Source organism: Leopardus geoffroyi, assembly GCF_018350155.1.
Source record: "Leopardus geoffroyi isolate Oge1 chromosome D3 unlocalized genomic scaffold, O.geoffroyi_Oge1_pat1.0 chrD3_random_Un_scaffold_40, whole genome shotgun sequence".
Taxonomy (NCBI): domain Eukaryota; kingdom Metazoa; phylum Chordata; class Mammalia; order Carnivora; family Felidae; genus Leopardus; species Leopardus geoffroyi.
In genome coordinates, this window is record NW_025543557.1 from 252,806 (window position 1) to 375,427 (window position 122,622).

General features: G+C 48.2%; 1 protein-coding gene across 1 annotated transcript; it reads left to right on the forward strand.

Annotated features, from left to right (window-relative positions):
• Window positions 1-49,360: 49,360 nt before the first annotated feature.
• Window positions 49,361-121,682, forward strand: LOC123595664 (small G protein signaling modulator 1-like; the record flags this gene model as incomplete). Its single annotated transcript, XM_045473346.1, has 19 exons — window positions 49,361-49,490; window positions 49,587-49,630; window positions 80,897-80,972; window positions 84,139-84,301; window positions 85,860-86,012; window positions 89,259-89,326; window positions 89,607-89,752; window positions 89,886-90,017; window positions 94,818-94,942; window positions 100,260-100,327; window positions 101,529-101,692; window positions 102,104-102,236; window positions 106,547-106,711; window positions 108,603-108,741; window positions 110,165-110,229; window positions 112,509-112,654; window positions 116,080-116,208; window positions 119,878-120,060; window positions 121,420-121,682. Coding segments are annotated over exons 1-19 (2,381 nt in total), but the record flags the coding sequence as incomplete, so codon positions are not given.
• Between the last annotated feature and the right edge of the window lie 940 nt (window positions 121,683-122,622).

Sequence of the window (122,622 nt, forward strand, 5' to 3'; positions counted from 1 at the left end):
GGCACATGCACCCCAAATTTATAACAGCCTTAATAACAATAACCAAAGTATGGAAAGAGCCCAAATGTCATTGACTGATGAGTGGATAAAGAAATTGTGGTATACACCACACACATAGAGACACACACACAGTGGAATACTTCTGAGTGATGATAAAGAATGAAATCTTGCCATTTGCAACAATGTGGTTGGAACTAGAGTGTATTATGTGAAGTGAAATATGTCAGTGAAAGACAAATGTCATATGAATTTACTCATGTGGAATTTAAGAAAACACAACAGATGAACACAGGGGAAGGGAAGGAAAATAGAAGATAAAAATACAGAGGAAGGCAAACCATTAGCGACTCTTAAATACGGAGAACAAACAGGGTTGCGGGAAGGGTGTTGGGTGGAGGGATAGGCTAAATGGGTGATGGGCATTAAAGGAGGGCATTTGTTGGGATGAGCTCCAGTGTTACATGTAAGTGATGAATCACTGGGTTTTCCTCCTGAAACCAATACTACACTGTATGTTATTCAACTTCAATTTAATTACATGAGTTTTAAAAGATAGAACAGAATAGAAAACACCGAGATGCACACACACACAGAAATCTATATTCGATTAGTCTTCACCTAAGCAGGAAAGAATATCCAGTGTCTCTTCAAAGAATGGTGTTGGGGAAAGGGGAGAGCCTCATGCAAAAGAATGAAAGTGAACCACTTCCTTACACCTTGCACATAAATAAAGAAAAAATGGATGAAAATCCTAAAAGTGAGACATGAAACCATAGAAATCCTAGGACAGAACACAGGTAGTAACTTCTTTGACATCAGTCACAGCAACTATTTTCAAATATATGTCTCCTGAGGCAAGAGAAACTAAAGTAAAAACAAACTGTTGGGATTTTTATCAAATAAAAAAATTCTGCACAGTGAGGGAAACAGTCAACACGAAAAAGCAACTTACGGAATGGCAGAAGATATTTGCAAAGGACATATCTAATAAATGGCTAATATCCAAAGTAGATAAAGAAGTGATATATAACACAAGCCCCACCAATTACAACCTGGGCCAAAGACATGAGCAGACATTTCTCCAAAAAAAAAGGCATGCAGATGGCCAACAGGCACGTGAGAAATGCTTATTTCTCATCGGGGAAATGCACATCCAAACCAAAGTGAGCTACAACATGACACGTGTCAGAATGGCAAAATTCAACAACAAAAGAAGCAATCAGTGTTGGCAAGGATGTGGAGAAAACAAACTCTTTTGGGGAATGCAAAGTGGTGGTTCCACAGTGGAAAACAATATGGAAACTCCTCTAAAACTTAAAAATACAACAACCTTATGATCCAGCAGTAACACTACTGGGTATTTATTCAAGGAATAAAAGAACAATGATTCAAAAGGATACATGCACTTGTATATTTATAGCTTGAGTTGCAATAGCGAAGCTATGGAAGCAGCCCAAGTGTCCATCAATCAATGAATGGATAAATAATAGGTAGATAGATAGTGGAATTATATATATATATAATTATATGGATTTTATATATATATATATGATTTCCATATATAATAGAATATATAATATGTTCTTATATAATTATATTATCTATTAATTAATTATATAAAATATCTATAAATCCCATATATAATTATACACATGTGGCCTCTTCCTGCTACCTTGCATGCAGAAATATTTAGGAGTAATTGGCAGGAATTGAGGACAAATCAGGATGACAATAATTTACAGATAGTACAGGAGGCTTTGCAATGGAAGGTCAGTGGGAAATGCTCCGTGCCTGCCATCCTGGGCCTGCACTTTTGAAGGCGCTCTTGACCCACCTCAAATACAGGTTCATTTTGGATGAATTCTTTTAACCACCACCCATCCTTGCTCTGTGCCCAGCACTATATTTTTATTTGTGACCATGAAAACGTGACCAGTGCCATGAGGAGATGATGTTCAATGAGGAAGACAGAAGTGAAAGGGCTGGGGGGTCCATGGGTCAGCAGAGATGGGGGAAAACAACAACAGACCATTTAAAATAAAGACTTTTATTTCAAAGGAAACTTCTTCCAAAAGGAAAATGTAGCACACAGGTCTTGTAAAAGGAATGAATTAAAGCTTTTGGAAAACTATATGTTTGTATTGAATATGTGAACATATGTGATAATTGAACATGTGATAATGTCACCTGTATACTTATTCCTAGAACAAAAAATTAAATTGGAGTGGACCAGGTACGTGTCTGGCAATTTGTCTCACCAAATTACAGCATGTTGGAAGGAATCTTCTAGGCCACTTTATCTTTTCCAATGGATGCTCTAATCCTATGAATATCAAATCATTCTCTTTGGAAACCTCCGTTGTGTCATCTTCCTCAGAGACTCAGGGAAGTTAGCTCCTCATAATTCCAGGTACACACAGAGTACCCTAGTCCTTTCCTCTGAAGTCTGGGACAAGGATGACCCTGGGTCCAGCAGAAACCTACCAATTTCAGGAATTCCCTGCACATGTTTGGGCATTTGAGCATGCAGGTAGGAAAATGGATGCTGCTGCCCCATGGCAGGGCTCGCTGGAACCCTCTTGTCACTTCTCCAGGGTCTCCTTTTTCATGAACATGCCACGAATGTATGTGTGTCAGTGCACATGCGGGGACTGGAGAGTAACATGACTGCACATGGAGAACTAGTGGCCATGATTCCTCCCAGCATATTAGACTCTCTCATTTCTACAGAAAACCTGATAGGAGGGATTTGAACCATGGCTTAAAAAGGCAGAAGCCAGCTTTATCCTCTGGACTCTTCCTGCCTCCTGTGATCTGCGCCTGTCCTAGTCTCTTGATCAGAACAGTCACCCCATGGTAGAATAAGAACTTGGATAGGGAACCACACAAGTCAGTTCTCCAGAGGATGTGATATCAGGCTCCATCAACACTGCTTAGGGTGTCAGGTGAGGAGTGTTCAGCCACACCTGTACACTAAGTCTACCTGTTTGCTTTAGACAGGCCTTAAAACCTGCATAAAACAGGCAAATGTTTGGAGCCAATGAGGAAAGATCAGGTCTGTGTCCACCACCCGGCACGCAGGACATCACTCAGGCCCAACGAGCGCATGAGTGTGCTCCCTGCTTTCAGAAGCATGGCAATGCAGCAAAGGTTCGGCTCAAAAGTGGGTCTTGAGCAGCCATCCCACCCCACTGCCACCTACTGTGCCCAGAAGAGAAGGAAGGCATCCATATCAACCAGGCAAAAGCACTCTACCTCAGAATCATACAGTTTCCTTCCACACCTGCCTCTGCTGCTGGGCCTTCAGAGATCTGTCCTTCAGAAGGACATAGATCCTTTCCAAAGTCCCTCAGTGCTCTAATGGTAAATTTCTTGCTTTGGTAGAGGGTGAGATTTGGGCACCTGTAGTAGATATCAAAGTCACAGTGGCACAAAGAGAATAAAGATGTGTTTCTTCTGCATATAAATGAACCCTGGATGTCGCTACCCTATAACTGACTATGGCTTGCCCACCATGGGAGATCACACATCATTGATGTCCCTTCTCTAACATGTGAGTATAGCATTTCCCTTTTTAAAATTTAACAAAGCAGAATCTAGGCTGAATGCATGATGGTGTGGCGAGAATATCCCGTCATTTACAGAAGAATTAATTGGTCTTGAAAAGAATTCATTCGCTATAAGATAAATTCAGATAAACTAGAATTTGTATGTTGAGCTATAACTTTTTAAGTTGATCAAGGAATTGAAGTGTTTTATGATTTTTCCCCGGAAACTCTTTATCCCAAGACATCCTATGTTCGTCTACGTCTGATTTCCATGTTCTTTAAGCACAGCACCAAAACAAAATGGTTTGTGTGCGGGAGCTCAGTTCTCCAAGGTAAAATTTGTGCTTCAGGATAGCAGGGTCCAAATGGAGGTGTAAAAAAAGCAAGATCAAATCATCTGCTAATGGTTTTCCCCGTTTTATGCCAAATGTGTATTTCTCATTAGGTACCCTACTGTGCAATACTGGTTTCGGGATTAGAATTCAGTGATTCGTCACTTGCAGACCACATCCGTTACTCATCATAACAAGTGCCCACCTCAATACCCATCCCCCCCATCCCATCCCCCACCCACCCAGAAAAAGCAACGAATCGATCCCATTGACAATTGCACCAAAGATACTTTGTAAGAAACTTAGAAATCAGCCTGACCAAAGAAGCTTAAGATATGCACTCTGAAAACTTATGAAGGAAATGGAAGATGATACAAAGAAATGAGAAAACATTCCATGTTCATGGTTTGCAACTACAATTATTGTTACAATGTCTATGTTATCCAAAACAATCTACACAATGCAATCCTTATGCAAATACCACCTGCATCTTTCTCACAGGTACAACAAAGAAACCCAAAATTTCTCCTGAGGAAGAAAAACAAAGCTGGAGGCCTCAGTGTGGAACACACTTCAAAGAGCACGAAAAAGAAAAAGGAAAAAGAGAAGGAAAAGCCTAATGATATGCTGTGACCGACTCATAATTCCAAATACACTTGTTTTTATTTTGTCTTTGTGCATAGAGTTCATCAACAATATCATAAAATCAACTGTTTGCCACTCAAATATTTAGAATAAGGTATGAAAAAAATGAGAGCAGAATGTCACATCATGAGGCTTCAATATTAATGCATTTTCTAATCCGATGTGTTTCAAAATATTCAAACTCACCACTCCCAGGTGACAGTAGAATTTGAAAAAATTCAGCTGCCACAAGTGACAGACTGCGTTTCATGTGAATGTAAACATTTCTATACTTGGGTCAGATATTAGTTACATGTTTGGAGATCACAGAAAATTACTCAAAGCTCAACCTCTGGAAGGCTTCCCACTTTAGTCCCGTATGTTATATTAATGTCTACACAGCCGAAGACATAAAACAGTGGTGTGTCCCTGTGTGTTTAATGCAATCCAAAGAAATGTGTCACGTTGCAAAGCAATCAGGTTAGATGTCAAATAGAGTGGGGAATATAAACCCAAATGCACTTCAGTACAGGTGGTGTTGGAAAGAGCCCACCTCACTTCAGGGGCAGGAAGAGACTGACATGAGGGGTCAGAGTCAGGAGCGACTGGTCTGTCCTCAATGAGTAGGCAAGCTCCCACTCTGGTGGTGGGCTGCCACACAGCAATTCCTTTTTTGATGTTGGGGAAGAAAAGTTCTGTTACAACTCAGTGCTTGGCAAGAATGTGTGGGCCCAGTCACTCCCTGCTCTTTCCCCACCACCTGGAATGCCTGAACTTCCTTCTGAGATACTAACGTTTTGTCTGTGGAAAGTCAATATATTAGAGTGGTAAGTATTGAAAAAGGTAAAATCAATAAAGAGCCCATTGCAACAAAAGCAAATGAATAGGACGCCTGTCAGAAGTTGTTTTTCTTGGGGATGTGTCTGTCAAGACCACTTAGGATGCGTACAAGCAGGAAAAATTTCCCAAGCAGGAAAAATTGTTGCTGAAGAAATATTTGCCATGCACTATTATCAGGGTTGGCGCTGCCAGTGGTAAATGTACCCCTGTCCAAGGTTACAGTTGGCAGGAGACACCCACTCTCAAATCTCCCCAACGGGGAAAGTAACATTATCATCTAAAATGTACATTGTCATATTTACAGCAGAACTTCTTTGGAAAGTCACTACGAAAGCACTTGTGTTCCTCAGAGAAAGGCAAGCTCACCTCAGCAACAGCCTGCTGCCTCTTTACAGAAACGGCCCTCCGCTTTTCCTTTTTGGGGACATCTAGAAGGACACAGATTACACGTCTGTACCTTGTTTGTGCTGCTCAAGAATAATAACGCAGGGACTTTTCTTTGATATGAACATGGGCCAGAGCATAAGGATGCTTGTTGTCACCTGCATGGACTTAATGTTACTGCTGAGCCACGCTCAGCAATACTTGACGTGTGCAATATGAGTTGTTTTGAGAAGGTAGACATTTGCAATTTTGCAGTGCCAGTGGCACATATCCCCCGGGGAACAAATCTCTGTGTGTGTGTGAGCGTAGGGGTGAGTGGGGTGGTGCCGTCTCTCTTTCGCACACACACCAACTCACAATTACACTGCATGGAGTCACACAAGACACCGCCAAGCCTCATGAACACTCTCCCCAAAACACATTAATGGAAAACATGACTCCCTTGTGTTGTGGAAATATGGATAGTTTTTTTCCCAGGGAAGTTTATCTTTCCCCCTCACATCCATGACAGTCCTGGAAATAGAAAGTCCTCCAGACTGAACACAGCAAGAATGCCCCACCTGCCTTAACATCTAGAGATTTCTTAGCAAGAGACTGATTCCAGAATACATACCATTTAAAGCGGCTTCTTACACCTGCAATTACAGAAAAACTAGCACCATGAGCGTAATATGTGTACCTTATCATTGGTTCTCTTAGTGACTATTAGAAAGCAAACGATTTGGAAGAACCAGTAAAGTCAAGGCCCCTGAATCAAGCACAGAATACACCTGTGGAAAAGACGAGCTTTTCCTATGGAATGAATCTCAAAAGTCTATTGAAGCAGTAATGGCAAAGTTCTTAATTCAATGAGCTACCTCAGTGGCTTAGATGGTCGAAATTCTGACTCCTGATTTCAGTTCACGTCATGACTCCAGGGTCAAGGGATGGAGTCTGCATCACGCTCTGTGCTGAGCATGGAGCCTACGTAAATCTCTCTCTCCCTCTGCTCCTCTCCCTCAATCACAATGCTCTCTCTCTCCTTCTCTCTCTCCAATAATAAATAAAGAAATAAATAAGCAAAATATTTTGTTCAAGTAGCAAAAATTTCTTCTGAGTCTGCGTACAATTTACAACTCCTCTTCCCACCCTGAGAAAATGGTACCTAACTTCTAAAAAATACAAAGTCACATTGTTATGTCTGAATTCACTCTAAAATAAAACCTAGAAGTCAACATTTCTATCTCAGGCAAAGACATGGAAGCTCACCATAGAAGCAGATTTTGTTTGTCCTGTATTCTTCCTTTGCTCCTCCTAAGAGAACACAAAGTAACATTTTTAGTGTTTCTCTGGAATTACCCAGCAATCAGTGTTAGTATGGATATGGGGCAAGACTGTCTGGTATTGCCTGGATCATAAGCATGGACTTAGCTGTTGCTGGGTTATCAGCAACAGCTGAGGGAGAAAAGCAAAAAGGAGGAAGAAGAAATGAAGAAGTCTTTGACATTCCAGTTAAGGCAACCTAGTTAATGTGAAAGAGTGTACAAATGGACAGCCTGAATGTACACTGTGATGAGGAGTCCCAATCTCTCCCTACCCATTGAGATGTTTCTTCATTTGTCTTGCCAGGAGGAAGCTTCTTCAACTTGCCACCCAACTGGAGATGACTAGGAGGACACAGAGTAGCTTCCAGCCCTTGAAATTGTATCTCATGAATCACTCAAAGAGCTCCCTTGACTTGGACAAGAGAACTCTGTAGATGGATGCGGATGGTTAAAAATCATGCATATGACTGCTGTTGAGCCACCCTTCTTAATGGAAGGAGAGGCCAAGACGAACAGCAGACAAGAAAGGATAGAGTCCTGGCTTTGTCGTTAAAAGCGACTTCAAGCACTGTGAAATAGATCTACAAATGGAACCAAACTACGCCCTATGATTCGAAAAACGGGTCCCATTACACACACTGCTTGCTGTGAAGCCCCACTAACTGGTACTAACTTCATGATGTCATGCAAAACCATTTCTACCTCTGTGGATTCACACGGGCTGCATTCTATTTTGTAAGGTTTTTCCATGTGATTTTAACCTGTTTATTGATGAGCTCAGTTCAATGCAAGGCATTCTATACTGTTCTATGGAATCTATAATTCTATTGTATTTTTCCAATAATCAGTTATAAGGATAATCCATTATGGGATTCCAGTAAATACTGGAATTATACCTTTGAAAGCTAGCTGTAATTAAGAGTGGGAGGAACAGCATTCCAATTATCAATTGCATAAGTCACAGTATTGAAAGGTCCAGCATAGGGATTTTTAGTCAATGGTACCATCATGGCACTGTATGGTGGCACACAGTAGTTACACTTGTGAGCACAAAATGGACACAGAGGCCTGTCAAATCACTATCCTTTATGCCTGAAATTGATGTAACACTGTGTGTCAACTATACTTCAACAATAATAAAAATAATAATGATAATAACGAAAAACCCTAAAGAGAGTCAAAAAATTCAAAATCTAAAATGAATTAAAATGACCATAACTTATCCCATATTTTTCCATCCAGTTTTTGTCTCGTCTGTGTATTCCTTGAGTTAGGCAGCTCTCCAAGCTAAAAGCAGACATCCAAAAATGGGAAGGTTCATTACAGTGTGAGACATGGGTACCTTGTTACATTCTCTAACCCAGCTCTGTAAAAGAGTTGCAAAAACGATAGGGCACTTTGGGTTAATAACCAAAAGGTACTTTGAGTTATTTGCCATTTTTGCTGAGGTGTGTAGTTTCCAGCATTTGAGCACTTCTGGGGTTGAGGTAAGCTATCAAAGAACACAGCATCCCTGCATATCTCTGAATCCCTGTTTATGGCCAGCTTCTGAGAAGTTACGCAACACTGAAAGAGATTTACCAGGGATTTCGATACTGTCCCTCCCAGTCTCTTTATGAACTGACCAGACAGATTTGGACCCTCTATGTGGTTTTCACAATGATGGCTATGCCAAAACCTGTCCTCAATGTGACCACAGAGATGCATGCAGTCCCAGAAATATACATAGAACTTGGAAAGAGTTTGTTTGGTTCCTACTGATTCCATGGTTCAGAGTCAACTTTGTCAGTGTGGGGAGTATAATTCAAAAGCTTAGAATACCAGCATGGGGCTGTTCTCACATTTTGGATTTTCAGTTAAGAGTTTGTGAGCTTGTCCACTTTCATCTTCGTGCTTCAATCTCTCCATCTGAACAGTGCCTTCAGAAATTACAGCACAACAGTTGTCATGAGGGTGGGATGATTAATTCAAGTAAAGCTTGTGGTGTTAAAGCTCAGGAAGTTTAATCAGAAAGGAAATATCTTGTCTGATATCTCACAACATAACAAAACTGAGAGCTGCATTCAAACCCTGGGGTCCAAGCTCCCAGGGCAGTGTTTTTTCCATGACACACAGCTGCTTTGTCTAAAAATAATCACTTTATCTTAAACAAGACACAGTTTTTAAGTTGTCAGATAAATTTCTCAAAAATGACATTGGTGACTGCGTGAGTACACAGTAAGTGACCATTTCCCAAATTATTGTGCACGATGCTTCCAGAATATATCAGTTGCCTGACCCAGGATCAACAGACGTCTGATCAAACAGGATGAAAACAAGTGCCTTGGGAAAAGAGGCATTATCTACATAACATATTGGTGTTGTCAAATGTGTGAAACCGTATCATCTTGTATGATTGATTCCTTCTAAATGTGAGTCCTCAAGCTAAGACTGTTGCCAAGTCATGCAAACGACCATAGTTTAGCCTTTGAAGAGAGCTCTGGATGAAGAGTCAGGAGATCTGAGTCATGCATTACATCAAAACAACATTAATAGAGACTTATTTTTTAAAGCGGGACCTCTACAGAAAAATTATGCAATTAGCTACATATATAATTATTTCACTTTTCATCTCAACACACTATCTACTGTTGTGTGTGAAAGGCTGGATACTCAATGGATATTAAAAACAAACAGGAAACCCACATATACACACAAAAAATACTATTTTCCCAAGCTGTTACATCTGCAGAGGGTAAAAAGTTGAGTGGAAGCATATGGCTGATATTTCTGTAAAACTATAAGTGGGGGTAACAGCAAACGTAAAAGAAAATGTGCATGGTGGTCCATAAACACGTCCATGCACGTTCCTCTCAGCTGTTTTGGAAAGCTAATTATATGAATAGAAGCAGCATGTGCCCAAATTTATTGAGCTCAATACACCCTTAAGGAAAAAAGGAGAATGAAGGCGTGTTCAAACAAAAGTAGAGGGCTCCCCAGGCAAGAAGCATGGAAATCACCTCTCTCCATCCTAACAAGAAAAAGCCTGAACAGACTGAACAATCCACAACTCTTCTGGAATTTATGAGAGAGAAAAACACAAGACAAACCACGGCCCCCAAGAGACAGAAATTTACTAAGGAGAGTCAAGATTTACTGGAGCAGAGTCTCTCAAGAAGAACACACTTTTTTCTCAAGCTCTAACGGAACCTTCACCAATAGAGACCACACGCTGGGCCATAAAAACCCAACTCAACGAATTGAAAAGAGTAGAAATCTTACCATGTATGCTCTCACACCTCTGTGAAATTAAACTAGAAATCCACAATAAAGAGAATTATTGGAAAATCCAAATATAACTGGAGATTTCATCATACACTTCTGAATAATACAGTGGTCAAAGAAGTTTCAAGAGAAATTGAAAAGTATTTTCAATGAAGATATAATTTGATGAGAAATTGTGGACATCAGTGGTTGGGGGAAATTTAGTCCTAAATGCCATGTGTTAGAAAACAAGAAAGACATAAAGTGAATAATTTAAGGTTCCACCTTAGGAAACAAAGCAAGGAACAGTAATGTTATATAAAAAGAAGCAGGAGGAAAAAATACTGCAGATAAGACTGAAATAGAAAACAGGATATTATTAGAGAAAACAAAAGCAAGACAAAAGCTTGTTCTTTGTAATTGTCAGTAAAATGGGTAAAGCTCTAGCCTGAACAACCACGAAGAAAAGAGAGAAAACATGTTAGCATCAGTTGAAAAAGAAGTCATCACTACAGATCTTATGGACATTGAAAGAATTCTGAAGTAATGCTTGGAACAACTCTGATATAGCTTAAAGAGGCTAATTCCTTCTAAGACACAAACTACCAAAACCCACGCAAGAGGAATATATCATCTGAATAGATGTATATCAAAGAAATTGAGTCGGTGAAAGAAAAGTATGTGATTTCACTCACATGTGGAATTTAAGAAAAAAACAGATGAAAACTTGGGAATCAGGGGTTTAGAAAGAGAGGGAGAGAAACCACAGGAAAAAAGGATAGAGAACAGTGTAGCTGGAGGGAGGTGGGTGGACAGGTATTAAGGAAAGAAATTGTGATGATTCCTGGATGTTGTATGTAAGTGATGAATCACTGAATTCTGCTTCGAAACTAATTTTGCACTGCATAATAACGAACCAAAATAATTAAAAATTAAAACTAAATACAAAAAAGAAAAAACTGATTAAAAATAACATATAAAGGAAGTGCCAGCCTCAGAAGGTTTCACTGGTGACATCTAACGAATCTTATAAAACAAAACACAGTCTTCCTGTATCATCCAGCAATGTTATCGCTCTGTATTTACCCAGTTGAGTTAAAAGATTGTGTTCACACAAAATCTTACCCAGGAGTGCTTATATCAGGTTTATGTATGATCATCAATACTAGAGGCAACCACACTGTCCTTCAATAGGGGAAAGGACAACGAACTTTCAATACATCCAATGAAATATTCTGTAACAAAATAATTGAGCTATCAAGCCCCAAAAAAGAGATGGATAAATGTAACTGGATACATGTCAGTGAAAGAAGTCAGTCTGAAAAAGCCACACGGTCTATGCTTCCAACTATACACCTAGAAGAAAAGAGAATGCACGTCAACACCTAGTTGGTGCTGCTGAAGAATAATTCAGGGACTCTTCCTTTATATGAACATGGGCCAGAGTATATGGACGCTTTTGTTACCTGCATGGGTTTCCTTGAAGTGTGCAGTATGAGAACGTTCTGAAAATGTAGACATTGGTCATTGTGCAGTGTCAGTGGTACATATCGTCTGGAAAAACCCACATCTCTCTGTGTTTCAATATGTCTGTCTCTTTCGGAGTGAGGCTCTCTCTGTCTCTGGGTCTCTCAAGAAAACACACACACATACACACTAACAATCACGCGACATACACACACATACAGAACCGTCCCAAGTCTCATGCACACAAAATCACACAGCACACAAGGAATACATTATCTTTCTCATAATGTAGAAACATGGACATAGTTTTTCACCTGGGATGTCAGTCTTTCCCCACCCACCCTCAAGCACCAGTCCCCCCAGGACTCTGGAATCAGGGTAGCTCTCCAGACTGAAGACAAGAATACCCCACAAACATTACCACCCAAACATATTCCTCAGCAACAGTTTCCACAATTCATAAATTTTTCCCATACTCCTAAGGCCACATGAATGTTAGGAAAGAAAACACCATCAGGGTGCGATCATGATATACAGTATTTGACCCACTCTTCAGTTCTCTTGGTGACTTCAGGATATAAGATAGGACACAGTGGGTGAGTCAAAGACCACAAAAGCAAATGAATAGGATCCCTGTCAGAAGATGTTTTTCCCGGGGATGTGTCTCTCAAGACCACTTAGGATGGCGACTACAAAACTCTTTACACAAGCAGAAAAAATTGCTGCTGATGAAAAAGATTCTATGACACTGTTTTTGACCAGGTTTGGCACTGCCAGTGGTAAATTTCCCCTGACCAAAGTTACAGTTGGCAAGAGACAACCACTCACCACTCTCCACACCAGGGAAACTAACAATATCGTCTAAAATGTACACTGTCATATTTACAACAGAAGTTGATTGGAAAGACTCTAAGAAAGAACTTGTGTTCCTCAAGGAAAGACAGGCAAGCTCACCTCAGCAACAGCCTGGTACCTTCTTACACGAACGGCATGCATCTTTTCCTCCTTAGGGACACTTAGAAGGACAGAAATGTATGGCAGTACATTGTTGGTGCTGCTCAAGAATAACTCAGGGATTCTTCTTTGATACGATCATGGGGCAGAACATACAGAGGCTTTGTTTACCAGCATGGACTGAATGTTCCTGCTGAGTCTCTCTCGGCAGTATTCTTGGAAGTGTGCAGTATGAGTTTTATTGACAGTAGACATTGGCCATTGTGCAGTGTCAGTGTCACGTGTTTCCTGGGGAAACACACATCTCTCTCTCTCTCTCTCTCTCACCTCTCTCTCTCTCATGAGTGTGTCCCGTTCTCTTTGTTTTTCCCTCTCCCTTAGTTTCTGTCTCTCTCAAACACACACGCACGCGGGCACGTACACACACACACCACACTGTGAATACATTGTCTTCTCACACTGTAAACATGAACTTAAGTTTTCCCCTGGGAAATCTGTCTTTTCTCCACACCCTCAAACCTCTCTCCTGCAAAGAACATGGAGTCAGGGTAGCTCTCCAGACTGATGCCAGCAAAAATGCCCGATCTTCCTGAACATATAATTTCATCAGTTGGTTAAGTGTCCCACTCTTGATTTGGGCCCAGTTCATGATCTCAAGGTTTCTGGAATCAAATCTCTGACTGGGATTCTACACCGCTCCCTCAATAAATGAATCACCTTTAAAAGTCATCCAACAGAGAAGGTAAAATGATGCAGTCACTATGAAAAAACAATATGGACGTTCTTCAAGACATTTAAAAAAGAACTACAATTTGATTCAGCAATCCCACTTTAGCTAACACATCCAAAATATTGAAATCTGGCCTTCCATATGATATCTGCACTCCCTTGTTCTGCATTCGCAAAAGCTGAGATATCGAAACAACTGAAGGTCCATTGATGAACAAATGCACAAAGACAATGTGGTCTGTCCATACAATGGGAGACTATTCAGCCTTAAAAAGAAAGGAAGTCCCGTCATTTGTGACAACACGGATGGCCCTGGGGGACTTGGTGTTAAGCAAAATAAGCCAGACACAGAAAGACGAATACTGCAGGATGTCACTTACATGTGGAACCTAAAATAGACATATGCCTAGAAACAGAGAATAGAATAGGCGCTAGAGGGAAGGGAAAGGAAGGAATTGGTGATCAGGGCACCAAGTTTCATTTATACAAAAGAAATCAGTTCTGGAAACCTACCTTGCAACACAGGGCCTGTGATGAACTGCTTGAAAATCAGTAAGAGTGAGTTTGTAGGTTGAGTACTTTTACCACGAAAGAAAAAGAAAATTTCCTACAGACAATATGTGGGCAATTACCTTTAGCTGAGTTAGACAGTATAGAAATCAGATTATTCCAGTCATTGAGAGCATGGGGTTGGTGCCTCTTGGGTTGTGCCTAAGTTCCCTGAACTGCACAATGAAAACTTTCCTAGGGTCTATTAGTCTTATGGTATGAAGCTGAAAGTGATTAAATGTAGGAAAAGTCTGGAAAAATGACTGATGGTTCAGAAGCAGTGTGTAAGTGTTCAGTCACTAAATGTCTGAAACTTATCTAAACATTTGGTAGTGGTTGAATCTAGAGTGGGGACTTGGATGGCTACAGGACAAAGGAGGAGGAAAGCTTCCTTTTCATCTTGTCCATGGCTAGGATGCTTTACAGCTCATGGGGAAGACCTGTTACCATCTCCTGGGATCCCCATATCAACCCCGTGGGGCAGAGAGGGCAGGGCCTGTGACCCATATTTTCTGTGAGAGATTGACTCACCAAGATTCACTATTCTGAGTGGGAGGTCCAGGATAGGAATGTAGATGTTCCCCGGGGACAGAGATCCCTGAAAATCTGGGACTTTCCCAGGGCACCTGAGATCATGCTTTGAACCCCTGAGCCAGGGGCTTCCCCATTCTCTTTATCAAATCTTCCTCCCCAAGGTCTCTGTGGAAGATAGATGATGCCCTGGAGGAGGTGCCTAAGCTAAGAGAAAAGTGCAAATCCTAACTCAGCCTCCCACCTCTAGTTTCAACCCCTGACCCAAGGCACAATGCAGTTACCACCAAGTGAAGCCCTTCTGAAGGAACAGGGGAAGCCCAACAGTGGCCATCCTCACCCAGCATTCACACTACCAGGGGTCTCACAAGGAACCTTCCCCAATGGCCACTTGGCCACGTTCAGTGGCCAGCGGTCTGCTCAGCTCCCAAGCTGACTCCAAAGCCACCACATTCCAAACCAACTGTCACGTGACAGCTCTGCCAAGAATTAGCTCCCTTTCAGTTGAAAAACCTTAGCTTGAGCAACTACTGTGAATTAATTGCGAAATTGGCCCATTGGGCTGGTGCTTTGATGGTTTATTGAATGTAGGCTGGGACACTTAACGTGGCACTGATTAGTGGCCTGTGGAACCATCTGAAAAGCCAGGACTAAGGCCTGACTAGTGGAGGGCAGCGGCTGTACTGGCTCTGAGTAGCAAAGAAATTGAATCAGTCATCAAAAATCTCCCAACAAATAAGAGTCCAGAACCAGAAGGCTTCCCAGGGGAGTTCTGCCAGATGTTTAAAGCAGAGATAATACCTATCCTTCTCAAGCTATTCCAAACAATAGGGAAGGAAAACTTCCAGACTCATTTTATGAAGCCAGTATTACTTTGATTCCTAAACCAGAGAGAGACCCAGCAAAAAAGAGACCTACAGGTCAATATCCCTGATGAATATGGATGCAAAATTTCTCAAAGATAATAGCAAATCGAATTCAACAGCATACACAAAGAATTATCCACCATGATCAAGTGGGATTCATTTCTTGGATGCAGGGCTGGTTCAACATTCGCAAATCAATCAATGGGATATATCACATTAATGAAAGAAAAATAAGAACAATATGATCCTGTCAATCGATGCAGAAAAGGCCTTTGACAAAATTCAGCATCCTTTCTTAATAAAAACCCTCGAGAAAATCGGGATAGAAGTAACATATTAAAGATCATAAAAGCCATTTATGACAAGCCCACAGCTAACATCATCCTCAATGGGGAAAAACTGAGAGCTTTTTCCCGGAGATCAGGAACATGACAGGGATGTCCACTCTCGCCACTGTTGTTTAACATAGTGTTGGAAGTTCTAGCATCAGCAATCAGACAACAAAAGGAAATCAAAGGCATCAAATTTGGCAAAGATGAAGTTACGCTTTCATTTTTGCAGATGACATGATACTATACATGGAAAATCAGATAGACTCCACCAAAAGTCTGCTAGAACTGATACACGAATTTAGCAAAGTTGCAGGATACAAAATCAATGTACAGAAATCAGTTGCATTCTTATACACTAATAATGAAGCAACAGAAAGACAAAGAACTGATCCCATTCACAATTGCACCAAGAAACATAAAATACCTAGGAATAAATCTAACCAAAGATGTAAAAGATCTGTATGCTGAAAACTATAGAAAGCTTATGAAGGTAATTGAAGAAGATATAAAGAAATGGAAAGACATTCCCTGCTCATGGATTGGAAGAATAAATATTTTCAGAATGTCAATACTACCCAAAGCTATCTACACATTCAATGCAATCCCAATCAAAATTGCACCAGCATTCTTCTCGAAACTAGAACAAGCAATCCTAAAATTCATATGGAACCACAAAAGGCCCTGAATAGCCAGTCATTTTGAAGAAAAAAGATCAGGAGGCATCACAATCCCAGACTTTAGCCTCTACTACAAAGCTGTCATCATCAAGACAGCATGGTATTGGCACAAAAACAGACACATAGACCAATGGAATAGAATAGAAACCCCAGAGCTAGACCCACAAACTTATGGCCAACTAATCTTTGACAAAGCAGGAAAGAACATCCAATGGAAAAAAGACAGTCTCTTTAACAAATGGTGCTGGGAGAACTGGACAGCAACATGCAGAAGGTTGAAACTAGACCACTTTCTCACACCATACACAAAAATGAACTCAAAATGGATAAAGGACCTGAATGTGAGACAGGAAACCATCAAAACCCTAGAGGAGAAAGCAGGAAAAGACCTCTCTGACCTCAGCCGTAGCAATCTCTTACTCGACACATCCCCAAAGGCAAGGGAATTAAAAGCAAAAATGAATTACTGGGACCTTATGAAGATAAAAAGCTTCTGCACAGCAAAGGAAACAACCAACAAAACGAAAAGGCAACCAATGGAATGGGAAAAGATATTTGCAAATGACATATCGGACAAAGGGCTAGTATCCAAAATCTATAAAGAGCTCACCAAACTCCACCCCTGAAAAACAAATAACCCAGTGAAGAAATGGGCAGGAAACATGAATAGACACTTCTCTAAAGAAGATATCTGGATGGCCAACAGGCACATGAAAAGATGTTCAATGTCGCTCCTCATCAGGGAAATACAAATCAAAACCACACTCAGATATCACCTCACACCAGTCAGAGTGGCCAAAATGAACAAATCAGGAGACTATAGATGTTGGAGAGGATGTGGAGAAACGGGAACCCTCTTGCACTGTTGGTGGGAATGCAAATTGGTGCAGCTGCTCTGGAAAACAGTGTGGAGGTTCCTCAGAAAATTAAAAATAGACCTAAGCTATGACCCAGCAATGGCACTGCTAGGAATTTACCCAAGGGATACAGGAGTACTGATGCCTAAGGGCACTTGTACCCCAATGTTTATAGCAGCACTCTCAACAATAGCCAAATTATGGAAAGAGCCTAAATGTCCATCAACTGATGAATGGATAGAGAAATTGTGGTTTATATACATAATGGAGTACTACGTGGCAATGAGAATGAAATATGGCCCTTTGTGGCAACACGGATGGAACTGGAGAGTGTTATGCTAAGTGAAATAAGCCATACAGAGAAAGACAGATACCATATGGTTACAATCTTATGTGGATCCTGAGAAACTTAACAGAAACCCATGGGGGAGGGGAAGGAAAAAAAAGGTTAGAGTGGAAGAGAGACAAAGCATAAGAGACTCTTAAAAACTGGGGGCAAACTGAGGGTTGATGGGGGGTGGGAGGGAGGAGAGGGTTGGTGATGGGTATTGAGGAGGGCACCTTTTGGGATGAGCACAGGGTGTTGTATAGAAAACAATTTGACAATAAAACATATATTGAAAAAAAGCTACCAAAAAAAAAAAAAGTCATACAGAAAGAGAAAAAGAAAAGGAACCCAAAAGAAAAGAAAAAAAAAGCTGTTGGTGACCTCTGGATCCCACTCTCTGTGGCCCTTGACCAGAAATATTCATGATTGTTCTCCAGAGTGAGCCAATGTATACAGTGTAATTCTGGATAACACCCAAAGGATAAAAGTAAATGTGTGTTTGGGGGGCCACAAATTGTTGAAACTCTCATATTGTTAGGGTCTCTTTTGGACAACTCTTTATGTGAATGAAGGAGCACATCTCCCCAAATACTGAACCCAATACCCCTTTTTGGTATAAACAGTATAGGGAAAACATGTTAAAAACAACGATGGATACCTTCCATATCAACCATTCTGGATTCACTCTACATTTCTGTAATGAATAATTTGAACACGTTTGGAGTTTTAAAAGATTTTACATTACAACAGATATTGCCGTATGTTTTCCCCTAGGAATACCTAGTGACAAGAAAGGGGTGCAGGATAGAGTCCATTTTTCTCAATGGAAAAAAAATATCAAGGGAGCTATCTTGATAGAATAACCTAAAATCAAGAGATAAAACTATAAAACATATTCATAACTATGTACGACCAGATAGAGGAGATTTTAAACAATGGAAAAATATTTTGAGCAACCCCTAACTGTCCAGTTAGTAGCAGTGTTAAGATCTTTATGAACATACCACTGCAACAATTCAGATTGCCCATCTTCAAAGACACTAGGTACAGATCTGAGAACTCACTCGCTATCAGATTTGAACTGCTCAACTCAGAGACTGGCAGTTGGAAAAAAGGGCATCTTACGTCATTTCGTCGCCATGGCAACAGAACTTTCATGGGGAATGCAGTTGCCCACCGTCCAACTTCTGCTGTGTGGACAGGTGCGTCTCTACGGAGAGAGGGGCACCATTGGAGATTAAGTGCTTCTGTTTCAAAAGTTGAACCCTGGTCTCACACATTGTCATTCTCTGTGTTGAAAATAAATTACATGAAGGGAAATAACCCGACCCCTCCAACACCAATTATAATCTCTAGTCAAAATTTCAGGGTGAAGAGGGAAAAAGAAAATATTTTGAGAATAGAAGTCCCATTTTTTTTAATTTAAAACACAATCCATACCCATTTCTACCAACCTGAGTCAAAGGACATCTCTAGAACGAAGTTTAAATTTTGTCCCAGATGAAATACTAGAAGTAATCATTACATCTTAAAGTAATTTAGTCAGGTTACAGACCCTTTAAGTATAAAAACAATTTGATGTAGAGTAATTACATAGAAGGCATATTTATTTTCTTGGCAAAGGCGTGGGACAAGGAGTTTACTTTTAGCTCTTCACTGAAACACACATGCCTGTGTTTTTGATAAAAAACTACAAACAGCTACATTAATTACATGTTTTTTCTCTACCAAATTAGTCTAGAAGTTTAGAATCAGAGAGGCTACATATAGAAAAAGTCATAAAAATGAAAATTAGTAATTATAATATTTACATTAAGAAAATATAATAGAAAGAAAAATTTCAATTAAAACTAAGGTGAACTGTTTCTGTGTCAATATGGGAAAGGTGAACAGATATATTATCGTGTTTTTTTTGAATAGTAGAATCAGACTTCAATTAATTTTATATGTTCTAAATCTTAAGATTTTCTACTCTGCCATTGTATGTATGTTTTAATCAGAAAAACAATAGGAAAGGTGTTAAATTGATACAAATTTTATAAAGGTATAATATTAGGTAATAAATTTATGTAATTACATTGCAAAAAAGAAAAATCAATTGTCCAGGGCTTTGAACTGAGATGCAAGGAGGACCCAGAACTAGCATGATTCCCCATTCTGTCTGCATGTACTACCTGGCCTAGACATGAACCCAGAGCAGGGGTGACTTTCAGGATTCCAACAGGGCACAATTCTCCACTTTCTAGGTCACTTTTCTCTGATAAAACTATGCAAAGTACATACATATTTTCAGCTTTTCCAAGAAACACACTGGAAAAAAGGGGGAAAAAAGCAGTAAAACAGTGAAGCTAATGTGAGTAATATATTTTTAATCCCATACGTCCAAAATGTTAAGATTTCCACTGTGACACATGAAATGTGACCATATTTCAAGGGCTCGAGAGCCGCTCAGAGCTGGTTGCTACCGTAGAGGAGAGATTAGAGATCATTCACAGCACAGCAATAGAGTGGACGGTACTGTTCAGGATCTCCTAGGCTATACTTTAGGAACATAATGAAATAATCCACTTTGTCAGACTGAGTCCTGAGAATCGCATCTCTGCCTGGAATCTCCAGACCCAGAGTCAGTGTGTGACAAAACCACATCCATGTTGCCAGGCATGGATTGTATGGTAGGCACTCAGTAATGGTTTAATCATCTAAATTCTCCATCTTGCTATCTCCTTAGCCATCTTCTTTAAAATGTGAGAAACCAATTAATGAATGTTTGGGAATCATTTAAATTAAAATAATTCAGCACTCCCCTCACCTCCCCTTGAATCCTGGCCTCCAGACTTACATTGGAGTTTCTCTCTCTCACTCACTGTATTCACACCCTCTCAATGCCTCATTAGTCCAATATTACTGTTACTTAATTCAGGTACATACTAGATTATTGTACCTGGAGAGAGTACCTTCCCGGTTCTCTGGGACACATGATATTGGCTTCTGGTGGTCCCCAATCAGGGAGAAATTGGGCCCCCAGGGGACATCTGGCAAATTCTGGATACATTTAAGGTTGTCAACAGTGGGGAAGACACCACTGGCATTTGGCAGGTTGAGGCCAGGGATGCAGCTAAACATTTTGTAAGGCATCCTGCAGCTCCTCAAAAGACTTATGTGCAAAATGTCAACAGAGCCCAGTTTAAGAAACCCTGTCTTAAGCCATGTCTATTAAGTCTCTTTAAGAAAAAGGAGGATTCCTCCCAATCTCTTTGAACCCAATGTTAAAGGGTCGATATCTATCTATCTATAAGGAATTAGGCACAGACGCCACTGGTGTGAATGCAATAAATATATTCTCATATTTAGATTTTGTAAAAAGTAATGAGGGCTTTACTGGCTGGCTCGATCCGTGGAGTGTATGACTCTTGATCTCGGATTCGTGAAGTTGAGCCCCAAATTGGGTGCAGAGATTACTTAAAAGGAAAATTAAAAAAAATTTTTTTTAATGTTTATTTTTGGGAGAAAGAGAGACAGAGTATGGGAGGGGCAGAGAGAGAGAGGGAGACGCAAAATCCAAAGCAGGCTCCAGGTTCTGAGCCAGTCAGCACAGAGCCCGGCACACGGCTCAAACTCAAGAAGCGCGGGATCAGGAGCTGGGCTGAAGTCGGATGCTCAACTGACTGGGCCACCCAGGTGCCCCAAACGTAAAATTTTTTTAATGTTTACTTGTTTTTGAGAGAGAGACAGAGTGTGAGTGGGGGAGCGGCAGAGAGAGAGGGAGAACACAGATTCCTAAGCAGGCTCCAGGCTGAGCTGTCAGCACAGAGCTGATATGGGGCTTGAACGTGTAAAACAACAAATCATGACCTGAGCCAAACTCGGATGCTTAACTGAGCTACCCAGGGGCCTTGTTAAAAACGAAAATATTTTAATGAAATGTAACAATCATTGTTTCGAGAAGTGTACTCTAAAAGGTCACTCGGTGGACACCATCATTTCTCCCAAGATATTTCTCTCTGTGATTGAAAATATGTATTTTCAAGGAATTGTGAAGCAAACTGGACGGTGTGCAAATTCACAGGAAATTGGACAGTAAAATTTCTGTTTTGAAACTTCTGCTACCGAGTGTAACAGAAATGAGACTAGTAATGTTACAATAAAACCTATCCTGCATCTTCTATCTAAACTAATACTCACATGAAAACTATTATTGATTAGCCATTTCACAGAATTTCCACCCCTTGTTAATCCTAGTAAAGTGTATGAAGAACAAATCTGTTGGTGGCTGGCAAAGGTGTGAACTCAGCATTTATAGTCCATTTAGAACAATGTCTCTCAAAGTCAAAAACAACCACCACTTCTCAATATTGGAATTGTATGTCTTTCATATTTGCTTTCATTTGTTCAGCTCAAGTTTGGAAATGTGTGAAAATGTACAAGAAGCAGGAGAATTGTAGACTTTACTTCTGAGGTAGGAAATTAGAAATAATTCTTAATCTTATTTCCCATTCTTGATGTCCTGCCACAGTTCAGGTAAGTTTCCTTTGCTTTATTGTTTAAATAGTGTACAATCAAGTTTCCTCCCTTCCATTATGTTCTGTTGTTTGTATTACTCCTAGATAACCAGGAATGTGTAGGGAGAAGCAAGGGCAGGAGACAATGTATAGGAAATCTGATGGATTTCAAAGTATTAAATCATAGGTCAATCCACGAGCCACTAATTGTTGTCTACTTTTCTCCTTGTATTTGATATCCAAAATCAAGACCACAAGCCCAGCTCTCTTCTAAATTTGTGTCATTAAAGAAATTTTAAGACCACCCCCATCCAAATATAGTGACGGATTCTATCAGAAGCCCCCGCTAGTTGTCCTGGGAAAGCAAAGTACAAAAATCATTTGTCTTGGGACAAAAGGAAAGGTTTCTACAGGTAGGAACAATTGAGGGGACATTGGGTGTAGCGGAGTTTGGCCACACAGTAAGGATGGATCAAATTCCCCGGAAAATGGGAAGGCTGAACAGGTACCTACGAATTGAAACGGCTACACTTTTTTTTTTTCCAACGTTTATTTATTTTTGGGACAGAGAGAGACAGAGCATGAACAGGGGAGGGGCAGAGAGAGAGAGGGAGACACAGAATCGGAAACAGGCTCCAGGCTCTGAGCCATCAGCCCAGAGCCCGATGCGGGGCTCGAACTCACGGACCACGAGATCGTGACCTGGCTGAAGTCGGACGCCTAACCGACTGCGCCACCCAGGCGCCCCTGAAACGGCTACACTTTTTAATCGTCCTGTGAAGAAGCAGGGGGTGAGGCTCCCCCTGGTTATCAGGAGACAGAAATGTTTCCTGAACGGAGCAACTGCAGGATCAGGTGGGTATTTGCCTTCCGGTGGGCATTTCAGAAGGTAAGAGTGGATGCCTTAAGCCTGCATGAAGCCAGGGAACAAGGAAGTGCTTCCATCGTCTTTGACATAGCTCCACCTAGCGGGCAGCCGTGTTTACTACCACTCTGTTCACCCAACCTTTGTGTGTCTGCCAAAGTCACTCAAGAACTACAATCCCTCCGCTTTTCTACAGTTGAAGAATAAAGACCCAAATAAGTGAGACACAACAAAAACTCAAATTTCATCGACAGATCACTAATAAAGATATTTAAAATGCGTATAATTTACGAATTGTTATGACCTTCACATATTTTGAATCTCAAATCTGTTTAAAATATGCTTCGTGGGCTTTGATATGCTGATAATCTTATATTGTACTGTGCAGGAAAACGTGATGGAAGAGATTTCTACTTTCTAGTCACTGAGTGGTAATAAAATCAAAGTGAAGAATTTAACTCCTAGCTTTGGAACCAAGCACAGCCAATTTCCATCCCCTCCTCAGCTTGGTACCCCACGGTTCCTCAAAAATAGGTAGTGTGCCCATCACTCTGGGCCCACATGTTTCAAATCATTGAGCTAAAGTGAGTGAGAATTCATATCCTATAGAAGCTAAGTGTATTAAGTAGTAAACCAGAAGGTTTTAATTTTAAACAGTGAGTCAAATTGAAATGGGAATTTTATGACACATTGGGTGCTTGACAGATGAAGCATATTTTTGTGAGCAACATAACTATGGAGAATTGTATAGAGAGAGTAATATTAATGAAATTAAATATTCATGTCTTGTTTTGTCCACAAGACAAGGAAAACATGATATTTATTGACCACAGATAATTCTTCACATTCAAAATTTCTGAAACTGCTGTTTCTTTTGAAAGTTCGGTTCCATGTGGAACAAAAACACATGTGGCACCATTTCTGTCATCAGTAAATCTCAGTCCTCCAAGAATTAAATTAAAACATAATCGGATGATGAAATAGGTGAGCCCTTGTATGGTAGGGTGGCAAGAGGACCCTTTAACATAAGGAGCCCCTTCTGAATCCATCTCATTTCAGAACTGCGTCCCCTTTGAAGGGAGTTGGGAACCAGAGAAGAATCTCCTAGAGGAGGAGTCCACTCTTCTGCAACCTCCTTTTTGCTGGTCAGTGTTCTACAGAAGGCACATGTGAGACGGCAAAGTGCAGGGAACGAATCCTTCTATGAATACAGCAAATGTTATTGAGGCCACCTCCATCACAAAGACAGTGTGTGCCCCTAGGGACACTGTATACGCCTGGGCCCCCTGCTCTAGGAGCTGTGGGCGGGAGTAGATTTTCAGTACCCAGGCTTGAGAGATGTCAGGTTCTTTCTTTTCCCTAAACAGATCATGACTTGGACCGTTATACGAGATGTTGAATTGAGTTTCTCCCATTGATTGGTTCAACCTCTCAGCTGCTGCTGTGGGTCTGAGCCACCTCCAGGTTGGTTCTGCGAGTTGGGAGGATCTCTCAGCCTAGACTGGCAATCGCAGGCGGAAATAGAATGAGACCCACCCATGTCAACTACACATTGTCTAGTAGCTCTATGGTAAAAAGAAACAAGTCAAAAATCAAATCATTGTAATGGGCAAAATGGTACCACTTCAACATGTATTTGATTTCAAAAATACATTGTTTTTAAAACCTCAACAAGAAAGTTTCCTCTTCTTTTTTTCTTATTCTGTCCTCAGAATAAGTGTGCATGTCACACTCAGAGCACGGCTCAATTCAGAGGAGCTGAATTCCAGGGGCTCGATTTCCACAGGTGGTTGGTGGCTACAATATTGGACACCCCAGGTCTGGTCTATTTTACCAGCTCAGGTCAAAGCTGAATGACTGAGTCTTTAATTCTACTTAGCATCTCAAATATCAGAAGATATCAGAAGAGCAGCACCAAGAGTCACTTATGTTTATATTTGTAGTGTGTGGCATTTCCTAGTAGAGGGAGGACATGTAGTAGGTATGTGACATGTCTATGCAAGCAAAGAGGATAAAACCCCACGCAGTCCTGTTCCTTTAGGTCCTTAGGAAACTCTAATATCACGCTCATTTTTCCACAGAAAGTGGGTATGGCTGAACGTTTTAAAGAAGGAAGGAGATGTCTCATCTGCCTCAGTTATCTTGAAAAACGTATGTTCCTAAAATGTGGTGATGTCCGTTGCCTCCAGTGTGTCAATTCATGCCAGAAGGAGCCCTGTGAGGATGGTTTGTTGTGCCCATTTTGTCTGTGGTCACTCAGAAAGATAAGATCAAGACAGGTGGTCAGCTGGGGAAGCTGGTGTCCGAGATCGAGGACCTGGAGTGGCCTTGGAGAACTATTCTCATCCTTTTCACAGAAGGATGCTGAAACACCAAGGTGAGGCATCTGTCCTGTCCCAGGTCCTCTGACTCACATCCGGGGACAGGAGGTAAGAATCGGCCTTGGCTAAGTTAGATGTTGAAACACAAGGTCCAAGCAAACATAGGTGGCCCTTATAGACTGGATCCTTTCCTATGGGCAAGAAAAGCTTTACCACTCTCCCAGGGCGAAGCAGACAAGCTCCTCTCTACACAAAGCTGCAATTGGGGAAGCTAACGGAAACAATCACAAGAGGAAAAGCCCAAGTCCCACCCTCTGGCCCTGTGAGGAACAAGAGGTCTAATGATACAGGGTGGTGAGAGTGGTGACCCTGCTCCCCACCCCACATGCAATACAGCCTATCATGACACCTGCACAGTCACAATGGACTGTGAAACTCTCCCCTCTTTTCCTCACTCATAATACTTCTTCCTAACACCCGTCTAACTTTGCCTACAGCTTTCAATTAAAACACAATCCGTACGCGTCCTATTGAAATCATGAATTATATGTCTTTAGCATATTCCAGCAAGGTAAGGTCACAGAAGACACTGATTTTTAAAATATAATACAAGTTCTATTTCTTATATTTATTTACAAAATTGGAAAGAGAAATGTAAGTAACTGGAGAACCTTACTCCTTAACATATTCCAAGTTAGCACCACATTGAATTTGCTTCAAAATTGTCTGCTCTCTTTGGTTTCTCTGTATATATGACAAATCTGTGGAATCCCAGCCTGAGAAATGGTGCCACAAGGTGACCCAGGGCGTCCAGAGGACTCTCAAGGGTTTGAGGGGACGACTGGCCTTGGGCAACTCCCAGCCCGCACTGGAGGCTGCTGTGGCCCCTACTTAAAGACAGGCTGCTCTATGCCCATGAGGATGCGGAGCTGAGCCAGGGGAACCACCTTACTTGATTCACAGGGAGACCCCCAGCCTCTGTCCTCCTCCCTCTTTCCCCGGGAGCCTGAACTGGGAAAAACCCAGCCCACCCTGCACTATCTCACCTTGTGGAGTGGCTGATGTGCTCCCTGTTTACCTTGAGAGGGCTGGGCAGCATAGGGTCCTGCAGGACTGAGATGTTGAACCCTCCAGGGACACCTTTCCCAAAGAACAGAATGTGACCTGCTCCATGTGGCCCTGCAGGGGCCCCCAGCCCCATCGCCCAAATGCAGGAGTCAGTGGAGTCAGGAGTCAGTGGCCCAACAAAGTTAGGGCTGGGCAGGGCATGGCTATCTGCTCCCTGGGATATGTTGTCAGTACACCCTTCACTTGTGGCAGGTGGCCATAACCTTCATGTCCTCCTGCAAGGTCACGTGCATTGTGGGCTGCCCCAGCCAGCTCCTGGGCGTTAAGGTTCCCTGAAGGGCACTTGTTTGCCTTCTGCACTTCCTCCTGCCTCTCTGCACTCCATTCCCTCCTCCTGTTCCATTCCATGCCCCTTCGTTCTTGACGCATTCTCTTTCATCCCCGACAGGAGGATTTCTGGAATCAGATTCCTGATGGAATAATTCTTGTTTCAAAATTGTGTGATCTTGGTAGCTGAAAGGCAGAAGACAGTCATGTGATTGCAGAGGCCCCTATCCCTGTCTCTGGGGCAGGAGAGCACCAAGACGGGCTCGGCCAGGGCAGACACAGGCTCCCAGGGGGGCCCTCCAGCAGAGCGATCCCAGCCCTCCTCATTCCAGCCTGGTGCCAGCCCACCACACAGGGCTGCTCAGCCCTGGAAACAGGGTGCTGCTGGGAAAGCTGGTGACGGGATGCTGGGGAGATTATATAGACACTGGAGATGCTAGGCCCTCCTGGGCCTGGATGGGATTGGGTCCTTCAGGATGGGAATCATCCAAAGAGGGAGCAGGGAAGAGTCACACAGGAGACTTAAGCGCCGGAAATAAATAGAAAAGAGCCAGAAGTAGGAAGTAAATTATATGCAGATGGCTAGTGTCTGAATCCTAATCCTCAGGATCTGTAAAACAGACTTCTGCGTGCACAAGGGCAGCGACAGTGATGGGGTGGCCGTGGGAAAGAGAGGATGAGGTCAGGGGAGGTGAGAACTCAGGCTGCTGCTTCTGGGATTACATCCCTGACCCCAGATGGCAACTGTGGCCTCACACTACAATCCCCCTGGGGCCCTCTTCCCACCTTTCTCCAATGTGATGAGGAGCAGGTCCAGGGACTCCAGGCCCTTCCTAGTCCTCAGATTCCATACCTGGGACCAGGAAGCAGCACCTGAGCCACCCCGTCCCTCCAAGAGGCAGTCACTGTCCCTAGGACTTTGTGTGCAATACACTGCCCGCCTCCCAAGTTCCCTCCCCAGTGACCACCTGGACTCCTTCCTGCCTTCAGATTCCTGTTCATTTCCCGTCTCCTGGTCAGCCTCCACCTTTGTATTTTTCTCCAATGTGGGGACAGTGGAACCCAAGTGTGCATGCCATGGCTGTACCGCCACCTTCCCTAACCAATCGATCCATCAATTAATCAATCCAGCCAAATCCAAGGGCACCTTCATGGTTGTGCTGGGCCGTTGGAGAAGACAATCCATTCCCCACACCGTGTGGCTAGCCTGTGCCTGCTCTGACCTTAGGTACCTGGGGGACACTGGACGTTCCCACAGCCCTTTTCTCCACATAAGTCCCAGCCCCTTAGGGACAGTGACCATATTAGAGGTAACATAACTTGCCCAAAGTCCCCCAGTCTATAGGTGAAGCGAGGGGAAAACATCAACAGGTGCAGCCGTAGAAACACCTGTGCCTGCCAGCCTCTGCCCTGAGCACTGGAAAGAGTGGAGGAGGACCCAGGAAGGCACAAGAAAGATTCCATGGGGGCTATAACCGTGGTGAGGAGCAGGCCCATTGTTGTGTGGCTGGAAAGTGGGATCTGACAGGGGCAGGAACCCCAGCCCCACTGCCAAGAGCCTCTTTCCTGGGGCTGTTCGCTCCTAGGAGACAGCTCGGCGGGGCCTGGAGACCCAGTGTGTGCGAGGGCCCAGCGGCATTCACACAGGCCTCTAGAAATCCTGCCAACCAGGGAGTGTATCAGCGGGTGGGGGGGGGGAGCTGCACAGAGGTCCCTTTCACGTGGAGGCAAGTACAGGATTTATTCAGCTCCAGGGACCCAGGATTTGGGTGAGGAGAGGAGGAGAGAACTTGCTCCAGGGAGCACCTCCCACCTCACTTCTTCAGACGGTCCCAGGAGCACTTGCAGGAGCTGGAGAGGAAACATTCTCTGTGATGCCCACCCAGGGAGCACCCATTCACCCAGGGGCAAAGCTGAAGGTAGCCCATACAGGTGCTGCTCCGTGACCTGAAGGTGCAGAGGGAGAGGGTCCCCAGGTCCCCAGCACCCAGCTCACATGGAAGCACTCTGTCTCCGTTTCAAGTGTGCATGCCAGAATATGCCTCATCAGACCACCTCTGTCACAGATCACACCAAATCTGACCCAGTTAACTGCCCCTGCTCAAGTCCCAAGACGTGGGAACCTACCGTAACCAAGGCTTTGATGCTTGGCAGAGGCAGAGCAGGAGAGAGCAGGTCTTAGTGGAAAGAGAGACTTTAAATAACAAAGCAAGAAAAGATTGCGAACAGTACACCCTAAGCCAACAGACATAACAGCTCTTATTCCTTCAGCATTAAAATATGAGAAGGACGCACATTTCCTTTTCTCTCTGATTTCATACCCACCTCCCTCAGTCTCCAAAGCTGCAGGTAGAACCTGACAGCTCCCAGAAACCATTTCCTGATACACCTCAGGGCTGTCCCCTACCTAGGGCTTCTTCATCCTCGCTGCTCGAATCGTATCTTCAGTGGACAATCCAATCTTTACAGACACAAGCATGAGCAAGCAGGGTACTAGAGACAGGGTCTCCCCTGTTCCTGCTGCTCCAGCTGAGGCCATGCTGGCCCACCCGGCATCAGCTGTCCTTCCTCTGGGTCCTCAGACCTTCCCTGGGCTCGGTGGAGTCAGAGTCCTTCAACGAGACATTGACCACACTTGCAAACCTTCAAATGGGAGAAAGGATCCACCTTCACCTGGCACTTCCCCAGCTGCACTGGATCGTGATAGCTCTCACCTGGGCACGAACCAACCTGACCTTCCCACTGTGACGGACACATGTTGGGTTAGGTGGGTTCCATGAGCACACCCCGGGCCAGGCTCAGAGCAGCTGCCCAGGAGAGCCGTCTGTCGGGATGGAAATGCTCTGTGTTGTAAACATGCACCTGCTGGGTACCTGAACTGTGGCTAGTGTGATGAGGGATGGAATGTTTAACTTCATTTACTTTAATTAATTGAAACATGAGCCGGCACATCTGGCTAGTGGCTTCCCCCCTGGATAGTGCAGCTGTCGGATCCAAAGATGCAGAAGACGTGACATGCCTGCCCTGGGGGTGCCTGCAGAGGATTTGCTGGCCTGACACGATCTTTCATTAATAGGTTCTCAGGGCTCATACACATGTGCCAGGCACTCCATGGGTCCCTGGGGACGCTCAGAGAGGATGGCCACCACCCAAGCCCTAGAGGAATCCCAGCAGGGGCCCACTTGTAAGCAGAGTGAAGAGCATGACCCCCCACACCTGTGCTGGGTGTAATCAGAACAGCAGGGTAGGGGGGCACCTCACTGTCCTCAGGAAACCACCCCTCTCTCTCTCGGATCTGGACTAGAGCCGGGGCAGATCCCCAACTTAGTGTGGGGCTCAACAGGCTGGGACAAGCTGAGGAGGGACCTTTCCACTCCTGAACTAGATCCCAGCCCAGAGGTTTTACAAGAGGTGCTTCCCAGTGCTGAGCACTGTGTGAGATAAGAGTGAGGCAGGTGCTGTCAGTGCCCTTGTAGTGACCACCCAGGGCTAGGGCTCCTGTGCCCACGAGTGGAAGGAAGGGTTAGAATGGATGGGGTTTAGAACCGAGAATTCCAATACCTGTCAGACAAACTCTCCAACTGATGTCCTCGGAGCCAGGGAAAGGTACAGCGAGGACTACCTTAACCCTGGAATCAGCCCCCACCACTTTGCTGAACTCTCTGTGCACTGGAGCCTGTGCCCCTCTCACCTCCTCTGCAACTAGAATGTTCTACAGCTGCCCTGGTCACGTGGGGTGAGATCCCTTGTGTATGAATGTGTTTCCAGCCAAACATCTCTTGGCCAACAGTGTGTAGACAAGGACTGGTTGTCAGGTGACCCCCAGAAGCAGGTGAAAAGTACAAACTGGTCCCCCCTGGCCCCCAGTGGATCAGGCCTGGGAACCTCCTTGTGTCTGGCCTGGCTCTGGTTCCATCTCTGTGATGTGTCCTGCGTGGGAGAACAGGAGACCTGACTCCACTGTCTGCCCCTCCCCAGTGTCAATGAAGGAAAGAGTCTGGTAGATGGAGAAGAGGCTGGGACAGGAAGGAAGGCCCTGTCCCGGGGCTTTTTGGACGATGTCCATGCGGTGCTCTCACCCGGCACCCTGGCTCATCCTGCCTCATCCCTGCTCATAAGTGGTACCCAGGCAGGGGATGGGTGAGAGACAGTCCATGGGGCTTAGGGCCGAGGGTCTCGTCGCAGTGCCTGGCTCCCCATCCACACGCTGTGCTAGTCCCCGTAATCCATCACCCTCTCTGGCCTCCCTTTTCCCAGAGGCCAATTAGATACCATTAGGGCTCCTTCTCTTAAATTAGGATTGATCCACCTGCTATGGGGTTAAGGAAACAGCCTGCTCAGAGGTGAGATCTATCATTAAATGAAGTGGTTATTGACCCAATAATGGTGATTCTGAAACAGTTTTGTCCACTTAGAATGCTGGGAACCCTTCCTAGCTGGCAATGGGATTTCCCCCCAAGTTTATTAGCATATAACGAACTGTGCACACTCAAAGTGCAGAATTTGATCGTGTTTGAAGTACATACAATTGCATGAAACAATGGTGATGGGAATTTTCACTTAGAAGCTGATGTTGTCAACTGTGTTTTTGGAGGGGACACCAGTCTAGGGAAACACACACACACACACACACACACACACACACACACACACACACTCAGAGCCACACCACCTAGATTCACACAGGGAAGAGCCCACCACCATACACACAAACCCTCACCACCCAAAGGGAGCAAAAGTGCTTGTGAAGAAATGGCCATCTCTCTTTCCCTATAGGGTCAGCCTCGTTCCCCACATTCCCAGCCCCCGTTCCCAACAGGCACCCAGAATCAGGGTGGCGCTCCCAATGAAAGCCAGCAGGAAAGCCCCGTGTCTCTCACCACCTAGATCTTTCCCCAGCAAGTGTGGGACTCCGAAGAACTTACTATTTTCACTTAATCCCGAGACCACCTGCAATGACAGAAAAGCATGAGGATCAGATCGCTCCCATGTATCCTCTGGGTGACCTTAGAGACCTAGCCGGGAGACCACCCAGTAGAAGCCCCAGTGGCCAGAGTAGAGAGCGCTGCTGAAAATTCCTGGATCACGTCCTCTCAAGTCCGTGTCGGTTGCCAATCATGAAATTCTTAATCCGATGAGGGGGGATTTCTGCTAAGGAAAGCCCTGTCCCCCTCCACCACCACCACCCCCCCCCCCACAGTCTAGGAGCTGGTGCAACCCTTCACAAACAGCTGCATGAACCAGATGTCACTGGTAGGACTCGACACCCATCCCCAACAAGGAACTGATAAATATCGTCTCTGATGAGCATGCCCACATTTTCACACATGAATTCAACTGAAAGAAAGAAACCTAGAAAGCAGGGTTTGTGTCTCAAAGGCAGGTCAGCTCACCGTGGCATTGGACGGGGCCTTTGCCTCGGCCCTGTCCCAGGATGCTGCTCCGCCAGGCCCTCAGGGGGCAGCCAGGAGGACACAGGGTAACTATCACTCAATGGTGGTGCTGCTGTGCTCACGTAGGGGGTTCTGCTTGACATGACACGGGCCCAGGCTGCCCGGCAGAAATGGGTTAACAAGCAAGAACTGAGCTGTTCTGGGCCACCCGTCTTGGTGAAGGAAGGAGGCAAAGGAGAGGGGCGGGAAGGGAGAGAGAGGCAGAGTCCGGGCTGATCACAAAGCACATATTGAGTTCCTGTTTGTCACTGTCCCCGGCCATTAGGCTCACACAACCGGACGCTTCCAGGGCTTGTGGTGATCCTCTTATTAAATGCCCTAAAGTATCTCCCTGAGTCTTATCTGCTTTGGGCCAGAGGCTGAGGAGTGAGCCCAGCACTGACAGGTGTTGACCTACATTGTCCGAGGTGGCCTCACACTTCTCAGAAACTGTGGGCCGACCGGGGCTTGCTACGTGCATTTCACACTAATGGCCGTGCCAAAGTCAGCTGAATGCACTTGTGGCTGCGGGGGGCTGCGTGACCGATGAGGCCACCTTGTAAGGCTGGCAGGATCTGGGACCTGGGTGGACTCTGGCGCTCCAGGCATGTTCCCAGATGCCATAACTCCCTCACCCCACGTCGAGTGCGCGTGAGGAGTGCAGGTCAGAGTTCAGAGCTGCAGCCACGTGCCTGGGGGCCGCATGGTAGCTCCTGAGCTTGGGCCCTTCATCTCTGCACCTCAGCCCCTCTCTCCGAGGGGCGGGGAGAGAAAGCCAATGCCAGCACAGCTGTGGCAAGGGGTGAACAAGTAAATGTATGCAAAGCGTGCAGGGTGATGGGGTTCTTTCTGAGAAAAAGGACCCAGCGTTGTGACGTCTACATGGGCATATATCTACTGGGGAAACACATGCTCTTACCCACAGGCACTGCCCGCACCACACGTTCACACCACGCAGACGCACACAGAGACCCTGCCCCTAAAGCCCATACACACAGACCCACACCGTATAAGGGAGCGTGGCTGTTCCAGGGACTGTAGCACTGGCCATGGTTCTTATCTGGAAAATCGGTCCTTACAGAAATGTCCCCTTTCCCAACAGGAAGCTGGAAATAGGGTAACCTTCCAGACTAAAACCAGCAAGAAAGCCCCACCTTTCCTTTCTTAAGGATTTTTCCTCCATAGGTGAATGATTCTAAAACACGTACCATTTTCACGGGGCCTTGAGTCCCCCTGCAATCACAGAAATGAAAACACAGTGAGAGTCAGGTCATACTGTATTCTGCTTGCATGGGGCTTTTGTTCTCTTGGTGAGTCTAGAAAACCAGATGGGAAAAAGCAGTTGACTCAAGGGAACCCAAAAGCAAGAGCAGAGCAAAAGGCCAAAGGCACCAACTTTTCCTGGACAGTAGGTCTCAGGTCCATTTTGATTGGCAATTATAAAGTTCTTTTCCAAGGAAGAGAAATGCAAAGATGTTCACTGCTGTCCAGTTTGGAATGGATGCTATCGTTTTTGAGTGCCCTCTTGACTCAGGTATGTGTTGGTAAGAAACTCCCAACTGACACTCTCCCCACCATGGAAACTGCATATGCCATCCGTAATATACATTGTCACATCCTCCTGCGTGAAATCCATCAAACCTGAAATAAACCGTCAAAGCAACGTATCAATCTCAGACAAAGACAGGAGACCTTACCTTGGCATTAGATGGAGCCTCTGTGTCAGGAGGAATTTCCTCGATAGGCCCTGGGGGGAATCTAGAACGACGTGCCAGTCATGAGTGGTGCTACTTGGCACTTAGGGAGCTTTGGTCGACTGGGCACGGAAGGGGGCTTATGGAGCCGGTTAGTTAATAACCATGACCAGGGTTTTCCTTGGTGGAAAAGGAAGGCATGGGAAGAAGCAGAAGAGAAATGAGAAACAGAGCCTTTTGACTTTCCAGTAAAGGTTATCTAAGTCACCGTGAAATGTTCATGATTGCAACTGTATGACATTTTGGAAAGGGCAGATCTGGAGATACACTAAAAAGACCAGGGGTTTCAAGGAAAGAGGAAGGGGTGAACAGGTGAAACCAGGGCATCATTAGAGCAGTGAGACTCTTCTGGTTGGTTGATAGCAGATGTTCAATATTTTTCCAAAAAAAGGACATAGAAATTGGGCACCTGGGTGGCTTAGTTGATTATGAAGCATCCGACTCTTGATTTCGGCTCAGGTCATGACCTCACAGTGCGTGGCTTGGAGCCCTGCGTCAGGCTCTGCACTGACAGCTTGGGACTCTCTCTCCCCCTCTCTCTCTGCCCCTCCCCCACTTGCACGTGTGCACGCTCTCTTTCCAAAATAAATCTCTCAACAACATAGAAACGCACAACACAAGGAGCGAACGTCAATGTCAAGTATCCATCAATATTGGTTCCCTAATAGTGACAGGTATAGCACAAAACGATTAGGGGTGAGTAATAAAAGAAATAGGATGGGGGAGAGGATAGGGCATAGGAGAACTTTCTCTGTTATCTGCTCCATTTTTATGTTAATCTGAAGAGCAAAAATTACTTTTAAAACACCTGGTTTATTAATTTGAAAATAATCTGGCAGCCCTGTTTCAGGGAGAGATCTAGCTCCACTAATGTTCAGCAACCAGTTAAGATGCAAACATTAGCTTGAGACGTTGTTTCCCATGCAATGTCAACAAGGCTGAGTTGTTAACCCATGTTTACTTCCATGGTCATAGCGTTACTGTCTGTCTGACGCCGTCAATGAGAACTTTTCACACGTGGAATAAAGGAGCATATGGCGTAGCATCTTACACTTTTCCATTATACGGGTACACTGAATAAACTTCCATCAGTATTGAATTTGCTTAATGATTGAATTTCCACAGTACCTTCCATTGATTTGTTTGCGGGGTGCACCCTGGGGTGCGGCAGGATGCTGTTTTTGTTACCCGCTGCTGGGGGTGAGGTGTGTGTCTTCTTAAATGAGGAACACATTGTCTTTCCATATCCATCTCATACCATTCTGGGGAATGCATTCACACAATGAGAGCTAGTGGGCACCTGGCTGGCAGAAGATCACAGCAAAAGTAGTAATGACTTATTCACAGTTCAAACTTTTGATCTCCTGTGCACGAGCTGATCCTGCGCTCCAGGATCTTGCCGTGTGCACTTAAAAAACCCAGCAGATATGGGTGCCTGGGTGGCTCAGTCGGTTAAGTGTCCTGACTTCAGCTCAGGTTGTGATCTCACAATGCCTAGGTTTGAGCCCCGCATCAGGCTCTGGGCTGACAGCTCAGAGCCTGGAGCCTGCTTCAGAGCAGGGCCTGGGACCCCTATCTTATAGTTGCCAGCATGGAACCTTAGAGACCTTCAGAGATTCACAACACCTATGAGCGATGGATCTGGGACAGGAATGCAACGGGTTCCCGGGGACAGAGATCCCTGAACCCCCAAGCAAGTCCTTTGGATCATGCCCTTGACACCTGAACCAAGGGCTTCCCTCCCTTCAATCCTCAACTCCTCCTGCCCCAACATTCCTCCTGGAGGAGGCGTCTGAGCCAAAAAAGCGGCCTGAATCGCAGCTCAGCCTCTTCTTGTGTCTACCAATCCCTGACCCAAAACATGACACTGTTTTCCCCAAACCAAGCCCCACTGAAGGAGCAGGGGAAGCCCAGCCGTGCACATCCTGCCCGCACACCTTCACACCATCAGCCGCCTCATGTGGAGCCTTCCCCAATGGCCAGTTGAGCACCGTCAGTGGCCCGGCGTCTGCTCGGCTCCCAAGCTGACTCAGAAGCCAGGACGTCCCAAAACAACCGTCACACGACGGCTCTACCAAGAATTAAGTTCCCTTCAACTGGCCAACCCTGGCTGAGCAGCTAATGTGAACCAACTGGGAACGTGGCCTGTTGGGCTGGTGCTTTGGTGGTTTATTGAATGAAGTCTGGGACTCTCAGTGTTTCACTGACTGTTGGTCTGAGTAAGTGTCCAAGCAGTTTGGGCTAAGGCCCGCCTGACAGCAGGGAGGGGTTGTACTGGCTCTGAGAGGGCACCTTCCCTGCTCCTTCCTTTCTCCCCAAAATCCAGGCTCTAGGACTCCTCATCCATCCCTAGACCTTGCAGGGACAGGGGACAGAGTCCCATCTCCTCCTAGACGGTCCACTCCTTTCCCACAGCCTGTGGCCCCACTCCAGGATTTTCTGAAGGATCCCCAGACCCTCACGACCTCTGCTACCAAATGTTTATTTCATGAACCTGAAAGAACTGTCCCTTCTCACCACTCTCCCAGGCAGACAAGGCCAGGAGAGAACGCTGCTTTGTTCTGGATTCTTTTGGCAGAAGGCAGAGGGGAAGGGCTGTGGGCAGGGGTGTGAGGGAGGGCAGGGGGGTGGTGGGGAAAGGGGAAGGGACAGCATTCTTGAACATTCCTGCAGAGACCACCAGAGCCAGAAACCCAAGGAAGGAGCTGGTGTCCAGAGGGACGCAGGCCCAGCTGCTGACGGGCGGCCCAGAGCCATGGCGACGCCCAGCTGCGCCCTGCACAGAGCCTTCTCCTGCCTGGGCATCCTGAGCGCTGGGGACTTGGGGGCAGCGGAGGCAGTGCCCTTAGCTGGACACAGTACAGATGGAGCAGAACAGGGAAGATGGGACTCTGAGCCTGCGGACCCAGAGACCCAGCACCTGGGGAGGCAGGGAGAAGGCTGTTCCGACACTGGCCCTGAGTCTTGGGTCCTGTTAAGGGGACCTTGTCTAACCTCCTGTGCTGAGGCCACCAGCTCATGCGGGTCACATTCTTGGTTTCTGTGCCAACCTCTGTCCCAGCCTCTGAAACTTTCTCTTCCAAATGTCCTTCCCTTCCACTAGATGCTGCTCTACCGTCCCTTACAACACCCCCATTTCTGATTCCTACGTCCTCGTGTGGACGGGGCACGGAGGTGATCTGGGGAGTCCTCCCCATTCCCTGGAAGGTGAGTGGAGATCCGAGTGTTTACCTGGGCTCCTTGATATTATGGTGACAATATTAACTCCCAGAGCTAGAGCTGGAAAGGCACTCAGCCTGAGTCAGGCTCTTTTCACCTGTCAGCTTCTTAACCACCCCCAGGCCCCTTGAAGTTAGTTCCTGCCTTACCTTTCCAGGAAACTGCACCTCAGAGAGGTGACGCGACCTGCCCAGAGTCACACGGCACGTGAGTGGACAGGCTGTGTTTCGCACCGAGGTTCCTAGGTTCCAAACACCAGAGACTGAACCACTTTTCCGTCCCATTGTCTAAGGCAGTGGCTAATGATTGAGTGCCTTCTATGTGCTGGACAGCAGCCAAAGCTTAGAGAACGGAGATAAATAAGACAGACTCACTGTGTCCCCTTTCCTGGGAACCTAGCCCCCACATGTCCCCAGCATCTAGCACAGAGCTTGGCACAGACTGAGGCCTCAGTCAGTGACGGATAAATGAACAGGTATTGGCTATACAATAAGCACTCAAGTCTGAAGGCTTTTTGTGGTCCATCCCAGGGAAAGTGCAGGACAGACGATGTCCTGGGACCTCACGTTTTTCCCATCCAGGCATCTGTCTGGGTCCTCAGGCATCTGTTCGGGTCTGTCGGCTTAGCCCCACTGGACCATCCCAAAGGCTCCTCCCCGTCCTGGAGTGCCGCTCTCTGTAAAACAGTGGTTTAGGATGACTTTTCCAGTGGCACATGCTTCTTCGTTTTTCCCAGTGTTTCTCGATTTCTTGGGGGCCTTAAACAGTATAGAGAATATGTTGAGTTCTGTAGATGCCTCCCCCTGAAAAGCACACGTGAGCCTGTAGTTTACATCCAGTTTCAGGGGCTTCCTAGACCCTGAGTTAAGAATCTTGGTTGTAGAGGATCTTGAAGACCACAGACATTCAAAACCAACAGAACCACATCCCAAAGGGTGCCATGGATTCAATCAGCAAATTCGTATCAAATTCCCGCCATGCGCTGTGTATCATGATGGGTTCTGGGGACCTGAGGGGACAGCTGCAGCATCCAGGGGAGTCAGGAGGCAGCTCCTGGGGAGCAGGAATCCAGTCAGCAGCCTCTGGGCTCCCAGGCCACGCCTAGAGTGGCCTCCAGTGGCTTCCGTAGATTCCCACGTCCCCGAGGCGCCTGTGACTTTTCTCCCTCCTGGTCCCCCTCCATTAGAGTCCTCGGGAGCAGGCTTATCCAAAGATGAAGGTGGATGATTCTGAATGTAGGCACTGTCTTTAGTGCTTCTGCTCCAGAGTATATCCCACAGGTGTGCAAGTTCAGCTGCCAACTTAGTGTTACAAGTTCAAAGCCACCCTCGTCCTAACTTCCTCAACAAAATGTCAGGAACCTCTTCCTCTCCTTCTTGTTGCTAACAATAATAATGACAACCACCAATAATAACAAAAGATTTAGCCATTCATTGGGCACATGTGTATTGCCCCTTTGGGGGCACCTGGGACCTATGGGGTGAACAAGATCCCAGGTGCCCAGGTGGCTGAGGGGTAAGGGTGGGGACAGGATGAGTTGATGCCTGGCCACAAGTGCCAATCTACATATCGTAGGGTCTGAAACTGCCAGACTTTTGAAGACCGCTTTGAGGAAAAAAATAAAACTGCAAAAACAAATTTCGGTTCAAAAGTGGCAAACTGCGGCGTTAAGAAAAAGTCAAAATATTGGCGACATTACAAAACCCAGAAAACAATGCTTTCCTGTATTGCCTGCCAAACGTATAACACTTCTTCTCATTTTTTTTTTTAATTAAAAAAATTTACTTTGATGTCATGGTCTTTGATCGCTTCTCCATAGGGCAATGCTTTTTCTAATATGTTCTAAAGAACAAGTAAGCTAGGATTGCAGTCTTTCTTCTAACATAGAAGATACCAACATGTTCTTTCTTAGTTTAGAAAGCAATGTCAGTGTTGGGGTGCCTGGGTGGCTCAGTCAGTTAAGCATTCGACTCCTGATTGCGGCTCAGGTCATGATCTCACAGTTTCGTCAGATCGAGCCCCATGTTGGGCTCTGCGCTGACCTTGCGGAGACTGCTTGGGATTCCCTCTCTCTCTCTCTCACTCTCTCTCTCTCTGCCTCCCCTGCTAGTACTCTGGCTCTCTCAAAATAAATAAACTGAAAAACAAACAATGTCAGTATCGCATATCATCATTTGTAACACCATCTAAAATTTTGAGATTGTTGCCAAATTTGGGAAGGACTTTCCTGAACTTCTATCATTATGTGATAATGTCCATGATCTGAGCATTTTGAGTGTTCTTTGTGAACTGATTAACTGTTAATACTCTTTGAGGTAATCACATTCAGTAACTAATTGGTCATCAATGTAAATTTGTAAAGAGTTTTCTATTATCTTGATTTTGTGTGAAACCAGTCAGAACTTTTTCTATTCCTTCATTAGGTTAAGATTTACTCCACTTTCTTAAGTTGATTATGAAATAATCCAAGAGCCTAATCTTTGATTCTATTTGAAATTTATCTCTTCCTCTTCATGAATGGTGACTTTTGATATGAAAACTTTGTGTTAGAATCCTCACTGTTTGGTGCATTGATAACGATATATGCTGCACTATGAGTTTACTCCAGTAGGAATGGATACCAGCATAATTCTGTTGGCTCAATATGTCCTAACTGAGCACTCCAACTTGTTCATTAAGGAAAAAGTTCAATCCTGAGTATTTGGGGCCTGAAAACTGTGGCAAAAAGGTATTGGATAAGAAATGTTTTCCCTTGGTGATTAAGGACACACACACACACACACACACACACACACACACACACACAGACACACACTACATATCCATTTTCTCCATCATTTCCTAAAAGGGAGGCCATCTTAATGCACAGAGTAAGAAGGACATAACTTTAGAAAAAACGAACCATAGCCCTTTCCAGGCAGGGACAGTTGGTAACTTGTAACACTGGTTTATGGATCTCAGTCTTGTTCCATTACCTCCTAGCTGTGTGACCTTGGGTAAGTAACCTGGCCTCTCTGTGCCTCACTGCCTGCTCCAGGTCCTTGGGAGGATGAAGCAATCTAATCAGCCACAAGGTTAAACTACTGCAGCTGGTAGTTGCCTTTGTTGTCATTTACGGGCCAACAGTGCCACTCAGTGTCCTCTCGTTCAGGCTTCAGACAGGCCGCTCCTGCGCAGCAAAAATGAGTGGGAACCTTGTGCATCTGCCAAGGCTGAGGCCCCAGCAGAGGGAAAGGCCATAAATGTTCACGGAATCCGGAATGAACTTGGACCTCTTCCTCACACTCACGGCAGAAGTTAATTCAGGGGCGCCTGGGTGGCTCAATGGATTAAACATCCGACTCTTGATTTTGGCTCAGGTCATAAGCCCCACACACCATGGAGCCTGCTTGGGATTCTCTCTCTCTCTCTCTCTCTCTCTCTCTCTCTCTCTCCACCCCCCTCTGTCTCTCTGCCCCGCCCCCCCCACTGGAGGCTCCCCCCACCAAAATAAATAAATAAATTTTAAAAAGGATTAAGACAGGAAATTTCATATTATGCGTATTTTAGCACAATTTAAAAAATGAACGCAGCAGTAGCACAAAAGACAACACAAAGTTAAAAGTTAAGACACAGACTTTAAGAAAAAACATTTGTCACTCATATACAAATAAGCCCACAGACTATATAAATAACATTTCTCTATAAATAGGAAATGATTAAAGATCAAGTGACAGAAGAATAAAATACAAATGGCTATTAAATATATGCAAATATATGCAATCTCACTAATAATTTGAGAAAAAGAAGTTAAAGGAAAAATTATTTCTCAATCACCAAATTGACTAATTATGATTGACCATATTCTCTGCAATCAAGGCTATGGGTAAATAGGAATTCTCATATACTGATGGTGGTACCCTAAACTGGTGATTTCTTTTTGGAACGCCAATCTTTCATTTTTACCAAAATATTAAATATCCACAACTTTTCCTTCGTATTCTATTTCTAAGATCAATCATTGAAGAAAAAAATATAGCTTATGTAACAACCAATGAATGTATAGCTTATGTCCCATTCAGTATTATTGATAATAGTACATAACTGATACCAATGTGTCTCTCAATGACAAATAAACGTTAAAAAATTAAGAATTAAAAAGAAGACATCATTATAGGTACAGCAGATATAGAAAAGACAACAAATGGATCTTATGAACACATTTATGCCAATACATTTGGAAAATGTGTACCAAATGTACAAAGTCTTTGAAAAACACAAATTTCCCAAATGGATTCTTTTTTTATAACGTTTATTTTTGACAGAGAGAGAGGGGGGAGGGGTAGACAGAGAGAGAGGGAGACCCAGAATCTGAAGCAGGCTCCAGGTTCTCAGCTGTCAGCACAGAGCCTGACACGGGGCTCGAACTCACAGACTGTGAGATCATGACCTGACCCGAAGTCAGAGGCTTAACCCACTGCGCCACCCAGGTGCCCCCAAAACTGATACTTAGAGAAATGTGACCTCTAAATAGTCTTATAGCCATTGAATAAATGTAATCATAGTTTAAAAGCTTTTTTTTTCTGTCTGTTTCTCTCTCTCTCTCTCCCTCTCTCTCTCTCTCTCTCTCTCTCTCTCACACACACACACACACACACACACACACACACACACACACACACCAGTCCTTATTGGTATTATTGGCTAAATACCAAAATTTCATTGGAGATGTCATTCTAATCTTATTGCAATAGTTCCATGAAATGGTGAAAAGGGCTACTTTCCAAACCATTCGGTGAGAACACTGTGATCTTAATACCAAAATCAGACAAAAACTAAGTAGAAGAAAGAATAACTATAGGCCAGTCTTCCTGTGGATCACTGATAGACAAAAGAAACAGGAGGAGAAGACATTGACCCAGTCTTCAAGTCAAAGAACCTAACGCAACCCAAACCAAACCAATTTAGTGTATGGTTGAAGAAAACATACCCTGAAGTGCTAAAAACTGTTAATGCCTTTAAAAATATTAGATAAACAAAGACTGGGGTGGGGGATGGCTGCTGGAGAAATTCTCATGAAGGAAGTAGGATAGGAAATAACCATTTCAATTAACAACTCAGGCAACAACAGATGTTGGTGAGGATGCAGAAAAGGAGGATCTCTTTTGCACTGCTGGTGGGAATGTAAACTGGTGCAGCCACTCTGCAAAACAGTATGGAGGTGCCTCAAAAAGTTAAAAATAGAACTACCTTATGCCTTACGACCCAGCAATTGCACTACTAGGTATTTATCCAAGGGATACAGGTGTGCTGTTTCGAAGGGGCACATGCACCCCAATGTTTGTAGTAGTGCTATCAACAATAGCCAAAGTATGGGAAGAGCCCAAATGTCCATCGATGGAGGAATGGATAAAGAAAATGTGGTATATATATATATATATATATATATATATATATACACACACACACACACACACACACACACACACACAACGGAGCATTACTCGGCAATCAAAAAGAATGAAATCTTGCCATTTGCAACTATGTGGATGGAACTGGAGGGTATTATGCTAAATGAAATTAGAGAAAGACAAATATCATATGACTTCACTCATACGAGGACTTTACGACACAGAACAAGAACACAAAGGAAGGAATGCAAAAATAATATAAAAACAGGCAGAGGGACAAAACATAAGAGACTCTTAAATATGGAGAACAAACAGAGGGTTACTGGAGGGCTTGTGGGGGGATGGGCTAAATGGGTAAGGGGCATTAAGGAATCTACTCGTGATCATTATTGCACTATATGCTAACTAACTTGGATGTAAGTTAAAAAAATAAAAAAATAAAATCTGGAAAAAAAAAGAAAGAACCGTTTCAGGGGCACCTGGGTGGCTCAGTCGGTTGAGCGTCCGTTGAGCATCTCGCTCTTGATTTTAGCTCAGGTCCTGATCACAGGGTGTGGGATAGAGACCTGCGTCAGGCTCTGTGCTGAGCATGGAAGCTGCTTGAGATTCTCTCTCCCTCTGTCTCTCTCGCTCTCTAAAAACTGAAAACAGTAAAAATAAAAAATAAAAGAAATAACTGTTTTAGAAATGTCTTTAAAAAGCAGTCTTTGTTTTCTCTCCACAAGGAGAAATATGGTATTGCATGTGTGGGGAGCTTGGTATATGTGGGTAAAAGTGAAGAAATCTGCCTGGCTGGAACAGAGAATGTATTAGGGGCATATAGAAATAAGATAGGAGGAGAAGATGGGGGTGCCTGGGTGGCTCATGTGGTTAAGCGTCCCACTCTTGATCTTGCCTCAGGTCTTGAACTCAGGGTTGTGAGTTCAAGTCCCTTGTTGAGCCTACTTAAAAAAAAAAAAGATAGGAGGAGAAGATATGATTGTTTAATCACAATCAAACAAGATTGATTTGTTGAACACAGTTGGTGGCTATGGAAGGAGTGTTTGGAACTGTCAGCCCAACAGCTGACACACAGATCCATGGGATCGATGATGGATGGATAGACAGACTCATAGACACACAGATGAGGGGATGGATTTCATCTTTGACAACTTGTTGGGAAGGTAAAATTATAAAGGTCACTTAGCCATAAATCTAACAGATTTTGGGAGCACCTGGGTGGCTCAGTAGGTTAAGCTTCCGACTTTGGCTCAGGTCATGATCTCACAGTTTGTGGGTTCAAGCCCCGCATTGAGCTCTGTAGTGACAGCTTGGAGCCTGGAGCCTGCTTCAGATTCTGTGTCTCCCTCTCTCTCTCCCCCTACCCCACTCGTGCCCTGTCTCTCTCTCTCAAAAATAAACAAACATTAAACAAAATTTAATCGACTTTTCTCAGAGGCTGAATTTAGTGACATTGAAAGACACACCCCAAGCCAGGCGCACAGAGTCCCTACATGAAAACCAATTGTGAGCCGGATAGTATTTTCTTCAGGACCATCCTCAGCTTCTTCCTGTCTTTTCTCTTCTGCATCTATATTGGTTTATTCCTCTGAACTGTTCTGCAGAGCCCATCCGGCATGGGCGATACAGCTGCCCAGAGACCACAGTCAAGTACGTGAGTGATGGGCAAATGTTTACAGTTCTATAATGTGACCTCCCAAAAAGTCATTCTGAAATTTCCTGATCATTACTAGTGAGGTCATATTCATGATGAAAACGCTGCCATTCCTGTCCCCCCCACCCCTACCAAAGAAGATGTCCTAGCCTGCGACCTCACCCTCCTCCTATCCTTATGAAAACTTCCCATTTGGTACAACTCCTTGGAGCATCTCTCTGCTTGCTAGCTGCAATGCTGCCGGATTGGTGGGCTGCTTAATATAGTGAATTAGATCTCCAAATGTACTCCATTGGATTTTGTTTTGTTGTTATTTTTTTAAAATTGAGGTAGAGTCGGCATACATTGTTGTGTTAGCTTCAGGTATACGATAAAAAGATTCAGCAATCCCGTACATCACACAGTGCTCCCCATAAATTTTATTTTGAACATCACCGATCAAGATGCCTACAGATCCGAGGTCTGTGGTCACATGATCTCATGGGAAGGAGGATCCCACTGTGCTGCCTTTCCCAGTGTTTATGTGCAGTGCAGCTGGTTTGAGATGAAGGATACCCCCCAGGACACACACTTCCTCCCAGCATGAGACAGATTCAGAGTCTGAGGCTGTGGGTGAAAGTCATTGCCAGAGAGGAGGGGTGGCCTTGACAAGTACATTACAATCTGGTTGTGTTTCACGAGCCATGGTGTCGCTTCTGGAGCCATGTCATGAAAGTCCTGCCATGTGAGAACTCCCTCAGAGAGCTAAGCCTCTTGCTTTAGTTCAGCAGAGTGGGGGGATACAAAGCCCAGAACATTTGGCTCTACAGTGGGGGCAGGTGCTCAGGTTGCCCTGCTACCACTCCTCGAGGCAGAGACTTGATCTGCTTGCATCCTCGCAGAAATACCCCCCACTCTTAGCATATGTCATTTTATGGATGTGTTCTGTCTCACAGATATTTCTAGGATGACCTTTCAATACCACTCGAGACCTGAGAAAGGACCTCAATATAATGTGAGGTCCTTTATGCCAATAGCATGCACGCCTAAGGGGTTGCCTGCATCCTTGGAATCAGGAAGTATTCTAATCCAAAAATGCAGCTGTCGTCTGAGAGAGCTGCACAGAATTCTCTCAGAAACTCCAGCCTGGGTCTGGGTGGCTCAGTCAGTTAAACATCTGACTGCAGCTCAGGTCATGATCTCATGGTTTGTGGGTTCGAGCCCCGCATCAGGCTCTGTGATGACAGTTTGGAGAGCTCCCTCTCTCTCTCTCTCAAAATAAATAAATAAACTTAAAAAAAAAAGAAACTCGAGCCTGTTGTGGGGGCTTAGTTGTTTACACTAGCATTTGAATCAGAGGGGAGATTTTCCACTGTCCTCTTGGAATACAAAACTCTTTTTTCCTTATATTTAATTTTGGGAGAGTACAAGTGGGGGAGGGGCAGAGAGAGATCCTTAGAGGATCTGAGGCAGGCTCCTCGCTGACAGCAGTGAGCTGCATGTGGAGCTTGAACGCAGGAACCACGAGATCATGACCTGAGCTGAAGTCGGACGCTCAACCAACTGAGCCACCCAGGCACCCCCATAACTCTTGAATCTTTACTGCATAGGTGGGCTGAGGCAAAGCAACGGGCTCCCATTTATTATGGGAAATTCAACTGGGCGGAGCATGGGCTTGCCAGTGTTCATCTAAGAGCTGGTGGTTGGATGCTCAACTGACTGAGCCACCCAGGCGCCCCTGACTTATAACTCTTATAGACAACCCCAATTGCCACAGAGTTGATCTGATTATCATTACCTTCCTGATGACATGCAGGAATCTGCCAGCATTCTTTCTGGGGAAAAAAAAAAAGGAGTGGAGGGCAGTGGGAGAGAAGGTGGTATTTAAGTTGGAAAACTGGGGATACACAGGCAAAAAGCGGTAGACAACTAAATGCAATTTGGATATACAGTTTGTACATATACTGGACCTACACACACATTCTTGAATGAACTTACGTATGTATGTATTTACTTACACCTGAAATGAGAAAACACAATCACACACCAAAATAAACCTAATGGAAGAGGCTGACAAAACGGAAGGTGAAAAAACTAAGGTGGTTCTTTAAGAAATCAAGATAGCAGCTAAGCGGCTAAACCACCAAGAAGCCTAATGAAGACAAAAAGAAAGCGCCGAGAATCTTTGCAAAGATAATGAAGAAATGATCACAGAGAGGGAAAGGATGAGAAGAGGAATAATTAGCAGGCCTCTGCAAAGTAATGGAGAAACCTGGGTCAAATGGATGGTTGTCTACACCACCTTGCATAAAATCACATCAATTGTTCCCTCTCTGCTTCCTTCATGTTTCCCTCCCACACCTTGTTCCCACGCCTCTGCTTCCAGGAGATAGATCACATGTTACACGTTCCTACCCAAGTAAATAAATAACCACGAAAGAACACACATCCATTTCTGGAGGTGATGGATATGTTTACTACCTTCATTATAGTGATGGTATTACAGGTGAGTGCATAGGAGAAAATTCATCAAGATGTATACAATCAATGTGTGCAATTTGTTGTAAAAAAGAGGGAGACAGACAACATAAAGGTAATGCAGCAAATGTTAACAGCTGATGAATCTCACTTAACAAGTGAATTGAGTTGATCAATAGATCAAGATGCTTTGTGCTGTGCTTGAATTCATCCGCCCACCACCCCCACAGGTTTCAAATTGTATCAAAATGAAGAGGCCTAGAAGCTGTGAAGAAAGCATTTGTGCATTCCTACTTAGCTAAGCACAATGTAACTCTGTCAACTGAGAGAAGAGGCAGAGCTGAAATAAAAACAAAGTTATTTATTTTGGGGTCTCAGAATTACAGTTTGGGAAAGACACATTTGGGCAGCAACCAAAGTAGTGCCTCTACCTTCCCCACCCCCATCCAGGGAATAAAAGGAAAAGGTTTTTGAAGACAAAAGGGAATGCTTGTATATGTCCTTTACTAAGAATTCTGATGACCAGGATTGGTGTTGGTGGAGGAAACTAAACTTGGTGACCGTAACTGGTGTCTAAGGCTATCACTAAGCAGGGTCTCTTACTATAGCAAGCTGCAGGTGTTTGGGCCGAGTCCCTGGAAGAGTTGCAGTTTGGCCCGGTTCCACCATTTGTGGTTCTCCTACCGGTGAGGATGTGCATAAGGCCCATCTCCTTACTGGCCTCTGGCTCCATTTGAAAACCTGTTGACATAAGTGACCATTTCATTTCACCTTTCACAATGTAATATATTGAAGAAGATAATATTAAGAAGCCAAAAGTGAAGCTTGGGCTCATGTCCGTGTTGTGTTTCAAGCAGGCAACCCAAACCCGAAAGCCCTTAATGCAGTGGCTGGCACACAGTAGGTCCTCAATATATGGTTCTAAGATATGGGGGGGGGGTTGGCTACCAAGCAACCATTTCACATTCTCTGGGCTCCCCGGGGACTCTCAATGGAGATAGTGGGGCTATGGGTTATGATTGAGACTCGCGTTGCCCAGCAAGAAGCAGGTGTAGGTCTCAGGCCAGGTCAATAGGATGCTCCCTCCTTGGAACGGGAACCTCCAACAGCTGGAGCTCCTTCCACCTGAGTGGTGGCACCCTAACCACTCTGTCCTTGCCAGGCGACTATTCCCAAGGGTCTCTCTTTCTGGAGCTACCTTGCTTTCAACCCAGTCCTCCAGGCCCCCCTTGGACTCTGGGAATGCCCATTATCCTTCCAGCTTATTTTCTTTTCCCTAAGCTAGTCAAAATCATCTTCTCTGGCTTATGGCACTGACAAATGGAGAAAAGGGGACTCTGAATCCCCTCAGCAAGAGGGTGTGCTCTGACCTGTGACAGGAGGGCTGAAACCCGGGGGGCTTTTGAGGGCAGGATGCAAGTCCTTTAAGTGGACTTCAAGGCCTTAACAGGACCTTGGAAGACTGCCAACCCTTCTTGTTCATGCCACTCCAGTCCCACTGGCCTCCTAGCAATTTGTCACACCCAGTGGCACACTCCTACCTCAGGGCCTTTGCACTTGCTGTTCCCTTTGCCTGGACTGCTCTTCCTCTAGAAATCCCCCAATGTACTCTTCTCTTCTTTGCTCAAATGGCATCTCCTCATGGGGCCTCCATGAGGAGCCTACTTCAAAAATACAAACCCCAGCTGTCTCCTTTGCCTACTTCATTTTCCTCCAGAAACTTCCAACATATCACATCATCTGCTTATTTATTTTTCTGTCTACATCCTACACCCCGTGAGGGCAGGCTTTTGCGCAACTTGCTCACTTCCGTATCCACAGTAACCTGGCATGTGGTAGGTGCTCGATAAACGTTTGTAAACCCGTGTTGCAGTCTGGGTGGACGCAGTCAGGAACTTGGTGGAATAAGCGTTGGTCCCAAAGAGTGTTGGAGATGCTGGCTGACAAGTGCCCTATTGGGGTCCTGGAAGGATCCCACTCTGCCACTCTCCCAGTGACCTGCGTGTGGGGGAGGGAGTCACGTAAGGCCTGGCCAATCTGGGTGGAGAGCCACTGTATCTTGGAAGGCTCAATAATAATAATAATAATAATAATAATAATAATAATAATGGCAGCTTTTATGGTTGCTGGTCTTTTTTCCTAGGTCTCTGTTAAGTGCTTTACATTCACTATCACTTTTATGTCTGGTATCATTCTGATGAGGTGGTCCTATTACATCCGTTTTATACATATACATATATTTTAATGTTTATTTATTTTAGAGACAGACAGAGCACAAGCGGAGTCAGGGCAGAGACAGAGGGAGACAATCGGAAACAGGTTCCAGGCTCTGAGCAGTCAGCACACAGACCAACGCGGGGCTCGAACCCACGAACCATGAGATCATGACCTGAGCCGAAGTCCGACACTCACTCACCTGACTGAGCCACCCAGGCGCCCCTATTACATCCATTTTAAACATGAGAACCCTGAGGCTTGCAGCGTGTCAATAACAGGCCCCACCGCCTCAGGCCACTTCCCTGCAGCCTGGCATGGAGCACATCTGGGAACGAAGGATGCATTTCCGCCCTGCCCACTAGAGGGGGAGTGGGACCTGGGGCGCCGGGCGTGGGAGGCGGGGCTTCCCGTGGAGGCGGGGCTGCTGGTGGTAGGGGCCCAGAGCGTGAGTCGCCCCGAGGACCTTCCCGCCAGGGACCAGGCTGCGCCGCCGCGGCGGCCGCGGCGGCGGCGGCGGCGGCTCCTCCTCCTCCTCCTCCTCCTCCTCGCCGGCTCGCCGGCGGGGCGGGGCGGCTGCGCGGGGCGGCTGCGCGGCGGGGCCTGACGTCACTGGGCGCTCGGTGCCGCCCCCCCGCGGCTGCAGCTGCGGAGCCGGAGAGCGGGCACCGGCGCCCCCTGGGCTGGGAACGCAGCGCGCGCGGCCATGGCCTCCGGCGCCGTGGGTAAGCGGGCGCAGGGCGCGGGGGCGGCGGGAGGGCAACCCCGGGCCCCCGCCCCCAGCGCTCGGCTGACCGGCTGCCCCCCGTCTGGTCCCACAGAGGCGGACACTCGACAGAGGCTGCTGCGCACCGTCAAGAAGGAGGTGGGTGCCAGAGGCGGGGGCGGGGGGCGCGATCCTGGGGGAGGGGGCTTTCAAGCCCCCGGGGAAGGGTCTCCGAAGGAGAGGTGGCCGGTGGCGGCGGTGGGGAAGGCCATTTCCGGTTTGGGGCTCACCTGGCTGGGTATTTACCTCCCGCGGAACTGGAGGCGGGTGAGTTTGGGGGTTGGAGTATAGGGGGACTCTGGATGTTTTTATGCTGTGTGCAGGGGCGGGTGCAGCAGGAGGGTCCCCCGGAGTGGGGCACCCCTGGATATGTCTGGGTAGGACCTCCTCTTGTGGAGGAGCCTGTGGTTGGATCTCAGGAAGGTGAGGCAAGCGCCTGGGGGTGCTGACTGGGTGTATTGGGTGGTGGGGGACTGAATGGAGCTGCAGAAGGAAGACGAGACTTCGGAAGGGGAAAAGGTTCACTGTGGAAAAATGCCCCTCATCCCAGATCTCCCCTTTCCCGTAAATTCTCAGTGTTTGGAGCCACCCCCAGGAGCCAAGGGACTCCCCCCGCCCCCTATCCCTGATAGCCCCTGGCAAGTGGGTTACTCCATTTGTGGGCTTGTCCCCTGCTGTTTTGGCAGGTGGGTTTCCCTTACCCCCTACCCCACCCCCACATGCAGTAGAGTGAGAAGCAAGCAAGGTTCAACTGTCCCTCTGCCCCTTCCCTCTCCTTGGGGCCAACTGGGAACCCAGTCCAGCCTTTAGTTTGTAGCCCCGGACTGCCCGCAGAGGGGAGAATCCATAGTGGTTGGTTCCCGAGGAGCGTTTAGATGCTTGGACTGTGTGTGTGCGTGTGTGTAAAGCATGCACACGCCTATGTGGGCGAGGACATGTGGCTGTGAGTGTGTGCCTCTGAGCATGTCTGTGCATCGGTCTGGAGATATCCAAGTATATCTTCTTATTGCGTGTACATGGGTCTGTGTGTTCATGTGTTTTCGTGAGTATGAGGTGTATCTGTGTGATGCATGAGTCTCTGTGTACATGGGTGAGGCTGTGACCGTGTATGTGTGATTGTATGTGTGTCTATTGCCTTCCTTATGTCACTTCCCATCCTGGGACCCCGTCACTGCTGAGCTGCCTCACCCCTGTATCTTTAGTCCTCAGCCTGAGACCACAAATGCCCTCAGACCTTGGGGGCTGGCCTCATATCTGTGCCTGTGTATGTGTGTTGAGGGTGTCCGCATCTGGTGTCAGCACTGAGCACCAAGAAGCCCCTCCCCGCCTGGTGGCAGACAGCCACCAAAGGACAGGCTTGAAGCCTGGACCTGTTGCTGCCCCTCCCTGCTCAGAAAGCTCAGGCATATGTCTGCGTATAGGTCTCTAGGTGTGGCATGTCCCGCGTTGTTGAAAGAATCAGCTTCAGGGCTGACTGTACATTCTAGCATTTCTTTTTTTTTTTTTAAACATTTATTTAGTTTTGAGACAGAGAGGGACAGAGCACGAATGGGGGAGGGTCAGAGAGAGAGGGAGACATAGAATCTGAAGCAGGCTCTAGGCTCTGAGACGTCAGCACAGAGCCCAATGCGAGGCTGGAACTCACAGACCGGAGATCATGACCTGAGCCAAAGTCGGATGCTTAACCGACTGAGCCACCCAGACACCCCTCATTCTAGCATTTCTGAATAAGGTGGGATGTGTGGAATTCCTCAGAAAGGCCCAGATGTTTTCAGTTTAGCCCTCTTAGAGGCCCTGTGGGGACCTGAAGAAAGGTCTATGTAGATAGACCACCTTCCAACAAAACATACAGACCTACAATATTCTGATGACTGTGTTAGGGGAGGGTGTCTCTAGCACCTCCCCCAAAAGCCTTCAGGTTAAAAACCTGCAGACTCTGTTCATTGTTTAACCAAACCTAGCTGTCATATGTGCTCTCCAGATGTTTGCAACTGGAATGGCTGCATTTTCAAGGAAATGGTTGGCTGTTCAACTGGGAGTGGGGGCCACAGGCAGAAGATTGTGTGAACAAGGCATCTGCCTCTGGGCAGGGCTCCAGCTGGGACCCTGGTCCCAGCTCTGCCAGCAGCTCCCTCCATGCCCTGGACAAGTCCTTTCCCCTCTCAAGGACTCAGTTTCCACATGTGGAGAAGGAGCATCCTTGGAGGTCCCACCCATGTCAGTCTAGTTTGGATTATTGGCCGAGGGGTGGGGGGGTAGGGTGGGTATACTTTGCGCCTGGTGACCAGAGGTGTGGGCCTGCATCCTCTCTACTGGGAGCACCCGAGTTTGGGGCATGGAATGAGCTTTCTGCCTGACATGAGGCCAAGGCCATCGCCTGATCAGAGGGACCTATGTGGCATCCCCCTTGGTGCCTCAGGGGGGCAGGGACAGAACCTTGCAAATTTGGGCAAAAGGCCTCTAGCGCCCATTGACTCCGGATCTGCAGTCAGAAGGCACGGCTTACAGTAGTGAGTTGGTGGCTGATTCTGAATTCTGTATTTCGTGGGGCACATCGTTTCAGGAATCAGAATTTCCATTTCCTGGGGGCTACTCTGTGCCGTACCCTGTGTGTACAGGTAACTTTCTGAGGTGAGTGCGATTGTCCCCACTTTACAGACAGAGAACCCGAGCTTGGAGGGGAGGCGTGAGTTGCTCAAGAGCACACAGCCGACAGGGTGCGGAGCCAGGGACTTCACCCCCAGGTCTGTCTGACATCAGAGCCAGGCTTTTGCCTATCATAACCCAACCGTGTCCATCCACGTCTATGCAGCACTGCAATGTCAGCAAGTGTGGTGCCATGATTTCCATCGCACGGGTGTGAAAACTGGCCCAGAGAGAATAAATGATGTCCCAAGGGCACAGAACCAGTAAAGGACAAGTTCAGGTCTTCTGTTTGTGAGCCCTTTGTTCAGCACGGGTGCCCCCTGAGGGCATGGCGACAAGCCCCCGTCCCACCAAAACCGACTTCCTCTCTCCTTCCCTTTCTCTGCCCACCTCTTTGGGGAGCATCTCCCCCCAGTATCAGAGAGCCAGGCTCCAGTGGAGTGGCATAGGGAAGCTCTTTGCGTAGAAATCCAGGAGTCAAGTCAACTCTTCCTTCTCCCCATTTTCTGGGTTCAGAGGAGCCACATCCCTGCCTGTCACAGCCTTGCCCAGAGACACCTCCCACCCTTCTTTCTGGAACTGTTGGCTGAACAGTCAGTTGCTTTTTTATTTTTTCTATTTAAAAACATTTTTTAATGTTTTTCTTTATTTTTGAAGGAGAAAGAGAGACAGAGCATGAGTGGGGGAGGAGCAGAGAGAGAGGGAGACCCAGAATTTGACGCAGGCTCCAGGCTCTAAGCTGTCAGCACAGAGCCCGATGCAGGGCTCAAACCCAGAAACTGTGAGATCATGACCTGAGCCGAAGCCAGATGCTCAACTGACTGAGGCCCCCAGGCGCCCCAACAATGAGTTTCTTTAGGCAAGGTGTGCAAGCTTGGGATAAGCCACTGAAGCCACAAAGGTCAGCAGAGGCTGTGGGGCTGAAAGCTCTGTCCAGGGCTGATCTGGGGAGCCAGTATGACCTAGCACTGTGAAACAGGTGAAGAAGGAGCTCTGGGTGAGGTTCGAAATTCTGGTGGTTCAAATTCTGGTGTGTGTATTTACTGAGGGGCATCTGTGTGCCAGACACCAGGCTGGGCTCTGCAGACACAGCAGTGAACAAGATAGTCCTGCCCCCTTGAGGCTGACATCCCAGTATGGTAGACACACCCTGATAGACCTTCTGAGTGTGACTAAAAGGATCATTACAGGCTTTGCACCACAGTGTGAAGGAGAGGCACTTGGCCCCACAAGAACGTGTAACAGGGTGAAGTAACCTCATGTAGGTGGCCCAGGAAGGTTTCCTGGAGGTAGTGATGTTTGAGAAGATATGTGACGCACCTATAAACCCTTTTAGGTAAAGGGAGGAGGTGGAAAGAGAGGAACACCATTCCTGGCCGAGGGAGCTGCGTCTACAAGGACTTTGTGGCTGGAGGGACCACGATGAACTTGAGGAAGACAGAGGGCTCGGAAGTGGCTGGAGTACAGAGAAAAGGAGAATGGTGGCAAAGGCAGAGGGGCAGAGCATGTGGTCCTGTCCCAAAAGCACGAGGAAAGGAGTGGGGAGGACATGAGCTATTGGCAAGGAGAGGGTGGAGCTAAAATTGATTGCTTGTAAATTGCGCAGTCTCAGGGAAGCATCTGTCTTTCCCTTCATGAGGGTCTGGGGGGTTTATCCATGAGGAGGAAAATTACTCACCTATCAGGATGAGCCATGGGCAAACAGCCACCGCGTTAGCCTGAGCTGCTTCTGAGCAGATATCTAATCTTGTCTGTCTCCCAGTGTCGCCCAGGGAAAGCTGGGGACAGGGTGGCCTCAGCATGATTTCTTCCAGTTGAGATCCAGCCCGCTCTCATCCTGGCTCCTGCCAGGCCCGCTTTGCCCTCCCCTCCTTTCCTCTCCCCGCCTCCACCCCTTAATTTTGTTTTGGTTCCCAGAGCAGCAGGGACTGGCTTCTCGTTGCCATGACGACTGCCATTAAAGGAGCCTTCCCATGACACAAATTGATCAGGGAAGCCAAGTGTCTAACCTCCTTGTTTTCTTGCCTTAAGCTGGGCCTGGCAGGCCTCTTAATTGGAAGGAAGGCAGGTGCTTGAGGGCCGACCCCCTGGAGGGGGAGTGGGGATGAGGGGAGTGCTAGAGGGCAGGCCACGTGTACCTCTGCAAACTGGAGCCTTTGTCACTGCCACTGAGCTGGGTGTGTTTGGGGAGCTGCACCTCCCAGCCCCTGGGTGTGGGGTGATGGGATGGGGGGAGGAGGGCATCCCATGCTAAGAAGACAGGAGGAAAGAGAGTCAACCAGTGTTTCTACCTCCTAAGAAGATAGGAGGAAAGAGAGTCAACCCCATGGTGCTTCCAGTCTAACCCAGTGGCGTTTCATGAACGAGGGGTGGCAATGTTGCCCCCCGGGTAGGGTTGCCAGGTAACATAGAGGTCACACAGTTAAGTTCGAATTCCAGAGAAACAGCAAGTACTTTTGGAGTGTCAGTATGCATTGCTAAATCTGGCAGCCCTACTCCAGGGGGACGTTTGGCAACGTCTGGGGATATTTCTCATGGTGAGAAATGAGAGTGCTGCTGGCATTGAGTGGGTAGAGTCCAGGGATGCTGTTCAACTTCCTGCAATGCTGAGGACAGCCCCCACCACAGAGAAGTGTGCAGCCCGGAATGGCACTGCTGTGGAGGTTAAGAAACCTCTGTGCTAGGCACTGTGCTGAGTGCATGCCAAGCGTTCCTTCTTTCACTCTTCATGACAGCCCTGAGAGAGAGGATAATTATCTCCTTGAGTCGATAGAGGAGGAGCTGGAAGCACAGAGATGTTAAGCAGCTCACGTTAAGGTCACACGGCCTGTCCGTGGAGAAACTAGGATTCAAATCCTGCTTTCTCAGGCTCTGAAGAGTGGCCTCATGGAGGTTCATCAGAGACCCTGGAAACATGGCTTGGGGTCAGGTGTGGGGGTGGGGGTGGGGGCAGATAGATGAGGCAGGAAAGTCATTAGTTACAGCTTACTTTGGGGCTGTGAATGCCAGGCTGCAGCCTTTGCTCTGTCAGGTAGTGGGGAGCTATGGAAGACTTCAGAGCAAGGAGGGTCTTGCTTAGACTTGAACTTCAGAAAGTTTCAGCTGCTAGTAGGGGCCAGGATTGACCCTTTCTGCCGTTTCTTAGAAGAAAACTTCTTCCTTTCCTTCCTTCCTACCTTCTTCTCTACTCCCTATCTCCCTCCCTCTATTCCTTCCTTCCTTTCTTCCATAAATATTTACTGAACATCTACTATGTACCAGGTATAGCTTAGGAACTGTAAAGAAGGAACAAAGCAGCATCCCTGTTCACATGCTCTCAAGCATAGAATGTAGTTGGGGGACAGATAGATAAACATATTTTAAATATACGCAGGCACATCTCGGAGACATTGCAGGTTTGGTTCCAGGCCACTGCAAGAGAGCAAATATTGTGATAAATCAAGTCAAAAGGAATTTTTTGGTTTTCCAGTGCATATAAAAGTTATGTGGTTCAGTTGGTTGAGCATACGACTCTTGATTTCGGCTCAGGTCATAATCTTGTGGTTCATGGGATCGAGCCTGTGGTCAGGTTCTGCGCTGATGGTGTGGAGCCTACTTGGGATTCTCTCTCTCTGCCCCTCCCTTATGCTTTCCCTCTCTCTCTGTCTCTTTCAAAATAAGTAAATAAACACTTTTTAAAAAAGTTATGTTTACACTATGCTGTAGCATTATGTCTAAAAAACAATGTGTGTGTCTTAAGGGGCACCTGGTTGGCTCAGTTGGTTAAGCGTCCGACTTGGGCTCGGGTCATGATCTCACAGTTGGTGGGTTTGAGCCCCACATCAGGTTCTGTGCTGACAGCTCAGAGCCTGGCACCTGTTTCAGATTCTGTGTCTCTCTCTCTCAAAAATAAACATTAAAAAAAAATTTTACTACTATGTTATGTCATATAATTATATTAACTTTATTTTTATTTTATTGTATATGATGTGTAAATTTTTCAAGTTTTTTCATAATTTTTTTAAGTTTACTTATTAATTTTGAGAGAGACAGCACGAGCAGGGGAAGGGCTGAGAAAGAGAGAGAGAGAGAGAGAGAGTGTGAGAATCCCAAGCAGGCTCAGCGCTGTCAGCGCAGAGCCCGATGTGGGGCTCGAACTTACAAGCCATGAGATCATAACCTGAGCCAAAATCAAGAGTCAGATGCTTAACCGATTGAGCCACCCAGGCACTCCTATTATATAAGTTTTTTAAAAGGGAGTGAGAAGTGGAAGCTTCCCTAAAAAACACCTTACTGTTAAAACCGCTAACCATCATCTGAGTTTTCAGTGAGTCATAATCATTGATCACAGATCACCGCAACAAATATAATAATAATGAAAAGGTTTGAAATATTGTGAGAATTACCAAAATGTGACCCAGGGACACAAAGTGAGCAATTGCTGTTGGGAAAATGTGCTGATATAGACTTGCTCGATGCAGGATTGCCACAAACCTTCAATTTATTTTTAAAAAAAGGCAGTGTCTGCTATTAGAAGTCCCAAGTGCTGTGAGGAAAATAAAGCTGGAAAGTGGGTGGAGAGGTGTGAGAAGGGCTCTCCAGAGGCGGTGGTCAGGGTTGGGTGACATTTGCACTGAGACCTAAAGGGAAGGAGGGGACCGTACTGACATCTGCAAGAAGGGTGTTCCTGACAGAGGGAACAGCATGTGCAAAGGCCCTGAGTGGGGAACAGTGAGTAGGGAAGAGGCTAAGGAGCCTGGAGTGGAGTGAACAAGAATGGAGGAGGAGGAGAGACGAGGTCACAGGGTCTTGTGACCCTCAGAAGTGAGATGGGAGCCATGGGAGGGCTCGGCACAAGGGAAGAAACATGGACTCATCCATGTTGTGGACTGCTCAGGCTGCAGGACCGGCAAAAACTGTGGGGGACACCAAGGCAAGAGAGGAAACTTGTTTTCTGAGCTTTCAATTCTTGGGCTAGAAAGCACAGCCCCCCACTCTTGCCACTTCCCCACTGGCCTGGCCAAGTAGGGGTTCCAAAAATGCTTGCCAGTTGAATGCAGGAATACTGGGTGCAGATATTTTGGGGCTCTCTGCTGGTTCTAGGGTTGACTCAGATCAGTTCACGTGTGTCGTGTTTTCAGGCTTAAGACGGCAGAAATGCTCCTCGTGAATAATGCAGCCACATCCGTGCGCACTGCGTTTTGATGCTTTTCTCAGGTCTCTGGCAGTGCGGCTTCCGGGAGCTTTTGCCAGTGCAGCGCTTGGGCTTCAGCACCTTGGTTCGATGAGAAGAGAGTGGCAGGAGGGGCCCTGGCTTTCCGTGTGGGTGATGTCTCCTGTGCAGTGTGGCTGCGTCTCCCCTGAGGTCACCGCATGAGGGGCTCCGGGAAATGGCGGTAGCGTTTGCTGCCGGTTGGCAGGTAGAAAAGGACATTTTTGTCACCCCAGTGGGCCTGCGGTTCCTGGCCGCAGGTCCCAGGATGGGAACTGAGGACCCCAGAGACCTTGTCCCAGTTCTGCCCCTGACCACGCCCCTCCTCCCTGTGTCATTCTGCTTTCTACGTGGACGAGGGTGGACAGCTCTAGTGTTCTAAGAACCTCAAGCCATCAGATTTGGCCAGCATCACTCTCTGAGAGCCAAGTCTTCCACATTTTCTCAGCTCCACATTTGCCAAGCCCGTACTTAAGACCCATTAAAACTCAGTAGCTGCTAAGACTATTTTGGAGTGTCCATTCCACTCAGGAGAAACAAGGGCTCAACTGAAGGCTTTCTTGAGGATAAAGAGTCTTTTACTTTTTAAACAGCACTTACTGAGCAGTTCATACAGATGAGCTCCTTTAATTGTCCCCTTGCCACGACACGGATAAAACACTGTCCCTTATAGCTAATGAAATCGATACACACAGATGGCAAATGCCTTGCCAAAGGTCATGGACATTGTCAGTGGTACGGCTTGGGGTTCTGGCTCTAGAACCCTGCTCTGCATTACCCTGGAGCCAAAGCCAATGACCTGCATATGGTTACGAGCTACTCTGAGAATGTGGAGTTGGGGAAAGGTCCCGGCTTTGCAGCTGGACAGCCTTGAGTTCAAGTTCCAGCCCTGCCATTTGGCAGATTCACGAACCTTTCTGGCTTCCATTTCCTCACGTATGGGATGGCGGGGGGGGGGGGGGGGGGTCACGTACCAACACGGCACCACATTGTGCCATCGCTGCCGAAGATTCACCAGTATTTGTGAAGGGACCAGGCTCTGTGTTTGGCTTACCCTTTGAGAGTTGAGGGGCACCTGGGTGGCTCAGTCGGTTAAGTGTCCAACTCCTAATTTCAGCTCAGGTCATGATCTCACAGTCATGAGATCGAGCCCTGCATCGGGCTCCACACTGAGCATGGAGGCTGCTTACGATTCTCTCTCTCTCTCCTCCTCTCTCACCCCTGCCCACCCCTCTCCCCCACTTGCACGCTCTCTCTTGCTCTCTAAAATAAATAAAATAAAAAAAAGAACTCAGTTGCAGAAGGATGTTTTGCTGCCCTGTCTGGTCACATCCGAACTTGCAGATGTTTTAGCACAGGATCTTGCTCTCCCTTGGGTAAGCCCTGGGCTGGGGGGCGGGGTGTTGTAGACCTGGAAGGGGGTATTTCTTGGGGTCCAAAGGAATGAGCCCTCAAATGGAGGTCAGGAAGGCTGAGTCTCGCCTGACTGCCTCGCCATCCTGAGGTGGGCAGCTGGATCTCCCCTCTGGGTCTGGTGGGTCACTGGCCCCATGGAAGTAATCCCTCAGCCAAAGAAGGTCCAACACCCTCGTGAGCCTCCTGGCCCTGCCACTTAAACACTCTGTGCCCCCGGGGGTCAGCAGCTAAGAGTGCTGAACTCCAGTGGGAGGCGGTGTGTTTTTCTTCTAGTAGGTACAGGAAGACAAGTGAATAGGTTCTTACACTTTTTTTTTTTTTAATTTTTTTTTTTTTCAACGTTTATTTATTTTTGGGACAGAGAGAGACAGCACGAACGGGGGAGGGGCAGAGAGAGAGGGAGACACAGAATCGGAAACAGGCTCCAGGCTCTGAGCCATCAGCCCAGAGCCCAACGCGGGGCTCGAACTCACGGACCGCAAGATCGTGACCTGGCTGAAGTCGGACGCTTAACTGACTGCGCCACCCAGGCGCCCGTTTACACTTTTTTTTTTCTCACAGAATCTCGAAGGAACTCGGGTTTATAGAGGATGGGAACAGCTCCCTTTGCAGTGAGCCTCCCTTTAAAAATCAGGTAGCTGAGAGGCGCCTGGTGGCTCAGTCAGTTAAGCGTCTGGCTGTTGATTTCAGTTTGGGTCATGATTTCTCAGTCCTGGGGTCAGGCCTGTGCTGACAGCAGGGAGCCTGCTTGGGATTCTCTCTTTCTCACTCTCTCTCTCTCTCTGCCCCTTCCTGGCTTGTTCTCTCTCTCTCTCTCTCTCTCTCTCTCCCTCTCCCCCCCCCCTTCCTCCCTCCTTCAAAATAAATAAAACCTTAAATTAAAAACAGTCAGATAGCTGAAGCCTCAAGAGTTCACGGGATTTGGGTGATGCCTGGGACCTTGAATGAATGGTCCTTTAGTTTGTATTATTTAGTATGTTTCATTAGTAAATTCAGATTATAGGAACTATCATTCATTTTTTCCTTCTTTTGTTTTTTTCTCCCTTTTTTGAGAAATAAAGACATTTTACAACCCCCACATATTAACCACTGCTCTAAGTCACCAATACACAAAGCAAGCTTCCTGTCGAGTAGGTACAAGTAGCAACTCCTCTTTACTGATGAAGGAAACCGAAGCTCAGAGAGGTTAAGAGGCTGGACTGAGGTCACACAACTTGAGAAGCAGCACAGCAGGGTGCTGTAGCCAGCTTCACCCATTTCACTGTGGGGAATCCCTTGCAAAGCTAGCTAGAACAATAAAGAAATCTAGAAACACAAAGCCAGAAGGGAAAGAGGCTCAAAAAACTGATTTTATTGGTTCAAGGGTATGGGAAGTTGGGGTGCAGACTGCCAGCTTCAGGTGCAGTTCTGTCCAGGGGTCCCAATGATGTCATCAGGACCTTCTCTGCTTTCCTATCTCTGTGCTGATTTCCTGTGTGTTGGCTTTGTGCTTCGCCTGTCTCTGCAGGGAGGGGGAGAGTTGCCTGGCCGCTCTTGGGGTCCAGCCTGCCAGCTTGGCATCAGCAGACAGAGAGCTTCCCCTCCCCCTTGGTTTTGGGGGAAGATGTAGGAGGAGATTTCATCAGACCAGCCCGGCTCACATGCAGCTTTTGCCCCTTTCACTGTGGGACTCGTTGCTCAGATTGATCAAGCCTGAAAGGGCAGTGTGGCTTCAGCCCAGTGAGAGTGAGGGAGGAGACCCAGCGGAGAGTCAAGGTGAAATGACCAGACAGGGACATGGGAACTGGCAGACAAGCCACAGATGTCCAGTGTGACAGGGTGAGGCCGCCAGCATCTGGAACCCAGCCCCTAAATTGTGGAAGTGCTTGGCTGCCGTCCCAAGTGCTGCCTGGGGACCTGCTGTGTGCCAGGTGTCTCTGCCGGGCCACAGATTTGACTTTAGGGGTGTGCAGAACCCTGAAATTGTGCAGACGCTTTGTACTTGCTCTAGGGAGAGCATATCCTCAGTACCGTGAAGGGTCCACAACCCCAAAACCCTAATATGGTTCAGAACCACCCTGAAGATGCTGGGATACCAAGATAAATACGGTTTCTCTGACCTCGGGGTGCTCAGAGATGAAATGCACCCTAACTTCTAACCTGGTGAGCCCTCTAATAACAACAACCCCTGATAATAATCATAATTAGTGTTTATTGGGCACCCACTGTGCCTCAGACCCTCCCTGTCCAATGGGAGTCACTAGTCACACGTGCTGATTTACGTTTAAATTAAGCAAAACTAAATTGAATAAAAGATACTGTTCCTGAGTCACATTAGCCAGATTTTAAGGGCACAAGAGCGTGTGGCTAGAGATCCTGTTTTGGACAAATGCATAGGCATAGAGCATTTCCAAAAATTCTGTTGTGTTCTAGACATTGGTGCAAAGTACTTTACATCCTTTAACATATTTAACCTTTAAAAAAAAACCCAAAGGGTAGGTCCTATTTTACCCCATTTTATCGCTGAGTAAATTGAAGCATAGAGGAAGTAAAGTGACTTGCCCAAGGTCACACAGCTGCCGAGGGGGAGAGCAAGGATTCTAACCCAGCCCTCAGATGCAACACTTGACTGCGTTTCCCCCCTAACGTAGGCTAGAGGTGGTTAGTATGTTCTCTGGTTCGCCCTGGGTGTGTTTGAAGCAACCGTCTGGGAATTTTGTTTCTTACCTCCTACAGCGGCCCAGACCCCCAGAGAGAACGTAGGCACGCTCCAGAGCCCGTGCGTGCCTTCCTCATCCGTGAGGCCCATGTGGGTCTGTGGAAGTGGGGCACGTTGCCGGGGAGCCGCCTCATGCAGCAGGCAGAAGCACCCAGAAGAAAGCTGGCTGGTCTCCAGGGTGTGGGCTGAGAACGTGAGACACGCAGGCCGTTTTCTTTGGGAACGGAGGGGCGGCGGTGGAGACTGTCTTCACAACTGCATCATCTCCAGGGGTGGCTGTGTGCGGGAATGTTGCTGGAAGGACCTTTTTGCCAAGGTGCCCCCAGGCGAATGCTCCAGAACCAGGCACTGGGGGGACCTCCTTGTCAGGGGCCATGTGAACACCCGTGCAGGGCAGCGACGGGAGTCCTGTGTGTGGGAAACCCATTCTCGAACCCCAGAATACCCCCCCTTCCAGGTCAGGGCGGGTTGGCAAGCACTATCCTGTGCCGGAATGATGCCTGGTGCCTATTTATAGCATCCCAGTGAACGATTAACTGGGGCCAGGCTAGCAGCAGCCAAATGAGAGAGGCTTTTGCTTCCCTTGCAAGGCCAACAGCCACATTTAGGGCAGGTTAAGAAGGTCATGCTAGAGGGAGGACTTTTCTAGCACTCGGAAGATCCACGTGCCACGGCTTTATCACTTCTGTCCCCCCCCCCCAGCCCCGCGCTCTCCCCCACACAGATGGGACTGTGGAATGACCCTCCTGTGTCTCTGCTTTCAGCATCCATCTGTGTGGATGTGGAGGGCAGGGTGGATGTGTGTGGGCAGGAGGGTGGGGCAGGTCTGTTCTGGAACTGTGTGTGAGAGAGAGTGTAGGAAGGAGAGCTTTGATCCGTTGAGCAGTGTCTGCTGAGCTCCTACTGTGTGCCAGACGCCTTCAGGCCCCTTCTTTGCAGCGCATTGCAGGCCCCAACGGGCTGAGGGTGCAGAGGAACCCCTCTGGGAGGAGGGCTTCGCCCATGTGCTGGAACGTTGGGATCCCTACTGACATCCTACATCAGCAGCAGAGCACAGAAAGGATATTTCCATTTTCCTTTCTTTTTAATAGACTTTGTTTATGTTTTTACAGCAGTGTGAGGCTCACAGTGAAGATTGAGTGCAGAGTACAGACCTTTCTCATACGTCTCTTTATCTGCCCCAAAATTCCTCTGTGCGCTGCCTGTTCATCCCTCCCTCCCCCGCAATCCCTGGCAACCAGTGATCTTTTTACCGTCTCCATAGTGTTGCTTTTTCCAGAACGTCCTACAGCTGGAATGGTACAGCACGTGGCCTTTTCGGCCTCTTCATCCAGTAATAGCATTTCAGGTCAGACATTTTCCTTTTGTTGCGGTGATTGTCCTTCGGAGACCAACATGCAGCATCGGAAGCCGGAAGCAGTGTGGAGCGGGGAGGTGAGGGGTGAAAGGTGATAGCAGGGCACAGGTGGAGCAGCCGGCTGGTGCTGTGGGACCCAGGCTCCGGGAGCAGGCAGTTGGCCATGGCTGTGACTGTGACTGTGCCCTAGGCTCAGGGAGCAGGTGCGATGGCCACCGGGACTCCGGACCAGGAGACCTGGATTCACATCCCAGCCTCTTCACAGACCAGATGGTCTCTGTCCCTCCTAGGTCAGCTGCATCATTGGGAGAACGGAATAATAGCGGTGACACCCACATCGCACACTTGTTGTGAGTCTTTTTTAATACAGGTATTTTTAAAATTTTTTTAATGTTTATTTTTGAGACAGAGCATGAGCAAGGGAGGGGCAGAGAGAGAGGGAGACACAGAATCTGAAGCAGGCTCCAGGCTCTGAGCCGTCAGAACAGAGCCCGACGGGGCTCGAACTCACAGACCGTGAGATCATGACCTGAGCCGAAGTCGGATGCTCAACCGACTCAGCCACCCAGGCACCCTTGTTACGAATCTTTGGTGGGAAGCGCCAGTAGGTGTCTGTTGAATGATTGAATGAACCCACTGTGTGCCAGCCTCGGTGCAGGGCAGATAGTCATGGGTTTAAGTTCCCACTCTGCCATTCAAAAGCTGTGTGCCCTTGGGCAAGCATTAACCTCACCAAGACTCAGTTTCCTCATCTGTAGAATGAGTGCCAATACCCATCTCTCCTAATTACCCTGAGAATGAGATGGAATCATGCCCCTAACCAAGCCGCCAGGCTAGGGAACACTTTATAAATAAATGTATAAAGCACTGATTGTGTGCCGGCCACTGTGTTAAATGCTTTTGATGTATTATGCCTGTGAGGCTAATACAAATATTACCCATTCTACTGATGGGAATGTTGAGGTTCAGAGAAGGGACATGATTTGCCCAAGATCATCTGTGTAAGAGCTGGGGTTTGAATTCTGGAAGTTTGACTTGACAGCCCGGTGCTCATAGCCAACCATAGGGAACTTGGAAGAGAGGGGAGTCATATCAGCTTTGGTGGGGGGGAGGGGCTCTCTGGAGGGAGTGAAGAGAAGGGCCTGTTAGTGAGTCCTGGAGGATGGGGTGGTTTCCCCAGAGTGGGAGATGGAGGGAGGAGTGGGTGGGGACATCAGTGGAGGTGACCGCACAAAGCAAAGGCAGGGAGTGGCAATCATGTGAGTCACACAGAAGGAACAGCACGTGTGGCCGGAGCTGGGTGCGTGCGGGAAGGGGGGGGAACGAGACTTGTCAGGACCACACAGGAAGGTCGGGCCACACGGTGGAAACGGTCACAGCTTGCAGCCCTGCCCCAGCCCTTGCCAACCCACCTCCTGCAGCTATTTCCATGTAGGGCTCTTCCCTGCCACATTGTCCTTACATCTGTTCCTTCCTTTGAGCTCCAGGGTGGCTCTGTGGAGGCAGTTGTAGGGGACGGTATCACCTCCTCCAGGAAGCCCTCCCTGACCTCCCGACCTACCTCCTCAGGTCAAGTTTCTTTGTTACTTGTCCTCATAGAACCAGATTCTTTTGCTGCAGAGAACCGGCCTCACTTGGTCCTAACATACCCATTCGTGGGACTTGGCTAATGTCTAACTTGATGGACTGGTGCCTGCACAAGGACAGGAATTCTGTCTGCTTGGCGCCCAGTACCAAACTCATAGGAGATGCTCCATAAATGTTGAGTGAATAGGTGACAGTTTTGGCTCCTGTGATAAATGCTGGCAAGGCAAGCGTTCACAGAACATGGAAGAGGTACACTGATCCCTGCTCGGGTAGGGAGAGTCCAGGAAGGCTCCCGGGAGGAGGGGACATCTGGGCTGAAGCCTGAATTGCTCTTAGCTGGCTGGAGCATGTAGGGAGGGGCACCTGGCCGGAGGCACAGGTGAGCGAGGGCACAGAGCGGAGCTCATGGCGCCGCCTTTGGGGAGCAGCGTCTGAGGGTCCGTGGTCCAAGGCACAGCCGGAGACGCTGCCTGCTAGATCCTCAGCACCCAGGGCGCTCGCAGGGGAGGCAGAGCAGCAAAACCTGCGCTCTGCTCTTTCCCTCTCCTCTTCACTTTGCCCAAATGCCGAGAGCGATTTTTAAAGCCACCCTGACACCCTCCAGATACCCTGCATTAACCAGCCTCTCCGCTGTGAGTTTCTGGCAGACGCGAGAGTCAAGGGGCCTCCGTCTCTTTAGCTACTGCTGGCTCAGTATTACTCGCCCACCTGCACTGCCAGGCGCCGACCACGTGAGACCCCAGCTGGGGTGAGGTACGCCCTGAGTCAGGACTGAGGCAGCAGGCCTCGGAGGAGCAGATGGCAAACGGGCTGGTTTTTACTTTGGCCTCATATGCGCCCCAGGCACAGTGCTGGGGGCTTTATACCAGGGGGTCCCCTGGGCCAAGTCCAGCCTTTTTGTGAAACTGCTCTTGAGCAGAGAAGAATGGTTTTTACATCCTAAAAGAGGGTTATAAAAACAAGAGACAGTGGGACAGAGACTGTATGGCCTGAAAATAGGTTTGACAGATGGAGTAAGTGAAAATTCAGATTGCTGGGGGGGTGGTGGTGGTGGTGCTGCAGGGCACCTGGCTGGCTCAGTCAGTTAAGCCTCAGGCTCTTGATTTCAGCTCAGGTCACGGTCTTGGGGATTGTGAGATTGAGCCCTGCATAGGGCTCTGTACTAACATGGCGGAGCATGCTTGGGATTCTCTCTCCCTCTCTGCCCCCGCTCGCTAAATAAATAAACTTAATTTTTTTTTTAAGTTCAGATTGCCTGGTTGAATCTGAATTTCAGGAAAACAAGTAATCTTTTAGCATAGGTATGGTCCATGCAATATTTGGTACATACTTACACACAAAAAAAATTCCTTGTGTATCTGAAGTTTAGGTATCACTGGGCAGCCTGTATTTTATCTGGCAGTCCTATTCCAGAACCTGAAGTGTTTGCTGTCTGACCCTCTCCGGAAAATACTGCCCACCCTGGCCTTGAACACACAGCAGATGAGATCAGACGTCCAAGGGACTTAAAGACACTGCCTGGATCAAAACTCAGTGAGCTTTAGCTGCTGGTGTTAGTGCTACTAATATAATCAGAGTGATCACCAAACATAGATTGAGCACATGCTGTTTGTTTGCCTAGTCAGCGTCCTAGAGATGGACACTAAACGCCCTCAGATGTATAGTGGAAGTCAGGCCATGATAAATTCTAAGGAAACGTCTACAGCAGCAGAAGGGGGGAGGGAGTGGAGCTCTCTTTTACACAGGGTGGGTCTGAGCCCCTGCCCCCATCCTGAGCGCTGTGCGTGTGTTTTTATGAAGTCCGCACATGGCAGCCCAGACAGGTGGTGTGAGTGTCATCTCCATTTCACAGATGAGGAAACTGAGGCCTGAGGTCACCTCGCTAATGGCAGAATTGGAGTTTGACCTGGGCCTAGTGGCTCCCTAAACTCATGTTTTTACTGACTTCCCTCGGGCGCCTTCCTTTACGTGGTGCCAGCTGCATGCTGTGAGGCCCTCTGCCCAGATTTTCCATAATCTTTATGACAGCCCTGCACCCTGGGCTGTATTATTCCTATCCAGGCACAGGAGGGGTGAGCACAGAACCGTGCCGAGAGGCAGCGGGGAGTAGTGGCTGATCTGAAACCTGGCAGGGTTCAAGGTGGGCAGCACGAGGGTAACTTGGTGTGGGTGGGCAGGTGGTGGGAGTGAGGAGAGAAGACAAGGCAGGCCCCAGAGGCCCGGGAGCCCTCTCTTCCGGCTTTGCGGGTTGGTCCGGATTTCCCTGCCTGATTCCCTCCTGAGATTACACCTCCTATATGTTGTTTCAATATTTGCAGGTGGAGGGTGGGAGGGCGGGGCTGGTTTCTGAATGGTTGCAGGGTGGGGCTGGAAGTGTGCTGGGGCCTGTGCTCACTGGTGGCACGTGGAGGGGTGGGGTCACAGCCCAGAGGCCACCTAGGTCCTAAATAACCTGTGGATGAGAAGCTGGGGTGGGTGAACAGAGCCTCAGAGCCCCTTCGCAATTGCCTCTTCACCTAACTCACACTCGTGAGCATCCACTGTGGGCCAGGCCGTGAACCCTACGGTCGCTGCCATCTAAGAGTGGCTTCTGCCTGTACAGTTCCTACTACGTGCCAGGTGCCGTCTCATTTGCCGATGAGGTGGGGTACTATTATCCAACACCCCATGGTACAGGTGGGGAGACTTGTCCAGCATCATGAGTGGTCAAGGATTCAACACCAGTTCAGTGACACCACGTTCTGGCTCCTAGCCTCTCAGCTGCCTCCTAACATCCTGTCGTTAGAGCTAATAAGCTGGTTTTGAAAGAAGTGAGCTCCCCATCATTTGGAGGAATGCAGGCAGATGTTGGAGGACTCCGAATGGATGCTGGACAGAGACAAAATCTTTCTGACCTTTGAAGTTGGCTCCCCCTGCCCAAAGGACCCCCACAGGACATGGTTGTAAGAGTCATATCCGGGTGACCCAGGTCTCCTGACTCCCAGTTCAGTGCTGATTTGGTCCCCACGTTGGGCAAGACTGAGGAACCCCTTCTCATAGGTTTCTCAGCACTTTGGGATTTCACAGGGCTTGACCCATTTCTGGGCAGGTTGGAGGCAGAGCTGTCTGTCAGACCTTAAGTTCAAGTCCTGGCTGCGGCCTTTCCTGGTTGTGTGCCTTAGGGCAAATCGCATCAATTCAGTTTACCCATCTTTAAAACGGGGAGGAGAGGGGCACCTGGATGGCTCAGTCAGTTAGGCATCTGAATCTTGATTTCAGCTCAGGTCATAGTCTCGTGGTTTGTGAGTTCAAGCCCTGCATCGGGCTCCGTGCTGACAGCAGAGAGCCTGCTTGGGATTCATTCATTCTCTCTCTCTCTCTCTCTCTCTCTCTCTCTCTCTCTCTCTCTCTCCCTCTCTCCTGCCTTTCTGCCCCTCCCCCACTCACATGCACACACGTGTGCTCGCTCTCTGTCTCTCTCTCTCTCTGGAAAAAAAAACTTTAAAATGGGGATGATCATATTTTTGCGAGGATTAAATAAGGTATTCTGTGCAAAGTACATGGCACATAGTAGGTGCTCAGTAAACATACTCTCTTACTCTTAAGCTGGGCAGTAACAAAACTATTTCAAATGGTCTCCAGCTTCTGCTTTGAGGCCTTTGTTAGAATAAAGACGCTGGGTCTGAATCCTGCCGCCTCTGCATGACCTTGGGTGGGTTATCTAATAGCTGTCTGCCTCAGTTTCTTCCATCTATAAAACAGGACTATGTCAGTAATCTGTCTTGGGTTATCATGCCATAAACAGTCCCAGGAACACCATGAGTGCTCAAAAAACAAAACAAAACAAAAAAAACAAAAAGAAAAGCAGTGAGCTTTTAGCATTGTAAAACTCCTACTATGTGCTAGCCAGGCCTCCTCTTTTGCAAATAACACCCCATTGAATCCTCACCCCTGGACATGAAGGGCTGAGCTGGATGCAAACACAGGTCTCTGCGGCTGTAGTCGCACCACCCATAGCCACTGCCTCTGTGCTGCCTCAGTCACGCATGATTCCGGGGCCAAAGCTTAGAAAATCACATGGGCTTTAGCAAGGAGCCAGGATGCCACACTGCCACCGCCATCCCCAGACCACCCCGAGGTTCCTTAAAGCTGTCGACCTCCACAGCAGATCAATTCCAAGCTCATGCCTGGAAGCCTGAGAGGGGAAAGGTGGTTGAGCTGCATTTCAGAGGCCTTCTGTGGCCCTCTCCCCCATGCCCACAGGTGCGGTCGGTTCCTCCGGGGATGGGTCCTCCCCTGGCCAGTTTGGGCCATAGCCTCTTCCTGCAGTGAGACAGTGCCCTCTCCCAAGAGGCTGTAGGGACTGACCTTCCGGGGGAGGCTTTCCCCCCCTGCCTTTTTAATTTCCTCTTCTGGCCTCAGGCTGTCAGCCCATTATTAAGTTCTGGGGAAGTCGGGAGCCAGCAGACAGAACCCTTGTCAGAACCCCTCCCTCAGGCTGAGAACTACGCCCTTGGTGCTGTGTCCCCACCTCCACTACCCACCCCGCCCCAGATCCATCCCCAGGAGCCTGCCTTCCCTGGGGATTACCCTGTCTGAGTTTCAGGGTCCATAGCTACAAACAGACAACCTTCATTCTGTGGGGTTTGGACTTGAGACAACGTTTGTATACAGTCCGGGTAACAATAGGAAACAGATGATTCCTCCAAACTGAGCACACGAAGATGAATTTCATAAGGGTGCTATTGACCAAGGCAGGGTGGGTGGGGTGGGGTGGGGTGGGTGGGGAGAAGGGTGCAGCACCCCGCGGTTGGAATAGTGGGGAGCCGGGAACTGTTGCCTGCCCCAGTCTGATATGGGAAGCAAGGAGAGGTGGCCAGAAGGGACTGGCTGTGTGAGGAAGGTCCCCAGACAGGAGCCGTGACTGCTGAGTCTCTTCCTAAGGATTTTGGCTGCTAGTTTTCTGTCTCCTCTGAAATCCCCCACTGCAATGTGAGCATGCGTGAGAGTAGCTTGGAAAGCTTGATCAACACCCCAGAGTTGCTGCCTCTGTGGCTCCCGAGCATCTGTATCTCCATCCGGTTCTCAGCTGGTGCTGGTGCTGGTGCTGGTGCTGGTGCTGCTGGGCCCTGCGTCAGCATCACGCTTGCCCTGTACCTGTCCTAGCTTGTCCTACCTTTTGGCTCTTTGGACCGAAAGGTCTTCCAGGGCAGGACTGTCAGAATCCATCCCTGCTGCTCTGTGCACCCAGTGTATCCGGGCCTTTGCCGCGCTAAATTCACCGGTGTTTGAATGGTTTGCAACTTGTCCCTGTTGACTATTGCCCAGATGCACCCATGCTGTATCTTGGCGGTCCCTAAGTGGCAGCTGTCGCCGAGATGGAGGTCAGCATGCAGGTTTATCAGGGTGTGCCTTTGGGATTAACACCCAGCGGAGCCAAGTGAAGCGAGCGGCGGTGGGCCAAGGGAGAAGATGGGTCACGAGGCTTTCTTGGAAGCCCCGTGGGGAGTTGCCAGCTTGCTGGGATGGCCCTTCACACTGTCCCAAGTTGGGGGCAAGGATGCCAGACCTTCACAGCCTACACATTCCCGTCACCGGATGGTGGCCTCCGGGGAAGCAGTGAGACCTTGGAGGAGGCTCTCCCTAGGGCTGAAGGGATCCCTGTCCTTTATGGGACTGGCAGCTGAAGGCTCTCCAGGAGCCCTCCTAGCAGCCTCCAGTCCTGAAGCGGTCTGTGTGGCACATTGTGGCACCTGCCACATCATCAGAACCTGCCCACGGAGCCAGGGAGGGGACAGAGGCTTTCTCGTGGCCGCCACTGCCCTCCCTTCCCTATCCCTGAGTCCTGTGGCCCCTCTACCCCCGGCCAAGAAACCCTCTTGGATCCCTCAAGTACACAGAACCCCCAGCAAAGACCCCTGCCCATGGTTTTGCCTACAGCTGAGTTCCGAATCTTAGTTTTGCTGGGCCCAGCCATCCTGTGACACAGAGAAGCAGAAGTCCCCCAGACCCTATCCTGGCTCGTGCTGAGATGTGGAATAAACGCATCAGTGCTGTTATCCACCGCTTGCAGTGATTACGGGGTCCTCCAGGCCTTCTGGAGAGAGGGAGAGGAAAAGGAAGGGATTGTGTCTTCTGTCATGTCCCTGAGGCCGGCAGTCCCAGGCAGTACATCTGACTCCTGTTTCTGGGGCAGAGTGTGGTGGGTAGAGGCTCCCTTTGGAGTCAGATTGACCAGCATATAAACCTCAGCAAGGTGACCTTGGATTTTCTGATGCCCTTGGCTAGGTAGGAACCAATACCTCTGAACTTGTCTGTCAAGTGGGGTGGTGGTGGTGGTGGCCACCTGGGAACTGTGTTGTGAGGATTATGGGGGGGCCGGCCCCGTGTCTCAGCTCAGGCAGCCGAAGCAGAACACCACAGATGGAGTGGCCTAAACAGACATTGATTTCTTGCAGTTTGGAGGCGGAGAAGTCCAAGGCCAAGGTGCCAGCCCATTCAGTTCCTGGCGAGGGCTGTCTTCCTGGCTTGTAGATGACCTTTTCCCTGTGCTCTTCTCCTCTTCCTCTTTTTTTAAGGACCCCAGTCCCATCCCGAGGGCCTCACCTTCATGACCTCATCCAACCCTAATTTCCCCCCAAAGGCCCCATCTGCAAATACCACCACACGGGGGCTGGGGTAGGGCTTCAGCATGTGAATCTTTGGGGACACAAGCATCCAGTCCATGACACCATGTATGCTTAGCCCAGTGCTGTGCATTTAGTAAGTTGGAGCATTATTATTATTTTCAAAGACAAGCCATTGGCTGAAGCTTCTAGAATAGCATCAAGAGCCTGGGTTGACACTCTGCTTCGGCCTCCTGTTCACTGTGTGACCTCAGGTTTGTTGCTTAATCTCTCTGATCTTAATTCTCATGGTGTGAGAAATCGGTATAAACGTAGAACCATGGGATGCCTGGGTGGCTCAATGAGTTAAGCGACCAACCTCGGTTCAGGTCGTGATCTCATGGTTCGTGGGTTCAAGCCCTGCGTCGGGCTCTCCACTACTCTCAGCATGGAGCCCGTTTCAGATCCTCTGTCCTCCTCTGTCTCTGCCCCTCCCCTGCTTGTGTTTTCTCTCTGTATCTCTCTCAAAAATAAACAAACTTAAAAAAAATTTTTTTAAATAAAAATAGAACCAAGCCTCACAGAGCTGTGGAGAGGGTATAGTGAGTTAATAACATAGGTAACCCTAGAACTAATTCATCACTCATTCATTCATTCATTCATTCATTCATTCATTCGCTGGCACAGAAGAGCTCATTCAGAGGGATACGGATAGTGAGGATACGGAGGGTGGAAGTATCAGTCTGCCCTGGCCGCCATAACAAGGTACCACACATTGAGTGGCTTAAACAACAGAAATGTATTTTCTCACAGTGCTGGAGGCTGGAAGTCCAAGGTCATGATGTCAGTAGGGTTGGCTTCTGTGGGCCACGAGGGAAGGCTCTGTTCCCGGCGTTCCTTGTGGATGGCCCTCTTCTCCCCGTGTCTTCATGTGGCCTTCCCTCTGTGGTGGTCTGCATCCCAATTTCCTCTTATAAGGACACCAGTCACACCAGATGAGGCCCCACCCTCATGACCTCATTGTAACGTGATTACCTCTGTAAAGACCTTGGCTCCAAATAGATCACGTCCTGAGGTCCTAGGGGTTAAGGTTTCAGCATGTGATTGGGGGGCAGGGACACGGTTCAGCCCATCACATTTGGGGAGGTGAAGGCATCCTGGAAAGTGGGAGTTGGGTAGGTCTTTGAGGCCAGAGGGGTAAACTGAGGCCCCTTGGGGCAGTGCTAGCAGCCACAGCCAGAACTTAGAGCTTAGGGATTTTCCATCCCGTCAACCTTTCGTGGACGGAGCAGGTGGGTCCTGGCGGTGACTGCACTAGCCACGGGGGGGGGGGGGGGGGGGGGGGGGGGGCGGGACGCGGGCAGACGGCAGGGCCCCTGCGTCACAGTCACTCTGGCAGGCGACAGGCAGATGGCCACCTCCGAGGGGCAGGCGGACATTGGCAGGAGGGCTACAAGCTGCCTGAGAGAGGGCTGGCCCCTGCGAAGAGCTGGGGCTGGCCCTGTGTGTGGGGTGGTCAGCTGCGTTAGCTCTCCCCCCCGTGCTGTCCCCTTGTGTGACACCAGGGCGGGCAGCCTGGGCCAGCCCAGTGGTACCAGACATTCTCACGCAGGATCAGTGAGTTGGAGAAACACACAGGAGTTGATCCCACACTCTTCCTGGACGATAGCGCAGACACCAGAGGTGTGTGGGTTTGCTACACCTCAGGCAGTTCTCCGACGCCAGCCAGGTGGCCGCCCCTTAACCGAATTCTGACGCTAGCTGCCTGGAGTCAGTGTCAGGTCCCACAGGTTAGGGGCCCCAGTCCTGCAAGACTGTCCCCCACTTGAGGTGCAAGTCTCAGATTGTCACCTGTACTTCTTTGTTGGTTTTGTTTATCTATTTATTTTTGAGAGAGAGAGAGAGCGCGCGTGCGCACAAATATGGGGAGGGGCAGAGAGAGAGGGAGACACAGAATCCAGAGCAGGCTCCAGGCTCTGAGCTGTCAGCACAGAACCCAATGTGGCTCACGAACTGCAAGATCATGACCTGAGCTAAAGTCGGACGCTTAACCGACTGAGCCACCCAGGCGCCCCATCCCCTGTACTTCTTGATAGCCACATACTGGGGTTCCCCTAGCCCCCTCCTTAGGTTTGATCATTTGCTCATAGGAGTCAGGGAAACACTTTGGTTCACCACTTTATGACAAAAAGGTACGATACAGGACGCAGATGAACATCCAGATGGAAGAGGTGTGTAGGGCAAGGTCTGGGGGAAGGGCACAGAGCCTCCGTGTCATCTTGTGACACCCTTCCATCACCTCCATGTTCGGCAGCCTGCTCTCCAAGCCTCAAACTTGGGGATTTTTATGGAGGCTTCATTAACACAGACACGATGGAGAGTGAACTCAGTCTGCCTCCCTGTCCCCTTCCGGGAGAATGAGGGATGGGGCTCAAAGTTCCAAGCTTCTCATCATAGCTTGGTCTTTCTGGTGACCAGTCCCCATCCTGAAGCGATCCAGGAGCCCGCCAGGCATCACCTCATTAGAACAAAGGACATTCCTCTCACCCAGGAGAGTCCAAGGGATTTAGAAATTCTGTGTCAGGGACTGAGGTCAAAGATCAAATGGTAGAATAGAAGATGCCCCTAGGCTGTGATCACTTAGGAAATTACCAGGGTTTTAGGAGCTCTGTGCGGGGAACTGGGAGCCAAGACCAACAGGTATGTTTTTTTATTATTTCGCGGTCAGCAAACTGTTGCCCAAAGGACAAACCCGGCTCTCCACTTGGTTTTGTAAATAAAGTTTTATTGGAACACAGCCACGCTCATTCATCGGCATATGGCTGCTCTCCAGATACAAGGGTGAAGTTAAATACTTGAGACAGAGACCAGATGGCCAGCAAAGCCAAGAATGCTGACTCTGTAGATCTCTACAGAAACGGTTTGCAGACCCTTGTTTTTGTGCTTCTCTGTCTATAGTTCTAGGTACCAGGTTCACGCCTGGAACTTCCTTGTTGTGCTGCCTTAGAGAAGTGTCTTAGTCCATTTGGGCTGCTAAAACAAAAATACCATAGAGTGGGTGGCTTAAAAAACAGAGATTTATTTCTCAACAGTTCTGGAAATCGAGAGGTCCAAGATCAAGGTGCCAGTAGTTCAGTGTCTGCTGAGAGCCCGCTCCCTGGTTCACAGACAGCTGTCTTCTCTCTATGTCCTCACATGACAGAAGAGGGAAGGGAGCTCTCCAGGGTCTCTTTCATGAGGTCACCAATCCTACCCATGACCTCATCACCTCCCACAGGCCCGCCTCGTAATTCCCCCATCACACTGGAGATTAGAATTTCAACATAGGAATTTGGGGGGAACTGAAACATTCAGTCCATTGCAAGGAGTGTCCTCCTCCCCAGAGCCTCAATTTTCCCCCTCTGTAAATGGGGAGACTATTACCCTGAATTGTTGGGATGATCCCATGGAGCAAGGCAGGCAGGAGAGAACTTCACAAAGTGCCACACTCTCGGGACTTATTCTCTCCATTCTACCTGCTGATAGCCTCCACCTTGCTGTGCTGGCAGCATGGAGCCTGGAGCCTGCTTCCCCCTCTCTGACCCTTCCCCCCCCCCCTCTCAAAAATAAACATCAAAAATTTTTTAAAAAAATCAACAGCAAAATATTTACTTACACTATATTAACACATAGTATCCACACTTGTAAAAATTGTGGTAAAATACACAACATAGAATTTTGCCTTCATCATTTTTACGTTCAGTAGTGCTGAGTAATTCACATTGTTGTGTGGTCAGTCTCTCTTCGTCTCCCAAAACTACAGCTCTGTACCCGTTAAGTAATAATTTCCCTTTCTCTCCTCCCCCCCAGCCCCTGGCAACTATCATTCTGTTTTCTGTCTCTATGAACTTGCATCCTCTAGGCACCGCTCATAAGTATTTTGTCTCTTTGTGACTGGCTTATTTCACTTAGCGTGACATGTTCAAGGTTCTCGCATGTAGTGGCAGGTGTCAGAATTCCCTTCCTTTTTTTTTTTCTTTTTTAACTTTATGTGTATATTTTGAGGGAGAGAGAGGGAGGGACAGGCAGAGAGAGAGGGGGAGAGAGAGAGAGAATCCTAAGCAGGCTCCACACTATCAGTGCAGAGCCCGACACAGGGCTCTATCCCACAAACCATGAGACCACGCCCCAAGACAAGATCCAGGGTCAGACGCTCAACCAGCTGAGCCACCCAGGTGCCCCAGAACTTCCTCCCTTTTAAGGCTGAGTTATATTCCCTTGAATGTGTCTGCTACATTTTGTTTATCCATTTGTCCATCAATGGACACTTGGGTTGTTTCTGCCCTTGGCTGTTATGGATAGTGCTGCCATGAACACGGGTGTGCAAATCTCTCTTCAGCACTCTGCTTTCAGTCCTTTGGGGTATATACCCAGAAGAGAACTGCTGGATCAGATGCTGATTTGCTGTTTAATTTTTTGAGGACCTGCCATCCTCTTTTCCTTAGGAACCGCACGATTCTACGTGCCCATCAGCAATGCACGAGAGTTCCGATTTCTCCATATGTGCACTGACACTTGTTATTTTCCATTTTTCAATAGGAGCCATCCTAATAGGTGTGAGGCGGTCAGTATCTCATCACGGTTTTGATTTGCACTTTCCTGATGATGAATGATGTTGAGCATCTTTGCGTGTGCTTGTTGGCCATCTGTTTATCTTCTCTGGAGACGTGTCTGTCCAGGTCCTTTGCCCATTTGGGAATCAGGTTGTTTTTTGTTGTTGAGCTGTAGGAATGCATCATACAGTCTAGACATTAGCTCCTTATGAGATACACGATTTGCAGGTATTTTCACCCATTCCATGGGTGTTGCCTTTTCACTCTGTTTATTGTGTCCTTTGATGTACGGAAGTTTGTTTGTTTACTTTGGCGTGGTCCAGTTTATTTCATGTTACTTTTGCCTGCTCTGCTTTTGGTGTCACAGCCAAGAAATCGTTGCCAAATCATGGCGCTTCTCTGCTATGTTTCCTTTGAGGAATTCTGTAGTGTTCGCTCTGGTATTTAGGTCTTTGATCCATTTTGAGTTGATTTTTGTGTATGGTACAGGTGAGGGTCTCACTTCATTCTTTTCCATGTGGACATCCAGTTTTCTCAAGAGCATTTGTAGGAGACTGCTCCCCCCCCCCCCAACACTGAATGGTCTTGGCATCTTTGTCAAAATCGTTTGATATGTACTGATAGACGTGAGGGTTTATTTCTGGGCTCTCTGTTCTTCACCACTTGTGTTTATGCTGGTACCTCAAACTGTGCTAGTATTTTTATTACCATAGTTTTATAATGAGGTTTGAAGTCAGGAAATACCAAACTTCTAGCTTTGTTCTTCCTTTTCAAGATTGCTTTACCTATTCATGGGAGTCCTTATGACTTTTAGGATAGAGTTTCCTTTTTCTGCAAAAAAAAACCAAAACCAAAAACCAAAAACAAAAACACCACGCCAAAGCAACATCAACAAAATGCCATTGGGATTTTGATGGCGATTACACGTAGATTGCTTTGGGTTTTATTGACAACAATATTAAGTCTTTCAATCTCTGAACACATGGGAAGCCTTTCCGTTTATTTGCATCTTTAAAAAGTTCTCTCGGGGTGCCTGGGTGGCTTAGTCGGTTGTGCATCCAACTTCGGCTCAGGTCGTGATCTCACAGCTTGTGGGTTCGAGCTCTGCATCGGGCTCTGTGCTGACAGTCCAGAGCCTGGAGCCTGCCTCTCTCTCTGTGCCCCTCCCCTGCTCATGCTTTGTCTCTTTCTCCTTCAAAAATGAATAAACATTAAAAATAACAATAATAATAATAATAATAATAATAACAATAATAATAAAGTTCTCTCAGCAGGTTTACTGTAGCTTTCAATATACAGGCCTTTCACCTCCTTGGCTAAGTTTATCCCTAAGTATTTTATTCTTTTGGATGCTACTTTTTTTTTTTAGTGTTTCTTTATTTTTGAGAGAGAGCGAGCATGAGCAGGGGAGGGGCAGAGAGAGAGGAAGAGAGAGAGAATCTGAAGCAGGCTCCGTACTATCAGTACAGAGCCCAACACGGAGCTCGAACTCAGAAACCGCGAGCTCATGACCTCCGCTGAAGTTGGACGCTTAACTGAGCCACCCAGGCACCCCTGGTTTTGATGCTATTGTAAACAGAATATTTAACCTTTTGTTTTGGGATTGTTCATCGGTAGTGTTTAGAAATACAGCTAATTTTCACGTATGGGTTTTGTATCCTGCAACATTGCTGAATTTATTTATGGCTGCTAACAGTTTTCTTGTGGAGTTTCTAGGGTTTTCGGGGCATAAGATCACCCGAGATCATTTTACTTCTTTCTTTCCGATTTGCATACCTTTGGTTTCTTTTCCTTGTCCTAATTCATCTGGCTAGAGCTTCCAATGCTACGTGAAGTAAAAGAGGCGAGCAGAGGTGTCTTTGTCTTGCTCTTGACTTTGAAGGAAAAACTTTCAGTCTTCCACCATCGCATGGGATGGTAACTCTGGGTTTTTCATACATGACTTTCATACGTGACCGGTAGTTTCTTCCTGTTCTTAGTTCGGTGAGAGTTTTTATGATGAACGGGTGTTGAATTTTGCTACATTCTTTTTCTGTATCAGCCGCGATGCCCATGTGGTACTTTTCTCTTCGTTATGTTAATGCTGGTGTCTTGCGTTGGTCGGTTTTTGTGCCTTGAACCCTCGCTGCATCTTAGCAGTAAATCCTGCTTGGTCATGGCGCTTGTGGAGCTCTCCAGATCCTGCCGAATTCTGTTTGCCAGTGTTTTGTTGAGCCTTCTGATGGAGTCACTCTTTGGAGACATTGGTCTCCAGTGTTTGTGTCATGACTTGCTTGGCTTTGCTTTCCAAGGTAATGTCGGCCTCATGCAATGCAAGTATTCCCTCCTCTTCCATTATTATTATTATTTTGGAAGAATTTGAGGAGGATTGGTGTTAATTCTGATTTTTGTCGAGTCTTTCTTTCTCTTTCTCTCTTTTATTTTTTTGCTCTTAGTCAGTCTGGCTTAAAGGTTTGTCAATTCTGCTGATCTTTTAGAAGACTCAACTCTCTTGGTTTTGTTAAAACCTACCCTTGTATTTCTTCTCTTTCTTTTATCTCTGCTGTGACATTGCGATGACCTTCCTTCTGCTAGCTTTGGGTTTTGTTTGTTCCTCTGTAGTTCCTCGAGGTGTCAAGTTAGACTGTTGATTGGAGACCTTCCTTGTAGTTTGAACATAAGCACTTCCAGCTGTAAATGCCCCTTGTACCCTGCTTTCTTTACATCCCCTGGATTTTGATACATTGCCTTTTCCTTTCCATTTGTCTCAAGATACTTGCTGATTTCTCTTGTGATTTCTTCTTTGACCCGTTGGTTGTTGGAGGCTGTGTATGGTTTGGGGCACCTGGGTGGCTCAGTCAGTTGAGTGTCTCTCTTTTTAATTTATATATTTATAAATTTACATATATTTTATAATTATATATATTTTATAATTATATTTTTTTAAATATAATTTATTGCCAAACTGGCTTACATACAACACCCAGTGCTGGTCCCAACAAGCGCCCTCCTTAATGCCCATCACCCATTTAGCCCATCCCCCCACCCACCTCCCCTCCAGCAAACTTCAGTTTGTTCTCTGAACATAAGAGTCTCTTATGGGGGCGCCTGGGTGGCTCAGTCAGTCGAGGGACCGACTTTGGCTCAGGTTATGATCTCACGGTTCATGAGTTCGAGCCCCACGTTGGGCTTTGTGCTGACAGCTTGGAGCCTGGAACCTGCTTCGGATTCTGTGCCTCCCTCTCTCCCTGTCCCTCCCCCACTCGTGCTCTGTCTCTCCAAAAATATATAAGCGTTGAAAAAAAAAAAGAGTGTCTTATGGCTCAGGTCATGATCTCACAGTCGTGGGTTCAAGCCCCGCGTCAGGCTCTGTGCTTATCAATCTGATGGGTGTTCGAGAGCAGCCACTGTGGGGACCCTTGAAGCAGAGGAATTTTATTCTCCTGAACAGGTTACTGTTTCAGCCAGAATAGAGAGACCAGGTGAGGTTTTAGGCAAGTAACACTGCAGGCACCCTGTGCGGCAGGCTCTGTGCTCAGCACATGGTGTGCGTTACCTCGTTCAGTCTTCCCGCAGCCCCATGAGGCAGGTGCTGTTCCTATACGCCCTTCACCCAGTGAGAAAACTAAGGTTCAGAGAGGTGATGTGATTTGACTGTGGAAACACAATCAGTAGCCACAGTGGCCAGGATATGGCAGCTGGAGCTGAGATGGGGGGAAAAAAAGTCCTAAGCCAAAAGTCCAGCCATGGCTTCCTAGCTTTGTGGCCTTCAGTAGGCCAGTTTGCCTCCCGACCCTCAAGTTTCCACACCTGTAAACAGGGCCGGTTCCAGGGGTTTGGCTAGGTAGTTTTCAGACTTGGAAATGCTGCTGGCGAAGCCCAGCTTAGAGCTCGCTGAGCTCAGAGGTCAGCGCTGTTCACGGGGCGAGTGCTGACTCGGTTGTGTGCGGCAGACACTGCAGGGCATGGCCAGGGATGCTCTGAGTTCTGTTTTCCCCTCCAGGAGGCAACCGCAAGGAAGGGGAGAGGGGCATGGAGAGCCTGCGATCGTTCTCTGGTGGGTGCACTGCTGAGCTGGCCTGGCTGAGGCCGAGTAGGCCACGGGGCAGCCAGGAAGGGAGCGGCTGCTCATGGAAGGGGTTGGATTCAGAACTGCTCCTGTTACCGCATGTCACAGCCCTGGCGATGCAGAGCTGGGACCGGCCTTTGAGGTCATCTCTCTTGGCCTCCTCAACCTCAAGGTGGGGAAACTGAGCCTCTAGAAAGGAGAAATGCATGGCTAAAGCCCCATGGTGACGCTGGGCAGACTGGGGGCCAGAATCCAGCAAAGCAGAAGGGTGTTCAGGCCACTGGAGAGTCATCTCTGTGAGCAGAGGCACGGCTGCCCTTTCAGCACTGTGTCCCTCACTCCTGGTGCATCAGGGGCGCTCAAAAAAGATATGTTGAGCACGTGAGGATAGTAGGAAAACACACCCCCCAGGGAGTCAGACAGCCTGGAATTCGGTGTCTGCTCTGGGCCAGCTTTACTTCTCTGGGCAAGTTTGCTTCACTTTGCTGAGCCTCGGTTTCCCAAATTGAGATCACAGACCCAACTGGTAGGTGCCTGAGCAGGGATTGGAACCCAGAGCTGCTAGATTCCAGGCCTGATTTATCACTATACCTTCCTGATTCTTTTATATACTTGTTTCCCCTTCTGTCCTTCCTTCCTTCCTTCCTTCTTTTCCTTTCTTCTTTCTTTCTTTCTTTCTTTCTTTCTTTCTTTCTTTCTTTTTTTCTTTCCTTCCTTCCTTCCTTCCTTCCTTCCTTCCTTCCTTCCTTCTCTCCTTCCTTCCAAAAATATTTATTGAGTACCTGCTATGTGCTAGGCACTGTTCTAGTCTCCATGGATACAGAAGTGAACAAGATAGGTGAGGCCCTGGCCTCAGGGAATTTATATCTTAGAAGAAGGTAATAGTAAGCAAGTAAACAAGACAGGAATAGCATATGTACCCAGAAGGGACTGTAACGTGGTGTGAGTGGTGTCAGGGGAGGGCTGTGTCAGATAAGGGACTCAAGGAAGATGACATTTCGTGTGACACCTGAGAAGAACCAGCCAGGCAGAGGGCCTGAAGAAATAATTCAGTAAAACATGATGCTCTCACAGGCCACAGGCCTCAGACTTGCAGAAGGCGCCATGAGGAGGGCATGGAAGGAGAGAAGTTATCAAAGCACCCCAGATGGCCTCAGAGGGCCAGGAAGGACGACGCGGCCCTTGGGGATGACCACACCCTGGGTCGCGTTTGGGTCTCCCCGTCCAACTGCCTCTGCCCTTCCAGGTGAAGCAGATCATGGAGGAGGCAGTCACACGGAAGTTCGTCCACGAGGACAGCAGCCACATTATCTCCTTCTGTGGTGAGTCCATGGACCCTGACCTGGAAAGGGGCTTCTTTCTCTGTGGGCTGCCTTGGGGGAGTGGCGTCTTTGTGCAAGGATTCTCACACCGTGTTTTGACTTTGTGACTCTGAAGTTATTTTTGGATTCCCGGTGGGCTCTGTGAGGGAATTTGGAACCACGGAGAAGTCGAGAGAAGAAAGGAAGAATGGCCTGTGTACCCAGCAAGAGTTAGTCACTGCTGACGCTGGAGGGACTGTCTTCCCCTCGTGTGGGCTCAGTTCACGGCTACCCATCCCCCTAGTGACGTTGGTCTTGCATGTGACGACAGACTCTGCACCCTTTCCTCACCCTGCCTGTGGCTGTTGCCAAATGAAGGGGGAGGATGGACGGGCTTTAAAGACATAGGGAATCGGGAGCCATTGATCCATCCTAAGGGATCATGTCCAGCTGGCTCAGCAGAGGACCAGGCCCAGGGCTCGGAGCTTGACTTGTATCCTTGAACCAGCTGTGCTCACAAGATTCCAGAAATAAATAACCGTGCTGCCAGGTTCTTAACTGTCCTTCCACAATGGCTACAGACACGTGTTTTACGTGTCCCCACAGTCAGGGTTCAGCTTCTAATCCATGTGTATGTATAAGCAGGGATGTTTCTTTCTGCCTGAAAACCTTTTCATTCCATGACTGGAGTGTCTCGCAATGGAGGACGTGCTGTATCTCCCCTCTCGCGCTCTTGGCTCCGAGGAGAGGCCAGAGCGAGGAGACCTGGTCGGCCCTCAGCTTCATCCAGATGGCTGGAGGCACTACCCATGGGAGCACATGCCGTGACCTTGGAGCCCACTGCTGTCAGTTTAGCCCCTTTGCAGCCAGGCAGACCTGGGTTCAGATCCCTCCTCTGCCATTTGTTTGTTGGCTGACCTTGGCAAAAAAAAAAAAAAAAAAAAGAAAATTAAGTTTATTTGGAGAGAGAATGTGTGGGCAGAGGGAGGGCAGAGAGAGAGGAAGAGAGACAGAGAGAATCTCAAGCAGGCTCTATGCTGTGAGCACAGAGTCTGATGCGGGCCCCGAACCCATGAACCATGAGATCGTGACCTGAGCTGAAGTCGGACGCTTAACCGACTGAGCCATCCAGGTGTCCCCAAGTTTCTTTTTAAAGTGAGATATGTTTATTTAAATTACATATATGTGTGTGTGTGTGTGTGTGTGTGTTTATATACTTGTATGTGTATATATAGGTGTATATATATATATATATACGTCTGCATATGTACATGTGTATATACACATAAATGTTAACGTGAGAATGTATATATGCCTAATTTTTTTTTTATCCTGGACATCTCTATTTGCAAAGAAAATAATAGGCATACTTCAGAGTGTGCGACCATGCTCAGCCGTTGAAGATTTAGAGGAATAGAACGGGATAAAAATCATCATTCTCTAACTCCAACCCCAGAGTTTGGATGAGGGAGGAAGGGTGATGTTACCGCAGGGTGAGGCCTGCAGGGGCTCCCTGTGGTGTCTCTGCTCCATTGTGCCTTATGAGCCATTGTCAGAAAGACTCGAGGCATGTCTCCAGTGCTTGAACAGTTAATTAACTTATTGCAGTCTAAACAAAAGTGTAGTGTGTGCAAGCAAAAATGAAGATATTTCAGAGAGGCTCACCCAGAATTTATTAAACCCATGGGCAGATTAGGCAATAGGGTGGGCATCCGTTCAAAGCCAAGTAATCTCTGGGGCACCTGGCTGGCTCATTCAGTAGAGCACGTGACTCTGGAGCTCAACGTTGTGAGTTCAAGCCCCACGTTGGGCGTGGAGCGTCCTTAAAAGAAAAACTATAATCATAACGTTTTGAAAAAAGTCAAATAATTGCCAACAAAAATAAACCAAGACAAGCAATTGCACCAAACCTCTCAGTATTTCTCCTTGTGTGCAACACAACCTGGGCCAGGCTCTTAACCCTGAGACTGCTGGAGTATTCCTTCTGTGGAGTCACAGTAACTAGAACGCTCACTTCTTGGGTTTTTTCCACAAGGATTAGGTAAGGTAAACCTTAACACTGGTCTCACACCCAGCAGATACCCAATAAGGAGTAGCTCTTATAAAATGCTCAGTTTTTCCATCAACATCGATTATGATCCTATGATATACCAGAGTGAGCTCCCTCCCAGTCTGCTGTGTAAGACAGAAGATAAGAAAATACTCAATAAAGCGCTGCTGAAAGTACCCGAAATAAGACTGGGGCCATCAGAATGGCCTGCACAGGGACTGTTTCCCGGGGGAAGGGGGATGGGGGGGGACACTAAGGCCCAGAGAGGGAAAGCGATTTGCCTGAGGTCACATAGCAAGTTAGTGATAGAGCCCAGGCTGCTGCCCAGGTCTCCTGCTCTGAGCAGGGCTGGGCGGGGTGTCCAGGGGAAACAGACATGGGAAGATGATGACAGTCCTCTCTCTTCAGATCCGTTGTGGCGGCACAAGTGTTGTGAGCACACTTTGGGCTCAGACCTGGGTTTGGATCCCAGCTCGTCTGGGTGGCCCTGGGCAATTCAGTTCCCCTCTTAGGGCCTCAGTGTCCACATCTGAGAAATGGAGATGGTGTTCCTTTCTTCCTTGGCTGTGGCAGAGATGGAATGGGATCCATAATGTTAGCGGTTCCTGGCATCACAATAGTGGTGACGATCATGTGATTCTTCAGCTCAGATAAAGCCCACCAGTCCTGTGGTCAGCCTCCCCTCCCTCACTGACAGGAGTAATAGCTAACGTCCCTAAAGCACTCACTCTGTGCCCAACTATGTGAAGCGCTTGCCATGCATTTTCCCCACCTCGCTTGCTGCAACCACGTCAGATGCCTGTTCGTACTGTCCCCGTTTCACAGATAAGGATACTGAGACACAGAGAGAGGAAGTCATTGCCCAAGGTCACGCAGCTGGTTAGTGTCTGGGAGAGGATATGAACACAGACAGTCTGACCCCGGGCAGCAAACACAGGTTAACTGCTAAACTCTCCTCCCTTTTGAGGGAGTGGAAGGCAGAGAGACGTACGTGATTTTCTTTGATGCTTTCGTGGATTTTGCGATTCTGGGGCACCCCGCTCTCCAAGACACCTCTGTGTGGCTGAAGACCTGAGCTGGGCTGGGTGCTGGGGAGCACGGGTAGGGCAGGGCCTGCTGACCATCGTGTCCCTGCAGCGGCTGTAGAGGCCTGCGTCCTGCATGGGCTGCGGCGGCGGGCGGCTGGCTTTCTGCGCAGCAACAAGATTGCAGCTCTCTTCATGAAAGTGGGCAAGAACTTCCCACCGGCCGAAGAGCTGAGCCGCAAGGTACAGGACCTGGAACAGCTGATGGAGAGCGCGTGAGTATGGAGCATGGGGTATGGGCTGGAGCGTTCCTGCAGGGGACAGTCCAGGCTCCTCCCTGAGCTCTGCCAGAACCCGCACCTCCTGGCACTGTCTGCACTCTCCTTTCGCTCCTCAAACCCACCAGACTCTTTCCTACCCCGGGGCCTTTGCACATGCTCGACCTACCACCCGGTTCACACGCCTCACCTTCCAGGGCTGGTGCCTTGTCATCATTCAGGCTTTCCCCCAGTTAAGGGTAAACTCCAACCCTCGCCCCATTTCTCTTACATATCACTGCTTATTTTCTCTCCTGTGGTTATCACCACCTCTAATTATTCATTCCTTTGTGTACTTTTTACTTGATTGTTGTCTATCTCTCCTCCTTGGCTCTGAACTCCATGAGAACAGGCCACTAAAATCTGTTATTCCCCATTTTGTCCCCAGTGTCTGGACAGTGCCCAGCACCTGGTAAAATGCTCAAGAAATGATTGTTGAATGAGTAAGTGTCTGCTGTTAGCCAAACCCATTCCGCATGCAGGAAGACCAAGTTTAATGAAACTACTGTGGTCTCCATCTGCATGGATCAGATACTGACACTGAGGCAACAAGGGGAACGGTGACTTCACTCACACGTCTGGAGGGCTGATTTCCTGGGGGGGAGGGCTCAGGGCCTGAGGGCATGTACGGGAGAACCTCCCACCAGAGTCCCGACCACACAGTTTGACTCTACGCCAGAGCCGCGGTCTGGAGCCTGGTCAGGTCTGGCAAAGAGGTTTCAGCTCCCGTTGGTGCTAGCAGCCGCCCACAGGACCTTGTTGTGAAAGATTCCGGAGCCGTGATTGGGCTTCACGGGAAAGAATGTGTGGACTGATTCGCCGTGTGTGTGACGGGCAAGAGAAGGGAGAGAGAGGCGCACATGCTGTGTGTGCCGTGGGTGATCACTCCTCCTCAGCGGGTGGGAGATGGTCCTTTCCCTCCCTTGCAGGCTGTGCCAGCCCAGAGCTGCTGGCCAGAACTGTGGGACGGGCAAGGCTGTGGACTTAGCGTCACCGCCTCCCTTTCGGAATCAGACTCCTCAGCCACTTGGTCTTCAAGGTGCCTTCCAGTCCGCATGCTAAATTCCCAAGTGTTTGCTGATAACTTCGAAAGGGAGCGATTTCCATGGGCCTTCCATAATATCGGGAATGACTTTCTCATGGAGGAATTAGAGATACCCATGCCAGGTGGTAAGGGAGAGCCATTCATTTCATTCATGCAATCGCTCATTCATGAGAGAGGGAAGGGGAGAGAGGGAATGAGAGAGAGAGATGAAGAGAAGTATCGCTATGAGAATCTGGCTTGCCCATCAACAGTATATGAAGGTGTCTGTTTTACCGCATCTTCACACTCACTGGGTGTTATCATTTTTTCAACACGTCACCCACTTGCCAGGAGCAATGTGGGCTTTTGTTGTTGTTTTAGTCGCTGTTCCTTCATTCCCTAGAGAGGTTGGGCATTTTGCTGTTTGCACATTGGTCCTGTTGGATCTCCTTTTTTGCGAATATTCCTCCTCCTTCTGTACTGGTCTTGAAGGCGAAACCAGATTCAGGGCCTCCAGGAGAATGTGCGGAAGCTGCCGAAGCTGCCCAGCCTGTCCCCACTTGCCATCAAGCACCTGTGGATCCGCACTGCTTTGTTTGAGAAGGTCCTGGACAAAATTGTGCATTACCTGGTGGAAAACAGCAGGTGAGTGAGAAAGAGCAGCCGCCGTGGCGTGCTCTGGCGCCACCTTCTGGCCATTTTGGGAACTGCACCCTATGGCACAAAGCAACTTTCTTTTCTCTCCTGTTGACGTGCACTTGATTTGAAAGCAGTTAGATAAAGGCCTTCTGGATGTTTGCCTCTAAATGAGCCCAGCTTAGAACCTGGGACTATTCAGGTGCTTCCTGCTAATATAGGATCTTCAACTTTGGAATGAGGAACAAGGATCTTGCAATCTTAGGGATCTTTTTCCTCCCATGAATGAAGCCTACAGTCTACTTGCTAACTGTGGTCCTAGAAGAGTCATGTAGCTTCTCTGTGTCTCTGCTGCTCTTTTAATAAATGGGACAGGGATTGTTGCCATTCTGGAGAAGAGGTGAGAAGGGGAGTTAGTGAGTACACAGTGTTTTGGAAATGTATGATACTTTTTTTACATTTTCTATTCTAGCTCAGATTAACCTGGTGTAAAGGTTTTAGACTATGAGTACTCTTGGCAAGCATTCATCCATGCATTCACTCATCCAGTAAATATTTAATGGGCACCTACCATGTGCCAGGCACTAACTGAGATGTTGGAGGTACCTTGGTCTTAACTGTCATGTTAAGAGCTTGGATATTATGCTAAGAGCACAGAGGAGCCAGTGAAGAATGTGGGCTTTTGTATAACCTGAGACTCTTCATGGCTAACACTCCTTCCAGCCGTAGACAGATGGGGAGAGAGAGATAGACAGGGGGAGTGGGAAAGAGGAAACACGATGAGGGAAATATCTGAGAATCTCCTCATCTCTCGGTATATGAAAGTGCCTGTTTAACCACATCTTCACATGCAGTGGGTATTATGATTACCTTGTATTCTTTGCCTGTTTGCTAGGAAAATATATATGAAAGGAGAGAGCAGAGTCCTTCCTCTCACGAACCTCACATAGTTGCAGGGAAAACAGGAAAATAGTAATTGTGGTAATATGTGGTGAGTATTCCAAGTCAGGTGGGTGGTGTTTAACTTCCTCTGGGTGGTCAGGAAAAGAATCCTGGAAGACATGGCAGTTAATCATCAGTTTGAAGGGCACGTAGGCATTAACCCGGTGAAGTGGGTAGGGAAAAGAGTGTTCCCAGCCAAGGGAATAGCAGGTGCAAAGGCCAGGAGGCAGGAGACAAATTGGAAGAAATCCAGGCTCTGGAGTGCAATTAATCTCTTCACCTTCTAGTAAAATGTGATATGTCTCTGCCCCGTGCCCTCGCATGGGTGCGGGCCTCCGGAGCTAATGCCTTTGGCATATGACCTTGTGTTTTCTGCTGAATGAGTCGGTAGAAGGAATGAGTAATTTATTTGAGCAGCAATGCCAAACTATCTCTTTATTTTTTTTTGTCTAAACTTTTTATTTTTTTGATTCGCATAGAAGTTGTAACATTAGCGCAAAGAGTTCTCGCCTGCCCTCAGTGATCACATCCTACATAACCATAGTACAAATACCAAAACAGGAAATTGACGTTGGTACAATACTGTTAACTAAACTACATGCTTTATTTGGATTTCACTAGTCTTTACGTACACTCATTTTTTTCTGTCTAGTTCTATGGAATTTTGGCATAGTTAAATTCAGTATAAATACATATATGTATTATTTAATTAAATGTATTATTTAACACTTTAATAAAAATTACATACGTATATGTATTATACTCATAGTATAAATACAGTCTATAATTCTGTGTAACCAACACCACCACAGTCACGACACAGAACTGTTCCAGTGAAACCTACCACCCCAAAGAAGCTCCCTCAAGCTGCCCTCGATGGTCACATCTTGCCCCCAGTCCCACCTGCTAGTTTTTAAGGTACTCTTTCCAAGGTTTATGATCATGCAACGGTGCTGGTTTTCAGCATAGAGACTGAGTGGCAGAGTGGAAAGTGTCTTGAAGTTTTACCTTCAGATCTGACACCAAAATGGATACACTTGCTGCTGAGAATGCACAGAGCATGTCCGTTCGGCTTCAGCCAATATCCTGGTGGATAGAAGATTCCTCTGGGGTCAAATTACAGTGATGTTGCCACCCCTTAGCAAGAACTCCCTGGTGTCAGAGTCTGTGCTGTTGCTGTAAAAGCAGGTCAATATTTAATCCTCCCAACAGCCTGGGCAGGTGAGTTCTGTCATTCTTGTCATTTTATAGCTGAGGACACTAAAGCTCAGAGAGGGTAGTCGTCACATGCCCAGGGACACACAGTGAGAGTGGGAGTGGCCGACCTGGGCTCCCACTCAGTCTGCCTCGCTGCAGATCCTGTGTTCTTAGACCCCTGCTGTAGGATGGGAACACCCAAGCCGGCTGGGTATAGCTTGCATCCACCTGCTGTGTGGCCTCCAAGAAGTCACTTACCCTCTCTGAGCCTGACATCCCTTGGGAAGGTAGAACAAGGTCCTTTCCAACTCTAAAATTCGGTTCCTAGCTTGCAGGAGTTTGCAGAGAATTAGGAGGCACTACACAACAACTCAAACAAAGAAGCAAAACCCATAAACACTCAGCACAAACATTGTCTTGCCCATATGACAAGTTATTTTGAAGAGCCAGAAGCCAGGGGGCGCTTGCGAGCACGTCAGGCCCGCGTCATCCACATAGTTATCCGCGCAGGAAGTCCTGTTAATATAGCTTTTCCGTACACACCACAGCTAAAAAGCCTTTTATTGCCTCAATAATATTAGAAGAGCTGACATCATCTGAGCTCCCAAGCCACTTGGCGCCTGAAATGGAAGATGTGATAGAAGCTGCTAGAAGCAGCCAGAAGCAGCCTTCTAATTACTATTCCCGTTACTCTCATTAAGGCTGTATCACAGCCATGTATTAAGCAGTTACGTGCCAAGCATGGTACTAAGTACCCACATCTGTTGTCTCTTTCAAAAGTCCCCTTTTTTTTTTTTAATGTAAGTAAGCTTCACACCCAGCGTGGAGCTCAACGTGAGGCTTGAACTCACGACCCTAAGATCAAGACCTGAGCTGAGATCAAGAGTCAGACACTTAACTGAACCATGCAGGTGCCCCCTCTAAAGTCCTTCTGATGGCCCTAGGATATATGTTTTTATTACCCCCATTTTACAGATGGGACATTTGAGGCTTACAGCGTTAACTGGGTAACAAGAGGGAGGCTGAACTCAGTCTGTTCTTAAGCATCAGGTCAGTGTCAATTGTGCGCCCTCTGCTGGTTACCATCCAGACCTGCCTGTCCTTTTCTCTTACTAGTAAATACTATGAGAAGGAAGCCCTCCTGATGGACCCGGTGGATGGCCCCATCCTTGCGTCTTTGTTGGGTAAGTGGTCCAGGGCTCTGAGCTTCATCTGGATCTCTGATGTTGGCTCACTAGTGCACCTCCTAAGGGCCTCTCTCGTTTCCCTCTAGCCTTCTCCATCAAAACTTACCTGTTCCCTGGCTCTTGCTCTCAGGGTCTTGTGCTGGACTCTCCTTAGCAGGACCCTGGGGCATACTCACTGGCTGGAGGGGAGAGGCAGTGAAGGTGGTGGCCCATCTGGGGGTAGACAGGAGGGTAGACTTTCAGGGCTATGGATTCCCAGTCCCCGTATGCTCCACAGTGGGGCCCTGTGCCCTGGAGTACACCAAGATGAAGACTGCCGATCACTTCTGGACTGACCCCTCGGCCGACGAGCTTGTCCAGAGGCACCGCATCCACAGCTCGCACCTGCGGCAGGACTCACCCACCAAGCGTCCAGCCCTCTGTGTGAGTAGGGGTGGACTCTGGGGCCCTGGGAGGGAGTTGGGCTGAGTGCCAGACTTGGTGTGGAGGTGGAGAATGGAGTGGGACATTGAGGGTCACCGCAGGCCTCACCCTCCACCTCCCCTCACCCTGCCAGATCCAGAAGAGACATTCAAGTGGCAGCATGGACGACCGACCATCCCTTTCTGCCCGTGACTATGTTGAGTCCCTGCACCAGAACTCCCGGGCCACACTCCTCTATGGCAAGAACAACGTTCTGGTTCAGCCGGTGAGAGATATCTGGGACCCAGATCTTCCACAGGGGGTCTGGCTTCCGGTTATACAGGAGGCGTTCCCTCTGGTTCCAGGCTGCTCATCCATTCATCCATCCATCTATTCACATCTCCATCTCTCCATCCATTCATCCATATGACAACATTTGCTTCTATCCATCCATCCATCCATTCACCTACCTACCTGTCTTTACTTCTACCCATCCATCCATCTGTCCAGCCACCTATCCATCCATCTTCCTACCCAGGTTTTCATCCATCCATTCATCCATCCATCCATCCATCCATCTTTATATCCACCCACCCATCCATCCATCCATCCATCCATCCATCCATCCATCCACCCATCCATCCATCCACCCACCCATCCATCCATCTTCCTACCCATGTTTACTTCCATCCATCTAACTACCCATCTATCCATCTACCCATCCATCCATCAATCCACCCACCCATCCATCCATCTTCCTACCCATGTTTACTTCCATCCATCCATCCATCCATCCATTCACCCACATACCTGTCTTTACTTCTATCCATCCATCCACCCATCCATCCATGCACCCACCCATCCATCCATCTTCCTACCCATATTTACTTCCATCCATCCAACTACCCATCCATCTATCCATCCACCCATCCATCCATCCATCCATCCACTCGTCCATCCATCCATCTTCCTACCCATGTTTTCATCCATCCATCCATCCATCCATCCATCCATCTTTATATCCATCCATCTACCCATCCATCCATTTATCCATCCACCCATCTTCCTACCCATGTTTACTTCCAGCCATCCATCCATCCACCCAGCCATCCATCCATCCATCCATCCATCCATCTTCCTACCCATATTTACTTCCATCCATCCAACTACCCATCCATCCATCTATCCATCCACCCATCCATCCATCCATCCATCCATCCACCCATCCATCCATCCATCCATGCACCCACCCATCCATCCATCTTCCTACCCGTGTTTACTTCCATCCATCCATCTACCCATCCATCCATCCATCCATCTACCCATCCATCCATCTTACTACCCATGTTTACTTCCATCCATCCATCTACCCATCCATCCATTTATCCATCCACCCATCCATCCATCCATCCATCTACCCAGCCAGCCATCCATCCATCTTCCTACCCATATTTACTTCCATCCACCCACCCATCCATTCATCCATCCTTTTTTACATCATCCATCCATCCATCCACTCATCTTTACATCCATCCACGCATCCATCCACCCATCCATCCATCTTCCTACCCATATTTACTTCCACCTACCCATCCATCCATCCACCCATCTTTACCTGCATCCATCCATTTGTCCATCCATCTATTTAATTACCCATTTATTTTCCAGTCCATCTCTCCACCCACCTGTCCACCTAGCTGTCCATCCATCCATTCTCTTTTGTTATCACTCACTCATTCAGCAAGTATTTATACTGAGCTTTCCTTGTGCTGGATGCTTGGGATATCAGGATAAATATCTTCATGGTTGAGATATTTTTTAAATGTTTATTTTTGAGAGAGAACATGCATGGGGGAGGGGCAGAAAGAGGGGGACGAAGGATCCAAAGTGAGCTTCACCCTGACAGCAGAGAGCCCAATGCGGAGTCGAACTCACGAGTTGTGAGATCTCAACCTGAGCTGAAGTCAGACGCTCAACCAACTGAACCACCCCGGCGCCCCCTTCACAGTTGATATTTATGGAGTGCTTTCTTTGTGTCAAGCACCATGATAAGTGCTTTTAACTATATTAATTCATTTAAAGCTCCCAGCAACTATTTGATGCAAGTAGTGTCATCCAAGATGATAACGCTGAGATGTGCACAGGGGGGAGTAATGCTTTGAATTCAGGCTGCCTGATGTGGGAGTTGAATCATTTATCAATCACCTCTAGGCCTGGCTGGTGCAAGCCCCAGAGATGGGTGGTGAGCCAGGCACACGAAACCCCTACCCTCATGGAGTAGATACCCCTCTGCCTTTCCCTTCCTGAAACTGTGTGGATCAGTGTGGTGTTTGGGCTCAGCTGGGAGGAAGCAGAGGAAGCTGCCAGTCGCTCTAGCTCTGTGGTCGCAGTTGTGATCACGGGGTGACCCTGAGCGAGTCACTTCTCCCTGTGAGCCTTAATGTCCACATCACAATGGGTACAAGATCCTACCTCCTCAGATCTAAGAAGCTATGGATTTAAGATGCTCCATTTTTAAACATAACCATCAGGAAGTAAAAAAACGATACTAAGTTCTAGAAGATGTTTTCTCATTACTTGGAAATTTTATTTGACACTTTTTGAAAGAGTTCTTTGAGCTCTTTGATTTGGATAAAAGGAGTTTTGTTTTTGTTTTTTAGGGGTGCCTGGGTGACTCAGGTGGTTGAGTGTCCAACTTGGATTTTGGCTCAGGTCATGATCTTGTGGTCTGTGGGATCGAGCCCTGCATCAGGCTCTAGGCTGGCAGTGTGGAGCCTGCTTGGGATTCTGTCTCTCCCTCTCTCTCTCTGCCCCCTCCCAGCTCACTCTCTCTCTCTCGAAGTAAATAAATAAACTTAAAAAAAAAAGTAAAAGGGTTTTTTTTTAATCATACATTGCTTTTTTAACTATGCGTAAGGGAACTTATAACTGACATTCATTAGTTAAGACAGTCCTAAAATTTCTTCACATTTCAGGGTTTAATTTTCTATATCAGTTTTTGACTTAGAGTCATCACTGCTTGTATTTTTCTAGTAAATACTGTTTTCTTTTTTTTTCTTTGTGAGAGAGAGAGAGAGCATGTGCACTTGCACACACAGAGAGAGAGAGAGAGAGAGAGAGAGAGAGGGAGAGAGAATCCCAAGGAGGCTCCGTGCCTAGCACAGAGCCCGATGTGCAGCTTGATCCCATGACCCTGGGATCGTGACCTGAGCCGAAATCAAGAGTCAGACACTTAACTGGACTGAGCCACCCAAGCACCCCCAAATACTGTTTACTGTTCCATCCAAAGAAGGGGTCAACACACTATAAACCCATGGGCCCAATGCAGTGCTCCACCTGTTTTTGCAAATAAAGTTTTATTGTAACAGAGCCGTGCCCATTACCTATCGTGTATGGCTGCTTTCACGCTGTAACGGCAGAGTTGAGTGGTCGCACCTGAGTCTGTATGTCTCACAGAACCAAAATTACTCCCCGTCTGACCCTTTATACAAAAAGCTTGCTGGCCTCTGATCAGGAGTGTAGGAGGCCCAGCGTTTCTCACAAGTGCACGTCCTTGGTTGTTGCTCTGCAAGGCCATCTGGAATTGTGGGCATGGCTGTAGTGGTGAATGTGTCTCCTCTGCCAATATCCAATCAGTGCTCTACTGCTCTGCTGCCCGTGTTTCTGCATACACAAAAACTTTTGAAGTCGAAGATGACTCACCGTCTAATTTTTCTGAAGACGTTTAAAACAGCACCTGTTCTCCGCATGTGAAGTAACAACATAGGAACAACTAGGACCGAGTTTGCAGGAGGTCAGGCAATGACCACTGTGTCACGATGGTGAGATGCCACCTGCTGTAAGATACATCCACACTTCAGGTACAGGAAAACATGGAAAACGTTCATGACCCGGGGCAGCAGTGCTCCGTCATGGGGCTGCAGGCATGAGTGGCTAACTTAAGACAGTGTGGGTAAAGCTGACACATGCTAGGTGCTCGGTAAATGTTGGCTGTCCATCTCCACATGTCGTTGAGGTGAATTTGCGTCCTTTATTTGTGAGGCTTGGAGAGACCCCCCCCTCCGCCACACCCCACCTGGGATAAAGCAGAGGGAGCTGCTGAGAAGTTCTGCAGGCTCGTGGGGAACACAGAGGGTCAGGCTGCTGGGCAGTGAGTATGGTGTGGGTGTTTGGAGGAGGAGATTCAGGATAACGTCTGTGGTTGGGGCATAGAACTCGGCTGCCCTCTTGTTCTCCCTTAAGACTGGCCAAAATGATGCCAGATAAATGACTCCTGTCAAGGAGAGCGTGGTGTTGGGACGCTTGGGTGGCTCCGTCAGGTGAGCATCTGACTTGATTCCAGCTCAGGTCATGATCTCATGGTTTGTGAGCTCAAGCCCTGCGTTGGGCTCTGCGCTGGCAGCACGGAGCCTGCCGGGGTTTCTCTCTCTCCCTCTCCTTCTACCCTTCTTCCCTCTCTCTCTCTCACACACAATAAATAAATAAGACATTTATTTATTTATTTTAATTTTTTATGTCTTTATTTTATCTTGAGAGGCAGAGTGCAAGCGGGGGCAGGGGCAGAGAGAGAGGGAGACACAGAATCTGAAGCAGGCTCCAGGCTCCGAGCTGTCGGCACAGAGCCTGACGCGGGGCTCGAACTCATGGACTGTGAGATCACGAACTGAACCGAAGTCCAACGCCCAACCGACTGAGCCACCCAAGCACCCCTAAAACATTGTTTAAAAAGGAGAGCGTGGTATTAAAGAGGGATAGAGCCCCTTCCTGATTCTAAAGAGTCCCCGGCTCTGCCCTTGCAGCAGGGCTTCCTGGACCTTGGTTGGGGGGTGGGTGGGAGTGTGAAAGTGCAGGGGGGCAGCTCTCAGAGGTGCATCTCTAGAACCCATCCTGGGTGGTTGGCTGCAGACTGCTTTACTTAGCATGGCCCCCTGGAAGGAGGTACAGGATCTTCCAAATGGTCATAGCCTTGGAGGGCATGACCCAACCCCTTGCATCTGGTTATGCCTCCTTGAGTCAGACGGCCCAGGGCCTATGACCACTGTGACTCTGGCACTTTGACCAAGCCTATGCCCTCCTCTCTCTGCAGAGGGATGATATGGAGGCCGTTCCAGGGTACCTGTCTCTACACCAGACAGCTGACGTCATGACCTTGAAATGGACGCCTAACCAGCTGATGAACGGGTCGATGGGGGACCTGGACTATGAGAAGAGGTAGGGCGCCGGGTCCTTCTCCCCCTTTGGCACAGGGAAGTGTGTGCTCTGTCCTTTGTGTCCTGCCCCGCCCCGCTGTTCTGTCTGGTTGTTGCGGCCACTTGGACCAGCCCCCCTGCAGCTGTGGCCTTATGGGTAACTCATTAGGAGGATCTGGAGACCAACTAGAAGAATCTTAGAATCTAATACGGGAATTAGGCAGGCCCTGGTCAAACACCACCCAGAGGGAGAAATCTTAACTAAGAGCTTGGGAGCCTGCAAATGGCAAATATTCCCCATCTGCTGCCGTCCTTCCCATCACTCCGTAAAGGAGGAAAGCTGGAGGTGTTGGTTGGTGGGCATCTGGTCCAGGGTTGTCTCCTGTGACCCTGGGATTTTCAAGACTCAGCAAAGGCTTTGGAGTCACACGCCGAAGACACATGGAAACCAAGGGTCCCCTGCTACAATCGTGTGTGTTCCCGCACAATTAGGGATGGCCCTAGGAGGAGCCCAAACAAAGGGAAGACTCAACCTGATTATTTCAGCTTGAGGAGTCTTGGCAGCTTTATATAAAATAAGGGCTCCTTTCAAGGAACATAACCAGAACACTGTTCTTGTGTTCTGTTTCATGTTAAGCTTCAGTGTGAGTAACACGAGGCCTGGGTGTGATTAATACCATTCTCTAAGCCACTTCCTGTGCAGAGGTGGCCATCTGTCTTCAGAGACGGTCAGTGGGAGGTAGAGTTGGTTCTAGGCTGAGCCGTATAATTCAGCTCTAGCTAGACTCCAGAGTTTCTGATCAAGAAGCCCTCACCAAAGAACAGCATGGGGCCCAGGAGATGCCCTTGGCCTGGGGCATTATTTCAATGGACTAGTTTTAAACCTCAGGCCTTCCGCAACCCCTCCCAGCTGAATCTGGATCACACGGAACCCTGAACCTCCTTTAAAGCATTTATAGAATTGCAGACACGTAATAAATCTGTGCCTATTTGTGTATCAGCTGTTGCTTCTAGACCTCAGTTCCGTGAAGGCAAGGCACTTGTCTTACTCATGTCTTCTCTTCGGCAACTGCCACAGATCCTAGTACAAAGTAGGTGCTTAGATAATCTCTGTGAAGCAAAGCAGGGAAGTTACCGGATTCAGTCATCAGATCTGAACAGAGCACCTGCTACATTCCAGGCACTGTGCTAGATACAAGAAACATAGCAGATGAACAGAAGGAGAGGAAAATCTTTACCCTCTCGGAGCTTCACTGTATTTACCTTACACTGAAGGAGACCACAATAAAACAGGTGTATGGATAAGTGTACGTTTTAGGCCCAAGTGCTTGCTTGTTTCTCATCCTGCTGGAAGATTTGGGGTGTGTCTGTCTCTCCCTGTCTCTGGGCTTCAGTCTCCCCTTCTATCAAATGAGAGGCCTGGACAACATGATCTTCCCAGAACTCAAAGGGTTTGCAGGGGCTCTCCATACACAGAAGTGTCTTCTGTCAAGTAGCACAACCCAAAGGCCCTGTTTGCTGTTTGGACTTACACCCAGGATTGTGTGGGCAGAAACCTTTTTGTTTTTAATTTTTTTAAACTTTTATTCATTTTTAAGATACAGAGAGAGACAGAGTGTGAAGGGGGAGGGGCAGAGCGAGGGAGATACAGAATCTAAAGCAGGCTCCAGGCTCTGAGCTGTCAGCCCAGAGCCCGATGCAGGGCTCAAACCCATGAGCCATGAGATCATGACCTGAGCTGAAGTTGGAGGTTTAACTGACTGAGCCACCAAGGTGCCCCAACTTTGTTTTTAACTTTTTTTTTAATGTTTATTCATTTCTGAGAAACAGAGTGTGAACAGGGGAGGGGCCGAGAGAGAGGGAGACACAGACTCTGAAGCAGGCTCCAGGCTCCAAGCCAATGCAGGGCTCGAACCCACGAACAGTGAGATCATGACCTGAGCCGAAGTTGGACGCTTAACCTACTGAGCCACCCAGGCACCCCTGGGCAGAAAACTATTTTTTCTTTAATTTAAAAAAAATTTTTTTTTACATTTATTTATTTTTGATAGAGACAGAGCACAAGTGGGGGAGGGGCCGAGTGAGAGGGAGACACAGAATCTGAAGCAGGCTCCAGGCTCCAAGCCAATGCAGGGCTCGAACCCACGAACAGTGAGATCATGACCTGAGCCGAAGTTGGACGCTTAACCTGCTGAGCCACCCAGACACCCCTGGGCAGAAAACTATTTTTTCTTTAATTTAAAAAAAAAATTTTTTTTTACATTTATTTATTTTTGATAGAGAGAGACAGAGCACAAGTGGGGGAGGGGCAGAGAGAGAAGGAGACACAGAATCTGAAGCAGGCTCCAGGCTCCGAGCTGTCAGCACAGAGCCCGACGCGGGGCTCGAACTCACAAACCGCGAGATCATGACTTGAGCGGAAGTCGGACACTTAACCGACTGAGCCACCCAGGTGCCCCTGGGCAGAAAACTTTTAATGTTGATATTTTGGAGAGGCATTGAGCCAAATGATTGCCAAGTACCTCCCACTCCTCCTCCAGCTCAGATCAGTGGGACTCCATCTTTCATCATTATCTTTTCCTCTGAGAACAGGCATAGCATAGGCGCATCAATATTTGCTTCCAACTGAGCCTGTACTTCCCAGGTCACTACTGAGGGGGCTAGAAACTTCCCCAGCCTTGGATTCTCAACCCCCCATCTATCCAGTGAGAGAGAAAAAGCTAAGGGTCAGAAACATGGTGGTTAGCCTATAGGATGTGGAGGTGCCCAGGGACTCTGGCATCTCTTTGGGGACCAAGAGACAACAAAGATAAGGGGTATGGTCCTTGTCTGAGGAGCTTCAGTACCTCTTCTCTTGTCCCAGCCAGCGCCCCCTCGTGTACAACCAGGGTCATAACTCCCCAGCTAGGTTTCCTCATGTCCATGAGGAAATATCACCGAAGAGTGGCTATTTGGGCTCTGGAGTCAGGCCGGACTTGGCTCAGATCTCAGCCCTGCTGTGTGGAACAGCTGAAACTCCCATACCCTGCTGATGGCCCAACCACTTGACAATCTAGTTTAGAAGTGTTTTCTGACCTACCCCTTACCATGTGACCCAGCAGTTCTGGTCTAGGAAGTTGTTAAAACCTGTCAAATGAAATTAAAAGCTCAGCTCTTGCTCCTTCCCAGTTGAGCGATCTTGGACAACTTCGCCTTCCTGAACCTCAGTTTGTTCATCCGGTGTAAAATGGGGATGTGGTCATGGAACCTCCGAATAGGTGTACAGGAAGGAGTCGATGAGAAAATGCATGTAATACCCTTAGCAGGGAGACTGGAACCCAGAAAGGCCTCTCAGTCATGGGACTGTTGGTGTTAAGTTTACACAGATCCAAAGGGACTGTGGCCACAGAGATCCTCTTTGTTGGTGTGTGGTGGTAGCTGGAAAGTTGTTTTGTCTACTGGGCACCCTAGGGTATTCACCATTCACTCTGAATATTCTCGGAGCATCTTGCAGAAGTAAAGAAAACCCAGGCGCTGTCCAGTTCAGCACCTCTTGGGGGAGACAGGAGAAAACAGGCAACCGCAACCTGTATGATGGGTACAATGTGGAAGCCCAGGGAAGGACCTTCTGGCCAAGACTCGCCCGTGAGGGACTCAGCAGAGGCTGCTCAGAGGCTCTGAAAATGTTTGTGCACTCAGCTGCCCTCCAAGGATGTTCGCTCCATGGACCCTGGCGAGGCTGACTCTGGTACACATAGACCAGTGCAGGAAGGTCCCTTAGGAAGCTTCTGTTCCAACTTCCTCATGTTGCAGCTAAGGAAACTGAGGCCCAGAGAGGAGAAAGGACTGAGTCAGTATAATTGGTAAAGTGGGATTTGAAGTTTGACCTTGAAGCCTGTGTTGGTTCAGGTCCTCCAAGAAGCAGACCCAGACAGAATTAGACATGCAGCAGAGACTTAACGTGAGCGGAACCTGTGAAGGATGAAAGGGAAGAGCAGGAAGAGGCAGGCAGAATATTCAGAAGCTGGTTGACCCCTGTGAATGGGGAGGGGAAAGAAGGAAGAGAGAGTCTTATATGCTGCAGTTCTTAGCATGTTCAACCAGCTCAGCTGGGAGCCCCTGGGCTAAAGTTGACCATCAGAGGAGCCCCCCATCCCGCAGGAATAGGCCTACGCTGGTGCCCCCATGTGCCCGGGCCTGCTTGAGAGCTGCCCAAGAGAAGCATGGTCTTGGCACAAACATGACGGTGGATCTGGAGAGGTGGCCTCTGAAGCTGTTGGTCAGCTCTGGTCCCCACAGCAAGATCTTAAGGACACCCAAGCAGTGCATTCCCCTGACTGCCACAAAGCCCCAGTTCCTGTGAGCCCCACCTCCATGGTGTTCTGAGGGGAAAAGTGATCTGTTTCAATACAGCAGTAGGCTTTGATCTGAAAATGGAAAGAATAAAGTATGTAAGCACAGAGACCATGAGCCAAGTACTTTTTTCTGTATGAGCATTGTGTTGAGCCCTTCAAATATGTGATTCCATTTAACTGTCACAGCCGCACTGTGTGGTGGGTAATTATCATCCCCCGTTTTACAGAGGAGGAAACTGAGGCCCATAGAAGCCTTCACATCACACTGCTGGGACCTATGGGGTCAAAGCTGTTGAGTGGCTCTTCTAACCCCTCGGATGCATGGTGGTTTGGTGTTGGGGTCTGAGTCAAGATACTTAGATACCTGTGACAGAAAACTAAACTCAAGTGGACTTGGGCATTGAGCCGAAACATTCTGGACAGTGGCTTCAGGCATGGCTGGATCCAGGGACTCAAATGATGGGGGCCTGAACTCTCCATCTCTTGGTTCTGCTTTCCTGACTGTCGACTCCATCGTCAGGCAGGCTTTTTCTTGCCATGGTTCCCTATGTTTCCAGACTTTTATCATCTCTGCTCCTACTCTCCTAGCAGAAAGGAGCATCCTTTTCCCAGTTTATTCTAACATAAATCCAACAACTGAGTCTCATTCATTCTGCTTGGGTCATGGGGCCATCCCTGAACCAATCACTTTGGCTGGAACAGTAGAATGTGCGGATCGGCCAGGCCTGGATCACATGGCTATTCCTGGAATCCTGGCATAGAGGGTGGGTGGAGTCAGCCTCAGCCACATGGATGGGGGCAAGGGAAGTGTGTTCCTCAGAAAATTGGGGTACTGGGACCAGAAGAAGGCGAGGTAGATTTGGGGAAGTCTTGAATACAGATGTTGGGGACAGATGGGTCCTAGTGAAAAGGGTTAGCAAGGGTGTGGACTTCTGGCTTCATGGGCCCTTCCCCATGATGAAGTGAGCAGGCATCCTGTGGAACTAACCATCCCTCCCCTTCCAGCGTCTACTGGGACTATGCTATGACCATCCGCCTGGAGGAGATTGTATACCTGCACTGCCACCAGCAAGGTAGGGACTGTTGGGGGAGCACGGGGTGGGGGTGTTCCTTCTGGCTCCCCTGCCTGCTCCCACCTCCTCATTACCTGTGCAACCTCAAACAAGTGATTTCACCTCTCTGAGACTCGGTTTCCCCATCTGTGAAATGGAATCATCACAGCATCTAGTCATGGCATTGTTGTAAAGATCAAATGACATAGGTTCAGGACTTAGCATCAAACCCACGGTGTTAGCTGCTGACACTTAATGGAGCCCTTGTGATGTGCCCAGCAGGGCTCTAAACAGGTTGGCACAAAGTCACACAGCCTGTAAGCTCCAGAGTTTGGACTCAAACCTGGAGCTCAAAGAAGGTACACTCAGAACAAGCAGAGGGCTATCCTGTTGTAGAAAGCAAGGGATCTGGACTCTACCAAGGCATGACACATTAATCTTATTTAAAACCTTTTTAATGTTTATTTATTTTTTGAGGGGTGGGTGCAGAGAGAGAGAAGGAGACACAGAATCCAAAGCAGGCTCCAGGCTCTGAGCTGTCAGCACAGAGCCCGATGCAGGGCTCGAAGTCATGAACCATGAGATCATGCCCTGAGCCAAAGTCGGACACTTAACCACCTGAGCCACCCAGCTGCCCCACATTAAGCTTAGTCAATGAGACAGACCTGGGTTCAGATCCAGACTCTACTGTGCGACCCAGAGCAAGTCATGTACGCTCTCTGAGCCTTAGTTTCATCATTTGTAAAATAGGCAATAATAGATAGACCTTCTAGGGGTATTTTGGGTATTCCAATAACACACTGCCTTTCATGTGCTGTGCTTATATACAGTAAGTGCTCAATACATGCTAGCAAGTCACTACTGCCCTGAGAAGGGGTAGGTCTGAAAGCCTCCATACAAAAATAGGTCAGGTTGATGCATAGAGGGCACTTGAGGGACATGGGGTGTTTCCCCTTGGTGGGTGATTTCAGGGGGGGCGACCACATTCTCCTGGACCATATCCCATAGTTCCCAGTCTGCAGCAGTGGCGGGTGGGATGGGAGGGGCTCTGGGGAGGTAAAAACTTCCCCTGACCTTCTGCCCAGGCCTTTCCCAGAGCCTTGGACCAGGTCCACGGGTCTGGCTTGGCATGCCCAGGGCAATGTGTTTGCCGGGAGGACCCCCATCCCATGCCCCATAGTGACTTTCTGCCGGGTCTCCTCTGGCTGGGTCGCGGTGGCAGTGGACAGCGGTGGGACAGTGGTGTTGGTCAGCCAGGACGGGATCCAGAGGCCGCCGTTCCGCTTCCCCAAGGGGGGGCACCTCCTGCAGTTCCTCTCGTGCCTGGAAAATGGGCTGCTCCCTCACGGGCAGCTGGACCCTCCACTCTGGTCTCAGCGGGGGAAGGTGAGTGACCGTGGGGGCCCCAGGGAGGCTGGGATGGGGGCGGGGGTCAGCCGTGGGGAGTGGTCATTCTTTTTTTTTTTTTAATTTTTTTAACGTTTTATTTATTTTTGAGAGAGTGTAAGCAAAGGAGGGACAGAGAGAGAGGGGGACAGAAGATCCAAAGCGGGCCCTGCACGGACAGCAGCAAGCCTGATGTGGGTCTCAGACTCACCAACTGCAAGATCATGACCTGAGCCAAAGTCAGATGGTCAACTGACTGAGCCACCCAGGCACCCCAGGGTGGTCGTTCTTGCCCATGACTCCTTACCTGGCTTTGTGGGCTCATGCACACCCCACTGAGACCCTCAGGCCGTGCACAGACTGTGGGGACAGATGTATCCCAAGGGCTATGCATTGGGATTGTGCTTTCAGGGCAAAGTATTTCCCAAATTGCGCAAGCGAAGCCCTCAGGGTTCTGCCGAGTCCACGTCTTCGGACAAGGAAGATGACGAGGCCACAGATTACGTGTTCAGGATCATCTATCCCGGCATGCAGTCTGAATTCGGTAAGCTTCCCAGTCTCTGGGCCCCCGAGATCTAACCTGTTAGCTGAACGTGAAAATAACTCCAGGTGTTTGGGGCTTGTGGACAGGTGGTCTGGGTTCTGGGGCCAGTGGGGGGGCGGGCAGGGACTTGAAACCAGGAAGTTAGTATCTTGGTTTCCCCCCAGTGAGAACCACGCACTACTGAGCTTAATAAAGGTGAACCTGGAGCAGGAATTACCACGAGGTAGTGAGTGGGCTCTGGAATCCTGGTTGAATTGGGGCAAGTCACTTCACCCTTCTGTGCCTTGGTCTCCTTATCTGTAAGATGGGGACGTTAACATAGCACCTGCATCATCGGGCCCTTGTGGGGACTAAGTTAGAGAAGGCCCTTGGCACAGAACACGTCCATGCTAGCTGCTGTAATGTGGTTGTTGGTATTTTATTTCACTCTACTGTTGTCAGGATTCAGTGAGATAATGAGGTGATCAATGTAAAGTCCCTGGAATCAAGTCTCACACACAGTAGGGCTTCAATACATGATGGTCAAAAACAGCAAAGGCGGGAAGCAAAGCACCAGGCCCTGGCACACGAGACGCTAATATATGTCTGCCACTTGGGACAGTGACTGCCGTGACATAGATGCTTGGTTCGTAGAGACTGTTACCATTAAGGTCGTCTTTACCACGGAGGTGTTATTTGGATCAAATGAACTGATATTTGGAAAGTTCTCAGAGGCCTGGCTTTTATTTTATTTTATTTTATTAAAATTTTAATATTTATTTATTTATTGACAGAGAGAGAGAGAGGGAGAGAGAGGGAGCTGGGGAAGGGCAGAGAGGGAGAGAGAGAATCCCAACCAGGCTCTGAGCTCTCAGTGCAGAGCCTGATGCAAGGCTCGAACTCAAGAACCGTGAAATCACCACCTGAGCTGAAACCAAGAGTCGGATGCTCAACCGACTGAGCCACCGAGGTGCCCCAGAGTCCCAGCATTTATTAAGCACCATGTGGATGTCTTGTTTCAGCAACTCAGTATTAAGCTGTAGTGCTTTCTGTCAACCCCGTTTTATTTTACCCTTGGTGGTCCTGTTGTTCCACTTGATGGATAATGGCTCTGAGCCTACCTTTGCTATCGTGCCAGGTCGCTTCACGCTCTGGCTTTCGTCCACCACTCAATGGGGTCTGGGGATGTGGGGCAGGCTTGGTGGTAAGGTCTTATATTGCTCAGGTTGGTTTCTCATCTTCACCCATATATTCATTCCTTCATGGTCAGTTAGGACCAAAGCCTCGTGTTTCTGCATCACTAGGAGCCTGAGAGTGTCCTGAAGTGTTCATTACTACATCCGTTCCTACCCCGGTTCGGGGTCTGGAGCCGTCCCAGCCTGTCAGCGGTACCAGGCTCATACAGCACCCCCAAGAGCCGAATGATCAGAGGGGCCAGATGCCCCCTGTCTGCCTTCCCGGGAAGCCCTGTCTCTGCTCCCCAGAGAGGCTCATCCAACATATAGTTTGTAGGCTCTGCTGGGAGCCAGGCTGGGTGCCGGAGGTCTTACTTGCTTGGGAAGTGTCCATGTTAGCGTGTTGGGGCTCTCCGTGTGCCAGCAGAACAGACGCTGGCAGTGCCCACCCACACCCCTCCTTGAGGGCTCTCCTGTCGACTCCCATCCTAGTGTCTCTCTGCCTGAGGGTCCCTTCTGCCTGTGGGTGGGGGTGGGCTAGAGGTGTCCAGGAACCAGGATCCTCCCTGGAGCAGCCTTCAGCCAACGACTGGCAGGAATTAGTGTATAAACGCCCCGGCTCCTTCACCCCCCCACCCCGGTAAGAAAGCTCTGACATGCGTGTCTGCATGTCTCCCAGAGCGCCCCCTCCCCCCCAGGAGATCAAGCACCAGTTGCCCATAGTGGTAACCTGAGCAGTAACCAGCCCTTTGCTCTGCCTTCTCGTGTCACTTCGCCTACCCATGCTTCTTGGAAACATCTCCCAGATAGACTCCCGGCACTTGAATTCTCATCTGCCTGTGAGGAAACCCCAGTGAACTCAGTTTATTTAGATCAAAGCTTCTCACTCATAGCGCTGCCGATGTTGTAGATGGAATAATTCTTGGGGGGGGGTGTCATGTGCCTTGTAGGATGTTGAGTGCCATCCCTGGTCTCCCGCTACTAACGGCCAAGCAGCAAATCTGCCCCCTCCCCCACCACCAAGCTGCGACAACCGGAAATGTCCCCAGACGTTGCTGAGTGTCATCTGGGAGCAAAAGGGCCCTTGGCTGAGTAAAGCACACATCACTTCATTCACCTCTCTGCCACTGCAGCATGGCCAAGTGACTTGCCCTCTCCAGGCCTCATTTCCTTGTCTGTAGAATGGGGAGACATTCTACAGACCCTCCCCACCCAGGGTCATATTCTGAGGAGTCAGTGTGATGATGTATCAGGCACCTAACGCAATGCTAATCCTCACCACGGCCCTCCTAGGCAGATGCCACTGTCTTCACCATCGCCTGCTTTTCAGAAGAGGAAGCTGAAGCACAGAAAGGTTAAGAAACTGGTCCAGAGCCACACAACTAATCCTCGGCGTGGTTGGGATTTGAACCCAGGTGTCCTGGCTCCAGAGCTTGTACCTCTCACAACCACTCCATGCAGATTGTTTTTGACCAGGATCGGTTGACACTGTGGTTTCACCCCCTTCATGCCCAAGCTCAGTCAGATTCAGCCCACGTGGAAATGGTGCCCCCTGCTTGGTTGATTTTCTCAGGGGCCTGAGCCCCAGAGCTATGGTTTTCACCTTTGAGGACAATGAAGTCCCTTCTGAAGAAGTGCCTAAATCAGAAATGGGCAGACTCCTTCCTGTGGTCCAAATTCGGCCCACTGCCTGTTTTTGTAAATAAAGTTTTATCGGAACACGGTCACACGCATTCACAGACAGCGTGTCCATGGCTGCTTTCACACCACAGCAGCAGAGTGAGATCATTGTAACCAAGACTGTAGGCCCACAATGCCAAAAATATTTACATGTCTGGCCCTCTATAGAAAAAGTTTGCAGATGCCTGCCTTCAATAATAAGGGAGAAGAGTTTTGCCCTGTGGGCAGGATGATGTGGCCATAGATGGTTCTAAAGCCCCTTTCAGTGTCTTCTTGCCTCCGTCTCGTGGTCCTTGTGCACAGAGGAGGCAGAGACCAGTTCTGAAACATTGAGCCCGTTTCGGAGTCAGAAGAGGGCCTTTCCATTCTCCTGTGTTGCTGAGACTGTCTATGCCGTCTGTGATGGCAGGCGTGAGCCACGCATGCCTCCCGAGCGCTTGAAATGCGTCTAGTTCGGATGGAGCTGTGCCTTAAGTGTCAAATACACACTGCATTCTGAAGACTTACAACAACCAACAGAAATATAAAATATCTCCTCAGTAATTTTATATCGATTGCACGTTAAAATGGTAACATTACAGATATACTGAGTTAAACAGAAGTTATTGTTGAAATTGATTTCATCTGGTCCCCCCCCCCCCCTTTAGTGCAGCTTCTAGAAACTTCTGAAGTAAGCATGTGTCTTAGGTTGGATTCCTGTTGAACAGAGCTGGTCTAGGGCAGGGTTTCTCAGCCTCGGCACTGTTGATATTTTGGGCTGAATAATTGTGTATTTGGTGGGGTGGAGGTGGGGGGTCTGGTGCATTATCCCTGTCGTCTACCCACTAGATAGATGCCAGCAGCATCTAGCAAATTCCCAGGTCGTGACAACCCAAAATGTCTCCAGACATCGCCAGATGGCGTCAAGGTGCCAAAATTGCCCCAGTGGACAGCTGCTGGTCTAGAGCAAGGGTGGTGTCGGGGGAATGTCGGTTGAGAGAGTATTCAGTAGGACCTCGGGGTCTGACACCCTGGGTTGGAATCCCAGCCCCACCGTTTGCTAGCTGGATGGTCTTGGGCATGCTGCTTCCATGCTCCGTGACTCAGTTCCCGAATCTGCAAAAGGGGATAGTGGTAGTACTTGCACTCAGTAGGTGATAGCTGTTGTTGGCGGAAAGAGAGGGGGACCTCAGTCAGAAAGGAATGTTACGCCAGTTACCACCCGCTGGGGCTGGGGCTGGGGCTCATTCCGAGCCTCAGTTTCCCCTTCTGCAGAATGGGAGAAGAGAGGCCTCCCTCACGGGGCGATTGAGGACGATAGGGCAATCCTGTGCCTGCACAGCAGCTGGCACATAGTAGGCACTTTATAAACACGGAGCTGTGTGGAGCAGGGCAGGGGAGAGGTTCAGCCCTGAAGAATTGGCTCTTCGCCTGTGTCAGTGTTCTGCCCACCGCGGACATTCTGTTTCACTGGTGCTTTCTGTTTTGTGTCTCAAGTTGCTCCCGACCGCTTGGGCAGCACTCCCCCAGTCTCCGTGAGCCCTGCCTGGACGGTGGTTCCTGCCGGCCGGTCGGTGCTAGTGGTGGCCAGGGGCAGTCAGTGGGCACGAGCCAGATGGGACGCCACCTTCCCCATGCCGGGTCCGAAGCAGCAGCCCCCCAGTAACGTCTGGGCTACTCCCACCCTGGGGCTGGGTGCCGGCCACCTCTGCCATGTTGTCATTTGAGTCTTGGTCCCAACGAGGGAAGCGGGAGACAGACCGATGCCCTCACGCTGTCCAGCCTCCCCAGTGCGGGATGTCAGGGGTTCCATGGTGAAGGGATCCATTGGTGATGCCTGTGGAGTGCGACGGGCTGGGGTGCAGGCAGCCTTGCCACAGCTTGCTGAAATCGATCAGGGAAGCAGAGAACTGGGGACACTTTTCTAGAACATTTTACAGGGGCTCACTGTGCTTTCTTGGCCAGCTCATCTGTGAGTCAGCTTGGGGAAGAGCTTTCTATGTGACATTGTGAAGACACCTTTCTATACTGTCAGTGGGTAGGGCTGGGCCCTGTCGGCTACTGAGCGCTGATGACAAGTAGCGTGGGCTCGGCAACCATTCCCCTCCCCCCGACCTTGCAGCCCAAAGGAAGAGGCCAGGGATTACCGGTCATCCTTGAGGAGGCGTGGCTGGTGGGGTCGATGTGAACCCTTCTTAATCTCCTAGGCAAACTAGGGCCCACAGGCCGGAGCCAGCCTCATTTTGTGCAGCCCATGAGCTAAGAATGGTTTCCACATATTTTTATTAATCGATAAAAATCAAAAGAGTAATATTTGTGACATGTGAAAATGATCTGAAATTCAGGTTTCAATGTCCATAAATAAAGTTTTATTGGAACACACCCGGGCTCATGTCTTTGCATCTTGAGCATGGCTATTTTTGCATTCTGAAGGCAGAGTTGAGTGGCTGTGATCGCAGCCAAATGGTTCATAATCCCTAAAATGTTGACTGCCTGGTCCTTGACGGAAAATGTTTACCGAGCCCTGTCCTTGAGAAAATAAAGCTCCTGTCTGGAGCTGTCACGAAGCCAGGAAATTAACGACAGAAATTGTAACGCATGTGTCACTGTCGTGTTGGTCCTGCAGCCCCGCAGATGCCACGGTTTCCATGGAGCTGGGAAAGGAGGCAGTGAGGGAAAATCTAAGTGCTGTATCCTGGGAGCACTTGATCAGGACTCCCCAGTATCCAAGTGTTAGGAGATCAGTCATGCTCTCTTGGTTCTCGAATGTGGCTGCTGTTATCAAAATTGTTTTTGGTATACAGACTTAAGGGCTCTCTCTCTAGCAGGTTTTAAATCAGTAGATCGGGGTGGGACACTGGCATGTGGCTTTTCAGCAAGCGTGATGCTGGGTGGCGGTCGCCAGCCTGCTTGAGACCCGTTGATGGAACAGCTGTATGGCTCAGGCTGATGGACAGTGCCGACAACCTCATCAGCGGGGCCTCCGCTGGGTCCCTTGCCCTTGGGTGCCCTGCCTCATCTGTTGAGTTAGGCTCCCTTCTGCCTCCCTGCTAGAGATTGTCTCTCCCAGAGAGTCTACCCCAGGGGGACTCAGGATCATCAGCCTTGCCCAGAAACCCCCAGCAGGCCCCTCTTCCTTCTTGTCAGTCTCCTATAAGGACAGCTGAATGACAACATGGTGAGGCTTGGCCTCCTGCTGTGGTACTGGGTCTATTTTCTTGGCTCTTGGCGTGTGCTCTCTCTCTCTGTCTCTGTCTCTCTTTCTATCCTCACTCTCCCCCCCCACCCCGCCTTCTTCCTTTTTCTTCCTTTCTTTACTTCCCATCTGGTAAGGGCCCCAAATCTTGCTGGTGGCTTTCATTGGATCAGGTGGGCTCAAAGGCCATTATCTGGGTCAGATAATGATTGGGGTCGCTGTTTCTGGCTGTCACATTCAGAGTCTTTCCCTATCCCTGTGCCGGCCTAGGGGCGAGCTGCTTGCTTCGGGGTAAGGTTTCCGTGACCCACATAGATTTAACTGGGGCTCTTGCCCCATCCCCTCTATCCACCACAGCCCCCCAGGACCTGATGGATGTCTCCGTGAGCAACCTACCGCCCTTATGGCAACCCAGCCCCCGGAAATCCTCCTGCTCATCCTGTTCACAGAGTGGCTCCGCTGATGGTGGCTCAACCAATGGCTGCAACCATGAGAGGTATGAGGGGCTTACGCCATGGGTCGAGGGAATGGAAAGATTTGCAGAAGATTTGTAGGCACCTGTTTGTTGCCCAGCGCTGAATTCAGAAGAGAGATGTAGGCTACGGAATCACTCAGGTCTGGGTCAAAGGCTAGCCTTGTGAAGTCCTAGCTAGCGGAGCTTCCTTACATGTATCGGTCAGGATAAACAAGGTTATGTTGCAGTAACAAACAGTCCTGCTATCTCAGTGGCTTCTTACAGCAAAGGCTTTTTATCATGCGTACTATGTGTCTGTCCTGGGTCAGCTCGGGGCTCTGCTTGCTGCCCATTAAAGGGCCCGGTGACACCAAATATTACTTAATGCCAAGCACACATGCCTCAGTTTGCTCCTCCACAGAATGGGGATACAAATGCCTGGTAACCTGAGCAAGTCTGCACCCGACCAACCTGAGGGTACAGTGAGGGTTATTTTCGTGTTTAATGCCTCCCTGCGTGTAACTGGAGGACGTTAACCATGCCTCCTTCCTGTCTCCCTGGGTTTTGCTGGGTGGCCCCCAGGAGGTCCTGAGAAAAATATGCAACTATTCCTCCATCCTGTTCTCTGCAAGCATGCACAATACTCCCTTCAGCAGTCCTCGATTTCCCCAACACTGCTGGGGCCTTACTCCCCTCTCCTCTTGCAGCCAAAACAGCCCCCAAACCCCCCCCCCCCACCCCACGCAAGGAGGAGCTCTGAGGCATCACCTCTGCAATCAGCCAGACTCTGAATCGCAGTTTGGCTCAGTTTGGTTCAGCTGGGCCACTTGAGAAGTGAGAACTCTTGGTGCAAGTCACTGAAAAACCACTTCAGACTAGTTCAAATACGAAAGGAAATCGCAACAGGATGGAGAAGTCCAGAGGCGTGGTGACTTCAGGCATGGTTGGCTCCAGATGCTCAAAACAGAAATCTCTCTGTTTCTTCAACTCTTGCCTCTGGTTGCCTCTGTGGTGGTTTCATTCTCAGGCAGGCCTTTCCTATGGAGTGGCAAGAATGGATCCCAGCAGCCACTGTCCTATATCCCTCTGGCTTAGGAGCTTGAACAGAGAAAAATGGGTCTGTTTGCCTGTAGTTCCAACAAAAGTCTCAGGGCTCATTCTCATTGGCTCAGGTTGGATCACGTGACCACCTCTTATTCAAGGACGGTGATTCCAACCTGAGTCAGGTACTGGGTAGAATCAGCCTCATCCAAACCGCAGGTCCAGAGTGTTGGGGAGGCAGTGACCCCAAAGACTAGGGGAAGTGGCAATGATGCTGTATGGGTAGAAATAATAGTTCCCCCTCCTCCAGTCCCCTTAACTGACTGGTTTTAATCTGCTCCCTACAGGCAACAAGCTGTGCTTCCCCAGGGAACCTGGGCTCTGTGGGGTCTTTCCTAAGTGTCGTCTTTTCCTCCACCTGCAGGGCTCCCCTGAAGCTCCTCTGTGACAATATGAAGTACCAGATCCTTTCCAGAGCCTTCTATGGATGTGCGTATTGGCTTTACTTGCCATTGTGGTCTCTGGGGGCATTTATCAAATGCCTGTTGTATGTCAGCAGTGTGAGGGGAAGGTGCCTGGCTCTGGCACGTGAACCTCTGCTCCCCTATTTCCCGAATGTGTCTGTTTTTAGCGTAGTTACATGCACTTCTCTGAGCCTCATCTATAGATGGAGGATAAATTGTGTCTGTAGGTGCTGAGGGGGGACAGCAAACAACGGGGCTTCTCAGTGGCAGGGGTCTGGTTAGTCACCATCGCATCCCCAGTGCCCACCTTAGAGGGCTTGATTTCAGGATTAAATGAGAAGCATATATAGAGCCCCTAACACCTAGCAGGACACGTCCTAGGTGCTCAATAAGAGTCGGTTCCCCTCACCTGTGGGCAGAAGAGTCAGGTGGTCTGATCCCTTTCCACGGAGTTAAAAATGAAAATTTAAATACAGGCATTCCGATGGTTTCTGTTTAACAAATGAGGAAACTAAGGCACAGGGAGGCAAGGTAACTTGTCCAAGGTCACACTGCTAATACATGACACAGCCAGAGCTCAAGCCTAACCCACTGACCACAAAGCCTGATTTTTTTTTTGTTTTTCATTCTGCTGTGATTCTTAGCACATTTTATTTCCCCAGCCTCCCAGCCTAGATGGGGGAGATAAAACACGTATTTTCAGGGATTCCAGAAAAGTGTTACTATGTCCTCCATGGCCTGCAGAATAGCAGCTCAGGCCATGTCCCCCCGCGCCTGGAGAGGCAGGGAGAACGTGAGCTCTCAGGATCAAGGTTTTTGCCTGTTCTGTTATCACCCATCCCCAGTGCCTGATGCAGGGCCTGGCTGGGAGCCAGGGGAGCGTGGACACATGTTTATGGAACCCAAATGGAAAAGCTTCCTGGAGAAAGGGTCGAGGGTCAAGATGAATCTTGAACAATGTTGTCGCGTGCCATGGCTCATCCCTGATGGTGGTTGAGAGCCCAAGTTCTGGCGCTGGGCAGCTGGGTTTCAGATTCCATCTCTGCACTTCCCGGTGATGTGACCTGGGCAGGTGACACGAGCAGTCTGTGCCTCAGTTTCTTCATCTGTAAGATGGATCTGTAAGATGCCTCTTACAGATGTTGTTGTGAGAATTTAATGAGTTGCATTATGGGAGCTCTGGCAGCTCCCTGGCACGTAGTGTATGCGTGTGTCAGTGTTAGCCATCTCCTCCTCCCCTTCCTCCCCCTCCCCCCTGTCCCTCCTTCCCCTCCCCCACCTCCTCCCCTCATTTCTCCCCTCCCTCCCCTCCTCCTCCTTCCTCCCCTCCCCTTCCTTCCTCCTCTCCCTCCCTCCCTCCCTCCTCCTCCCCCCCCTCCTCCTCCTCCCTCCCCTCCCTCTCCTCCTCCCCCTCTTTCTCCTCCTTTCTCCCCTCCCTCTCCTCCTCCCCCCTCCTCCTCCTTCCTCCCCTCCCTCTCCTCCTCCCCTTCCTCCTCCCTCTCCTCCCCCTCCTCCTGCCTCTCTTCACCCTCCTCCCCCTCCTTCCCCTTTTTGTAATCCTTCTCCTCCTCCTCCTCCTACTCCTCCTCTTCCTCCTCCTCCTCCTCCTCCTCATTGCTGGGAGGGGCGAGTCCTCAGGCTCCAGAAAGCCCAGGGTCCTCTCCAGGAGTTGATAGGGGACAGCCAAAGGGAGGGGGCATGGTCAGAGCAAACACAAGCTGTCATTTGCTGAGTGCCTCCTGTGTACCAGGCACTGTGCCCTCCAGGTGCCCAGGGTGGAGCGGACGAAGGGTGGCAGGTTGGCAGGCATTCGGTGAGAGTGCGGGGCCATCTTTGAAAGCAAACCAGGCGCATCTCCCAGGGCCTTCTTTATCTATCTGCACTGTGAACAAGAGCTGCCCACCCCTGCCATTCTCTTTCTCTCTTGCTACGGATCGGAGGCACCCAGAGGCCTGGAGAGCATGTGGAGTCCCTGCCTCCTTCCTGCCTGCCCCTTGTCTTCCTCCTGCCCATGGATTAAATGCCTTGGCTTCCGGGAAGAGGAGGTAATGGCACCCTGGCCTGGGCTGAGAAAGGTGACCGACTTCCCTAGGCTCACAGAACTATTAAGCAGTCAAGCCAGCAAGTGATTTCACCCCTCCGAGCCTCGCCTTCCTCATCTGGAAGAGAAGGATGATGGGACTTTCTGCGTCATGAGGGTTCGCTAGGATTGCAGGGTGGGGCAGCGCTTCGAGATCCACGAGACAAGGCAAGACAGGCTGGATGGTGGATGATGGCACTTTCCCTCCCTCCTTCCCTCGCCAGGGCTTGCCTACTGCAGACACCTGTCCACTGTGAGGACCCACCTGTCAGCCCTGGTCAATCACATGATCGTGTCTCCAGACTTGCCCTGTGATGCCGGACATGGGCTGACGGCCAGGATCTGGGAGCAGTACCTTCAGGATAGCACAGTAAGGCTTGGCCTGGCTCTGCCTGCAGTGGGGCAGAGCCCTTGGGGGGACTGTCTTGTCATCTGAGCAATGAACCCACCTGCTTGCGGGGACTCAAGGCGGCTGTGACACCTTAGGGGTGGTCGGCGTACCCCACCTGAAGGCCCCGCCCTTCTTGAGAGTGCTAAAACCCACAGCCCCCTTCTGCCCATGGGTGTGAGGATCCAGGAGGCTGGAGCGTGCGCGTCCTCTCCTGGAAGGAGTAAAGAATCTGTCACCAAGGATTTATTAAGCATCACACGTATGCACAGTGCTGCACGAGGTGCAGTAAGTCTCTTCCGCAGGAAGGTTGAAACTACTTAGCTACTTAGGAGGAAGGTAGCTAAGTCAGAGGAGGCAGCTGGGCCCAGAAAACCGCCCCCCAGCGTGCAGAACCCTTCCACTTGGCCTCACGACCCGAGAATCCTCCCATCAGATATTTCACCTGGAAACGCATCTCTAAGGTTTTCTTACTAGAAGGCAAACATCCCTGCAAGGAAGATGTTTATGTGTGAAAAAAGTTTCACAGTGAAATAGCTTGGGAAACGAGAGGGGTCAGCTTTTCTGTATCCTGCAGAACTTCCCAGAACCTTGGCTAGGCTGATAGGCTTATGGCTCTCAAGAAACTGGGTGGGGGGGAGGGGAAGGGGGGAGAGCATATGGAACAGTTTCTAAATGTTCCTAAATGAACTGTGAGATCATGACCTGAGCCAAAACGAAGAGTTGGACACTTCACCGACTGAGCCACCCTGGTGCCCCTGTAATTCTTATTTTTTTAAAAATGAGGTAACAAAAAAAATGAGGTGACATTGAGTTTGTATTTTAAGCAACAGCTTCATTTTATAGCAAAGATGTCTTCAGATCTCTAGGCGAAATGTTGAACGTTAGAACCTTCGCACTTCATTGATGAGTAGACCATACTTTATTCAGATCTTCCCCTAATGATAGACAGCTGGGCTCTTTCTCTTTTTATTTTTTTAAATTTTTTTTTAAACGTTTGTTCATTCTTGAGAGAGTGTGAGCAGGGGAAGGGCAGAGAGAGAGAGGGAAACACAGAATCTGAAGCACGCTCTGAGCTGTCAGCACAGAGCCCGATGTGGGGCTCAAACCCATGAACCACGAGATCATGACCTGAGCTAAAGTCAGACGTTTAACTGACTGAGCCACTCAGGCGCCCCTGGGCTCTTTCTCTTTTTAAAAATTATTTCAAATAGGGCTTCAGTCGACATCTTTATAAGCACATATAATTCTTACTAGTGCTTTTATTTCGAGAGTAGATTCCTAGAAATAAAATTGATTGATATGCATTTAAAATTTAAATAGATGTGCCAGTTTACTTTCCCAAAAAGTCCTAGTGCTCATAATCCCGGCTGGCCTGGGAGAGTGCACATTTCCTGAGGAATTCAAAAGATTTGTAGACTTCTGGGCTCCACTCCAGCTTTACTGATTTAGCATCCCTGGGAGTGGAGCCCAAGAATTTCTGTTTTTTGAAAGTTCCCCAAATGCTTCTAGTGATCTTCCCAGTTTGGGAGGTGCTAGTCTAAGGACAAGTTGGTTGAAAAGATAGATTAGTCAGAAGTGAGTATCTTTTGTCTAACACTTTTGCAACAGTTTCGCAAACTGGCCATGTTTTTACCCTTCTTGGTTGCATTATTGCATTCGGGTGGACTGAGCTGCAGTAACCAATACAGTAACTACTTCAGTTGCTTGACATCATGGGGTGTATTTCTTGCTCACTCTTCAGTCCTCAGTGGGCGTTCCTGGTGGGTGGGCATCTGTCCTCCCTCCAGGGGCTCAAGAGTCTTTCATTCTTGTGGCCCCACCATCCTCCCGGGGACCTCATAGTCATCTGCCTCCAGGCAGCGGAGCAGAAATACATAGTCTGAAGGGAATACACCTGCTTCTTCAAAGCTCTGGCCTGGAAATGGCTTGTATCACATCCTATCACATCCCATTGGCCAGAACCTAGTCACATGGCCACATCCAACTGCAAAGGAGGCTGGGAAATGGAGTCCAGCTGTGGGCCCCAGGACCCGAGCAGGTGGATTTTCAATGAAGCATTTACAGCCTCAGCCACAAATAGTTGTCTGATGTTTAAACTGCTTTGACAAGGCTGTCGGCAGAAGGTGAATTAAAATTTCCAACAGAGACAAAAGAGTGGCTGGTTTTGCCATTGTGGTGAGGTACATGTAAGACTAGCATTAAGATGGGAAATCTGTGGGGCTCTTGTCTGGCTTGGTTGGTAGACCATGGGGCTCTTGATCTCAAGGTCGTGAGCTTAAGCCCCATGCTGGGTGTAGAGCCTACTTAAAAATGTGAAATATGCTTGTAATTTTAGAATGTACAGTAAAGAGATGGGAGGAAACTGGACCTTGCTGCCCTTCAGAGTGGCTTTTCAAAAAGCAGTCATTGGCGTTTTACACACACACACACACACACACACACACACACACATACACACAGATGGGACCTGCTGGTCCCCTCAGTGTGACTAATTATAACTGCAAAGCCTTTGCCTGAATATGAGTTTTAAAAAGAGGGCAAACCTATTTGACAATACAGCAAACAGTTGTTAAAGTTATCCTTGTGTGCACAGAAGTTACTAGTGCATGAAGAACCAGCTGGAAATGTTCATTTTGGATTGATTTGCTTTTAAACAATTTTCTCTGAGCTGAGTCAAGGTTAATAACTTTGAGATGGTATGGCCAAATAAACACAATGCACGAAATTGACTAAAAGCTAAGTACAAATGTTAATTCATTGTATACTGGCTTTTTTTTTTTTTTTTTTGTAAAAATGGGGTCACACTAGATATATTCTCCACCTTGTTTTTTCCACTTAACAATATACATCGAACATCTTTTTTTTTTTTTTTTAATAAACTTCTTTTTTTTTTTTTTTTTTTCAACGTTTATTTATTTTGGGGACAGAGAGAGACAGAGCATGAACGGGGGAGGGGCAGAGAGAGAGGGAGACACAGAATCGGAAACAGGCTCCAGGCTCCGAGCCATCAGCCCAGAGCCTGACGCGGGGCTCGAACTCACGGAACGCGAGATCGTGACCTGGCTGAAGTCGGACGCTTAGCCGACTGCGCCACCCAGGCGCCCCTACATCGAACATCTTTTTGTTGAAGTTCTCATGGATGCACCTTCTGCCCTTTTTACTCTCTGTTGGTATTCCTGTGTAGGGATGCCCCGTTCCCCACCCCCCACCCCCGTCGGCAGGCAGTTGGGGGATTTCCAGGGTTTTGCTTTCTCATATGATGCCATGATGGATATCCCAGAACATACGGCTTTGTTTGTTCACACCATGATCTCTAAGGACCAGGTCTGAGAAGTGGGACTGTCAGGTCACAGAGCCCACCTTTCCTGTTGACCAGACCCTTTACTTCCTCCCGCCTACCACAGAGTTACGAGGAACAGGAGCTTCTACGCCTCATCTACTATGGAGGCATCCAGCCGGAGATCCGCAAGGCCGTGTGGCCCTACCTCCTGGGCCACTACCAGTTCGGGATGACAGAAACAGAAAGGAAGGAGGTTGGTTACGCCTGATGGGCAGTGGGGTCTTTGGCAACAAAAGGAGCTGGGTACTGTGGGGATGGAGGTGCTCTGGTTCCACGTTGGACCAAGATGGCACAGGGGAACATGGGGGAGCCAGGAAGCTCCAGGGCAATGCTGCCTGGTAGAAATACAACACAAGCCACAGATGCCATTGTGTAAAATAAACTTTATTTTGAGAGAATTATAGATTCACGTACGGCTATAAGAAATAATACAGAAGGATTTATCTGATTTCTCCCAACGGTAGCATCTTACAAAACTATAATATCACAACCGGGGCATTGACATTTGTCTGTGTGTGTGTGTGTGTGTGTGTGTGTGTGTGTGTAGCTCTCCACATTTTATCACATGAGTAAGTTTGTGTATCACTCTCATGGTCAACAAACTGAACATTTCTGATGCTACCAGGGTCCTCCTGTTGCCCTTTTGTGGCCACAGCCTCTCCGTTCTCCCTGCCCGCCTAATAACACCTGACAACATTACCAGAACGTTCTTTGTTCCTGTAGTTTTGTCATTTCCAGAACATTTTAAATTTAGGTCTGTGATCCGTGTTGAGCTCATTTTTGTATCCAGTGAGTGGTTTAGGTCAAGATTCATTTTTTGGCCTATGATGTCTGGTTGCTCCAGCGTGCACAGTTTGGTGGAAAGGCTGGCCTTCCTCTCTTGACTGGCTTTTGCGCCCTTGTCAGCACTCAGGTGGGCATATTAGCGTGGATTCTCCATTCCATTCCGTTCATCTAATACCACCCTGTAATGAGAAATCTTTAGCTGATACCACACTGTCTTGATGACTGGAGCCCATGTGTTAATTTTAAGCGTTTAGTTAATGTTATGGGACACCTGGGTGGCTCAGTCAGTTGAGGGTCTGACTTTGGCCGGGGTCATGATCTCGCAGTTCGTGGGTTTGAGCCCCGCTTTGAGCTCCGCGTTGGGCTCTTTGCTGACAGCTCAGAGCCTAGAGCCTGCTTCCGATTCTGTCTCCCTCTCTCTGACCCTCCCCTACTTGTGCTCTCTCTCTCAAAAATAAATACACATTAAACAAGTAAATATAAACAAACAAATGTTTAGTTAGTGTTTTAATAGTCCCATTTTAAAAAGTAGAAGGAAACAGATGCTTGAATTGTTCTTAAACATCATTCCCAGTTCACAAGAAGTTGCAAAAACTGTAATAAAGAGGTCCTGTTGTACCCATTGCTCAGTTTTCCGCAATGGAAACACCTCCTAGAGCAGTAGCACATTATCAAAACCAGGACGTTAACATCAGCACAATATCACTAGCTACACCACAGACCTCTTTAGGATTTTAGTCACTTCTGCATTGGCTCGCGTGCATGCATACACGTGTGTGTGTGGGGGGGTGTGGGTGTGTGTGGATGTGGGTGTGTGTGTGCGTGTGGGTCCACATCACTTCCTTAAGATGAAATTAATTTTAATGATATATTTTATTTAACCCAACATATCCAGTACGTTACCATTTCATTGTGTAATCAATATAAAAAGTATTGCGACATTCTCCTTCTTTTATTCATACTCCGTTTTCAATACCTGGTGGCATTTTACATTCTTATCCATTTCCCACCTGTGCTATTATTTACTAAATATTTGTCAGTAAATTGACTCACTGCAAAATGTATGTAACTTACTTAAAAAGGTATTTCATATCCCTGCCATTAATGGAAGACTGACATGATTTGGCATAACAGAAGGAAAGCTATAAAAATAAATAGAATACGACCAAATGATATAACTCAGTTCCATGTAGATACTGTAGCCTGCCTGAGGCCTGCTCTCTTTGTTAAAAGAGGGGATTATGAAGTGTTATTGGAGGTGTTCAAGGCACGGTAGCACCAGACTGGCCTTCCTCGTAATCCGAAAAGTAGAAGGGGAACTGAAAATGGAAATCACACTGTGATTCCAGATGATAAGACCCTGTGCCAGTGAACTGTCTAAAATCATCTCAGGACCAGCACGAGGCCCTCCCATGCTTCACCCCCTGTCTCGTGGGCTCCTGGCAAACAGGAAGAGTTCCGGGGTGCCAGGTCCTGTGCTTGGGACCGGGGACCCAGAGGTGCATTAGATGAGTTCCTTGCCAGTGTAGTGGGGGTTTGTGCAGAGTCAGATGTAGGCAAACCCCAGGGTTGTAAGAGCATACCAGGGTCACCTATGCCATGCAGAAGGCTACCTGCTTGCTTTCCAGGCAAGGGCGGTGAGGAAGGGCCTCTCAGAAGAGGGGCCAGCAAGAGCAAAGCCCTAGAGGTAGAGGAGACATGTGTGTGATGCAGTGTGTGTGTGTGTGTGTGTGTGTGTGTGTGTGTGTGTGTGTGTGTCTGTGTGTGTCTGTGAGGGTTTGTGGGGAGAAGGGTGGCAAGTGCATGGTGGACTTGGTGGCTGGAACAGGATAGTGAGGTGGGGGCAACAGTGAGAGGTGGGGCCGGGGAGGAAACAAAGAGGAGTCTGCTGAGGGGTAAATGCAAAGGAGGGGCCAGGCTGGGACAAACAGGCACCTGGAAGGAGCCCACTGGGGTCCTCCTGGTTCAGGGTCATGGGAACCTCGCCTAGGAAGGCAGTGGAAATAGGAAGGTATGCTTGGATGAGTCTTCTGGAGGTAGGTCAGTGGGAGGAAGGGCAGGAATTTGGGCAGGGTGGACCCCGAGCCTCTCTCCGGAAGCCCTGGAAAGCTTAAGGATTCCCTGTCCCCCCAGCCAGGAGGCAGGCTCCCTGCCCTCTCTCTTCCCCTTCCTGCCTCTCCACACCCTTACTCAGATCAGCTTGTCCACGCCCATTTGTGCCCAGAGTTCTGGTGGTTTCAGAACCTCAGTTACCCGGGCTGTGTAACAGAAACAACGCAAGTTGCCCTTCTGTCTGCTGAAATCCCACAAGGAAAATGCTTGGAACCTGTAGCCCTTTTCTAAGGCCATTGCTGGAGTCAAGGGAGAGGTCAGTTCTCTTCATCCTCTGCACCTGGCCCTGTGTTGGGCACATGGGAGGCACTCAGTAAATGTGTTGGGTGTGTGGATAGATGGATGGCGTGAGGCGTCTTGCTCATCTTGTATCCCATATGTCTGGCTTGGTACCCAGCACAGAGTAGGTGCTTCCCAAATTGAAAGGATAAGTGAATGAATGAATGAATGAAGAAGATGGGAAGGAAGAATAATAAGAAAGAAACAGTCTTCTCACTTCAGCTGTCTCCAGGGTTTAGTACACTGCTTGGCAGAGGAGAAGCTCAGCAAGTATTTGAATGTGTATAGGAAGAGAGGGAGTAAAGAAGGAAGGAAGGTAGGCAGGCAGGAGGAAGGGAAGGAAGGAGAGAAGGGAGGGAGGGAGGGAGGAAGATAGGAAGGAAGGAAGGGGGAGGGAGGAAGAGGGAAGGAAGGAAGGGAGGGAGGGGAGGAAGGTAAGAAAGAAGGAAGGAGGGAGGGAGGGAGAAGAGGAAGAGAACATTGAAAGAAGTAGCTTTGTGCACGTTTGTGTATCCCCAGGGCCTAGCCAGGGCCCTGCACATGGTAGGTGTTCGGTCAATGTCTGTTGGACGTCCATGAATGATGAATGGGTGTCTCCAGTGCTCAAGGTCCCAGGTCAGAGCTGGCAGTCTCTTCTGGGTTGGGCCGGCTCTCCCCAGGGGTGACCTTGCATCTGCCCTGGCAGGTGGACGAGCAGATTCACGCGTGCTACGCACAGACCATGGCTGAATGGCTGGGCTGTGAGGCCATCGTGCGGCAGAGGGAGCGGGAATCCCACGCGGCTGCCTTGGCTAAATGCTCATCAGGGGCCAGCCTGGACAGCCACCTGCACCGGATGATGCACCGGGACTCCACCATCAGCAATGAGGTGACAGGCGGGACGCATGTGGGAGCACAGGGCGCGGGGCAATAGAGGCCAGGATCTGCTCCATTTAGCTGTTGTAGGAATGGTGAAGGCTGGGTATCTGGAGCTTTGGACTGAGGCTCACCCCTAGCGTTTGGGTGGAAGGTTACTGTGGAGTTTGATAGACCTACATTTGAGTCTAGCCTCACCATTTCCTAGCTCTGGGGCCTCAAGCAAGCACCCTTATTTCTGGGCCTCAGTTTCTTCATCTATAAAAAGGGCGTGACCATTTGGATAGGGGAGGTTTGTGTGCAGCTCAAATGAGGTAGTGCATACGAAGCGCCTAGCACAGTGCTAGGCTCCCATTTTTTCAGCCAGTGCTCACTGAGTACCTGCTACGTGCCAACAACGGTCAGGAATGTCCTGGAATGCCAGGAGCACTCCAGCGACCAGGTCAGACATACCTGCCCTCTCAGAACCTCCAGTTTAGCAGCCCAAAGGAGAAGCCGAGAAGAAAATTAATTCTCTTCCCCAGTGCTTGTACACTCATCCATTGCCAACAATAATACTGCCTAGGGTAGCAAGCAACCACCAGAAATCGGTGACTCCTAACATTAAAGCCCTTCGTGTGTACTCCTGAGTCTGGCTCAGCTGAGCAGTTCTGCCCTGAGCGGGGCTGGCTGGGCTCACTCTTGAGCCTGCTGTCAGTGCCTGTTCTGCTAAAAGGCTCGTTCATCTTTGCTGGGCTCTCTCACATGTCTGAGGCGACCGGGCTCTGCTCCACACGTCCCATCTTCCAGCAGGCTGACCTGGGCACGGTCACATAGTGAACATAGATCATAAAGAGACGAAGTGGAAATACACAGTACTTGTTAAACCTCTGCCCTGGTAAGGTTGCTAACTAACATCCCGGTGGCCGAAGCAGGGCTCATGGCCAAGCCTAGCATCCGAGTAGGCGGGAACTAGAAGCTATAGGGCAAAAGCATGTATACAGAGAGGGGAATAAAAAAACAAAAACAAAAAAATCAGGCCATTAGTACCACGAGCTCTGAGTTGATCTTAAATATTTGTCCAGAGGTCTAGAGGACAGGGCAGTTAAAGGTGGGTTTTTCTGATTGCAAGAGTAGGGGGGAGGGGGTCCAGTGGCTGCTGTGGCCCCTGAGGAGATGCCAGGGAGCAGAGGGCACCCCCCTCCCTATTCTTGTGGTACAGATAGGAAGCTGAGGCCCTGACAGGGGACTTGCCCAAGTCAGGAACAGAGGTGAGGCCACACTTACAGAATCCCTGCCTGAGCTGAGTGTAGGCCCCCCAGAGCCGGGATGCAACCTCACGCACACCTTCAATCTCTCTGTCTCTGTCTCTCTTGGCCCCTTTTTCTATCAGTCCTCCCAGAGCTGCAGTTCAGGCCGCCAGCACGTCCGCCTGCAGAGTGACTCCAGCAGCAGCACACAGGTGACCCTCGGGGAGGTGCCCCCCTCCCCCATCCCCCTCCTTCAACTTGGAGTAAAGGGATTGGATGTCCATCATCTACAGGTCACTTGTTTTATGCTAGCATTAAAAATGGAGTTTTGGGGGCTCAGTCGGTTGATCGTCCGACTTCGGCCTCAGGTCACGATCTCGCCGTCTGTGAGTTTGAGCCCCGCGTCACGCTCTGTGCTGACAGCTCAGAGCCTGGAGCCTGCTTCAGATTCTGCGTCTCCCTCTGTCTGTCCCTCCCCTCCTCGCACGCACTCTCTCTCTCTCTCTCAAAAATAAATAAGCATTAAAAAAATAAAAATTTTTAAATTAAAAAAAAGGAGTTTTTAGTTACACAGGTAATATGTGACTCTCTTCCTCCTGTAAAAAATTAAAATATTGCAGAGAGAGCTAAATTTGGCTTTGACCCTTCCTAACCCCCACTTGCCCTCCCTAGAAATGTCATCATTTCGCTGTGTATCCTTCCAGACCGTCTGTTTGCCTTTACATGCACACAAGTATGTACACGGTATGAAGACAATACATGGCACTGTTTGGTAATTTTTGGAAAATCCTGCATAAATTCTATTATACATGTTGTTGCACAGCTTTCCATTTCATTCCATGAAATGTTAACTCATCCCACTCAATATTAAATAAAAAGCAAAGCACAAAAAACATGCACACTGTGACACCTTTGGCATTAAAACAGGAAATGTTAATATATCTGTTTTCAAAAACAACGGATGAAAAAGCCAGAAATGAATCAGAATTATTACCTACAGGAGGCAGGGGAGGACGCAGGGAAAGAAGCCACATTTCCCTGAATATCCCTTGTTTCCTAGTTCCGACTTTGGAGTTAGGCAAATTTTGTATTGACATAATTTAAAACATTTGAACCAAGAAAAAAAAATTTTAAACCAGAAACACATGAAATTAACAGATCATATTGGTGACATAAACACAGAGAAGAAATGTTTCATGTGACCTTGGAACATGGTCTTGTACTATCTATCCTTGATGGGATATGGCCTGAGGACATAAAGAACCACAAATAAATCCTTGCCCTTGTCCCAGAGACTTTTCCATAGTGTCTCATCTACGTCTAACTACTTTGGAAAATTGATCTGT